The sequence below is a fragment of the Pseudonaja textilis genome, chromosome 2 (genome assembly GCF_049901715.1).
Source record: "Pseudonaja textilis isolate UNSWEBS1 chromosome 2, rPseTex1.2, whole genome shotgun sequence".
In the NCBI taxonomy this organism is placed as follows: Eukaryota; Metazoa; Chordata; class Lepidosauria; order Squamata; family Elapidae; genus Pseudonaja; species Pseudonaja textilis.
Window position 1 is genome coordinate 124,513,169 of NC_141991.1, and position 144,179 is coordinate 124,657,347.

Below are 144,179 nucleotides of genomic sequence, written 5' to 3' on the forward strand. Positions count from 1 at the left end.
TGACATGAGTTTGATACCCTTGCTCTACATGATGAACAGCCACCACATCCTCTTTCATTGCCACTCTATTCTTAGACTCATTTGGACATTTCTGTCATGCCCCCAATCGGAGTCTGAATCTGCGGGGGAAGATGAGTTGGAACAAGACCTGACAGCAATTGAGAGGGCAGCTTTGTTGGCCTTGGAGGAAATTGGGGAAGAGCAGTCCAGGCAAGGCTTTTCAGAATTAGTATTATTACCTGGATCTTTTGTTCCCTGAACACCTTGATTTGCTCTTGTTTTGCTAAATACATTTGGGATTTATTGCCGTGCAGCCTTGGTGTAGACAGCACTGGGCTGGACTAATTGAAACCAGAGGCTGGTTGAAGTTTGTGTGGGGTAGGGGTTTATTATCACTCTGTTCTAGGACTTGCCACAAATGTGGGAGCATTTGGGGTAATTTGGAGCAATAAAGGGGTGGTTTGAACTGCCAGCTGTGCATGTTACCTCTATGCCATGCCCTGGGTCATCACAATTTCCTACAATAGTAGAATCATACAACTAGAAGGACCTTGGAGTTCTTTTAGTCTAACCCGCAAGGCGGGAGACTTCATTATACCATACGGGACAAATGCTTGCTTGTTTACTTGCTTACTTATTTAGTATGCTATCTATCTCCCTATCCTGAGTGACTGGGTTACATTGATGTTATTGATCCCATACAATTAAGGTATAAGAATCACATATGTGAGGTGGGTGGTCATATATAAATAAATATGCTTGCATCATCATTATTCCTATTTAGAGGCAGTTGGTTATCATTTGTCATATGAGCCATGGTGGTGCAGTAGTTAGAGTACAGTAATACAGACTACTTTTGTTGACTACCAGCTGCATGCAAGTTGGCAGTTCAGATCTCTCCAGGCTCAAGGTTGACTCAGCCTTCCAGCCTTCCAAGGTGGTTAAAATGAGGACCCAAAATTATTGGGGGCAATACGCTGACTCTGTAAACCTCTCAGAGAGGGCTGTAAAGTACTGTAAAGTGAAATATAAGTCTAAGTGCTATTGCTATTGCTATTTATTTCAGCTGATGCCTCTATCAGACATTTTTTTCTGATTGTGGTAATCTATATGAATTCGTTAATAGTTACTCTGCAGTTTGTAGCTTCTATTCTTTAGTTGTTTTTATTCATCTGGTGGCACTCAAGTCATCTGTACTTTTCCTTATTATCCCAAGAGTAATCAGTATATTGAATACTTACATCACTGTGGGAAGAAAAAAAAATAACTGTAGGAAGCATATATCATTCTACTTCATACAGGGCTTCAAAAAGACATTTGGCAAGCTGCTTTTTTCTTGGGACATTTATATAAAAAATTCTAGTTCTCTGTCTTCAAGTGAAGGTATGTTTGAATTGTTGCAGCCCATCAATAGCAATACTGGGATTAAATGAAACACTATGCTGGTATCATACATACGTACAGTTAAAGGCTACCGTTTTAAAGTTTGGTTGTTGTGTATGTTGCTAAGCCTAACTGAAAGTACATTTCTGCTATGGTGTAAGATTATTAACAAAGTTATCCTTTAGATTATTTCTGATTTTTTATTTGAACTAGTTAACAATCAAAGATAGTAGTGTTTTGACAGAAATATCAAGCATTTGAAAAGGTTCCATCTTATCTGGAGTTGATCAGATAATGCTCCTGTTTCAACTATGGGATGAGAACAAGAAGTCTCAGAAATGTCAGTGTTTACTTGTAGTTTCGGGCAAAAAAGTTCTTTGGGTTGAAAGGGTTCACTTAATGACTGCTCTATTTGTTTAATAACTATAGCGTTCTTTTAACAACCACGGTGTTCGTTTAACAACTGCTGTAAAGGTAATAAAATCAGGCATGGTCATGTGATGGCACATTTAACAATTGCCATAATTTATGCCCATAATTATAGACATAATTACAGCCATAAGTTCAGGATGTGAGAAGGAGGGAGAGAGAGAGAGAGAATGAAGAGGGAGGGGAGGGAGGGAGAGAGGAGAGAGAGAGAGAGGGGGGGAGGAGAGGAGGAAGGGAGGGAGAGGGAAGGATAGAGGGAGAGAGGAAAGAGAGGGAGGAAGAGGGAAGGATGGAGGGAGGGAGAGGGAGGGAGAGGGTGGCAGGGAGGAGAGAGGAAGGGGGAGGGAGAGAATAGAGAGAGGGAGGGAGACAAGAGAGGGAGGGAGGGAGAGGGAAGGAGGAAGGGAGGGAGAGGGAAGGATGGAGGGAGAGAGGAGAGAGGAGAGGGAAGGTGGGAGAGAGAAGAGAGAGAGGGAGGGGGAGGGAGAGGAAGGGAGGAAGAGACAAGAGAGAGGGAGGGAGGGAGGAAGAGAGAGGAGGGAGAGGGAGGAAGAGAGAGAGAGAGACAGATAGACGGGGGTGGGGAAGGAGCAACAATTCTGATGCTCTACTTCAGCACATTCTTGAATCTGTTGGCGATACTTGCAGATAATCCTGCCTCATTCTCTGATTTTTTTTTCAGTCTTCTGAAACTAGCCAGTGCAAGATAAATTGTTTGGAGCACTCACACCAAGCCACGGGTTGCCTATTGAATCTGTTAAGCAAACTTTTCTGACAAGTTATGGCAAGAGGTGATGACAGTAACAAACATATTATGGCCCAATGCTTCTGTATATGCCTCAGGAGGCTATCTCGATGTCTGTCATATCATCGGTCATTTGTTTCTTTCATGATGCAGTTGAAAAATGAGGGTTTTTTTTCTTTTTTTTAAAAAAAAGGTTTAACATTCCTTTTAGTATTTTTCTTATCTCTATATATTTTCTAGCCTGCCTGCTCTTTTATTCCTCAGTCCTCAGGGAATTAGTGATGTCTTATCCCACCACAGTACAAAGCGAGGCAGCAACATGGAAGGAAGTGAAGATAACCAGATTTTGCTGATGTGCCTGACACAGCAAGTACATTTCTCTACTTTCAAGAGGTGTCAAGGTTTTCTGACCAAGTTACAGATTCTCTCCTTTCCTATCTCAGCTTCTTAGTTTGGCCTGGTTCTCTTAAAAGAGGAAAGGGAAAGGACAGTGAGCCAGAGGTCAGTCAATTTTCTATAATAGCCTTGTTCAATGAACTGGAGAAAGTTCAATTAGCACATCATTTACACTTCAGAAAGCTTGTGAAAGCTAGTTTAGATGCTTCTGTTCTGTAGTTTGTTTCACGGGTCTTATGACATTTCCTACTATGCTTGAAAGAACAAAGCACCCTCCTCACTACTCAGTTTATGTAACTAGACAGTCATTTAAGATCATGGATATTCTACATGAGGGCTGCTGTTAGGCTGTCTGCTTTGGATTCAGGCTATGTGCACACTTCGGAAACGATGTAGAAGAAATGCCTCGGTCTTCATGCAAGGTTGAACACACAGCACCTCCCTGTCACTTACTAAAGCCACCAGCTGTTTTTTTTCCCAAGTCTTCCATGCAACTCTTAGGAAAATATGCTGCTGCTTAGAACTCAGAAGAGCCTCAGTGGCGCAGTGGTTAGAGTGCAGTTCTGCAGGCTACTTCTGCTGACTGCCAGCTGACTGCAATTTGGCAGATTGAATCCCACCAGGCTCAAGGTTGACTCAGCCTCCCATCCTTTTGAGGTGGGTAAAATGAGGACCCAGATTGTTGGAGGCGATGTGCTGACTCTGTAAACCACTTAGAGAGAACGTGAAGCACTATAAAGTGGTGTATATGGTAAGTCTAAGTGCTATTGCTATCTCCTTACAGGTAGTCCTCACTTAGTGACTGTTCAAAGTTAAGATGGGCACTCCTCCCTAAAGGTACTTACTGACTTGGTTCTGGACTTCCAATGGTCGCACCCTCTCATAGTCACATGACTAACTTTTGGGGCATCTGGTGACTAGCTTGCTTTTGTGGCTGGATGCAATTTTCCACAGTCATGTGACACAATTTACAATGGTTTTTTTTTGGGGGGGGGAAACTGGAAAAAAAAACCCACCTATAGGAATGCGATGACTTACTTAAAGAGCTGTGGTGGCATACAGGGATTAGAATGCAGTATTGCAGGCTAATTCTGCCAGTTGCCAGCAGTTCAAGTCTAAAGGGCTCAAGGTTGACTCAGCCTTCCATCTGTTGAGGTAATTCCCCATTAGGAGAATGAGCGCATACAGGGAGACGTATTTGAGAGAAGCGTTGGAAGTAAATGTACAGTAAATGTAGATTTTTACTTCCAGAAACGTTAAGCAAAGTTCAAAACAAGCAGTCCAAAGTCATTCACAGGTAAGGCAGTCAGTGTACAGTCCAGGGATAATCCAATAACAAAACCCAGTTTTAAAAACAGTTCAGTATCAAACTTCCATCAAATCCAAGAATAACAGTCAATTAGAAGGAACGGCAATATTCTCCAACAGAAGGAAAAAGAGACTCACTGAGACATACTCTCTTCTGAGACTAAGACTAAGACAACCCAGGTTTCTGGCTCCATCTTATGGCCATTTGAGAAACCACACCCAACTACAGTTTTGCATTTTCTTAAAGATACAGTTTTAAAATGTTTATCCTGATTTATATATTTCTAACCCAAATAATTGTTAGGTGACTCATATTCCTAACACCATCCTTCCAAGGTTGGTAAAATCAGGACCCCGATTGTTGGGGACAACATGCTGACTTTGTAAACCACTCAGAGAGGGCCGTAAAGCAGTGTGAAGCGGTATACAGGTCCAAGTGCTATTGCTATTAATGACTGCTTAACAAACGTTAGCCTCGATAAAGGTTGTAAAATCCATTTAATCATGTCATACCTCAATTTATAACCGTCACATCTCACAATGGAAATTCTGGGCTCCAATAATAATTGTAAGTCGAGGACTACCTGCAATATTATCCATATTCTTCCATACTGCTGCTGAAGTATTCAACTGTCTCCTAGAGAATTCATGAACATTCTTACTTACTTCAAAAGAGCACTTGAGCTGCTGAGACAAAGTTGCATTGTTTTAAAATAATATCCAACTTGCCCTGGCGTTTGCCATTCATGGATAGGAAAACAGTAAAAAGGCACGAATGCAGGGCTGCTGCTGTATCAAAATTCACCTGCTCTGGAAAGGTACAGGTAGTATTTAGCACCTGGATCTGTGACTCTTAATGGTCAAATGTTAGTGCCATTGGAACAATTCTTTCCTCATTGCTGTATGTGCATTATTTCTTTATTTAGTGTATGGTGATGGTAGATTAGGCAGGAGACTACAATGTTAATACGGAATAGTTGTTAGGCTGCCCAAGATTGCTAATCTGTTCGGTTCATTCTCCTGCACTATCTATAGTACACCACAGGGGGTGAAGTTCCATACTCAGCTGAATATGCAATTTTTAAGAGACAAAAAACAGAAGGATACATAATAATGGTGCCTTCTGATAATAAACCAACTTGGTTGCCAGAAACTTGGCAATGCAGTGATCAAAGATATTAGACCAGGATGGCCTTCAGACAAGGAAGTTCCTTGAAGGATTTGGGTCGTTCCCCATCTGTGGTCCCTTGTCCCCACCTAATTTACAAGGTTGTTGTGGGGAAAAAAAGGAAAAAGGGGTGTCTGTGAGCATTGTGAAGTGCACACTCGCCTCAGTCTGTGGCATTGTAAAAAAAACAACCAGATATCACATGAGGGAAAGGTATTTGCTTTGTGTTTTTATAGCTTCTAAATGTGTTCACAGTCTACAAATATCTATTAAATATTTTATAGCACTTTGTCTGCATAAAAACAGAAAGGGTTCTTTTCAAGCTTGGATACCAAAGAGATTGCATCCATTTCCAGTTCATATAAAAAAAATTGTTAATTTCAATGTCAGGGAGCACTCTCATTGTATTCTGAATCAAATAATATATATAAGGATTGATGAGAGTTTTCTACTGCAAAAGGGAAATGGATGAGAAAGAGATAGACTGTGGTTTGCAGGTTTGATCTTTCTTTTTATTAATCAATTTCTGCCAGGACTAAACAGAGCCCTCCAGTCACTTATTATGGCCTGCCACAGATTTCAGAACTTAATCATTTTTTTGCAGTCCAACAACAAGAAGTTTATTTTAGGCCATTTGGAGACATGGTTGATGGGCTGGATTTGGTGATGCTTGCCAGCCACAGTCAGCCTGAATCTTCCATAATTTTTCATGTCACAGCAAATTTATGGAGACTGAAATCTAAATTGTGAAACATCCAAGATTAAAATATAACTGTACTTGAAAAACAAATCAGCAGCTTTTGTAAAGCAGCAGAGTATTAAAAAATGCCAGTATTACAGCTATATTTAAAAGCCAGGATAAGGGAAGAACTTCTGGTCGTACAAAGTCTTCAGATTCAGTTTAGATTAACCTTTGTGAGGAAAACATGTTAAAGTCGGATTTCTCACTTATCTCAAGCACAAAGATGAGAGTGCTGGAGAAGGTTTTCAAATAAAAATCATGTTATTTAAGCAATGCATGTGTGAAATATCCAGGGGACACAGGACACCTCCACACTTCCCTGCTGCTTTCAAATCCCAATTCTACTAAAACATACAATGTTGCCAAGTCATGCCAGCATCACTCAAAATTTGGCAGATGATAATGAGTTGTGCCATAAACTAGACTTAACGAGCATCCAGTTCACCATAAACGTTGCCTAGATACTGCCAATCTTACGCGGGAGAAAACCCGAATAACCAAAGATATATATATATATATATATATAAGTGTCTTTTATGTATTTATTAGATTTGTATTCTGCCTTTATGAGGTGGCTCAGTGGTTAAAGTGCAGTACTGCAGGCAAACTTTGTCCACAACCTGGAGTTCGATCCTGACAGGGTTTAAGATTGACTCAGCCTTCCATCATTCTGAGGTCAGTAAAATGAAGACCCAGAGTATTGAGGGCAATATGTTGAATATATAAACCGCTTAGAGAAGACTGTCAAATCATATGGGGCAGTATATAGCCCTAAATTCAACTGTTATGGCTATTAATAAATAACTCAAGGTGGTGAACATTCCTAAAGCTCTTTCCTCCTCCTATTTTCCCCCACAACATTGAGGTCATTGAGTCACTGGACAAAAGCCACCCAGCTAGCTTTCATGCCTCAGACAGGACTAGAACTCACAATCTCTTGGTTTCTAGGCCAGCGCCTTCACTACTATAGTGTTTTAATTGACTGTACCCCTGTCAATGATTGTAATAAGGCTATGAGTTGATGTGTTTTTGTATATACCTGGATCCCCACAAGTCTTTGCCTTCTAACTGGAAATAGAGTGGGAATTGAAGTAGCTATCTGAACTACTTGCCAGCCCCAGTTAGAACTATCGGAAATGTCTCTAAAGGCAGCATGATTGTGTAATAGACATCCCTGTGGGTAGCAGTGGGCAATAACTTGAATGGACAAAAATGCTTTTTGGAGTCTCCAAAGACAACTCCTAACTCTAGACTAAGGGTATCAAACTCATGTCATCATGGCAGCATCACATGACATAGAGGGACTTTCATCCCACTATTGCTAAACCAACCGTGGGCATGGCCAGCCTGTGACACATTTGTAATAGCCCTGCTCCAGACAATATCCTTAGAGCAATGCTAGGGACTATCTGGTCCTCCAAATGTCCTTCACCAGAACAATGTCCTTCACCAGTCTTGAGGAACAGAAATTCCAGCTCCATCTATAGGGCCGCTGAATGTCAAACCTTCTCAGATTTCAGGTTTGATTATCTCCCAGATGAACCATCTGTCTTCTGTATCATTATCTTGTCTAGACTTTGCTTGAACTCGCTGGTCCTGAGTTTATGGAAATCACATAACAATTCATGAAATATGGCAATGTGTGTCTCTAGAACATCACATGTTACACCTCTGTTCTGTGAGCTGTATTGGTCCAGTTCAAGGGTATGGTTTTAACCTAAAGTTCTTCATAGCATGGAGCTAGGTTATTTGAGGGGCCACCTTTTCCAAAACAGATTTAACAGATTAACAGAGTTGGAAGGGACCTTGTAGGTCATCTATTCCAACCCCACTTCAAGCAGGAAACCCTACACCATTCTTGACAGAGGGCAGTCCGGTCTCTTCTTGAAAGCTTCCACTGATGAAGCTCCCACAACCTCTGAAGGCAAAGCTGTTCCATTGGTTGATTGTTCTCACTGTCAGAAAGTTTCTCCTTATTTCCAGGTTGAATCTCTCCTTGTTGAGTTTCCATCCATTATTCCTTGTCAGCCCTTCAGGTGCTTTGAAGAATAGCTGTCTGTCCCACACTTTTGGTAGAGAAGGCATGATGTGATCTCATCTGCTACGAAACTACAGTTGAGGCAGGAGGCAGGCTGTTTCTTCTATCATGCCCCACCCCTTATGGAACATTATCTCCCTCTTCCCAAAGTAAGGTTAGCTTTACCCCTTCCATATCATTCTAGGAGTCCTTCAAGACCTGGCTATGTCCTCAGGCTTTGGGATCCCAGGGGACCAATGAGTTCTTGAGGTGACTCCATGCTATCATTAATATTAATTTTCTCTTATATCTTTTTTATTTTAAAAATAATGCTGGCTTTTATATATTTATTATTTTAACTAACTATTGCACACCACCCAGAATCATTTTTGTGAGATAAACATAAATACATTTATTTATTCATGCTTATTTATTTAGGTTTCTTAGTCTTTTACCTTGTGATACGTGTCAAACATGAATATATTTTTTAAAATGACTGAAGAGAACAGCTCATTTCATAATATGTCCTTCTCTACATAATGTTTATGGCTGGTCTGTCTGTCTGTCTGTCTGTCTGTCTGTCTGTCTCTCTGTCTGTTATAAGTAAAATTTGGTTATTACACCTGAGAATATAAAGATCCGAACTTAAGCCATCTTGTGTTCACAGTTTGAACTTTTAAAGCTCAGAACAGTTATGAAATGTGTTTTCTGCTAGGAATAATACTAGAGTGCAACACTCTGTACTTGACATGAAGTTAGAGGTATATGCTGGGGCGCTCTGACATTATAAATGTTACATTAGGAGATATTAATGTTTTCTTATAATCTTCTGGAATTTGATGTTGAAAGTTGCCCATGAGAGGTTGGAACCTTTCATGAAAACATTGTATAACATCTGTATAAGGAAACAGGAAGTGTTATGTAACCATGTGATTTGCTAAACCTATATAAGCTGTATTCACTAAATGGAAGTGTCTCCTTCCTCCTAGAAAATGTTTTTTTCTGGAGTACAGGGGTCCATACTGCAGTATTTTCCTTAATAAAGCATCCTATGCATCAGATTATCGAAGGTCTGTTGTTTCATTTTTATGTACATCTCACACTGTCTGTCTGTCTATCTTCTTTTATCCCCTCTCTCTCTTTCTCCTTCCTTCCCTCCCTCCCTCCATTATAAATTGTCAGAAACTTTGGAAAGGGAAGCAATTGACTTAAAAAAAAAACTTCGACAAGCTTTAACTAAAAGACAGCTCTTGGCTTGTGCTTATACAGAAAGAAAACAGGAGTTCTGTTTAGATTCTGCTTTCATCAATGGCTAAATTTCTATTGACTTCAATTTTATTACATTTATCCTTCTAAATGGCTGGCAGGCTTTCCCAGGCATTGTACCCTGGCAACTCTAATACCCTGTGATTCTGTCTTGTGTAATCAAATAAGGATTATCTTTCCTTGTACTTGGAGGAGGATCCCTGTAGAGTGCACTGTGATGCTTCCAAAGCATGGCACATTTCAAAGTTTATTTCCCCGAGTAGCTAGCAAGATGCACTGTGCATCCACAAGTATCCTGTTAATTAATATTTCTTTAGGTGCCGTCTTAAGGCTTGTTACCCATTTTCTATCCAATGTAATAAATGCATTTTTTATAGTCAAAGACAATGTTTATATTCAGTGTCTCTGCTAAGGTTAGTTGCAGTAATTAACATAATAATTAAAACACTGCCCATTATGTTTCAAAATAATAAAAGAGGATACATACAGGTAGAGCTCATAGCTAACCAGCAGCAAAGCTTATATGTTGTATATAATTTGAGAAGCAATGAAAATGGTCCAATCTATTCCTAAAAAATAGGCAAAGTGTTCAAATGGTCCTTTGTTTACTCCTCCCAGTGTTGGGATGAGAAGATGGTGGGCTGGAACATAAGGTTAATTTAAGGCAATATTGCTCCATTAGGCAAGAATTGCTCCAATTGCATCAATAGTTCATGGCCGAACAATCTAAACACAGCCCAAGTTTACCTCTGATGAAGCCATGACAAGTTAGACATCCCTAAAAGAACGGGAATGGGATTACATCTGACACTGTCAGCCAGAGAATGGATTCTGGTTGTGAAATCTCTCAGGAGAAAGGAGAGAGCATAGGATTGCCCACATGGACTCCTTACAAGTAGATGGTAAGAAACAAAGTTTTTGCAGTTGGTTGGAGAGTGAAACAGCTCGGAATCAAGGCATTCCATCTTTGCCCACAACTATAATGTACCTGTATGGACATAAAGCTTGGCTGAACATCTTTTCTTAATCACTTTTTGATTTTTTTATTATTGCTTTTTAAATGTTAAGAATCTTTGGAAAGGCATGTTTGATGGCAATCATAAGCAGTGGAGTTAATATTTTCAGATGGAATTTTGAAGAAGGGCTTAAGCCTACAGGATGTTTACACAGATGTGAACTGAAACCATTTTTGCCCCTAATTTAACCCCAGTTGGCCCAAATCCATTCTGAATCTGTTGTAACTTACTTGTTGCTGAGAAGATGGCATTTTGATTATCCACTCAATTCTGGAATAAATGTGATTTGGCACACCACTTCATAATACTCTCAGCAAAACAAGAACATGGGAGTAGAAACTTGAAAGCTGCAATTGGTTTCCATTGTGCAATCAATCAAGTATATTTGTCGTTGTTTACTAATTACTGATTGTTTCTGAATTGGCGCTCTAGTGATCAATGGGAAAGAAAGAATATTCTGTAAAGGGGTCCACTTTTTTGGCTGGCTTATTCCCCCACTTCAGAAGTTATATCAACAGGGTTGCCATAAAATAATAGGCATCCAGGGCTCTCTACAAAGATGGGGAAAAATTAAAAAAAGATGCCATAAAGTTGCAACATCAAAATGCAAATACTACCCCTCTTACATTTGCATCTTAATATCAAGTACTAGTGCAAAAGTCATGGGGTTTGTGTGCTGTTGTTGTGTGGTGGTGTTTTTAAAATTGCCCACTTTGCTCTCCTCTATGTGAATTAGAAAGAGAGGAGTATTTGGATATCCTCTGGAGGCCAAATAATGTGTAGCTGCCTTGTAATGAGTCATCAGGTGAATCAATCTTGGGTGGAATTATCACCTCCAACCTGGAGGTAGGACAATCTTACAGACTCCTTCCTCTTCATCACATATATTTTAAGGTAGATAGATCACCATCATTGTGTGATTTATAGCTGTGGTCAGATGAGCACATGGAGTTCTCTATAACTGAAGGGGCTTTGAAGATGATTGAGATTATTGGGAAGAGGTTATGAAGTCTTCCCATGATGCCAACTCAACTATACTATTATCCCCCCTGGAATGTTGCAATTGAAGAAAGCTTTTAATTTTCTCCCTGCAGCGATCCAACTTTTTTGATTGTGTTGGAGAAATGTGTTGGGCTGAAGAGGGGAAGAAATAGAGAGAGATTCCATATTTTAAAATTTTATTTCTTTTTTATAGATTAAATAAAATTAATAATAAAACAACTGGATCACCACTTGAATGCCATTGTCATCATCAAAATTACCATTGGTCAATTGCAAAAAGTAGCTTTACTTGGAACAGGTGATGATACCTTTCATACCTTCCAAAAACATCTGTCTATCCCAGCACTTTGTAAAGGACTCGCTAGAGTGGATAAAAATGCCACATCCAGTCTGAACATCTGGCTGACTGTGCAATGCACCATAATAATTTAACACCATGAAATATCAACATCTGCCCATCCTAGGTCCTTTGGTAGGACTTGACAAGTGGTTAAAATGCCAAATCCATTCTGAACAGCTGGCTGACTCTGACGAACCGTAACAATAATTTAACACCATGAAATATCAACATTAGCTCCTTCTAGGTCCTCAGGAAGGCCTCAATAAAAAGACCAAACCTGGTCTAAACATTTGGCTGACTGTGTGACCAACCAAAATAATAATAAAATATATATGTAGAGTTCTGTATTTTGCATGCCTTGATACATACCATCAAGAAATAGAAAGCAGTAGTTGCTGAATGGAAAGGAATCAATTTGGGGGATCTCTGGAGGATTCAGTGGAGCTGAGAACATAGAAACCAGAGATCCTTCCTCAAATACCAAAACGTTCACCATCTACCCACCTATACGAAGGATATTCAGGAAAGCTCTGCCAAGATCCCATGAGTAAGCTTTGTGTATAGTATAGCCAGGAATGTATCTTTCTCTTCATCAAAGGACATCCCTGAATGTGGATGACCATTTTCAGCTGAGGTTTCCTGGCTTCCACCAGACCTTCTTCAGGAAACAATTGGAATATACCTGTTTCCCAAAGCACCTGTGGAAGAACTACTTCGGAACCAAAATCTTCAGGTTCTTTCTTTCAAAAGGAGCTTTGCCTCTGTCTTGTTGACTTTATTTACAACTTGTTCTTGTTCTTATCTAAATTGTTTTGGTTCTTTGAGAGGAAATGCAATAGAGAGAGAATACATATTTTTATTTGATTTTATTAGTGTTATTATTTCTTCCTACACACTTTGATCAACTTTAGCCTTTGGCTTTGAGCCATGACTTCTTTATCAACTGAAGGAGTAGGAGGCAGGTCAGGGCAGTTTTGCTGATAGCGTCCACATCCAAAGGAAGCCCAACTAGCTCCATTATATTCAATAAGAAAAAGTTACTGGAAAGCTGGTTGATAATCAGATTTCTTGCTGGCTGAGGTTTTTTTTTTTTTAACCTGCTACCATGATAGAGACAGCCTCATTTTCTTCTGCAGAAGAGATAAAAAATCAGTATGAACTACTGTTAGAAATTATAATTTTCCTCTTATAATGTATTTATCTTTTTTTAAAGAGTTAGTATTCAAAGTGGGGGTAAACATCAGGACTTGTCAAATTGTAAAACCCCATTTCAAGATGTTTGCTAGTCAGATGCCTTGAAATTCCTTTAGTAATCTTCAGCAAAGGCCTTTGAAGATGGTTACCCTTTTCAATGACAAAATGCACAACCCTACAAGGAGCGCTAAGAGAAGTGCAGAAAAAGTTGTAGGCGTCTGCTGCAGACTCCTTGACAGAGACTCTCCTGTGCTATGCAGAACATTTGAAAACAAAGCTCTTTTCCCACTAATTCAGTAGGCATTCTGGGGTCAAACTTTGCTTCTAAATTCTTCATGGTTGCGGCAGGCTGAAGATTCTAAACAACGAGTGTATGGCTGCCAGGCCATATATATTTAAACAGCTACTGTTTTGAAGAACAGGAGATGATAAGGTTATAAATGCTGCCATTTTATGCCAGCTTTCCCCCCCTAGCTGCTTCCCTTTGTAGTGTTGTATGTCTCTGTGCCAGCCTCTTTCTGCTAATTAACAACTGTCAATAAGCCATAATTCTGATTCCTGCCAGTTTTGAAGGGGTCTTGTCCAGGAGAAGTCAAGTTTGCCAATATGCTCCCCTCTTCCCCAGTAAAGGGAAGGTAACAGCAATCAATCTTCAGAGTCTTAGCATACCGCCTGGAGAAAAGAAGTGAAAAAGTAAAAGTTTATCTTGTAAACAGGGTTTTTTTTTTTAATTTTAAGTTGAAACAGGTGGTTTCTCCATGGATTTAGTCAACACAAGTTAGGATATATTGAAGGGAGCTTTGCTGCTTTTTTCTCATTTATTGTTCTTAAATATTTGCCAGTATCAACTGAAGTTAGGAAGATGAATGCTCTTTTAAGAGTCTCTGTTATTTTTATTTCCATTCTACCCAAAATTGAAACAGCTGCAGGCATTTTGAAGCCTCTCAATTATAGCCTACAGATAACCCCCCCAATTGAATCTTGAAGTGGCTTGGATCAAATAAACTGTGCTTGAATCTTGAATTGCAGACTCAAATCAAATCATGCCTTCTTGACATTCTGATCTCCAGTTTGAATCGCATCAGGGGGTGATTCTTAGTGGTCTAATATATTCATGCCCCTTTCTGGGCTTATATACACTACAGGGCCAGGTACTATAGGGCCAGGTAGTTGAGGACAACCAGCAGTGGAATTGCACAACCAGATAAACATCCAGTGAAAGTTAGTGAGAGTTTCCCATGTAAACAGTAACAGTTCCTTTATACAAAGAGACGATCTTCTCACAAGCATATAGTAGCAATTGATTGAGACAGAGGTTTAGAAAAGAAGTAGGGGTGGCCTGCTCCATCCGAAAAGTGCTTCAATGCTTTATATGAACTGCATTATTTAGAATAACTATGATATAATATTAAAAAGGTAAAGGTTTCCCCTGTCCGATCATGTATAACTCTAGGGCGTGGTGCTCATCTTTGTTTCTTGTCTGAGGGAGACAGTGTTGCCCAAAGATAGTTCCCATGTTCATGTGGCCAGCATGGCTATATGCCAAAGGTGCATGGAACGCTCTTGTATACCCACTGAAGTGGTACCTATTAATCTACTTGCACTTGCATTGCTTTGAAACTGCTAGGTGGCCAGGAGCTGGGACAAGGTACAGGAGTTCACCCTCGTTGAGCAGAGCTCATAAATATACATAATATTAGACATGTTTAAAACAGAACACCACCACCATGAAATTGAAAGATGATTTTCCCCTTGTCTCTGTTTACATATTTCTTCGAGCAAGGTTTTAAGCACTGTATAGAATGAGAGATGCTAACAGGTGCCATCCTAGACATTTATTACAAGTCGCGATGATGTCAACATGAAATACAAGCCATGCCAGCTGGGGTGGGCTGCTACCAGTTCTCTCTGGTTCAGAAAAACCCGTAGCTAACTGGTAGCTAATTTTATGGCTGGTTTGGCGAATCAGCAAATCCCACCCCTGGCTGGCCCCACCCACCCCCACCATGCCCCTCCCAGGAGTTTCCATGTGGCCCGTTTTGGATTCCAGGTAAGTGCCTGGCCCATGCGGAGTCTTGGGGAGGCCCCCCTGCCATGGTGCAGGAGGCTGACTAGGCCATGCCCACCATGGCTACACCCACCCAGCAACCGGGCAACCGGTTGCTAAATCTTTTGAAGCCCACCCCTGCATGATGACCTATGATGTCTAATGCATATACACAAATCATGTCTCTACATGGTGATACCACAATTTCCAATTCTCTCCCCCTGAGATGCCTATAGGGTCCCTTAAAGCTTCTCTTCTCTTCTCTTCTCTTCTCTTCTCTTCTCTTCTCTTCTCTTCTCTTCTCTTCTCTTCTCTTCTCTCCATTCCATTCCATTCCATTCCATTCTAAATTAACCCAGAGTCTTTTCAAAAAGGCCAGGAGTGCGGGGGCCGACCTCACCTCAGACTTGAGAAACTATTCCAAAGGGCAGGGGACACAGCAGGAAAGGCTCTTCTCCTAGACTCTGCTATCTGAAATTTATGTATTTATTTGAGTTTTAGAGCCATCCATCTCACAGCAGGGACTCCGGGCAACTATCATAAGATGCATGCTTATCCCACAAATTACAGAAACAGGGACAAGGTATCCCTGGAGAACATTGGTACAGCTCTTTCCCATCTCTGTTTTTTTTTTTTTTTACCAGTGAAAAGATTAATACTCAGGATTGCTCAAGATTCAGAAGCAGGCATATGTCTATTGATAAGACAGCAAGTTAAAATCTATTTGAAAAGAAATGAATATTTTTCCCCTCACTATCCTAAACAAACAGATGTTCCTCCTAATCTCCATTCACTTTACTTACTGCCTTATCTGTGACCTTCCTTTTGAAGGCATTCATGGGAGAGAATAGCTGCATTTATCTACCTGCTGTGCCTCCATCTGTCTGGGCTGCAAACAAATACTCACAAATTATATTTTCTTTGTGCAACTTTGAGTGACAGGAGCATTTGCAAAGGCTTTTTATGCAGAGAACGATCAGACATTATCTCCTTGGTATTGAGCAAAAATGTGAAAGCTTGTCCACATCTGGATAGTTTATCCAGCAGCAGCTGTTACCAGAACTTGGATCTCTGAACACGGATATTTGGGTCATATCCTCATACAGAGGGACATCTTTATTCTGAGCATTAATCTAAACATTAGCATGCTTCTCGGATCTGTTACAGCAAATTATATGATTATTATTTAATTATGTAAGTAGCTATAAGCCATGTTAAAATCCTTGCAACATAACGCTATGCAAAGATTTGTTTTAATCCTCCTAAGTCATTGTCAGTCTTGCAATCGGTTCTTGATTTATTTTCTCTCCTGGATCCATAAACCAACCCATGGTTGCCAAAAGAGAAAGAATGATTTGTTAGCTGGAATGGATTCAGATGTTCAAATAACATGTCCATGCACACACGCAGATACCTCGGCAAAATAAATTGTACCCTGATGCTATGTGCAAATCTAGACCATTTTTTTTTTCATGGCTAACATCACTTTAGCAATTAAAGCGCAGTAAAACCAGACCACACTAAAAAACCAGCAGCAGTGGGATCATTTTAAATGAAAGCCTGTTGGAGGATAACAAATTATACTAAACAACAGCAGCAGATTGCCAACTCTCAGGGATTTAGCCACACTTCTCAAGAAAGCAACCATATATACTATTTTCCAAAAGGAAACTGAACTTGGTTTTTTTTTCTTTGAAAACATTTTGTTTCTCATCCAAGAAGCTTCTTTAGTTGTAACCAACAGGTGGGGAATGTAAGGTTTTATATTCTTTGAAGTTGTCTGGTCCTTAGCACCTTAAAGGTTGGTTCTTAGCTTTCTGAGGGTCCTGAGGCCACTCGGGGATTTATCTGTATCCTCAGAATCACCTGAATCAGAGCATAAACAGGTGTGGTACCTTCTTGGGACCACTGAAAGGACTGGGTTGTAGATAGGAGAGAGTTGTTGTTGTGTCCCTCCCCCTCAGTTGAGAAAGGGCTGTTCAATTTTAATATAGATGGCCTATTTGAGACCTTCTTCAAATCATTCTGGGCCTCCCTTTGAAAACTTTGCTACCTTCAAAAGAGTGAATTTTGTCTTTCAGATCCAGATGAACTGCTAACTCCTGTCCTGATGAGTTTGTTGTCCAGTGTCGTGCCATGTGCTTGTATGTGTGTTTGTTGTGCCTTTTGGGGAACCAGGACCTGGATGATTGAGGATCTCCTCCAGAGACATTTATAGCTTTACATGTGTCATTGGGAAGGGGATGTCACAACTTGGGCTCCGTCTCCAAAAAGTGCCCTCCTTGCCTGTCAGCCAAATCAATCTTTTGTCTGGGCCTCCAGAAATGGCTGGAAACACCTCTTGAGAATGGGGTCTTCTACCCCATATCCAAATTGCCTCCTGAGGGAGAGGTTCTTTCTCGCTTACAGAGTGAGATGCCCTGATGCAGCATGGCTGGCTGGGGAATTCTGGGAGTTGAAGTCCACCTGTCTTAAAGTTGCCAACATTCAGAGACACTGCCCTAGTGCCCCCCTTGCTACATATAGAGAAAGATTGGTCTTTAGATGGGAGGAAAGTATGATGGGCTAAGAAGCTTAGCCTCCACAGTCTATCATTATTCTCCTCAGCACGCAGTTCAGAGGTGGACAGTTTCAGACCCGAGATTGCTGGTTCCCTGCCATTCTTTCCCCTCCCACCTAGGTCATCATCAATTTCCATTCTGAAGAGGGACAGGCAAGTGAGTTAGGGATTAAAATACCTTTCAATTCAAAGTCATCCATCCAGCACGACCTCTATAAGGCTAGAAAGTTTGCTAAATGTCTTCACCAATGATTTGTTACATTGGAAGAAGAGAGGGGGGAAATCTACCAGAATCTCAAAGGAACAAAAAAGACCAAAAAACAAAAAGCATTTTTTTAAAAAAAATGGGGGGGTCTGCTCAAGATATAAATCTAGGGAGAGTGACTTTAAAAAAACAAAATCAGACTCTGTCCTAAGTTCAAGGGCTGAGATATCCAGAGCAGGGCTCTAGGACCAGCCGGGCTTCTCTTCTGAGTGCAGACAAAGTCATTTTGGTGCTATCATTTATTTTGTCCTAAGTTCAAATTGTCATCTTGGGTGGCATTTTTCCAAGCCTTGAGTATACCTGATTTCTGCATTAATTTTCCATTTCTGCTTGTTGACAATCCCTCATCTTCCCCAGTTCTACCACTTTAGTCATTGATATTAAACATCATCTACTGTTTAGGTAGTGTGATGGTTCCTTATGATGCTGAAGACCGATATATACCTTTACCCTCAATATACTTTTAATCTACTTTCCAGAAATTAAAAGGAGGATGGAAATCTGGATGGGTTTATTAAAAATATTTCTAAATCTGCGGCATGTTGCAAATTTTCACCATGACCTTGTTTAAATACATTCTTCTAGTCTTGGGAATGCATGCACACTGGAAGCTCCAACACAGCTTGGATTTTTTTTTTCATATCAGCTATGATTGCTTAGATATGGAATGGGGTCATATTTGAGTAGAAAAACACAGAAATGTCTGGGTGAAGAGAAGAATTCTTGCTACCAAAGAATCAAGGCATTTAGTAGCTTACATTCCTACAGTGTTACTACATTTTGCTTTACATACTCACAGATAGTCTGCTTGGTGGAGGAATCAACCTAAGGTAAGGATTAGGGTTAGAGTTAGGATTAGTATCAGGGATAGTGTTAACTCTCTGTTTTCCTGTGTGAAGGATTCAGACATTGGACTAGGAGTGACCAAAACCTTAAAACTATTGATGAAAACACTATCTGTGCCTTGCATTCAGACTAAAAAACTTCAGGCTTAATAAAAATGATACTGAAAACACAACCACTTGAAATTTCTGAGCAGTAAATACAAACAGACACAATAAAAACTATTAAGTAAAAACAGCTTGTCTCCAGATGTGGTAACTTCTCAATACAGCTTTAGCTATGCAGGATGGGGCTTCTGGGGATTGTTGTCCCAATATTTCTGGGAGACACTAGCTCTAGGGAAGATGCGGCTACAGTATTTAGCACTTCTTTGTTTGTTAAAAGTATCCCAGAGCTGTAGGAAACATCCCCAGCTTTAGGTATTAAATTCCCTTACCAGGTTTCATGCTAAGGTACTTAGAAGATTTTACAGAAAGATGTAACACAATTTTGTGCACAAGTATGTGGGTTTCTGATTTAACTCATATATCTGTTGCACCAACCCATGGCCTGCTTTAATGGCCTGTTCAAACATAACTCTAAATCATCCACCATAATGGCCGGGAACATGTAACACAAAATAAAAACCATGCAGTACAAACTTGGAAATTAATGACTGAATTTCCCTCCCTTGCTCTTTCCGACCCTGCCATAAGTATGTTCAGCCGGTACATTACAAATTCATTTTATTTTCATCTGTGGGCCCCTTCCCAATATAAAAGCTGATCATATATCCAAATAATGCAGCTGATAAAGAGACTATAGGTACCCAAGCAATGAAGGAGGAGGGAAATTGTACTCTAGCAAAAGTCTATATCAATTATTGTTTTGGTGATGAGAACAAAAACTGAAATACAACAGAGGTTTATTGTGCTGGCTGTTCCTCTAGCATTTCCCCAAAGAAATCTATTTGCATAAGGGCAAATCAGACGGATGGCCCCATCACTTCTAACAGATTGTAAGGAATGTCCTTGAGAATTACAGACATTTGAAACCTCAAAACTGTTTTTGTGTAAATCTGAAAGGCATGAGTGTGTACTTTAAGTCAGCGCATCCTCTGTGCTATTGAAGAAGCGTGAACATTATCTTTGAATAACAGCCATCCAAATCCACCTAAGCTTTTCCTTTAGAAGCATTGCAGCAGAATATCAGTGGGAATTCATGTGAGTGGGAACCAGTTGTTCTGGTCCAGCCTCCTAGTGTATATACATTCTTTTCAGAACATAATCTGTTTAGCTCTCGGGGAGTTTAGTCTCAGTTCTCCCCAGGTGGAGATCTAATGGATAAATATTTCTTCCCGAGCACTGATTTCTTTTCCTCTCAACTATTATTTTCTTTGTCAGCTAAATGATGTGGAAAGGGAGTTCATCTCAAGCTGGAGTTTTCCAGACCACCAGCAGAGAGACTTCTGACTAGCTTTTTAAGCATGTGGCTGGTTGAGTATCTGAGTTAGAAATAAAGCAATTATTGATGGCAAAGGCTTAAAAAATATGTTTGTCTACATAACTTTATGCACTGTTCATTTATCTTTCTGCTGGCTTTTCATATTCAGTTAATAAAAGTTAAAAAAAAAACCTATTGAACCTACAGCTTTAACATTTGAATCTGAAAACAATCTTTGAACAAAATTTGAATGGATTTAATAGGTGAGAAAGGATACTCTGTTTTTTTTTTAAATGAAAATTTTATTGGGTTGTTCCTGTTTCAATTTTATTAGATCTCAATAAAAAAAATTCACCAATGATCCGAAATTGCAACTTGAATATCAAGATGTTAAATATTACTGCATGCCGGCTATGCAGAATATAGCACTGTGGGTGCTAGATACCCACTCTGAGTAGTGTTATAATTCAATTATAACAATATTGCCAAACATTAATTTTCAAATGCTGTAGAAAGCCACGTGAAAACTCTTTCTCTTCCCACATTTTCCGTGTTCATAAACTTTTCAAGTGCTTCCTTTTGCTTTTCTACACATTTGAGCTTCCTCCTTCCTCACTCATTAATTTATTTCACAATTATCATCCATTTCACTTTATCATCCATGTTCCCATACCCTGAAATTTCCAACAGATTTTTTTTGTCAGCCTTTCTCTGTCTTCTACCTATTTCTCTTTACATTCTTCATTTCATTTAACAGACTGTGTTTCATCTGCCAAATAATTGGAGGGCTGGTTGTGGATGAAATGACTTGACGTTGTAGGAGATGACCAGGTGATGAGCCCAAGGGAGGGGCAAATGCATCATCAGTCAGTAGTCTTTTCATGCCCACAAGAGATCTAAATCCGGCCCATCTTGAATTCCTTTCTATTATAGACTCACGCTAATTTCCCTTGACCATTAGTAGTTCAGATTCTTGTAGAGTGCTTACGCTTACAATAAATCTTTATACACATTTGAACTGCCTGGATCTCCTGATTTTCCTGGTGCTAACAGATGTCAGAATGGACATCTTTCAGGTAGTTCAACTGTGCCAGAGATCACTGGCAAATCTCAAACTACTTATTGTAGAAAACACAATATCAACAGTAGAGACCTTCAAGTTGAAGGTTGTATAATATCTCAAGACTTAAAATGGACACCTAACATCAAAAACATCATCAAAAAAGCACAACAAAGAATGTTATTTCTGAACCAACTCAGAAAGCTCAAACAACCCAAGGAGCTGCTGATTCAATTCTACAGAGGAATTATTGAGTCTGTCATCTGCACCTCTATAACTGGTTTGGTTCTGCAATCCAACAAGACAGACACAGACTTCAGAGAACAATTAGAACTGCAGAAAAAAACAATTGCTACCAACCTGCCTTCAATCGAGGACCTGTAAACTACATGAGTTAAAAAGAGGGCTGTGAAAATATCTACAGACCCCTCACATCCTGGACATAAATTGCTTCAATTTCTACCCTCAAAATGATGCTATAGGGTACTGCACATCAGAACAACTAGACACAAGGACAGTCCCCCCCATGCTATCACTCTGCTAAACAACTAATTCCCATAACACTGTCAAGCTATTTAGAAAGACAGTATTAATATTCTTCTTATGTTTCCTACTACCTATCTCCTTTTCTACTTATGACTATAACTTTGTTGCTTGCATCTTTATGATTTATATTGTTTTATTTAGTGTCACATGATTTATATTGATTGCTTATATATTTTTTTTGTAAATTTTATTTGAGTTTTCACAAAGAGAAAAAAAATACAAATAAAACATCTTTTTTGAAAGCAGCATAATCCCGGGTTACATTTCTTCATACAGACACAAATTCAGGTTCATGCTCATTTTTATATTCTATTCCATATCTTATTACTATTTTACATTTTCTGCATAGCTTCTCCCCTCTTTTAATTTTCTCAATTTTATTTTAATTATCTCATCTCAATTCAAATCATTGTATTTATATTTTTTGTCTGTCCTGTTTCAATTATCTATTATCTTTTCTCATTAAACAAAATTTCTCCTGTAGTTACTGGTTGGAGTATGACGCCTTTATATCTTTTCCCTTGTTGTAACTTTCAATATAATACATAACTTCCATTTGGATTCTGCTTGGTACATTCTTAAAATACACACTGTATTCTTAAAAAAAAAAAGAAAAAAATTATAAATGTATATAATTAAAACAACGTTCCATTCCAATTCAATTCTATCATTAATATCAATATTCATTAAAGTCTTAACATCTTTAACATACTTATCAACTAAATATCATACTTCTATGGGAACAATTATAAACTTTCCATAGTTAATTCGCCCCTCTTCACTTATATTTTATAAAATATTGACTAATTAAAATGTTCCTGTTCCTTTCTAATTCAATTTTCTCATTTATTTTATTTCACTTATTTTATTCACAAACATTTCACTAAATTACACTATTTTATCCCTCATTTTAATCATACGTTGTTTCCAATTTTCTAAAGTTATTTCTATTACTAATATAACAATACAATCTTATGTACCTTTACAGAATCCCTTTTTCAGTTAGATTTTCACCCATTATCTCTAAATAGGTTCTGTTTCTCTATATCTTGCTCTGGTCCTTTGTAACTTCTTTTCCTTTCCTTCTTCCCTCTCTTCTTCTCTCTCCCCTTTTTACCCCCTTGTCTCTCTACCTCTATTTCTCTCTTCTGTATTCCCCTTTTCTGTTGTTTTCCAGTATTATACTTATTTTTTGAATTATTTTTCTTTTCTTCGGTTGTATTTTTAAGTCTTAAATTCTCCATTCTCTTCCCCCCGCCTTTCCTTTTTCTTCCCCACATAGAATTATTTGTTCATTAAAGATGGCTTCTTCTTTGTCCCAGTCTTCTTGTTTTGCAGTCTTTTCTTGTTGTTTCTCATAGTTCCAAATCTCCATTTCTAAGAATTGAAAAACGAAGCCAAAAGAACCCTTCCCCTCTGGTGCATCTTCTTTGTACTTTTTAAGTTCCATTTTCAATTCATCCAGAAGTGGTGCCATTGTATAAATTTTTAAACAACCACCCAATTGATTTTAGTCATTCAAATATAATAATCAAAAATCCAAAAATCACCAAATAATCCAAATACATGCAAGCTGTTTCTTTTTTGCTCTTTTTTTCACTTTCTCTTCCTGGGGTTACTATTTAGTTGCAAAGTTTCAGTTAAAATGTATCTTTTAGAAGCCTTGTTGAAGTTTTACTTTAAATTCTTTTTAATTCCAGGCAGTCTCCTCCCTCTTCCAGATCCTGCCCTTATTCTTTTTCTCTCCCTTCCTGCTTATGAAAAAGAAAGTTTTTAATGTCCAGAAATCTATATTATCACTTTGGCATTTTGTTTTATTTTCAGCTCAATTGCCTATTGATGTCAAAGCGGATTTTTCCGATTTCTTATTTAAGTCTCTTAGTTGTCAGTATAGGGAAGGAGAGAGAAGGAAAAAAAAAAAAAAGCCAAATCTTTCCCTTTTCCCTTTCCTTAGCTGCTTCCGACTCTTCTTTGGGAGTGATGTTATTTTTTGTAAGTTTAAATTCCAGGGTACCTTGGTTATTGCTTTTACAATTTAACCCGGTCAGCCAAAACTTTCTCTTCTTATCTTCCTCCTGCACATTCTTTTCTGGTCGAGTTCTCCTTTGTGGTGGCCATTTCTGACCACCGCTGCAACTGCCTTCGGGAAAGGGAGTAATGGCCAGCTGAGGAGGAGAGATGCGGCTCTCCTCAACCCTGCTGGTGGTCTCCCCCTCTTCACCACTTCTACTGGGTGGCTTAGCCCCGAAACCAGCTGGCTCGGGGTGCTCCAGCGGTGAGCCCAGACAGAAACCGTGCACGATCGCGGATTTCTGTCTGTCGCTGAAGCCCTTCAAACCAGAAGTCCATTGATTGCTTATTTAGTATCAAGAACATAGAATAACAGAGTTGGAAGGGACCTTGGAGGTCATCTAGTCCAACCCTCTGCTCTAGCAGGAGAGTCTATATCAAATATTAGCCTCTACCTAGGATTGAACTCACAGCCTCCTGATTGTGAGGCAAGAGCTCCACCTCTAGGCCACTGCACTGGTATGCTTTTCCTCTCAACTATCACTAAGTATTGTATATTATGATTTATGATGGATTTATTTTTATGATGACTATGATTATGATTTATCACATAACTTTTATATGCAATGGGAGCTTATTCATCGAAGACAAATACCTTGTGTGTCCAATCATACTTGACCAATAAAGAATCCTATCCTATCCTATCCTGTCCTGTCCTGTCCTGTCCTGTCCTATCCTATTTTAAACAGACATAGATATAATTTGTATGCTACACACCAACCCCCTAAGTCTATCTTTCTTCTAAGGTTTGATCCTGTGTCTTTATTCAAATCACAGTCTCTCCTTGCTGGAAAGTGTTATTGGTGACTGCACATACCCGACAAAGCCATTCCAATTAATGATATCAATTTAACCATATCATATACTGTAGTTTACAAATACTATGAAGAAAGCGTACCAAGAAACAAGTGTCTTAACATGACTAGAAGGGAAAAAAAATTAGATCTTAAAAGAGTTCAATCAGAACCCAGATGGAATTAATAGAATCCCCCTACCACCTAAAAATAACATTCATTTTTTTAAAAATGGAGTTTTCCAGTGGTTAAGCAGTATCAGTAATGAGGAGAGCCCCAAATTAAGCATTTATAATAATCAGTTTGTTAATTAAAGTATCAATTATGGCTACAGAAGAAAATTAAGAGCTCAATGTTAAATTGAACTTTTAATTATTTTTAAAAGGTTTAGTTCTAGGAATGTTATATCTTACATAGCCATACTTAGGCATAGTTTGTATTTATTTTGAGGTCATTTGAAAAGGATAACTTTTAGACATGATTTATTTTGGACTACAGCCCCCATAAGTTGCCTACAATGTGATCAAAATTGATTTAATTCAGCCTGTTGGAGTTTATATAGATTGGACTTCATATAAAGAACTTCACATAATGGGCAGCTATTATGGGGATTGGATTGAAGGTTAGAATATTTTCAAATCTAAGGCACCATTTGACATTTTCAACTATGTACTGCTAACTTGAAGTGTTTTTCTGTAATATGTTAATTTATAAATGAGTGGGCACTGCAAATCAAAAACAGCTTAGAACAAAAATGAGAGATAAAAAGAGTTGCACGCAAAGGCATAAGGTCACTGGAAATTTTTCACCTGGATAATAGAGATGAATCTGGGGAAGTTAAGTAAGTATGATGCATTAGTTGCTTTTAATAATCTCCTAATACTGTAATAGTTTCCAGAGAGTTCATCTGTTAAGTTTATCTTGCATGTCTTAAACTCTCCCAGTGGGAATTATTAGGACTTAAATGTGCCTGTCTTTGGCTGGCTCATGAGCAAAATAATATCTTTCCAGCAAAGAATCTACCGGAAGCTACTTGGACAGGAAGTCTGGAGATTACCGTGCACCAGAGTAAAATTTTAGCAAAGGCAGAGGTGGTATTCAGCAGGTTCTGACCAGTTCTGGAGAACCGGTAGTGGAAATTTTGAGTAGTTCAGAGAAGCGGCAAATACCCCCTCTGACTGGAGATTTTACAGTATCTTTCCCCTGCCACGCCCACCAAGCCACACCCACAGAACTGGTAGTAAAAAAAAAATGAATCCCACCACTGAGCAAAGAGTTCTCTGCCCAGTTGCTGGATCAGCGTGGCCATGGTGTGCATGGCCTAGTCAGTCTCTCCTGTACCATTGTGGGGGAAGGGAGCTTTTTTGCCCTACCCGGGCTTAGGAGGCTTTCCTTGAGCCTCTGGGAGGGCAAAAATGGCCTCCCTGGGCTCCAGAGGCTCTCTGGAAGTTGGAAACAGGCCCATTTCCGAACTTCCATGAGACCTGTTTTTTTGTCCTCCCTGAGCTTCTGTGTGGGCCCTGCACTTACCTGCATACAAAACAGGCCACGTGGAGACTCCTGGGAGAGGTGGGGTGGGCAGGGCAGGGCAGGGCGGGGCCACCCAGGAGTGGGATTTAGGGGTTCTCTAGACTGCACAGAATTTTAGCTAGAGGCTCTCTTGAACCGCTGCAAACCCCCAGAAGCCCATTCCTGCCTTGCACCTAGGTGATTGAGCAGGAAAGCCACCGTGAAAGGGTCTTAAAGCTACTACATTAGTAACCAAATGGTTGTGGATGAGGAACTCCTCTTTATCTGGGATTTAACATCCTTGGTTTTGGATGGGGTTGAATGGCCCCAGTTGGACTTGGTGCAACTCGGCAACTTTTGCTTCTATTGGAAAGAATTTTGATTTTCAGTTGAAGAAATTCCCACTCCTATGGAAGATCTAAGTTTATAAGGAAATTGCAGAATTATCTTTTTTTTTCCATTTTCTAAAATGAAAGTTGAGAATTAAACCACTAAATCAAGGTGGGCATATAAGAGTCTAAATTGATATTTGGAGGATACAGCTGTTTGATTGCTAATGTATCCTGATCGAGCATATTCTCTGAAAGCTTCTTTCTTTTTTAGTTTTTTAATCAAATAAATGGTGCTTTGTTGTGCTTTCCCCAATCTACAGCTGTGTAGAATTTGAACCTAGCATTGCAATATTAGCATTTCCTGGAGTTTTAAAATAGCTTCAATTAATAAGAAAGCAAACATTGGTTTCATTCTCACCTGCACAGGGTCATGGTGCTGCCTGAAATCAGATCTGGATCTGACCAGATGTCTCTTGAATTTGTTAGATGGTTTGTGAGACCATTTTGACTGAGTCTTAGGAAAGGCAATCGAAGGGAATACATCACTTCTCTTTGTAGCTTAAATCATTAGAAGAGAAATAACATAAAAGGCAGGATTTCTAAGGAAAGAACATTGCTAGCTATATAAGAAAATTAACTACAGCTTCTGAAAATGCGATTCTCAGACCAGTGTCTATCAAAGAAATGGAACATGAATTGAGTTAGCTACCAGGGCAATTGGACCAAACAAAAGGCAGGGAGAAATGGGGATGACCCATACTCAGCAAGAGATTTATCAACCGGGCTAGAGAGCAATTCCTAATTTGGCCTTGAGGAACATTAGTGAGGAATCTAGTCCAACCCGCTCCCCGCACCCAAGCAGGAGACCCTATTACACCATTTCTGACAGATGGCAGTCCACTCTCTTCTTGAAAGCCTCCAGTGATGAAGCTCCCTCAACTTGTGAAGGCAACTTCTGTTCCATTGATTGATTGTTCTCACTGTCAGAAAATTTCTCCTTATTTCCAGGTTGAATCTCTCCTTGATCAGTTTCCATCTACTTTTCAGCTTTCAGGCTGAGCAGGGTAATTATCAAAGTTTGCCTCTTCTGACCAGCGGCTTGCCCCTCTGGCAAGATGTAGTTTTGCTATCTATGACTGTAAAGTTACCACGCATAGTGGCTTGGTAAACTTGGCTTCTTCTGGAAAGGAGCTTTTCCTAACTGGCAGAGCCACAATTTGCTAGGAGTATTCTTTGGTAGTGACTTAAAGAGTTGTCCTTCTGAGAGGCATTCCCCCTTATAACTCCTTGCTATAGGAAGCTGTTGGATTTTTAGAGAGACTGACAGGCTTTGGCAAGGTGGGAAGTTGTTGTGACTCGGAGGTCTGAGCCTGCTTTGCTGGAAGACACAGACTTGAGCCAGGAGGAAGAGGAGGATTTGGCTCTGAGGTTTGAGCCTGCTTTGCTGGAGGATTCGGAATCATCTTCCTCCCCAGGACCTTCCCCCCTGGTTGTACCTCAGGTGTCGGCAGATAATCAGGAGAACGTGCCGGAGTCCTTGGCTGAGGATCAAGCTGAGGAATGTTGGTTTGATGCAAGGCAAAGACGTAGACATAGACGTAAAATGCAACGTAAAAGGAAATGTCAAATCAGGGACTGACTTGAGAGACTGACACACCCCTCAGGAAATAAAAGAGGGCATGTTAGCTCTGAATCCTCGTTCAGGACAATTTGTTTATTTGGGATAGCAGCTTTGACAAATTCTCTGCCTTAGTCTTGTTTGTTATCGGACTTGGCAGGCAGCTTTTGGAAGACTGCCAAGGACTTCTCCAGTCAAAGGAATTTAACTCTGTCATTTCTGGTCCTGTCTGTTTATTTATATTCCTTTGGAAACTTGGACTCTCACCTCATGGTCACAGGTGAGACAGAACAGGAAGTGATTTAAAAAACACCACAGTGGGATGACCAAGTGGAAAGCCTTTCCCAGGTAGCTGGGTGGCAGATGATGGCACTAAAAGATCCGAAGGTGATATATTCACAGAGTTGTAAAGAGTTATTAAGGCAACTGAGTTCTTGAATAATGGATCTGCATCCACTGATGGGATCATTGCACTCAACAGCCTAGTAGAGTCATCATAGCAAGGCGGAGGGAGGTGCAGGCAAAGATGTGGATCTTTTAATTTTAACCCAGAGATATTAACCAAATCCTGGCTCCTTATTCCCTAAGCAGAAACTTTTGCCTTCCTTAAAAGCAGAGGACCTATGAAAAAAAGCAGCTCTCACATCCTGTCCTAAATTTAGCACATTTGAAAAGACCTTTACAAGAAACAATGGATGGAAATTAATCAAGGAGAGAAGCAATTTGAAATTAAGGAGAAACTTCCTAACAGTGAGGACAATTAAGCAATGGAACAGCTTTCCTTCAGATGTTGCGGGCACTTCATCACTGGAGGTTTTAAAGAAGAGACTGGACAGCCCTTGTCTGAAATGGTATAGGATCTCCTGCTTGAGCAGGGGGCTGGACTAGAAGACCTCCAAGGTCCCTTCCAGCTTGATTCTGATTCTGATACTCTTTTAACATGTTAAGCAGGAATGAACAAGAATGTTGCTGTCCTGTCTTATGTTAAGCGTAAGGCAAAAGAATGACGGGTGTAGAAAACAAAGCTGAACCATCTGCTGCCTGCTGGAACAGACTGCATGTAGTGCTACTTGGACCTCTTTTCACAGAACTTGCCTCCCCAATCACTTCAGAACTGCTGCAAGCCTCAGGCAGAGAGGAAAAAGTCATGTTTCCTGCCTGATGGAAAGGAAAGTTTGGAGAGCACCCTGACACCCTCCTCTTCTACCAAAGCATCATCTCCTTTCTGTAATATCCTGCCTAAAATAGAAAGCTCTTTTTGGCTTTGAGAGAGGAGAAAAAGTGCCTACTGATACTGGCACAGAGGAATTGTCTTTAGGTTGTTCCTCTGATGCCCTTGTCACAGGAGCTGTCTCCCTTTGTGCCACATGGTTATCGGTCAGGTGTAGAGATATCAGAGAAGGAGATGAGCTTGACTGGTATCCAAAGGTCATTTCTTGCTTTCTCTTATTCTACCCGGAATGAAGTGCAGAGCAAATGGATAGATAAGAAAACACAGGAGCAGACACAGAACATGGTGGCGCAGTGATTAGAATGCAATATTGCAGGCTGACTCTGCCTAATGCCAGGAGTTCGATCCTGACCCGCTCATGTTTTACTTGACTCACCTTTCCATCCTTCTGATGTTGATGAAACAGGGGTCCAGATTTTGGAGGGCAATGTGCTGATTCTGTAAACTGCTTAGAGAGTGTTGTAAAGCACTATGAAATGGTATATAGGTCTAAGTGCTACTGTCATATCCTAAGCCAAATTTGGTAGGCAGTGGTTATAAGGTAATGATAAAATTCATTGGGTAACTCATGTCAACCCCAGAGAACCTATTGTACCTCTCAGCTCAACCTGAGGATATAAGAGTAAAGGCCCAACGTTCTCGATTATCTGCAACAATCCCAAAGCATCAAAGACAATTAATACGAAGTACAATGAAGTCTCTCAGATGGCTCCATGATTCCTGCTTTATACTAATGTTTGAAGTTAGTTCCTGCTTTGATTTGTAGAATTAACTCGTTTGTATGGCACATCATGTTTTATATTCAAAAGTTGTATATAATTTCTATGTGGGGAGTCTCACATGGGTATGGAGTATTTCAGATGAACTGGAAAAAAATAGCCTTTTTTCTAACAGGTATTATGAGACTTCCTATTAGGAGGGTGGAGCCAGTTTGGTGCAGTGGTTAAGGCACCAGGTTAGTGTTGGACAAAAATCTGGTCCAGTTCCAAGCCAGGAAAAAGATGCTGGAAATAAAATGGAGGCTGGCTGCAGGAAAGAAGGTCTTTTTTTATTTGGGTATCAGAAACTTCAGTGATGGCAGCATGTTTCTGGGGTGGCTAACAAAATGAATTGAGATAGGTGGGCTTTTATACATTCTTTGGGGCTTTATGATTGAGATGCCTGTTTCTGTGTAAGAATGTGTCCTTTAATATTTTAAGGGCTGTTGCCAGATTCCTATGGGGTCATGTAGGGGTCATGGCTGGCTCTACAGGCAAAAGGGGAAATGCAAATCTTAGGTGTTTGTCTGAGCTAATCTTGTCAGCTCTGGCTTGCCTAATTGTGTTGCTTATTTGCAGTCTCTTTGCTTATGAACAGATTGGCCCAGTCTTTCTGAATGGATACAAAATCTCCTTCCCTAAAGACCAGCCTCTTCAAGCTGTTTTCCTATAGCAGGAAGACTGGGGCTACTTTCTGCATTTGTTAAGATTTTTCTCCACTTCTTTTTTGAGGAAAATATTATATCCTCCCTCTTTTTAATATTAAGAATAACAAATATTTTAATATGGGAAAAGGGGCCTTCTTACACTGGAAACTGGGAGACCATGGATTCTAGTAACTCCTTAGGCACAAAGCCAGATGGGTGACCTTGGACCAGCCATTCTCCTTCAGCTCGATGAAGGAGTCCATGGAAGAAAGATTTCAATAGTCTTCTTTTTGAAATCTTACTTGAATTTCCCCCCATTCATTCTTTCAACTTAATTGGAAGATTCAAGATTCAAAGAGGGTATAAAGATAATCTTGATTAACAACTGCCTTTTTTAGTGACTGTTTGCAGTTATGACAGTGATTAAAAAGTAACTTTCCAACCAAACCTTACATTCAGATTTTTGCAGCTCTGCAAAGCCAAGCCAAGCCGAAATAAGATCATAAGCACTGTTACAGTTTCACTACTTAATGACCGATTGTGATTACCAGATAAGGACTATCTATATTTTGACTGAAGTTCACCATCTGAGATTTGAGGGCACCTTGAGTCAATTCAAATTCCTTCAAAATCTCCCCCGCCCAAATTTAAAAAAAAAAACATAAGGAAAACCTCCTGTAAAGGGAAAGTGTGAAAATGTCTGCAGCTACTCCAGGTTTTGAAATGGAAATGAGCTCCTCCCCTTAAAGTTAGCAAAGACAGAGTAAAATCTGTAGGGACTCCTTTACCTTTACCTGTACTCCAGGTTTTGACAGAATGGCATGAAAAATACCACAGAGCATTGATTCTTTAAAGGACTTTAACCCTGCCTGGTTTCAGCTCAGTGTCTTGAAGGGTAAATATATTTTTTCCCCTGAAGATTCTTCAGCATCTCTTTAAAAGCAGAGATAAGGAAAGGGTGGAAAAGGAGTCTTCAGATTGCCCAAATTCTCCTAAACCAGTGTAGAACATGTCATATCCCAATTTAAAATAATAAAAAAAAACTTTAAGAAGCTTTTGAAAAAGTAAACCAAAAGTTACCTGAGGTTTTGCTTGACAGTGAAGAATGGCCACTGACTTGCCCTTATGTGGATGATGCCTTATGCCTCTGATGGCTGGGTTTGCCTGGGCGCTGGAGGAGTCATCTTAGCTGGTTAGTTGTCATAGCTGGAAAAGCCCCCTTTATAAATGGCAGGACTTGGTTGTGTCAGGGTTATTGCTAGATGGCAACATGTTGTGCACAGACTGCAAAATCAAGTAGGTACAAGGTGTACACTACACATACAGAAGCTTAGCACAGAATAAGAGGAATCTTCTTATTCTTCCTTTGTTAAAAAAAACAAACGTGTGGGCCAATACCTGAAAGTAGCAGCTTCACATCTACACCCTTATTGCAGATGACAACATATCTGCAATTGCACAGAAGTATGCTTAAACTAAGATTCTATACAAGACTGATTGGCTTCGAGCACGTAGTCAGAGTGCTGAGACCAAAGCTGACTTCCCAGTTGGTCTGGCCAAAGTGATGCGGAATTAGAGGAATTCTTTGGCACAAGAAAGAGCACAGTGATTAGCAATCTAAAAAAAAGTTGTGAGCTGAGAAAGTGAATGAAGCCCAAAGCCACTCTCAGAGAACACCGAGAGGCAGAGAGTTTAATGAGATGGTAAAGCTCATTGGCTGGCTATTTGTGTCATAAGGCCCATTACCTCATTTAACACCCTTCCTCAACACTTTTTATACCTCAAAGTGAAATCGCCAAATTGTATATTGTAAGGAAATCAACAAAATGCCTTGGATTTGGAAAGTGTTTCAAAACTCTCTGACTTGATTTTCTGCTTCAGAAGTGGCTAGTGTTTTCCAATACGCAAAGGGTGCACCAGTGGAGTGATTCAAACGAAGCTTCGCTGAATCAAAACACCCCTTCAAAGTTCTGTGTTAATTCAGACAATCTATAAAACTGGAAGACACAGGGAGTGCTTTCCTTGAACGCACAACAAAACCTTCACTGAGACAATTGGTAGTTGGAAATACAGAATTGAAATCTCTCCACAGCTGATGAAATCTTGGCATTTCTGTGCTACCAAAGCATTTGGCAAGGTTTCCCGTGATGCCCTTGTTAATATTAGATGCTGTTTCTATCCGATGGATCAAGGTAGGTGAAGTGACTCTAATCAGCTAATGAACACCTCTGGATCACTTTAGAAGGAGGCATTCTGTGGAGCTCTGTCCTAGGTCCTGCATATTTGCTTTATTAATAAATGTGGATACAGCAAACTTACCTGGAGAAATCCATCCTTTATTCTTTTCCACTTTGGATATTCTTTGAGTCATGCCTTTAATCTTTGTCATCTGTGGCTCCTGGGAGGATATGAAGTGAGGAACAGTTTATGCTGTTAGTTCAGGGAGAATGCAATACTCTTTGAGTTTGTCAACAGACAAGGCTTGTAAATCAAATTAACTTAAGAGCAGGATGATGGGGAGGACTTTTCCTCTAAGGCAGGCTGGAGAGTTCTTGGAGTTGAAATCCACACTCTTAAAGTTGCCAAGGTTGGCAATACAAATTAAAAAAAAATTAAAAACGTTGCCAAAGTTGGATACTCCTGCTCTAAGGAATCCCAACAGTGGTTGTTAAAGTTCAAAGAGATGCAAAGCAGTATTTCACTTTTTTATATTCTCCCTCTCTGAATTGTGGTTTTGAACTTTTTTTTTTTTTTTTGCATTTATGGTTGGCAAATTCCTGAGAGCCTCTGCAACTACAGTCAAAACAATAATGAATCTTTGCCAAGCTGACTCCATATTTCGGAAGTGATTACATGGGCGTCTGGTGAAGTCTTTTCAAAAGGATGTGTTTTAAAGCCAAACTGGAACAGACTCTTTTCTCTCCCAAGCCCCCACGGATAAAAAGCAAAGATTCAAAACTTCTTCATGTAAGAGAGGTGCTAAAGGAAATCTGGCAGAGTTGTTTTTGTTCTGGATGAATAAAAATGTTCTCACTGAGAGAGTTTAATTACAGAGAAAGATTTGTAAGGAAGTCCTATCTTTGAAGTCCTTCACAGAGCATTCTGGTTTAATTTCTTTTTTTTTTTTCTCTTCTAACTGATCACCTTGTTATTACATCTGTGTCCCTCCTGACTGGGGAAGGCTGCTGGGAAGGGAACACGTAATTGAATCCATGCTGTGGTATCTACTTTATTTATTAATTAAATTTATGTGCCACCCATCTTCCACATAAGGTGACTCTGGGCAACATACACATTTAATGAATGAATGAATAAATAAATAAATAAATAAAATTATTGAGAAAGGCAATGGTCCCTATAGCCTTGGAGGAGGCAATGGTGCATCGCCTCCTCATGAGCCCTTCAACTGGACCCCACTGTACTTTTGTCCAGTCCCAGTCTTCTGTTTTTAGGGAAGATTGGTGAAAAAGGGATGGGGCTGTTAACTGCAAAAGGTCCTAGAGGAAACTAATTAATTGGACCCCTGTCGGTTCACATCTGAACACAGTACTAAGATTGCATTAAATATGCTTGTATTGACCTTTTGGTGGAGCTAGGTCAGCTGAAATGCAACCAGCCATGGTGGCGCAGTGGTTAGAGTGCAAGTACTGCAGGCTACTTCTGCTGACTACTGGCTGCCTGCAATTTGGCAGATTGAATCTCACCAGGCTCAAGGTTGACTCAGCCTTCTATCTTTCTGAGGTGGGTAAAACGAGGAGCCAGATTGTTGTGGGGCAATATGCTGATTCTGTAAGCTGCTTAGAGAGGGCTGGAAAGCACTATGAAGTGGTATATAAGTCTAAGTGCTATTGCTATTGCAATCCTGAACCTTCTTGATCTTTCACTGGCTTTCAATACCATCAATTTTGGTGTCCTTCTGGCCTGCCTGTGGAGCTTAGGAATGGGGACACAGTGTTGTAATGATTTTTCTCTTTGATTGGGTCCTATCGGTGTTGGTCGGGAAGGAAAGATCAAAGAGATGATTTCAGTGTGTGGAGTGCCTCTCTCCCCTTTTGTTAACATCTACAGAAAGGCATTGGGTGAGGTAATCTGTCAGTTTGGGACATAGTAATATGCAGATGATATCCAGCATATATTTCAACCCCAGACCATTTAGGGGATGCCTCTCAAGGTTTTAATGTAGGGTGTCAAACTCAATGTCATTGAGGGTTGCATCAGGGTTGTATTTGACCTCAGGAAGAGGGGGCGTGGCCAGGGTGGAGAGGCCTGTGTGACATCAATTGTGCCGGGGGCACTTGTGGTGTCCAAGTGCTAAGGCAGGACTTCCCTCAGACCCTCTCTCTCACTCTCATTATAATCTCCTTCCTTCCTTCCTTCCTTCCTTCCTTCCTTCCTTCCTTCCTTCCTTCCTTCCTTCCTTCCTTCCTTCCCTCCCTCCCTCCCTCTTCCTTCTCTTTTCTTCTTCCTTCCCCTCTTTCCTTATTTTTCCTTCCTTGCTCTCTTCTTTTTTCCCCTCTTTCCCTTCCTCTTTTCCTATCCTTCTTGGCAAAAGGGGAAACATTTCTCCTTTTGTTTTGTTTTGCTGTTAGTTTGTTTTGTTAGCCTGTAAGCTGGTCCTTTGCTGTTTCCAAGGTTCACACCCCGCCCCCACCAGATATAAGCATCCACAGTCTGGATTCCACCCATGGGACTTGAATTTGACACCCCTGTTTTAATGGAATGCCTAGAGGTGCTATAGTGTCAAGACAATTTTCGTTGCACTTGTTAATGACCACTGGGAGGCTTGAGATGTGTTGCATGGTGCAGAGTTCCAGCTCTGGCCTCCTTATGTGGGGTGCCTCATAGTTCAATTCTCTCCCTACTCCCATCTAATAATATAGCCCATTCTGATCCTGATCTAGTTATTCAGGATCAGCTGAGGTTGGCTGGATGCAGCCACCTATGTGACAAAAGAAGAAAGAAAGGCAATAAATGAAATTACTTGTGCAGACTTCCCCAACCTGGGCTGATCAAAAAGAGAAGAGGTAGCGACCACTTATATTTTACCAGGAAACAAACATTTTAATGTAAAAACAATGAACTGGGTAGCTGAAGACCTTCCTTGCTTTGTTTTCTTATCATCAGTTAGACTGGGAAGATCTTCAAAAAATATCCTTCTGACAACCTCCCACCACCAAATACAGGCCTCCCTTCTCAAAAGGAGGATGTGATAGTCACCAACTAGACATTATCAAAGCTAAAACTTAATACCTGTAATAAGGATGTGTTTTGGAATGGCTTATGCACCTATAGGACACCATATTAATCTGTCGTGGAGCTTGTTTGGGTTTGCCTAGTATGCTGTATAAATCCAAGTACTGTGATCTGTAAACCTTGCTGTTGTTCTGATCCAAACCCTTTGCCAATAAGACAAACAATAACCAAATGGAACAGAAAACTTTTAATGAGTCTTACGAATCCCCTATTAAAAGGCTGCTGCAAACTAATTAACTTTGATAAGCACAAACCTTGACAAAACTATACGAGACTGCCAAGAGTCACAGATAAGAAATATTTCACAACACAAGAGTCTTCAAATACCAACTTAAGATACTCTAATGTCCATGAGGCTGTGTTTCAAAACGTCTTTGCTTCCTGCAAAGAATGTTCGCTTCACAGATGGCTTTTATCTTCTTGAAGGAAGGGCCATTACTTTGCAGACTTTCTCCCGAGTCGCCGGTGCTATTGCAGCTGCTCTTTCCTGTGAGCAACCCTGCGCACATGCGCACTTGGCACAGGCTCCTCGGGAACCTCCTCATCACTGCTGCCAGCCCTGACAATCTCTGGAGGCAGCAGTCCACTTCCTAATGGTCCTGGCCCCTCATCTGAGTCCTCGCTCTCCTCAGCTGTCCGCACATTCTGCTGGCTAACCACAACACCCGTGTGGTTTATAGCAATGTGTGAACCAAGCCAATGGGAAATATATTTAAGAAAAGAAGGCTAAAGATACCATCAATTTGCATTATGTGCAAATCAGTGATTACAGAGTTCCAATAAAAACTCAGCTTTGAAGTTTCAGGGCCATGTCCTTGCGAAAAAGACTGACAGAATTGATTTTAAATATTGTTTTGCACAAATCAGGTGGCACTGTAGGATGTGAATCTTCTCCTTTCCTTTGGCTTTCCCTTGTGTTCAGTATTAGGATAGCCAGAGCTGTTTTTTCTTCTTCTAATAAGCTCTACCTCTGTAGGAGTGGTGTCTGGGAGGCCTATTTATCACGTATTTAATTTTCACCCAAGAAACATTTTAGTAAAGTTTGCTTGTTAATATCACACAATTAAATCCCACAGATTGAATTAAAACAGAGCTAATAAGAAAAAAAACCCCTAATGCTTCACATCTCAAATGAATACATCATCTGCACAACGTAGTTGTGGGAAAAAATGCATTAAAAAGAGCAAATTAAATATCAAGGCTAGAACAGACTAAACACAGAATGGAAGATAAAAGCCCTCTCTAGTGCAGAGAAGAAAAATTGTATTGGTATAGTAGACAGGTAAGTTAACATTATTATTGTAATGAACAATCTGTCATTCTCGTTTGGGCAAAATCAGTATATAGTATTAGCATGGTCTGCCTATTCTTCTAATGATAATTATATGTCCAGACTAGCAGATAGTGAAAACCTGGTTTTTGCATGTTCACATTGATTGAATTCACTGCTATTATATGCTTTGCATGTACAATAGCTGTTCCCTACCTTCTTCTTCAGGAAATTCTTACAGGATCTGAATGATGTGTGTAGAGAAAAAAAGAGTGCAAGAGGGCATGCAATTACATTCGTATTGGGAACAGAACCAGAATGGAGGAAGGGGAGTTTGGAGCTGGAGGAAGCAGCTCAGATGTTCTTCAGGCTTGAAAAGTAAGAGTCACCTCTTTTCCTTGGCTAGGCTATAGGGCCTTAGCATGGAGGCAAGCCACTTTTTGGTCCCTGGGAATTGGGCTTGACATATTTCAGGAGTGATGATCATGTCTATGGAGATTCTCAGTTGTCCAGGTCATAGGTGCTTTTTCGAAAGGCAACAGGACTTTGTTTTTCCCTGAAGATGTTTCACTTCTCATCCAAGAAAATCCTTCGTTCTGAAGGAACTGTAGAAGCTTCTTGGATGAGAAGCAAAATGTCTTCAAGGAAAAACGAAGTCCTGTTGCCTTTCAAAAAAGCACACAGGTGATATTCAGCAGGTTCTGACCAGTTCTGGAGAACCGGTAGCGGAAATTTTGAGTAGTTTGGAGAACCGGCAAATACCACCCCTGACTGGAGATTTTACAGTGTCCTTCCCCTGCCACGCCCACCAAGCCACGCCCACAGAACTGGTAGTAAAAAAATTTGAATCCTACCACTGAAAAAGCACATTTGGAACAAAAACAACGAGCATCCTACAAGGCAGGTGATGGGCCTATGAACTGGGCCAAAGATTTTCCAAAAGTTTTATGCAGGTTGGGGGAGGCAGGGGAGCCCGTTTTTTAAAATAACATTAATTCAGCCTATTTGAGGGACTGTGGATGTCTTACACCTAATGGAGAGGAAGCTAAATGTATGTGCAGTTTTAAAATTTTAATTTGCAGAGTTTTAATATTTTTCTATTTGTCTTTTTATGATCTGCAAGCCACTCAAAGTCAGTTTATATAAACAAACAAACAAACAAACAAACAAAGCTCCCCTCCAGTTTTCTGCAATCCCACTATCAAAATTTGGTGACGTTGGTAGAGATTCTATGGACCAACAAAAATAGATCTACCTAAATCAGAGATGTTTTGTTGATTCTAATCCAATGACCTGCTCCAACAGGGTCAGAAGGGAGTGTGTGTGTGTGTGTGTGTGTGTGTATGTATGTGTGTGCCTGGCTGTCAAAACTCCAAAAAGAGGTCAAGTAGCTCTGGGGAGGCCAGTTATAAATTAGAACACTTGCTAAACAACCGGCCATTAAGTGAGGACCACTTGTATTTGGTTTGCCAGTCACCTGGCCACGCCCACCCAGTCACATGACCACCAAACCACACCCTCAAATTAGGCCATGCCCACATAAATTTGAATCCTACCCCTGGGTGGGGGGCACCAAGGATGAGTTTGTAACACCAAGGGGGAGGTGGACTGAAAAAGTTTGGGAACCGCTGGCGTAGAGTGACAAATGATCCTTTACAGTCAAAGAACATTAGTCCTGCATATGGATTAGCCCTGTCTTCTGAAGGAACAATGTGAACCTGTGCAGTTTGGTGTGATGGCATGGCACTGCACTCACAAGCTATCCAAAAGTGCTATTGATAATGAGAATGGATTCCCTACAGCCTCCTGAAGAAACATATCACAGAAAGAGCACGGCTGGCTAGTGAAAATAATTGTTTCTCTGAGCTGTTACTGGTGCCTCTGGAGTCTGCAAGACTTGCCAGAATAAAATATAATGAACTGGGAACCTCAGCACAATTATTTATTTTCAGATTGGTGAAATGCCATTTTCTTCTCCGTTCAGAAAATTAACCTCTGCAAAAGCCAACATACTCTATACAAAATTAATAAAGCAGAACACAGTGGCAATAACTTACACATGTTTATTTATAGGAGACGTCTCCAGTGAGAAGGGTTAAGATGAAAAATTGGCTCAGAGGACTTTATTCTGTGGAGATTTGCTCTAACTCTACTTTTCTGTTCATGTTGTTTCCTTTGAAAAGTGCTAAAATGCCTGCTTCCACTTTTGTATATACGAAATTTAAAGTCTGTATTAATCTCTTTCCGCAAATACCAGCATAATCTGTCTTTAAGGAGCCCTGATCCATTCAAAAGCATGTTCAGGTAGGCATCTGTATACATTTGGAATCAAATATGTGATCTGGATGAAAGATACCATTCCTGATGCTGCATCTCTTATTCCATTTATCTATGAGACAGGAGATGGATAATGTGTGGACTAAATAGCCACGGTAGCTTTAACCTCAGCTTTTCTGACACAGTTCCTATAGTTTCTGTAGGCTACCATTTATTTTTCTTTATGTGACCTTTCTTCTAGTCCTATAAAGGTTCCCCACGCACATATGCACTAGTAGTTTCTGGCTCTAGGGAGCAGTGCTCATCTCCGTTATAAAACCAAAGAGCCAGTGCTGTCCGAAGACATCTCCATGGTCATGTGGTTGACATGACTAAATGCCAAAGGTGCATGAATGCTGTTGCCTTCCCACCAAAGTGGTCCCCTATTTTTCTACTTGTATTTTTACATGCTTTTTAATTGCTAGGTTGGCTGAAGCTGAGACAAGTTAATGGGAGCTATGTGGTGCTAGGGATTCGAACCGCCGAACTGCTGACCTTTCTGATCAACAAGCTCAGTGTCTTAGCCAATGAGCCACCATGTCCCTCTATAGTCTATACCTGTTCCTTTTTTCTCTTTAACATTTGCATGAATCCATTTTTTAGATTTCTGTCATTTTTCTTTTTTTGTTGGAATTGTTTGCAATTATGCTTTTGGCATTCATTTCAAAGGACTTCTAATTTTGTCGGATAATTTTCTCCTTAATGATTTGAAACCATTGGATCTCATTTACCTTCTCTACAGGTATGCAGGTCTTGGCGTGTTTGGGTCTTTTCCCATGTAAGATTGAGAGTATCTTGACAATGTTTCGACGAGGTCCAACTCACCATCTTCAGGCTGGTGCTTTCAGCTTTGTGCTTGTGCGAGCAAAGTGTGATCGAAGCTGCCGTCTCCCTATATATACTGGTGGGGAGGTTGGCTAGTTTCCAGATGTCTGGGAGGCGGGAGGTATCATCCCATTTATTCATGTTATGGGGGTGTTTCTCTATTTCGATGGCTTCCCTGATTATTCTCTTGTTGAAGTGTTCAGTATTGGAGATTAATTTGGTTCCCTCAAAATTAATTTCATGTCCTGTGGCTTTAAGGTGCTGGAAAAGGGAAGAAGTAATTTCTTCCTTTCTGACTGTGTTCTTGTGTTCTGAGATGTGCGCACTTATTCTCCTGTTGATTTGTCCAATGTATGTGGCTGGGCAATTGTTGCATGGTATTTCATAAACTCCTTGGTTTTCTAGCTGGATCTTGTCCTTGGGGTTTCTTAGGATATTGGCTATTTTTTGGTCATTGCCGAAGGCTGTCCTGATAGTGTGTTTGTGGAGAATTTTGCTGATTTTATCTGTGGTGCCTTTGATGTAGGGGAGGAGGGCGATACCGTTGTCCTGTTCTGTGTTTTGGGGAGGTGTCTCCCTTAGGATTAGGTTGGTAATTGTGTTTCTTTGGAATCTGTCGGAAATTAATATGTTTTGAGGGTATGTAATTCTGTTCTCAGGTGGTCTTTGTCGGCTAGGCGGTTGGTATGTGTTTTCTTCTGGTAGATGGTGTGTCCTAGGGAACCATTGGGTCTTTTGGAAATTAGGACGTCCAGGAAGGGAAGTTGGTTGTTGGCTTCTGTTTCCATGGTGAATTGTATTTTGGGTGTAGGCTGTTGAGATGTGTGAGGAAATTGCCCAGTTTTTCTTCCCCATGTGGCCAAATTATGTAACTGTCATCTACATATCTAAGCCAGAGTTTGGGTTTGGGTTCGGATTTGTCTAGAGTATTGGTTTCAAAGTGTTCCATGTATAGGTTAGCAATGATGGGTGAGAGGGGTGATCCCATGGGTGCTCCTTCTATTTGTTTGTATCTTTGTCAATTGTGGATGGAGTATGTGTTGGTTAAGTAGTGGTTGGTCAGATCTAGAATGTGCTTAGGGGGGTTGTATTTGTTTTGTATAGCTGTCAAGGCTTCTTTAATAGGTACTTGGGTGAAGAGGGGTATGACATTGAAGCTCACAAGTAGGTCAGTGGGTTGTAGGTTTTGTTTCTTTATTGTTTCTATGAAGTGGAAAGAGTTTTGTACATGTGAGGTGATGGATTTTGTGTAGGGCTGGAGTTGTTTGGCAAGAAATTTGGCAAGATTCTGTAGAGGTGAACCTATGGAGCTGACTATGGGTCTGAGTGGTGTTCCTTCTTTGTGTATCTTGGGGAGGCCATAGAGCTTAGGGTATCTGGATGATTTTTCTCTGGGGATAATTCATTGCTGGATCTCTTCATTGATGGGAGAGGCTTTTATTTTGGATTTGGTGGTTTTTTCCAGGTAGGTGAAGGGGTCTGTATTTAGAGGTTTATAAGCCAACCAATCTGCAAACATCTTGTGTATATGGATATGGATATGGATATGTACATGTATATTTACCAGTATGTGTATATGTATATGTATCAGTGTATGTGTGTGTATATAGCTGTATCTCTATCTCTATCTCTATCTCTATCTCTATCTCTATCTCTATCTCTATCTCTATCTCTATCTCTATCTATCTATCTATCTGGTATTCAGCTTTGTTCGGGTATTTTCCCACGTCTTTATAGTTGTACTTTTAAAGTTGTACCGACATTTCAGCAGAATCTCATCTGTTATCATCAGGCTTGTGGGTTTGTATGTATATGTATATGTATACGTATATGTACCAGTATATATATATATATATATATATATATATATATATATGTGTATGTATGTATGTATGTATATGTATATGTATATGTATATGTATATGTATATGTATATGTATATGTATATGTATATGTATATATGTATATATAAACATAAACAGATACACTTATACATATATTTATTATTATTTATTATAATTTTAATTATTAATATAATTTCACACACACATATAATATATTCTTAAAATTTTATTAATATTTTTTAAAAGGAAGATAAAAACAAATGTAAACTAAGAGAAAGTTAAAAAAAGAAAGAGAAAGCTAAAAGTGCAAGAAAGAAAAAATGGAAAAGAAAGAAAAAGAATACAAAGAAGTAGCTTTTGATCTTCTTTATAGCTGTTATAAATACAATTATAAAGTTACCTCTTACTCTCTGGTTACAACACAATTCTTTCTTTTAATAATCTATCCTGTCTAATTATCAAAGCCACAAATCATAAGCTCATTTTTTTCCTGCTTTATGCAAAAAGTCCATAAGGGGTTTTCAGTCAGCAACAAACATAGATATCATATTTCTTCTGATCAAAGAAGTCAATTTATCCATCTCAGCAAGTTCGGTTATTTTCACCATTGTGGGCACTACTGAATCATTCCATCTTCTTTGTATATAACATCATTTTACTGCAGTTATCATATTCAAAAATAAAGCTCCCTGGGTTAGGTTTCTTCCTAACTGTTTGTCCATCAATTCCAATCTCTTCTGCTCTCAACTGTATATTAATCTTTAAAATAGTCTGAATCAATGTGTTTATTTGAGTCCAAACTTTTCTAGTTTTTTTACATGTCCACAAAACAGGATAAAATGTCCCTTGTTCAAATTTCCAAAATAAATTTGAAGTGCATTTATACGGTGCATCCTAGACAATTTCTCTGGTGACATATACCTGTGATACATCATTTTATAATAAGTTTCTTTAAAATGATGACAAAATATACATTTTAATACTTTTAAACACTTGTTTGGTCTAGTGATAAGGCTCCAGGCTAGAAAGCAGGAGACTGTGAGTTCAAGTCCCGCCTCAGCCATGAAAGCCAGGGGGGTAACTTTAGACCAGTCACTCTGTCTCAGTCTAGCCTACCTCACAGGGTTGTTGTGGGGAAAATAGGAGGGGGAAGGTGTGCTGTATGTGTTTGCAGTTTTTAATTATTTGCATAAACAATAGAGGGAACAATAAAATAAAATAAATAAAAAGATGCCCATTCTGTCTTTTTTATATTCTTTGATTTGTTCTCTAATAGCCTTTTAGGTAAAAGCACACACTGATCCTCATGAATAAATTCTTGCAAAATGATTTTCAGTTTATCAGCTAGAATCATTGTGAACAAATGGTAATTTTTATTCGGTAATGATATTGGTCTATAGTTTCTTGTTAAAGTCATATCTTGCCCAGTTTGTGTACTTTAATGCTCATTTGGCATCTTTCCTCCTTATAAAATGGAATTAATCATGTTTTGTAGAGTTTGTTAGGAATATAAGTCACCTAACAGATATTTGGGTTAGAAATATATAAACCAGGATAAACATTTTAAAAATGTATCTTTAAGAAAATGCAAAACTGTAATTAGGTGTGGTTTCTCAAACGGCCATAAGATGGAGCCAGAAACCTGGTTTGTTTAGTCTGAGTCTCAGAAGAGAGTGTGAGTGCATCTCTGTTTCCTTCTGTTGGAAAGTATTGCCATTGCTCCATTTCTTCTAATTGACTGATATTACTGGATTTAATGTAAGTCTGATACTGAACTGTTTTTGATATTGGAATTTGATATTTGGATTATCCCTGAATGAAAACTGATTGATTTTACCTGTGAATGACTTTGGACTTCCTATTTTGGACTTTGCTTAACGTTTCTGGAAGTAAAAACCTATATTTACTGTACTGTGTATCTGTGTGCTGTATGTGTATAATTCAAACACTCCTCTCAAATACGTCTCCCTGTATGTGCTCATTCTCCTAACGGGGAATTACCTCAATAGAGGTTGTAAAAATTAATCCTAAAAACATGCAAACAACTTGGTGTTGGTTTTGGGATATCCTTTAAAAGAAATTTGCAACACTAACAGGCAAATTAAATATGAAAGTAGAAGAGCAAACAGAACGGATGAATAATAATAGTTTTAAGATTGAGAAGGTAAAATATCTGAGAATAACTAGGACAAATATGAACTGTTTGCTATTTCCAAATAAAAAGCATCCATGAAAGAGACCTAAAACAAGATTGATTGACATCAGCAAGTATTGTGGGCCCAATTGGCAAAAGAAAGCGCAGGACCATATAGGTTGGATCCATGCAAAAGTGGCCTTCATCCCAGTGGTGGGATTATTATTATTTTTTTACTACTGATTCTGTGGGTATGGCTTGGTGGGTGTAGTGTGGCTTGGTGGGCATGGCAGGGGAAGAAAATCTCCTTTCCCTCCCCACTCCAGGGGGAAGATTATTGCAAAATCCCATTCCTTCCCCACCTTACTAATCTACTTTCCAGCTCTGTTCTCCTGTGCAGGGCAACCAAAGAAGACCCAACTGATCAGCTGGGGCTCTGAAGGCTGAGAATAGATGGGGGCAGGGCCAACCAGAAGTGGTATTTACCGGTTCTCCAAACTACTCAAAATTGTCACTACCGGTTCTCCAGAACTGGTCAGAACCTGCTGAATACCAATTCTGCTTCATCTTGCAGTGGATAGACAATGGCTAGAATGATGATGATGACATTAAGATATGGAATGAAGTTTAAAAGATGATAGAAACTAACATTGTCATTGTTGGGAATAATTTCTGTAATAAAAATGAATGTTTTGCCTAGAGCGATGTTTTTTGTTTCAGACAACACCTGCTTTGACAACTGATGCACCCTTTAAACAGTGGCAGAATGATATATCTAAATTTGTGTGGCGGGGAAAAAACACACACAATCACGTTCCCTACAAGATGCTGGCCACCTTGACTTCTTCAACCATTTATTCCCTGTTGGTGAGGATTAGATCCAAAAAGCAGGCTCCCCTGTATCTTTTGACAAATGAAGTTGTCAGCAAGGTGGAAAAGGATTTATTGGCTCTCTGACTCTTGAAAAATTAGGTTCCCAACAGAGGAACAGAGGTTACTTGAAATCTCCACAGTTGAATTGCTGGGCAAGTATTTATTTTATCTTTATGAACAGTGCATCATGCTTACCTTTTCTCTGCTGGGTATCAATAATGAGTGTTGATTGTGCTTGTTAGCAGTGAGTTTGGGTAGTCCCTATTCCATTATAGGGTGTCTTTGTAAGTTATGATCTCTAGTTCTCCCCTTTTCCCCCATACATTCTTCATTGTTGTAGAAATACATGACATTTTCATTAGTATTGTCTATTTTCCTTGTTGTTGTTGTTTTCTGCCCAAGTCTTGAGTTTCTACCTTGACCTATAGCTTCTCCCTTGCTGTTCTGTTTCCTTGGCCTGAGAACTTGATTGCATTTGCAGTTCTGGATTTTTGCTATCCTGTCCCTTAAGACTGATGAGATATCTACTAATCATTTTAATCCTGGTCTTTGTAGAATGTAGCCTGTCTCTTTCCAGGAATCTTTTGAGAAGGCGTCATTCTAGGTATTCTTGTAGAATCAAAACCCTGCTTGGTGACAACTCCTGCTTTCTCATTACTGTGACTCTCAACTGGAAGGATTGATTAAAATCCTTCCTATCCTATGCTCCCAGTTCTTTCACCTTCCTGATCATAGTCACCAGAAATTCTGTCATAATGTCTTCTGGCTTAGTCATCCATCCCTACTTGGATTAAGAAGAAAAGTTAGCTATTAGTTGTTTACTCTTGCTAACTTTCCATAATCTCCTGGAAAATAAAGCACCTTACATGATATTGTTTTAAGCCTGCATGCAGTTGCCTTACTTCATCTTGGTAGGAAACCAACATGCCCCCCCTTTTATCATCAGAATGGCAATTTCTTTGGCTCATGGAGGACAGAATGCCTTCTTGTCAGTCCCATTAGGCAGTTCCTACTGAGAGATCAACTATTTTCTCATCCCAATTGCCCTACCAACAATTGTCCAGCTCCATCAGAATCATCTTCCTTACTCTAAACTTCCATAGTGTTCTACAGATCACTTGCTTAGGCAAGTATGGATTATCCTTTAGATGAAAAACATGCCATCCTGAGCTTCACTGCCCCCAAGTGCCTCCAGATCATCCTGATTCTTTAGCTGATATGCTCCCATTGTCTGCATCTGCCAAAGGAGTCTTTCTGTTCTCTGGCATTTTTTTCACTTTCTTCCACTCCCAAAAAGCATCAGCTGTCCTGTCCAGAAACTGTATCTCTTCCCTGCTACTCTGCAATATGGACATTCTCTTCAAGCCTTTTCTTTTCCAACAAGGACACAAGTTGAATGTGCATTGAGTACAGGATAGAAAGCCAAGGTTGTACACACTTGGAGAGCATGATGGGTGATGGCCGAACCACTGTTCATGGTGCTTGAATTTCCCCACTGACTTTCCTAGCCAGCCCCTGTGCAAAACTTTCCTGTTGGCCCCATGTTCATGTGCACTGGTTATGAGCTTCTCGAAGCCGCCCATCTGGAAGGAAGTAGCCTGGACTAGAAGAAGGAGAAGGAAAACAAGTATCTCCCCTTTGACTTCACCCATCAAACTTGTGTTGTACCTATTCACTAACACAGTGAGCTTACTTTCTGAAAATTTTAAATTTCTTAGATACCTCCTGGCTCACTCAGATCAGCAAAAGCAGGGTCTGTAGTTCTATATTTAGGAGTACTTTTTTTTTTGTATTGACCCCTCTGTCACAAAATCAAGTTTCCCCTCAGTACATATTAGTGAACATTACCTATCGAGGGATGATGGGGAAGGAATTAATTGTTATGTGCAAGGAGCCACATTGACAAGAACAATTGACAGTGATGGACAACCTTGATTTCCAGAAAGGCTTGCCTTCTGTTATTGATCGTTTCACTGACATTTTTTTCCAGTTCCCATTTTTCAATGTGCTACTCCTTCGCATTCCTCCCTTGCTGGTTTTATTTCAAGGATCCATAAGACTTTGCTTCCTTTATTAGACTCCATTCATAACTCATCCTATAAAGCTCTTTCTTGCCCTTAAGATTTACTTGATGCTTAAGGCTCGGACTAACAACTATGCTTCCGCCAAGAAGCGGAGTCAAATTTAATCTGACAGTATTGTTTTCTGAGTTTTGAATGTTCTTTGAGCCAAATCTCTTCAGAGGCTTAGCTAACACTTGCAAATTACACCCTAATGGCCATTATTTTAAGCTAGTTCTTATTATACATTCCTTTAACAATTCCACCTCAGGTTTTGTTGTTTTATTGCGTCCTTGATTGTGTGGGAAAGAGAGAGCTGTGCCCATAAACTCAAACAAATTAGATGCACCTCACCCCACCCCATCTTGCTGCAACACCCATGCACACCACTTATTATTAATCATTATTAATTATCATCTTTATTATTATTATCTTCAAGCCTTTTCTTTTCCAACAAGGACACAAGTTGAATGTGCATTGAGTACAGGATAGAAAGCCAAGGTTGTACACACTTGGAGAGCATGATGGTTGATGGTTGATGGTTATTATTATTATTATTATCATTCTGGCTGTCTCCTGATTAAAGGCCATTTAAACAATTACAGGTAAGCCTTGACTTACAACTGTTCATTCAGTGACCAAAGTTACAATGCCACTGAAAAAAGTGACTGATGACCATTTTTCACACTTACAACCAGTATAATATCCCCATGGTCACGTGATCAGAAATTGAATGCTTGGCAATTGGTTCATATTTATAACCATCACAGCGTTCTGGGATTATGTGCTCACCTTTTGGGACCTTCTGACAAGCAAAGTCAATGGGAAATGTGACTTAACAACCACGTTACTAACTTGATGGCTGTAGTGATTCACTTAATAACTGTGGCAAGGAAAGTCATAATATGAGAGCAAAATTCACTTCACAAATGTCTCACTTAACAACAGAAATGTTGGGCTCAATTGTGGTCATAAGTCGAGGACTACCTGTACATAATTTTTAGCTGAAGCTGGCATAGGCATATCTGAGCAGAAAAGATCATGTCTCACAATCTCCACACATCAGATTAAAGGTGTGGGATTCATCATACACATTTCTTCACCCCCAGGAGGAAAGCATCTTTTAAAAACAGTTAATTAATTAATTAATTAATCAAACTTATATGGCTGCCTAACTTATATTACTCTGGTTGGCATACAACAAACCAGTTAAAGACAGTAGATAAATAAGACAATCATTAGTAGGTATTGTACTAAGTGTAACATGTTTTAATCAAATTCATTCAGCCGTGCCATACGGCAACCCCTGGCTGTTGTCATTTGATACAATTCCATCAGTGGAGGTTGCATCCTTGAGCTGGGGAAATTAAGCTGGAGCCATCAAGTGCTTTATAAAATGACGGTTCCATAAAACATTGCAAGCTTTTAATTTTTCTCAGGGAAATGTATTTTTTAAAAGTGGAGAATGAGAAATCTGGGGATATTAAAGCATTTAACTGACTAATTATGTGCTATCAAGTCAATGTTGACTCTTAGCGGCCATATTCTCTGAGGACACAGAACATCCAGCCTGTAGGCAAATCTAACTAATTGGACTGTTAATGGGTGCTTCTGTATGGAACGGTGGTTTCATCATTTGTTTCTCCTCCTCTGATGCAAGTGATCCTGTCTGCTGCCTCCTCCTCCTGCTTCACTGGGAGAATGTGGTCAGAGGGCATCTTGTACCTCCATTTATTCTTTTTCTGATACGGCTATTACTAGCATGTCAAAATTATCTCTGACGTTGTTAACATATTAGAAAAGACTGTCTTGATTTGGCCTTTCTTCTCTTGGCCACTTGTTAAGCTAATGACGTGTCCTATTTGAAGGGTGAACAAAAAGGGTTTAGGAGACAGAGTTTAGTTTTTCAGAAATGGAGGTGGTTTTTTTAATGCCTCGGATTTGTAATGCTGGTCTGTGGCTGTAATGAATTATTGCTTTCAGAAATGGAGGAATAAAGTAGCTTTAACTATTTCTTCATCCCAGGAACCTTGTGCTCAGCCTAATCTTAATCCTCCCAGGGATGGGCTTCAAAATTTTAGCAAAGGGTTCTCTGCCTGGTTGCTGGGTGGGCTTGGCCATGGTGGGCATGGCCTAGTTGCCTTTTTGCACCATAGCAGGGGGTGTTTTGCCCTCCCTGGGCTCCAGAGGATTTTGCCAAGCCTCCGGGAAGGCGAAAACAGCCTCCCTGGGCTCCGGAGGCTCTCTGGAAGCTGGAAACTTTCTGGCCTTTCTGAACTTTGGGGAGGCCTATTTTTCACCCTCCCTGAGCCTCCACATGTGCCCTGCACTTACCTGCATCCAAAACGGGCCACATAGATACTTCTAGGAAGGGTGTGGTGTGGTGCTCAGGCTCAGCCAGGAGTGGGATTTGGGGTTCTCTGAACTGCATATAACCTTAGCTAGGGGTTCTCCCAAACTCCTGCGTACCCACAGCAGCCCACCCCTGCCTCTCCCACATTTGAACTAAGACTGTAAATAATGAACACCTGGCATGAACACTGGTCATATTCATTCTTCACTTAAAAAAAAAACTTTTCTTCAAACTCAAAACTATGCTCATTTTTTTTGTAATTCTGAAAGTATTGTTGGGAGTTGGCTTACATAAAAAAAATACTTAGTTCTCCTTTCCCCATCTTTCATTCTTCACAATCAGCTGGTGAAATATTCTTACTTGTAGATATTTTGATAATTTGTAAAGTCTCCTGGAATCCTCAGAATCCTTGATAGGTTGTGTGATTTTTCTGTAACTTCTGCTGATACTTATAACATATAAAAGAATTCGGAGTAGCTTACTAGTAGGCTTTGCATAATAAAATCCAACAGACATTTGAACTTATGTAATTTTTATGATATATGTCTTCAGTAAAGGAATTAGCACAGAAAAAAATAAGGAGCAAAACCCTGATTCACTGGCAACTTCCACATTACAAGAGACTCTAATTGAATAATTGATTTATATGAGGGAAATGGACTTTCGGTAAAATCATTTTTATACATAAAAAGCTATCAACAAATGATTTGAGACCCCTATTAAAATGTATAGATCAAATCTGCCACAAAGTTCTTTGGAGACCACTAATGATATTAGAAAATTAATAATTGGGTCAATTTTTTGAAATACAACTCTCCTCCTTGTGAGCTGTTGACTTCCAAAAAGCAGAACTGACGTGGGCATCATCTTTATTTCTGCTTCCTTGCTTTCTATACTTTTACTGGCTTTATTTAAATTTATTTGGTTGATATATATTGGAATATTAAAATGTCATAAGGCTTAAATTGTAATATAGGGGAATGATCAAACTGAATGGGTTCCACAGCATTTCTTTTGGTAGATCACCAAAATGGCACCCATAGCTTCTAATAGCAATGTGAGAAATATTAAAATGGCAGAAACCTCATGAGATGTCAGTTCTCTCATCGATCTTAGGACATGCTTATTAAATCTATCTAATTGCAGACACATCAACATGCATGTAACCTGGTTTGTACTGTAAGGGCATTATAGATAAGAACCGGCACCTTGAATTACACCTGGAAGTTCACTGATAACCAGTGCAGTTCATAGAATTAGGGCAGCACTGGTTTGAAATTCTTTATAAGATTTTCTTCCTGTCCTGCATTTAAATCACACTTTTCTAGCTGCCACCATTAGTTTCTACAAGGTCATATCTGTGGTTCCCTACAAATTGTGAGTTGACCAAAATGTGAGTGACTGTACGGAGAGCCTTCTGATCTAGGAGGAGGCACAATTGGCATCCAAGATTGCCCTCCAAGTCCCTGGGGCACCTGCTCTTTGACCAGACCCTGCAAGAACTCCTCCCAAATTGTATGTTCGTTCTTTTTGGGATAGCATAACCCTATTCAGAAACAAAGATGGGGAACTCCTCAGATCTAAACTTTTGATCTTATCAGGGTTAAGTAACAGCTTGTTCTCCTCATTCAGGCCCTTATTCTTGAAACTTTGGGCTCTTAATCATCTGGAAATCATTTCCATGGTGTCCAAATTAGGGTTGTTCAATTTTGTTTTGTTTATCCTTGGTGTTTCTAGGAGGCACACATAGGTGGGAGGGTGATGATGGAGCAAAATAGAAATGCCTATCCCATCAAGAGCCTATTAGGTGTTCTGCTGAGGGAAAAACTGATGAAAAAGAACCCATGATGAATTGGAATATCCTCACCTTGACAGGCTGAGAGAGATGAAATAGCACAAATTTGCTTCTTATATGCAAGAAGTCCTCAGAGAGAAATGGTATGGCAGCCTCATTTTCTGAAAGGGTGGGGGCCGGAGAGAGTAAGAGAGAATGAGAACGCATCCTTGTAATATAGTCCAAGAAGAAAGAAAGGAAGAGTGATGAAATCTGTAAGTCCTTTAAATTACAAATGGGAGATGGGGGCTGATATGGTTGAGCTTATTAAATTTTGGAAGGAAAAAAATAAAAGTAAAAATCCCCACACAGCAATCCTGTTCAGGACCTTGGAATCCCAGTTGGCTTCCTCCAAATTCCTTTCTAAATGATAAACCTTTGTCCCTGAAATATCATCTTTTTATATTTAATTTGCTTCCTTTAGCCCTGTGAAGGCCTCCCTATTTTTTTCTGCATCTCTGAAGGTTGATAATTTACTTCATTATCTTTGAGAGAGTCTTCATTTATTTTAGTATCCCAAAGGAAAACATATGAAACCAACAAAGCAACAAACCAAACCAACATGTTTGAAGGATTCAGGGCTGGCTTGAAATGCAAAGCTAAATAGATACCTTACAAGCTGACAACTGTTCCTTATCACTAGTTCTACTGATTGTCTATTCATTTAAAAGAGAAAAAAGAAGTGGGAGTACTGGAAGAATAGCATTCCTATTCTGGGAAATGGGTTACGTGTATCCAGAAAGCCACTTGTTCAGATTTTCAAAAATGTCATTAGATGACTTCGTTCTGAAATGCCACTTTGGGGCAAATATGATTAAAAGAGAGTAAGATGTGGGAAGATCATAGGCTATTCATTCTCCATTTCTCACAGTTTTTTTTCTTTTTATATTTGTGGAAGATCTTCCTCCCTTTAATTCATGGAAGAAGCTTTAATAGGAATATTTCAAGCTTGTTCTCTTCTAACTTGAAATGGTAAAATCTCTGAACCAGATTTACATTACATGTACTGCACATATTATTATTACACATTCTTTCCAACTGAGGTGAATCTGGCCCCCACCTTTTTCCCTTCTGGAAGGGCATTAAAACCCAGCTCTGCCAGTTAGCCTAAGGTCTTGACAGGGTGTTCAGTGTTTGAGGTAGTTGGTGAATTGACTGAAAAGATTGTATGATTGTATCATACCTTGTTTGCTTGTCTTTGTGTTAGGTTTCATATCTATGGTTTTAATCATAAGCTGCCAAGGCCACTTTTCAGAGTGAGATGGGTAGCATATAAATTTAATACATAAGAAATAAAATCGGGGGTGGGATTCAATTTTTTTAATAACCGGTTCTGTGGGCGTGGCTTAGTTGGTGTGCATGGCTTGGTCATGTGACCGGGTGGACGTGGCTTGGTGGTCATGTTATTGGTGGGGCATGGCCAACTCAATGTCACTCATATCAAGGCATGCATCATGCCCGGCCTCTCAAGACTGTGGGGATGCTGCAACAATCGTAAATGTAAAAAATGATCATAAGTCACTTTTTTCAGTGCCATTGTAACTTTGAATGGTCATTCCACACAAGCAAAGTACCAGCAAAGGAGGGAAAAAAAACTCCAGAGAAGTTCCTGAGACAGGAAGTCTAGTCCTGCCAAGAATGTAATAAGGGATAACTGAGAGGCAGTTTCTGTAAGCAACACCAGAATGTTTCCTTCCTGCCTTCCTTACAGGATTAGGCCAGTAATTTCTTCTAACAACCAGTTCTCCAAACTGCTTAGAATGTTAACAACCGGTTCTAGCGAATAGGTGCAAACTGGTAGAATCCCACCCCTGAATAAAACTAATTAATAATAAATAAAATCCCCACAGTCCACCATTTCTTATTTTGCAATTCTGAACAAATCGCTATCAATTGTAGGCCAAGTAATTACATTTTCATCCAAAGAAATGGCAGTCTTTTCTTCTTTTGACTGTATTTAGACATTAAGTTGGACAGATCATTGGAAAAGTAGAGTTTTCAACCATTTCTCTGTATGTGTGTACACTTATTACTGGCTTATGTTGTGAAGGAAATTTAGTTGTAAAAGATAAGAGATAACAATAATGAGAAGGAGGAGAAAGAGGAGTAACAACTACCACCACCACCACAACAACAATTGGAGCATCCCTTGAATACCATTGGCATTGACAAAAATCTCCATTGGACAATTGCAAAAGGCAGCTTTACTCAGAACAGCTTACATCCTAGACCAAGGGTGTCAAATTTGTGGCATCACGTTGCTATCACATGATGTTTCATGACTTTTTCCCCTTTGTGGAGCTGGAAGTGGGCGTGGCCTGCGCATTATGCATCTGATCTGCGGGCTGCCAGTTTGATACCCCTGTCCTAGACGAGACCTCTGACACCATCAAACATCAACATTTGCTTATTCCAAGTCCTTGGGAAGGACTCAATAACTGGATAAAAATGTCAAATTTAGTCTGAACATCTGGCTGACTGCAATGAATAATAATATCTTACAATGTTAATTGGATAATGTCTAGGTTCTTGGCTGGAACTCAAATTTTGAAGAACAACAGTCAAATATGTAGCTGTTTTGTTTTTTCATTCTGTGTCATTCCTTGATGAGTAAAGTCCTCCTCTTCCTCTTCCTCCTCCCCCCCCCTATTTATACGAGGGCTATCCACAAAATAGATTACGTTTTTGTCTGTAGCAAGAAGGGGCGGAGCTAGCATGGCCATCTTTGGTCTGTGCGTCCGCCACTCAGTCTGCATCTAGTCGTGCTAGTGGGAGGTTCGTATCGTTGCCCGTTATTTCACCGGAAACGTTTGAAATGTGTGCTGCAATTGAAAATCCCGCGAGTTGTGAGGTGGGATTAGTGATAAGGTTTTTGTTGGCAAAAAACCGTAAACCGATTGAAATTTTTCGGCAACTGTGTGAAGTGTACGGGAACAACATCATCACTGAAGGTGGAGTGTGCCAACGGTGCATTAAGTTTAAAAATGGCCGAACTACGGCACTCAAGAAGTCCTGAATGCTTTCAAGTGGGAGTTTTTTCCTCATCCGCCCTACAGCCCCGATCTTGCACCAAGTGATTACCACTTGTTTCCGAGGATGAAGACCTGGCTTGGAACACAGTGCTTTGACGACGACACGGAACTGCGGGCGGGCATGACTGACTGGCTCAAATCTCAGGCGGCTGAATTTTATGACAATGGAATTACAAAGCTTGTTCACTGCTATGATAAGTGCCTCAATTTGTTTGGTGAATATGTTGAAAAGTAGTATTTAAGTGTCACTTTCAAGTGTATATAATAAAAATACTTTCCTACACTTTGTTTTTTTTCTATCGCAAAACGTAATCTATTTTGTGGATAGCCCTCATATATTACCTTTCTCCTAGAAGGCACTCAGTGGCTATGTTCTCCCTTTGTACTTTCATTGACTTTTGTTTTTCTTTGTTACCTCCATTTCCTAAACTTGTACAACACACCAAGTTAAAATGTACGTGGCAGGTTTATTCAATGTGACCAGAAAGCATAGCCATTGCTTCTCAATTTATCTCATTGTGTATATACTTTCAGCTGAAGTAAGAATATCAGATGCTGCAAAGGAGGATATAATTTAGAATAGGATGCTGGATGAGAGAGACTTTTGGTCTGATCTAGCATTAAACTTTTTATCAGTTTATAATCCATAGGGCACTGTTCCCAGATTACATATTACTTTTAAGAGGTATTGATTCTTCCATCTCATGATGTGAAGAATTCATATCAATAATTAGGAAGTTGCTGGGATTCCAGTAATGAAGTACTGTTGCTAAGAGAGAAAAAAGACTATATTCATTTTTATCCATACCATACTGCAATGAGATAACAGAATAAGTTAATACCTGAAATAGCACTAGTCTTTGTAACTTTTCTGTCCTTTTGCCAGACTTTGATTTGGCAAGCTGCAAGAAGAGGTGATGAACAGATAAAGCAGACATCTGTTTAGGGACAGCTGGCTAACTGATGGAATCTTTGTACTTTTGTAAAACACATCTCTTTTCAATAATTTATCCATTTGCGTGTTTCACAGCCTCTTTTTGCTCAAGGACATTAGTGAATAGATTTAGGTTAGTCAAACCACTCAGCTTGTATAATGGCATGCTGATACAGTTTAGTTAGCTAAAGTATGAATTTAATATAAAAGTCTCCAGTTCGGATTGTGCTCTGAAGCCACAATGAGTTCTTTGTTGGATCTTGGACAATTCACTGACAACAACAGTCCTCTTATCTGCAATGAGGGAGTAATAACACCAGCTTCCATTAAATGCTGGATTCTTTACAATAACCATTGTTCAGATTGCTCAGATGATCAATACATTAAGTTTATCAGTGTAGACAGTTTGGCCTAGTAGTTAAGGCACCAGGCTAGAAAGCAAAAGACCCACCTTAGGCATGAAAGCCTGCTGGGTGACTTTGGGACACTCTTTTTCAGTTCAACCCACTTCACAGGGATGTTGTTGCGGAGGAGGAAGCTGTGTTGGATATATTTGCTGCCTTGGAATTATTGATAAAAATAAGGTGGGATATAATCACACAAATAAAAATAAATAAGGCATTGTGAATGTGTGAACTCACCTGAGAGTAACTCACATATTTATTATGCCTTGTGCTTGTTACCAGAGCTTTACATATGAGATTGGTGCAATGTCATTTCCATTCTGCTCCACTCCACTCCACTCCACTCTACTCTACTCTACTCTACTCTACCCTACCCTACCCTACCCTACCCTACCCTACCCTACCCTACTCTATTGCATTCAAGCAGTTTGTCAGGCTGTGAACTGGAAATCACATTTATTTAGGTATTCCTTATTTAGTTGTTTATCCATCCATCTATTTATATCCCATGGTATCTCCTTCAAAGATTCTTCCAGCCATTAAATAATAAGCCATTAAAATAAAATAACATCTGTACACAATATCATCAGCTAAGTTAAGATGAACTGATCCAGCCATGGGTGGAAAAATGTTTTTTTAATGGATTTTATTATATGATTAATTTTTAAATTTTTGTAAGCCATACAAAGACACCTATGTGTGAATTGGACAGCAATATAAATTGAACACACACCCTGTTTCCCTGAAAATATCACCCACCTACCCTGAAATGTAAGTCCTAGCTTGATTTTTACATGTGCGCCCAATATAAGCCCTATTCCCAAAATAAGCCCTAATTAAGATCCCACCCACTCCAGAGAGTACAGGTAAAAATTAAGCTGGGGGAGAGTGGGGGTGGTGGAGCTGCCCTACTACTTACCTTTGGACAATTGTAGTCAGGCCTCAAACACCCTGACACCTGCCTTTCCGGCCCATTTCTTCTGCAGCCAGCAAGGCTTTTCTAAAGGCCTTTGTAGCTGATAACAGAGCCCCAGGTTGATCTGGAGCTCTATTATTGGCTGCAGAGGCCTTCAGGAAAGCCTTGCTGGCTGCAGAAGAAGAAGTTCCTGAAGGCCTCTGACAGTGAAAAGGAGGCCGGGGGTGACACACACAAGTGAGATTAGTCAGTGGATGACATCCTCCGAAAATAAGACCTGGTGCCTTTTTTGTGGCAAAAAAAATAAAAGACAGGGTCTTATTTTCAGAGAAACACGGTAGATTATGCACAGTGAATGGTGTGGTGGCCTAGAGGTGGAGCTCTTGCCTCACAATCAGGAGGCTGTGAGTTCGATCCTAGGTAGAGGTGGATATTTCTCTCTTTGGGCACACTGAGACTATGTTTGCTAAATAAAACTCCGCATTGGCAACAAGAAGGGCATCTGGCCATTAAAACACTCTGCTAGCTCCATTCAGTTGCCCAGACTCACCCCGCAAGAGATTATGGGGTCATTAAATGGAGATGATGATCATTATCACATCTTTTTTTTTCATGCTGTGGAGCACACATATCCTTTGATGGCTTATTAGGGGCTTCCAAAAAGCAGACAATACTTAATACTTTTAACTAGGTAGATAATATGGTCACCTGTATTTAATGCTTTTCCTGTTCTGAAATACTGAAAATATTCAGTTCAGCAGTAGGCTTGGGATGGTGGTCCAAAGACCACCTTAAAGGCTTTGCAGACATCTGCCATGTCATTTATTCTTCTCTGCATGCTCCAATGAAGGGAGAGTGGAGGACTTCATCCAGACAACTAAGATAGGGACTAAGTATCTGAAGATGTGACTGTCTGTCTCTTTGCTGTCAGGCATTCAATAGCAAAGACAACAAGTTACAACACTTAGATTTATATACCCGTCCCCTAATAGTAGTTTACAGCATTTTCTGGATGGTTTACAGTGTCAGCCTAGTTCCCCCAACAACCTGGGTCTCATTTTACTGACTCCAGAAGGATGGAAGGCTGAGTCAACCTTGAGCCCTGTCAGGATTGAACTCCAGGCTGTGGGCAGAAATGTTGCCTGCAATACTGCACTGTACACATTGCACTACCAGGTTTCAATTCAAACCATACGATTAGCCTTCAACTTGGATCCTAGCATGCTATGTACAACATGATATCACAGACAACTTGGTGCTAGCTTAACAATCCCAGTTTTCAGGGTTTTTTTTCAAAGGGGACTACAGCTATTATCTGGGCTAGGCCAGACATAATGCTGGGAACTTCATGGACAGATCTATCTGGGTTTTTATTCCCCAAAGGGTTAGAGCGCAAAGTCACATCAATTCCAATAGATGAACATACAGTATTTATATATCTATGTGTGATACAAGATGGATACATTTTTCAGCAGTTGCCCCAGCTGTGTAGAATCCTGTCCCTTCAGAAGTCCAACAGATATGCTTGATCCTGAAATGTAAGAAATTTCTCCTTCTGAAATCTCTAGCCTCCAAATCGGAAATATCGCCCTGATTCCTCTCTAACCTCCTGCTGTTTCCGACAATGAGAAAGGATAAAAATGAGACATGCTGGGGAAAATGAGTTAACCTCACAATGTTATGTACAGTTTGGGTTTTTTTTGGGGGGGTAGGTGAGGTTGATAATGGAATTGAGGCAAAAGAGGCTTTGCAAGAAATGTCTATCAAAAAGTTAGGCTAAATGTACTTCGTTTCATTTCTGTTGGTTTGGGAGAATGCGATGCCAAAGATAGTAAACTGAAGCAGATGAATCCAATGGCAAAATTATTTCTTTCAGTCCTACTTCTTTGCCGTGGAAAAAATAGATTTGGTTTATGTATAGGAACAAGGCATTTTCATTTGCTTTAAGCTTAGTACATGGAATGCTGGCTTATCCAAAAAACACGGTTAATCAAATCATGGCTTAATGCGCTACAACGTACACAGTCCCAGGCATGGGGAGAGGAGTCACCAACAGTTGATTCTTAGCACAAAATTAGCACAAAAGGGAGAATTTTAAGGAGCTACCCTTTAGGCAAACAAAAACTGAAATGATGAATGTGAACTGTGCCATTTCACCCACTCTTTGAATAAGTGCCGGGTAGGGAAAAAAAAAAGTATCCTACCTCTTTTTCTGACAATTTTTATTCAGTTTGATGAAAGTCAGTTCAAGTTCGAATTTTTTTTAAAGTGTTTATTAATTATGAGCAATAAAGATAGTCCTTAATTTACAACCATTTATTTAATGACTGCTTGAAAAAATGACTTATGACTTGAAAAAATGACTTATAACTGATTGTCACACTTACGACTGTTGCAGCAACCCCAGGGTCATGGGATCAAAATTTGGGCACTTGACAACTGCCATGTATTTAGAACAGTTGTACTGTCATCTGATCACCATTTGTAACCTTCTCAGCCGCCTTCTGACAAGCAATGTCAGTGGAGGAAACCAGATTAACTTAACTATCACGTGTTAAGAGAGAAACATCAACTATCAGCAGAGGAGGCATTCAGCAGGTTCTGACCAGTTCTGGAGAACCGGTAGTGGAAATTTTGAGTAGTTCGGAGAACCGGCAAATACCACCTCTGACTGGCTCCACCACCATCTATTCTCTGCCCTTCTGAGTCCCAGCTGATCGGCTGGGTCTTCTTTTGTTGCCCTGCACAGGAGAACAGAGCTGGAAAGCAGGTTAGTGGGGTAGGGTGGGAATGGGATTTTGTAGTAACCTTCCCCCAGGAGTGGGATTGGAATGGAGATTTTACAGTATCCATCCCCAGCCATGCCCATCAAGTCATACCATACCCACTAAGCCACGCCCACAGAACTGGTAGTAAATTTTTTTGAATCCCACCAATGTCTATCAGATATAACCCAATGACAATATTCATCAATACAGCATTTGTTAACAACACTGTTTGGACCAGGAGCATTTTCAACTTCTAAGTCACCTGAGAAACTAGAACAACTTGTTAAAAAAATTTTTTAAAAAAACCTGCTCCATTATTAGTTTTTGTGGATGTTTGTCATCAATACATCAATTTTATGTTAAGAAATAAAAGAGGCTACAGGTATTCTTCAACTTACTGTGTCCCAGGGCCCTGTGATCCCCTTTTACAAACTTCTGACAAGCAAAGTCAATGGGATCAGATTCACTTAGCAACCCTGTTATCCACTGGTGGGATTCAAATGTTTTTACTACCGGTTCTGTGGGCATGCTTGGTGGGCATGGCAGGGAAGGATACTGTAAAATCCCCATTTCCTCCCCGCCCCAATAACCTGATTTGCAGCTCCATTCTCCAGTGCAGGGCAACAAAAGAAGACCCAGCCAATCAGCTGGGACTCAGGAGGCAGATAATAGATGGGAGCGGGGCCAGTCAGAGGCGGTATTTGCAGGTTCTCCAAACTACTCAAAATTTCCGCTACCGGTTCTCCAGAACTGGTTAGAACCTGCTGAATACCACTTCTGCTGTTATCTAACTGTACAACTGCATATCATTTCACAGTTGTGGGATGGAAGGTCGTAAAAATGGGACAAAATTCATTTAACAAGTGTTAGCAACAAAAATTTGGGGCTCAATTGTAGCTGTAAGTCAAGGACTACCTGTACTCTACTATCTAGACAATGGGAGAGAGTTTTACCTTCTATAACAGGAGTGTCAATGGACCTCAAATTACAACTTACACAACAAAAAGTAATATTTAGAATTTATGTTTTTATGCCTGAAACAGCACTTTGTTGGAAATGTAAAAATGATAATGGTCCTTAAAAATGTATGTTTCTACAATGTCGTATACTTAGCAAGTGTTAGGAGAAAATAATAGACTACATAAATAACTTTCTGTGACAAAAGGTAAAATTTTCAGAGGATAATATTCTTTTTGAACAATATATGTAGTACATGGAATTTGGCAACTGGACAATGTAAATGAATTCTCCCTGCCCTTACTATTGTTGACCAAGGAATCTAATGTTTCTGTTATGTCCTTAAGACTAACCAAGGTTTCCAACCAGGTCCGTTCCTACTGCGGGGGCGTTTGCAGCTCCCATTGGCTGGCTCCCTTCGACAGCTGTCTATAAAAGCCGGCTGCAAGGCTGAGCCAGCTGCTGTTCGCTGAGCATGTCTGCTTGTTAGCCTGCAGACGCGACAGCCCTTTATTCTGTTGAATAAAGCCATTCTGTGTTAATGCTCTGGTCTAGCCTCTCATTATTCGATCTATAACACTGGCGACAAGGATGGGATCGGCTAACCAGAAGCATTCAATTGAGCTGAAAGTCATGATCGGCAACTGAACCGCAGCCGCGTAGCAGAGAGCTCGGTCAGTTCGCTTGTTGGTTAAGTGAAAGTGAAGCGTCTGTAGCCGCTCGTGCAGGAAGCTACAGAGAGCGAAAGTCAGGCGCTGAAAGCTACAGCCGCCCCACTCGGGAAAGAGCGTGAAAGCTACAGAGAGCGAAAGTCAGGCGCTGAAAGCTACAGCCGCCCCGCTCGGAAAAGAGCGCGAAATTTGAATCTCTGTCAGTTGCATCCACCAACGCTCTCTGGGAGCGCGAGATTCAAATTGCTGATAGTCATGGCATTACAGCAATAGCCTCTAACGCTCACAAGAGCATTAATTCAAGAGCTGAAGTCATTGAGCTAGGTGAGACACTGTAGCCACAGCCGTCTACGCTCACGATAACGCATATTGGGCCACGTATACCCAGAGAGAGAGATCAGTCTACCCTAGACTGAGGCGCCATTATGAATACTAACCCAGCATTCCCGCCTTTTAAGCCGAACGAAGAGAAGTGTGACTCTTACAGAAGCCGCTTCAGTCACTATATTGATGCCATCGGTCTGGCTGATGCAGCGGAACACCGGATAAAATCATATTTCCTCAGCTACTGCGGGGCTGCAGTCTTCGATACCGCAACAGCCCTTTTTGCACCTCGAGAAATCAAGAGCGTTCCATGGGCAGAGCTGCTGGAAACACTTTCTAATCATTACTCCCCTAAGCCATCTCAGATTGCGAGGCGCTTCGCTTTTCGAATGAGGAAACAAGCTGAGGGGGAGTCCATCAATCAATATATGGCCGCCCTGAGGACAGCAGCTCTCCACTGTGAGTTCAAAAATTACTTAGATGACATGTTGCTTGACCAACTCGTCTGCGGGGTCAAGGATTTGAGACTCCAGAGGCGCTTGCTGGCCAGAAAAGACCTCAACCTCTCCCAAGCCGTTGAGGAAGCCTTAGCAGCAGAGCTAGCATTCCAGTCAGCCGCTGAGATCCAGGGCACCATACCCAAACCCAGTGCTACCACTGTTCACTCCGAGGAGGTGGTGAGTGAGGACGACTCTACCGGGCACTCGGATGTTCATCGTCTCAAGCCATCGAGGCAGCCACAGGTAGGGGCAAGGCAGGATAACAGCAATGCGCCCAAGCACATTCTTTTGTGCCTATCCTGCGGAGGTTCCCATTCACGGGCAACTTGCAGGTTCAGAAGCGCTACCTGCAACAACTGCCACAAGAAAGGCCATATCGCCAGGGCCTGTCAAGCAACACACAGCACTCCACAAAGGTCATCTTTTTATTCTCCTCCTAGGTCCCAAAGGCAAGTAGAAAGCTGTTACACTTGCTATCACGCTAACCACACTTTTCATACCACTAATAAAATCACACTTTCTATCCATTTAGAAGGTAAACCTTGCCACATGGAAGTGGACACAGGGTCAGCGCTCTCAATCATCTCGTGGGGCACGCTCAAGAAAATCCAACCCAGCCTATCAAAGAACCAACTTCAAAAGTGCCATCTCACCTTGAGGGATTACCAAGGGAAGAACATCCCAGTACTCGGAAAAGGCAAGTTTCTCGTTAAATTCAAAACCTTCAAAGGCCATTTGCCTTTAGTGGTTGTTGACGGTACCCTCCCTAGTCTTTTGGGGTTGGATTGGTTCCCCTATCTCGGCCTTAGTATAATGGGTGTCCATGCTGTCTCAGCTTCTGATATCGACTCCATATTTTCTGACTACTTGGATGTATTTAGCAGTGAATTAGGCTGTTACAATGGCACACCCATTTCCTTCTCTGTAGACCCCCAAGCAGTTCCCGTCCGTTTAAAGCCACGTAGAGTACCCTTCGCTATACGCCCTAAGCTGGACGCGGAGCTAGACAAATTACTCAAGCAAGGGGTAATTGAACCCACGGATTTTGCTAAATGGGAGACCCCTATTGTCACGCCTCTCAAAAAAGATGGCAGTCTAAGAATTTGTTCAGACTATAAGACCACAATTAACCGCTACCTACAGGTTAGCGCTTACCCAGTTCCGGTCATTCAGCACCTACTTCACACATTCGAACCTGGCACCATTTTCGCCAAATTGGATATGTCACAAGCATACCAGCAGTTCCCTGTAGACAGTCAAACAGCCGATCTACAAACTATCGTGACTCACAGGGGGGCATTCAGGTGCAAGCGTCTCCAATTTGGCCCCAGGTATCTTCCAGTCACTAATGGAACGAATTCTCCAGGGCCTCCCTGGCGTGGTACCGTATTTCGATGACATATTGGTCTCAGCCAGGGACAGACCCCAACTATTCCAAAGAGTCAGAGCGGTATTAGACAGGTTCAGGCAGCATGGCCTCAAACTAAAAAGGGAGAAGTGTGCCATCGCCACTAAGCAGGTGGACTTTCTGGGGTATAGAATAGATGCCTCTGGCATCCACCCACTGGAATCGAAAGTCAAAGCTATACACGAGGCTCCCACTCCGTCTACAAAATCAGAGCTACAAGCCTTCTTGGGTTTATTAAATTTCTACGCGTCATTCCTACCCCACAAAGCCACAGTAGCTGAACCCTTGCACAGACTTCTAGACAACAAGGCACCATGGCACTGGGGACTGAAAGAAGATTATGCTTTCAAAGCTGTCAAATCTCTGCTTACCTCAGACGCAGTATTGATACAATTTGACCAACGCCTCCCTTTAGTCTTGGCAGCAGATGCATCCCCTTTTGGGATTGGAGCTGTCTTAAGCCACAGACTGCCCAACGGCTCCGAGGCACCAATCGCTTTCTTTTCCAGAACCTTTTCATCTACAGAGCGTAATTACAGTCAAATTGATAAGGAGGCCCTAGCCGCAGTTGCTGCGGTAAAAAAATTTCACGAATTCCTTTTTGGCCACAATTTCGAACTCGTCACAGATCATAAACCACTTCTGGGACTTTTGTCCGGGGACAAACAAACCCCCCAAGTACTATCACCCAGGATGACGAGATGGACTTTGTTCCTGGCGGCATACTCCTACAAACTCGTCCACCGCCCGGGAAAAAATCTTAGCCATGCCGACGCCCTCAGCCGCTGCCCTCTGCCTGCACCCGTTGAGGACCCCGCCCCGGTCCATGCCATTTTCGACGTAAGCGAACCCAACCTACCTGTCACAGCTAGCGACATCGCCTCTCACTCCAGGAAGGACAGAACAATCGCCCAGGTCCTGGACTGGGTAAGGAGGGGGTGGCCGGTCACTAACTTTGCAACCGAATTCACTCCTTTTAAGACTCGCCAACAGGAGCTTTCTAGTTTACAGGGTTGCCTGCTGTGGGGTACCAGAGTCGTCATCCCAACCACACTGCGAACGGCCGTCCTAAAAGCACTGCACGAGGGCCACCCGGGCATCGTCCGGATGAAAGCGTTGGCTCGTAGCTACGTCTGGTGGCCCGGCATGGACGACAAGATCGTCAAGTGGGTAAGCTCTTGTCACCCCTGCCAGGAATCCAGACCATCACCGCCAATCACCACACCCACTAAGTGGGAAAGCGCCAATGCACCTTGGTCACGGCTGCATATTGACCTGGCCGGACCAATGCACGGCAAGACTTTCTTGGTGGTTGTGGATTCGTATTCAAAATGGATTGAGGTGACCCTCCTACCCACGACCACCACCCAGGTGGTTGCCAAAGCCCTGACCCATCTATTCGTGACACACGGCCTACCAGATACCCTGGTGTCGGACAATGGACCACAATTTGCGTCGGCAGAATTCAGCAGGTACATCACCAACCTGGGTATCAGACACATCCTCACGGCTCCTTTTCACCCTGCCAGCAATGGGTTGGCGGAGAGAGCCGTTAGGTCAACGAAAGAGGCGTTAGCCAGGTTCAACCAGGAAGACTGGCATTCGAGACTCTCCCGTTTCCTTCTAAGCCAACACCCGACCCCCTGTACGGTCACGAACAAATCACCAGCAGAACTCCTAATGGGTAGACGCCTCAGAACTGTGTTAGACAGGCTACACCCCCACTATTGCCCTGATGCTCCCCTAGGTTCTGACAGTTTGGTCAGGGATTTTGTTTTGCAGGACCCAGTGTTCACCAGGAACTACGCCGGAGATCCATTGTGGGTACCAGGGAAGATCATCGCCGTCACCGGTCCGAGATCTTATCGGGTCCAATTGGAGGACAGACGCGTTTGGCGCAGACACCTGGACCAGATAAGGCGGCGGCGGAGCATTCTCACCAACGCAGATTCAGGGACTCCGGTGAATCTCCAACCACCGTCCCAGAACCCAAGCGGCGATCTTCAGAGAAACCTGTCACCACCACCCGAACTGAGGGAGCGAGCAACAGACCGAGTCTGCCCACCAGACTTCCCTTCACCGCCGACCAACGAAGCCTCCGGGTTGGGGGACAGAGACTTTGAGGCGATCCAACCCGGTGGCAGCGACCTTGCACTGGAGCCCATCCGGTTTCCAGAACCTGACTGCCCTACAATCCCAGCCAGTCCGGGTTCCCCGAACTCTGTGCCACACTGTGACTCACCGGGGCCCCGTCGCTCTGGGCGCCAACACAGACCGCCAGCGTATCTGAAAGACTATACATGTTCGCATCTGGGGGGAAGGGGTGTTATGTCCTTAAGACTAACCAAGGTTTCCAACCAGGTCCGTTCCTACTGCGGGGGCGTTTGCAGCTCCCATTGGCTGGCTCCCTTCGACAGCCGGCTATAAAAGCCGGCTGCAAGGCTGAGCCAGCTGCTGTTCGCTGAGCATGTCTGCTTGTTAGCCTGCAGACGTGACAGCCCTTTATTCTGTTGAATAAAGCCATTCTGTGTTAATGCTCTGGTCTAGCCTCTCATTATTCGATCTATAACAGTTTCTATTGAAAGTCTTGAGGGAGCATATGTGCCTGAGAAATGCCACCATTGCCTCTGCAATGCTCCTCAGGAAATACCGATAGTCCCTGAGATAACACCCACCGTCCTTGGAGGAGCTCCAAGGGTGGTGGGTGGCCATTTTTGTATTTCTTTATCTTATCTAGAGTTGTGCCATCTTGTCTGGGTGGAGTGTGCCAGTGTTTCTGGGTGGAGAAGTGGACAATGTAGCAAAAATATACAAATAAGTGTCCAAGTGTGTTCAGGGTTCTTTCTTGCTAAGGAAGGCCCGTCTTTATTCAGCTGTGTAAAATAAATGTGTAAAGCTTATTGAGGTAAATACCTGGACTTTTTCTTTATACTAAGCCACACCTGAAACTGGCAAAACACTATGATTAACTGATATTGCAACATTGGAAAGATAAATGTATGCCTTCATTTATTCAATGGATTGAAGATCCGTTTGCACTTGGCGCTTATGAGCAGATTGCAGATAGACATAGACTTCGTATAGACAACTGTAATGAAATATGGAGCTCATTTATACAGACTAAAGTAGGTTAAAAAGAGATAGTCATATAAATGTTTTAGAAATATATACATAGTTGAATAATATTTACACTAGACAAGTATATATAGAATAATCCTCCCTCATACTTAGGTGTTGTGTTAAATTGCCAGATTTATCTCTTTAATTCCAGTAATTTTTAACGTTTTTCTGACTGAGGAAATTCCAAGGAGGTGAATAATCTTATGGATATACTCAAAGCCATTCACCTGGAAAATAAAGATATACAAGCACGCAAAGAGAGATCAAGGGAAACTTTTAATCTCATTTTATATTTATAGCACTCAAGAACTTGTAGCCAAGTTTAAAAAGGGTCATGTTTTAAATCAAAGGTGACAATCCATTGTTACTCTGTCCTTAATTCTTGGCACAACCCAGATTGCATGGTGCTTTGAATTAAGAGTTTATCTGCAAAATGTCAAAAGGTACCTGGCTCTTTCTGGTTTCAGGTTGATAAGAAGTGACCCTTCGCTCCCCAAATCCTTTTCTGCTTTCTCTTACAACCTATCTGAAGAGAGGAGGGGAATTGGGAAGCAAGTGTGTACTGCTGTTTGATATGTTTCTTGTGAATGTATGTATTTTTGAAAATGTTTTCAAAAGACTGTATAAAGCTCTGGTTCTGTTTTTTTTAAAAATAAAATATATTTTTATTTTTATTAAATATAGAAAGAGCAACATTTTCAGTGTCTATATAAACAGTGTGTTGTCTGGATACAATTAATTTGAGCAATTTGAGTTCTGTTTCTTAAGTAAATATCTTGGAGGGATCATATACAAAGCTTTGGGGAAATTCAAATTGGCACTGTATTTCTTTATTTTCTACCCATTTCCCCCATTTCACACAGCTCTAGTTGACTTGCAATATAGATAATTAAGAACTATCCAACATCTTCATAAAAAATCCTTCAGCTGAGCATGAAAAACTCATATTTATTTATTTTATTTATTTATTTGATTTGTCAATCGCTTACAAGATAATAGGTATAAGTATATACCTAGTTATGAATACATAAAATGGGTACATATAAGAAAAATAAAAGAAACAATTGGGGATGGTAGGCACGTTGGTGCGCTTATGCACGCCCCCTACAGACCTCTTAGGAAAGGGGTGAGGTCAATAGTAGACAGTCTAAGGTTAAAGTTTTTGGGGTTTGGGGAAGAAACTACAGAGTCCAGTAGAGTATTCCAGACATTGACCACTCTGTGGCTGAAGTCGTATTTCCTGCAATCAAGTTTGGTGTGGTTAACCTTGAGTTTGTATCTATTGTGTGCTCTTGTGTTGTTATGGCTGAAGCTGAAGTATTCATTGATAGGTAGGACATTGCAATGTATGATTTTATATACCATACTTAGATCAGACCGAAGATGGCGTAATTCAAGGTTTTCTAGGTCTAGAATTTCAAGTCTGGTGGCATAAGGTATTCTACAACGAGTAGAGGAGTGGCAAACTCTTCTTGTGAAATATTTCTGGACTTTCTCAACTGTGCTAATATCAGATACGTAATGTGGGTTCCAGACCGATGAGCTGTATTCGAGTATTGGTCTAGCAAATGTTTTGTATGCTCTAGTTAGTATTGTGATATTACCAGAGAAAAAGCTATGTAGGATTAGGTTAACAACTCTTAATGCCTTTTTGGCTATGGAGTTATAGTGGGCTCTAGCACTTAGATCATTAGAGATGAGTATTCCAAGGTCCTTTACAGAGTTTAGATCATCAACAAGATCTTGACTATTCAGCTTGTATTTTATTTTCTGATTTTTTTTGCCAATATGTAAGACAAAGCATTTATTTGTTGAGATTTGAAGTTGCCATTTGTTTGACCATTCTGATACATAGTCAAGATCTTTTTGAAGGGTAGCAGTATTATCTGTGGTATTGAACAGCTTTACATCATCAGCAAAAAGAATGCAGTTGCTCTTAATATGATCACAGAGGTCATTTATGTAGAGTATGAAGAGAACTAAGATCTACGAGAGCTGCCAAACTTAACTATAAAATATAACCATGGAAGAGAAAAAATGATTACAATTAATATAAATGGACTTAACTCAGCCGTTAAAAGAAGGAAAACCTTTCATAAATTAGAGAAATTAAAATTTGATATAATTTGTCTACAAGAAGTACATATTAAAAAAAATATGAACAATTGTTGGTACAGCCAAAATTAGGGAAAATATTTACTTCCTTGACCCAATGTAAGAAAAGAGGAGTGGTTTTATATATTAAAGAGACCACCCCAGCAAAATTGATTGATACCAATGATGATGGAAGAATACTAATGGTGGAAATAATGGACAATAATATGAAAACACTCCTGATTGCAATTTATGCTCCAAATGACAAACAAGAAAAAATTACATATGAAAATAATTGAACTGGACTATGCTAATATAGTTATGATGGGAGATTTTAATGGAATTGCTGACAATAAATTGGACTATACAGCACAGAAAATAATAAAGCAAAACAGAGAGACTCTCCCTAAATCTTTTTTTTAAATGGTAGATGAAATAAACTCAAAAGATACATGGAGAGAAAGAAATGCTAAAACTAAACAATATACCCTCTATTCAAATAGACACTTATCATGGTCCAGAATAGATATGATATGGATGTCAACAGAATTAATATCTCACATTCAAGAAATAAATATTGAAACAAGTACTTGGGCAGATCACAATCCAATGACAATTAAATGGAAAGGACAAAAAAGAAGATCTAGATGGATGTTAAATAATACTATTTCAAAGGAAAAAGACTTCACACAGTGGATGGAGAAAGAATTGGCTTTTTTCTTTAGAGAAAACAAAAAAGAAGATACATCAATTCAGAATGTATGGGATACAATGAAAGCATATGTCAGAGGCTTGATAATAGACTATACAAGGAAAAGAAATACTATGAAAAGGCTAGCCTCTAAGGCCCTAGAGGATGAGCATAAAAGACCTGAAAAAGAGCTACAGAAAATGCCACAGAAAAAGGACATCAAGCTAAAAATGGATATAATTAAACACAAAATGGGTCAAATAGAAAAAGAAGAATTAGCACAGAAAATTAGAGGTGCTAAACAGTACTACTTTGAAGATGCAAATAAACCAGGTAGAGGGTTAGCATACAAATTGAGAAAGGAGAAAGAATCAAGGAAAATATTGCAATTAATAGATGACCAAGGCTAAGTTTGCCATGGTAGCAAAGAGAAGAAGGAAATCATTCGAGACTTCTATGGGAGATTATATATGCAAGAGATTATTGATGAGGAAAGAGTTAAGCAGTACTTACAGAATGCTAATTTACCTCAGATACCTAAAGAGACTGAAAAAATGTTAGAAAGCAATGTAACGATGATGGAGTTAACTGAAGCACTCAAGAAGCAAAATAATGGAAAGGCACCAGGCCCAGATGGACTTCCAGCAGAATTTTATAAAACATTACAAGAATCATTGAATCTTCCATTGCTAGAAGTTATGAATGAAGTTATGTTAAAGAAGAAGATACCTAAATCATGGTCAGAAGCCTATATTACACTTATTCCAAAAGAGGAGGCCGACCCATTACAAATTAAGAACTATAGACCCATTTCTCTACTAAATGCAGATTATAAAATCTTTGCTTCAATATTGGCAGAAAGACTTAAAAATATTTAAATAATTTTATCCATCCTGATCAAAATGGATTTCTGCCAAAGAGACAAATTAAAGACAATATGGGAGTAATCTTGGACACCTTGGAATATTACGAGGCACATCCTGAAAAACAAATGCCTCTGATATTTCTAGATGGACAGAAGGCATTTGATAATGTGAATTGGCGATTCATGTTATTACTGTTGGAACAGATGGGTTTTGCTAGAAAATTTATTCAAGCAATAGAAGCTATATACTATAAGCAGACAGCAAAGGTAATAATAGAGGGAGAACTGACAGACTCTATCAATATAAGAAAAGAAATAAGACAAGGGTGCCCACTATCACCTTTGTTGTTTGTGTTAACTTTGGAAGTGCTAAACAGAAATATTAGAGATGAAAAGAATATAAAAGGAATGAAAATCAAAAAGGGAGGATTAAGTTAACAACTCTTAATGCCTTTTTGGCTATGTAGTTACAGTGGGCTCTAGCACTTAGATCATTAGAGATGAGTATTCCAAGGTCCTTTACAGAGCTTGGATCATCAACAAGATCTTGACTATTCAGCTTGTATTTTATTTTCTGATTTTTTTGCCAATATGTAAGACAGAACATTTATTTGTTGAGATTTGAAGTTGCCATTTGTTTGACCATTCTGATACATAGTCAAGATCTTTTTGAAGGGTAGCAGTATTGTCTGTGGTATTGAACAGCTTTACATCATCAGCGAAAAGAACGCAGTTACTCTTAATATGATCACAGAGGTCATTTATGTAGAGTATGAAGAAAGTTGGTCCTAGAACACTGCCTTGGGGGACACCACTATTGACAGGTACAGAATTTGATAAGATACTTCCAATTTTGACCATTTGTTGTCTGTTTGACAGGAATGCTTCTATCCAGTTATGCAGTTGTCCAGAGATACCATAAGATTTTAGTTTTAGGAGTAGTTTGTCGTGTACCACTGAATCAAAGGCTTTACAGAAGTCTATATAGATTGTGTCTATTGCTTTGCCCTGATCGAGTTGTGTAGTCCATATGTTTTTGCAGTATAAGAGTTGCAGATTACAGGATAGCTTTTTTCCTGAAACCAAATTGTTTATTGGAGAGTAGGTTGCTTGTCTCTAAGTGGAGGATAATGGATTGGTTAATAATTGATTCCATGACTTTACAGGTGATGCAGCATAAAGAGATTGGTCTGTAATTTTCAACTAGGCTGGGGTCTCCCTTTTTGAAGATGGGGATGACTGTGGCTTGTGACCATAGGTTGGGCAAGGAGCTGGTCCTGAAAGATTTTTGAAAGATTATGCTTAGAGGTTCGGCTATGGCAGTGGATAGCTTTTTTAAGAAGTAGGCACATATTCCATCTGGTTCAATAGATAGAGATGGGTTTAGATTGCGTAGTGCTTTTTCAACATCGTCTTCTGTAAAATCAATATGTTGTCCAGAGATACCATAAGATTTTAGTTTTAGGAGTAGTTTGTCGTGTACCACTGAATCAAAGGCTTTACAGAAGTCTATATAAATTGCGTCTATTGCTTTGCCCTGATCGAGTTGTGTAGATGGATTATTGTAGTTGTTTGTGGTTCGGCTAGGAAATACTGGGCATGATCCATTGCTGTTTACAAATACTGAGCCGAAGAATGTGTTAAAGATGTTGGCTTTGATAGTGTCATCGTTGCAGTCTTTACCATTAGGTCCTATTAGGGGTGGGATGGACCTTGAGTCTTTTAGTTTGTTATTTACAAAATTGTAAAAAGGGTGGGTGGAATTGGTGCATAGAAGGTTTTCTTCTTGTTTAATGTGACAATTGGTGCATTCAGTCTTTATCTGGTGGCATAAATTTTTGTATCAGCTTTTGAAATTGGCAACATGACCAGATTTATTTTTCCCTACTACTACTACTACTACTACTATCTACTACTCTTCCATCCTTACATGCAATTGGGTATAGGAAAGTGGGAGAAATTCCATTTCCATCAAAAGCAGAGTGCGAAGTCTTCATAACACAGAGGGTGAAAACAGCAAAGCTCTTGTGTCAGGGCTTACAAACTCAAACTCAATCAACAGAGATGGTAAAACAAGGCGTTTAGAACAAAACCTAACATATGTCTAAAGAAAACAAGAATTAAGAATGACATGATAGCAGTATGCCAATATTTGAGGGGCTGCCACAAAGAAGAGAGGGTCCAAAGCACCAGAGGGCAGAACAAGGAACAATGGTTGGAAACTAACCAAAGAGAGAAGCAACCTGGAATTAAGTAGAAAATTCCTAACAGTGAGGACAATTAACTAGTGGAACAGCTTGCCTTCAGAAGTTGTGGGTGCTCTGTCACCGGAGGTTTTTAAGAAGAGACTAGACAGTCACCTGAAATGGGATAGGTTCTCCTGCTTCAGCAGGGGACTGGATTAGAAGACTTCCAAGGTCCCTTCAAGCTATATTCTACTCTGCTCTGCTCTGCTCTGCTCTATTCTATTGAGGGTATGCAGATTGATGAAAATCTTAAATTGTAGTCCTTCTTTCTCTGCAAGCCAGATTTCTGTTCCAACAGATTCTATGTTCAGATTCTTAAATGCTGCGCTTAGGCATAAATTTGCTTATTGGTTTAAGGGCAGAGAACCTACTTTTAAAAATTAGAAGAGGTGGCATTCAGCAGGTTCTGGCCAGATCTAGAGAACCAGTAGCAGAAATTTTGAGTAGTTCAGAGAACAGGCAAATCCCATTCTGACTGGCCCCGCCCCCATCTATTCTCTGCCTCCTGAGTCCCAGCTGATCGGCTGGATCTTCTTTTGTTGCCCTGTACAGGAGAACGGAGCTGGAAAGCAGGTTAGTGGGGTGGGGAGGGGAGGGAATGGGGATTTTTCAGTATCCTTCCCCTGCCACCCCCACCAAACCACACCATGTCCACCAAGCCATGTCCTCAGAACCAGTAGAATTTTTTTTTTGACTCCCACCACTGAAAATTAGTATGTATAACAACAGCTAAGGCTCTTACCATGTTTTCTGTTTTTTAAATTGAAAATGTTGCATGTGTTCCTTTCACAGAGATTCCTTCTCTTTTGCACTACTTCCTAGAATGACCATGTAATAATGAAATTCTATACTAGAAATAGAATGAAAAATAGTCCCCCCCACTCCCTGGGGTAGGACTAATGCTAGCCAGATTGTATTCCTATGAATGTTCATGCTGTCATGAAAATATTTTGAAAAAAATATCCTGATCTACCTCCACTAGGATTTGTGTCAGTATTCTTTTACATTCTTAGTCATAATGATTAATGGTCATGGATGATGGAAATTGTAATCTAATGTGATCTGAGGATATTGAGGGGCTGCCACAGAGAAAAAAGGGTCAGCTTATTCTCCAAAGCACCAGAGGGCAGGACAAGAAGTCATGGATGGAAGCTTATCAAGCAGAGATCCAACCTAGAACGAAGGAGAAATTTCTTGACAGTTAGAACAATTAATCAATGGAACAGCTTACCTCCAAAAATTGTGGGTGTTCCATCAGTGGAGGTTTTTAAGAAGAGATTGGGCAGCCATTTGTCTGGAATGGTATAGGGCAGGGGCGTCAAACTCTATTTCATTGAGGACTGCATCAGGGTTGTGTTTGACCTCAGAGGGAGGGAGTGGGTGTGACCAGGGTGGATATGGCCAGCTTGACGTCACTCATGTCGGGGAAGCCTGCCAGTGAAAACGGGCTCCCAAGTTCTGTTTTCGGTTGCCATGGTGTCCTGCAACCTTCTGCCAGTAAAAAGTGGATCTTGGGAGGGCTGCACATGGCCCTCCTGATCTCCATTTTCACTGGCAGAAGCACCACAGGCTGGTCCTTCGCTGTTTCCAGGGCAGTCCTGTGGGCCAGATCTAAGTACCCCACAGGCCAAATCTGCCCCCCCCGGACCTTGAGTTTGACACCCCCGGTATAGGATCTCCTGCCTGAGCAGGAGGTTGTATTAGAAGATCTCCTCAGTCCCTTCCAACTCTGTTACACTGCTACCGTTACTGTTAAAAGCTACCATAAAAAGCTACTATGGATATTGTCTGCTAGGACATCATGGTCAAGAAGATATTAGGAGAAGGAGAAATGAATGAGGAAAAACCAAAAGTTCTAGCAAAACACAAATCAATACAACTGTTGAAAAAAGCATTGTGCTCTTCATTTAGAAGTTGGATTTTAGCTTCTGCTAAGAACAACTTTTCCAGAATAGCAATATCAATCCCAGCAACTATCTTGTGCTTTCACCTAACTTGACTGGCATTCAGTTCACATTCACTTATTTTGGCAGAAATTTGAAATAGGCTGGCACCAAATGAGTCAAGAATGTATGCAGAACAGCTGCTTACCAGCTTGGTGCCTGCCAAATTAGGTCCATGGTATTTTGTTGCTCCAAAAACCTTTCACATATAATGAGTTGATATGTCCTGGCACTGCTTTTATTTTCTCCTCTAATGTACTCTGTGATCAATTTCCTTTCTGAAGCAAGGTCACTGGAGAACAGGCGAGAAATCTATCACCAACCCCAATATCTCTTGGGAAAGCCTTGGTTGTGTAACTATTGGCTTGCACACAAACATCACTATTGAGATACCTGTTTAATGGCAGTCATTTGAGAAAAGATAGTTACTCCCCAATGTTCTGCTTCTTGTCATTCACATACAGGCACCTAAGTGCACACACAGGAATTACTCTGGCTACCTGAACAATCCCAGAATTAGAGTTTATAAATGGAAGCTAAGAAACACCAGGAATCAGTTAAGTGGGAGAACGCAACAGAGTTGAGGAATTGTAGGCAGGAAGGGCTTAGTTTCAAAGAATGAGTAGGAATATGAAAAAAGAAGAGGATGAGGTGAGGAATGGAACTTTCCCTCAACAGTCCCCCGCCTCCAAAATTTAATAGGCATAAAGTATCCCTTGGATTTGTTTTATAGGAAGGAAAAAACTCCCATTTATTGTGAGAACCAGCCAGAAAAATCAATGAATAGCTCAGTTTTGCACATATGTTAGCCATTTCGTGCCCCATGGTGAAGACCAAAGGTGCTTTGATTAGGCTTGCTGGAACTGCCAGAAGTGGTTATTTTGTAACATCTGGACAACTGCACAGTGTGCAGCCATGATTTGTGTCAAAGAACATAGTCAATAGCATTCAAAGGTGGAGGAAGTTTCTGCATGCTCCGTGGACAAGTTTCTCAGGGGAGAATCAGAGCCTTCTTATAAAAGAGCTGCTACAACATTATATCCATGAAGTGGGGATTTATATGGTGTATTTTCTTCTTGCTCTATTTGAGTAACATCAGGAACCCAAGATCCCAGTGGAAGAACAAGTGATGTGGATTCTTTCCATGCCAAACCTTTTACTTCTGGAACTGTGCAGCAATATTGCTGTGGAGAAAAACTCACAGACTATCTTGCTCATATCTATGTTTATGACCAAAAAACGAGGGAAGGGAATCATCCTGCAGAAACTGTAAGATAACAGAGATAGATTTTTTTTTTTGCTTTTTTTTGTGGGGGGGGCCATGGAACAGTTGATGAATGCAGAGAGTCTCTTTTATTCTGCTGCCCAGTTGCTAAAATTGCTTTGGCCTTTTACAAGGCCTCATTCTCTGAAGAGCATATGTGCACCCATTTGTTTTTGGAGAGCTTACAACTAGTTGCTGAATGGGCAACCTAGAATTTTTCATGGTTCTCTATGTGGTCTTAAGCCGTAATATCCTCACATATTTTTTCAACATGTGAGCAGGTTCCTCTGTACTTACCCTGATGTAAGAAGGACCTCTTAGAGCAGGGGTGTCAAACACAAGGCCTGCGGGCCATATCCAGCCCACAATGTGGTTGGATCCAGCCCTTGGGGGCCTTCCTGGAAAATATAAGGAAACATTCCAGCAGTTTGGGAAGTGGCCTCAAGGTGGCTACGCCCACCCGAGGTCAACTACAGCCCTAATGCGGCTCACCTCTGTCTTAGAATATTTTATAACAGATGATAATTTAATTGAAAGACTAACATTTGCTCTGAAGCTCAAAGTCATCCATCACAACTTGCCTGCATGTTCCACTATAGGCCAGGCCACTTATCCACTCTTTCAAACTCTTTCTAGCATGGTAAATCATATCCTTTTGCGGGGCGGTGGGGTGTGTGTCTGTTTTTTTACAAGGTTTGGTGTTTGACAGAGAATGACATTATTCTACTCCCAAGAGAGAGACACTTGGGAACTCACCCAATAACAGCAGGCAGCCGTAGTGATTAATTTCAGAGTTGATTCGCGGCAAAGTGCATGAAGTGGCAAATGGATATAAATATAAGAGTGCTGCCCTTATTCGAAACCTATGTAGATGGTTGATTTGCTGGGTAATTGTTAATCTGGGCAATGTACTCTCCTAAAACAGTCATCTGTTTTGTGGGAAAGTGCTAAGATTGTCTTTCCACATTTATAGTCCATGGGCTTTTCCCCTACTAACCACAGCAGGAATATGCTCCTATAATTGGTTTTATTTATTTTTTAATGCCGGGCCCTGTCTCATGCGAAACAGCCAGCAACTTAGAGACCTAAAAGTTTATTTGTTATTTATTTATACTAAGACTTATAGGACACCCTTTATACAAGCTTACCGCTTGTTGAAAAAAAAAAAGATATGTCTAATAAATAAGATCTGGTTGGCTTTCTGTTGCACAGAAACCTAATTTTAATTGGGAAAAGAAACCAGCTTTTGTCCATTGTGCGGAACTACTTCAGTCTCATGGTGGTAGCTGTTAAGTTTGAGCAATGAGAGGCTGAACCAGAGCATGAGTGCAACAATACTTTATTATAGCAATAAAGGGCTGACCGTGCTTGCCACGCCTGGAACTGGCTCGCAGCAATCAGCAACTGGTTGGACCCCGCAGCCTGCTTTTATAGCTGGCTGCTGGGGAGAACCAACCAATGAGGAAAGGGGAAAGAACGCCCACTCAAAGTGAGTGGACCTGAGTGAGAACTCCTAGAGTTCTCAGGACATAACACCCCTTCCCCCCAGCTGTGAACATGCATAGTCTTTGAGGTAGGCAGGAGGTTTATGTTGGCGCCCGGAACGGCGTAGTTCTGGAACATCGTCTGTCCGTCCGGGGTCTGCCTGGGTAGGCAGAGACGGTAAAGTGTCACCAGTGTGCCCCTCGGTTTGGGCCTGCCCTGGGCTCGTCGGGTTGCTCACTGGGAATGTGCTCTCGAAGGCTGGATCAGGCTGGTCAACTGTCTGGGCGCCGCTATCCGTGTTCGGGCTGTCGGAACCGGCTGTAGGTGTGAACTGATCGCCGGGCGTGATGTGGATGTGAGGCTGAGGATGAAGCCTCCCCTTGTCTAGTGCCTCTGGGTCCCTGCTGGCGATGGTGCTGAGGCGTCTGCGCAGTTGGTCTATGTGCCTTCTCCAGACGCGACCATCCTCCAGTCTGACCCGATACGACCGCGGTCCGGTGATGGCTACGATCTCGCCCGGGATCCACAGGGGGTCTCCAGCGAAGTTCCTCGCGAAAACTGGCTCCTGTAAGATAAAATGTCTCACCCCCGATGAGGAAGCGAGGGGAGAGTCAGGGCAGTATTGTGGGTGTAGTCTGTCCAATACAGTCCTCAGGCGCCTGCCCATCAGGAGCTCAGCTGGGGACTTATTGGTGACTGAACAAGGCATTGAGTGCTGGCTCATCAGGAACCGCGAGAGTTTGTGGTGCCAGTCATCCTTGTTGAACCTTGCCAGGGCTTCTTTAGTGGTCCTGACGGCCCTTTCAGCCAGTCCGTTACTGGCAGGGTGAAATGGGGCTGTGAAAATGTGGCGGATACCCAGGTTGGCAGCGAAGCGGCTGAACTCAGTCGATGCGAACTGTGGGCCATTATCGGAGACGATGGAGTCGGGTAGCCCGTGCGTAACGAACAGACGTGTTAACACGTTGGTGATTGCTAGTGTGGTGGTCGTGGATAGCTGTGCTACGTCAATCCATTTGGAATAGGTGTCCACGACCACCAGGAACATCTTCCCATGCAGAGGGCCCGCTAGGTCAATGTGAATTCTGGACCAAGGAGCGCTGGCGTTTTCCCATCTAGTAGGGGTGGCAATGGGGGGAGCAGGACAGGATTCCTGGCAAATGTTGCAGGAACTTACCCAATTGACAATGTCCTCGTCTAGACCCGGCCACCACACGTAGCTGCGTGCTAACGCTTTCATTCTCACGATGCCAGGATGTCCCTCATGCAATGCTTCTAGAACTCGGGTACGCAGTGAGGCCGGGATGACCACTCGAGTGCCCCATAGTAGACAGCCCTGCAGACTTGACAATTCCTGCATGCGAGTCTTAAAGGGTGTGAATTTGTTATCAACATTGCCACCCGGCCACCCCCTCCTCACCCAGTCGAGCACCTGGGTGAGTGTTCGGTCTGTCTTGGTTTTAGCAGCAATGTCCAGGGCAGTGATGGGTAGGTCCAACTGGGTGATCTCGAAAATAGCGTGGACAGGAGCAGGGTCTTCAGCCGGGGCAGGCAAGGGGCAGCGACTGAGGGCGTCAGCATGGGACAGTGTCTTACCCGGGCGGTGTATAAGTCTGTAGGAGTAGGCTGCTAGGAAGAGAGTCCACCTTGTCATCCTAGGGGAGAGGACTTGAGGGGTCTGCTTGTCCCCGGCTAGGAGGCCCAGGAGGGGTTTGTGGTCCGTGACCAGCTCGAAAAAATGGCCAAAAAGGAATTCGTGAAATTTTTTCACGGCTGCAACAGCTGCTAGGGCTTCCTTATCGATCTGGCTGTAATTGCGCTCCGTAGCAGAGAGCGTCCTTGAGAAAAAGGCGATGGGAGCCTCGGCGCCATTGGGAAGCCTGTGACTTAGTACCGCCCCAATTCCAAAAGGGGAGGCGTCTGCTGCCAGTACTAAAGGGAGGTTAGGGTCGAATTGAATAAGTACCGCCTCTGACGTAAGTAGTGATTTGACGGCATTAAAGGCATGGTCTTCCTTGTGCCCCCAGTGCCATGGTGATTTTTTATCCAGTAATCTGTGTAGGGGTTCAGCTACTGATGCTTTATGGGGCAGAAAGGATGCGTAAAAGTTCAATAGCCCCAAGAACGCCTGTAGTTCAGTTTTGGAGGTTGGAGTGGGTGCCTCGTGGATTGCCTTAGCCTTGGACTCCAGGGGGTGAATGCCAGAGGCGTCAATTTTATAACCCAGAAAGTCCACCTGTCTAGTGGCAATGGCACATTTTTCTTTTTTCAACTTGAGGCCATGCTGTCTGAACCTCTCTAACACAGCTCGAACTCTTTGGAAGAGTTGGGGTCTGTCCCTGGCTGAGACTAAGATGTCGTCGAAATAGGGTACTACACCAGGGAGGCCCTGCAAAATCCGCTCCATGAGGGATTGAAAAATACCCGGGGCAACACTTACGCCAAATTGGAGACGCTTGCATCGGAAGGCACCCCTGTGAGTGACAATTGTCTGGAGTTCCGCTGTTTGGTTATCTACAGGGAACTGCTGATATGCTTGAGACATGTCCAATTTAGCAAAATGCTGCCTGGTTCGAATGTGTGTAATAAGTGCTGGATGACGGGCACAGGATAAGCGCTAACTTGTAGAAATTTATTGATTGTCGTCTTGTAGTCCGAGCAAATTCTCAGGCTACCGTCTTTTTGAGGGTGTGACAATGGGCGTCTCCCACTTGGCGAAATCTGTTGGCTCAATGACCCCTTGTTTTAATAGTTTATCCAATTCTGCATCAAGTTTTGGCCGAATAGCAAATGGGACCCTACGCGGTTTTAGCCTGATTGGGACTGCTTGGGGGTCAACTGAGAATGAGATGGGGGTACCGTTATAACACCCCAGCTCATCGCTGAATACATCTGAGTAATCAGCGAATAAGGAGTCAGTGTCTGAGGTTGAGACAGCATGGACTCCTGTTAGCCCTAGGCCGAGATGGGGAAACCAATCGAGCCCCAATAAGGTGGGTAGATTGCCATTAACTACCACTAGAGGTAGGTGACCTTTAAAAGCTTTAAAACTGACAAGAAACTTGCCTCTGCCGATTACAGGAATGGTCTTCCCCTGGTAGTCCTTCAGGCCAAACTGGCATCTCTGGAGCTGGCTAGTGGATAGGCTTGGTTGGAGCCTCTTAAGGGTGTTCCACGAGATAATTGAGAGCGCTGACCCTGTGTCAACCTCCATGCGGCATGGTTTACCTTCTAGGGAAACGGAGAGAGAAATTTTACTAACAGTGCGGCAAGTGTGCTTGGCAAGGTGATGCGTGCGACAGTTCAATACTTGCCTCTGTGGTCCCGAGTGCGAGGGAGGGTGCCTTTGTGCTGCGCTTTGGGGGCTTGGCAGACTCTCGCGATGTGTCCCCTTTTATGGCAGTTATTGCAGGTGGCTCCTTTAAACTTGCAGGTGGCCCTCTGATGAGATCCCCACAGGCTAGGCACAGGGTGATGTGCTTGGGTGGACCGATGTTTTCTTGTTTGGCTCCTACCTGCGGCCGTCTGTCGTTGGATAGGCGGTGGACTTCGTTTTCATCACTGATGGGTTCCTCTGCTACCACCTCCTCGGAGTGGACTGGAAGTGATGTCAGCTTGGCACTTGGGCCCTGGATTTCGGTGGCTGAGTTTGTTGCCAGCTCAGCGGCCAAGGCTTCCTCGACTGCTTGTGCGAGGTTGAGGTCTTTTTTTGCTAGAAGTCGCCTTTGCAGGTGGAGGTCCTTGACCCCGCAGACTAATTGATCGAGGAGCATGTCCTCCAGGTAGGTTCCAAACCCACAATGCAGTGCGGCTGTTCTGAGGGCGGCCATATATTGATTGATGGTCTCCTTGCTCGATTGCTTCCTCATACGGAAGGTGAATCTCCTGGCAATCTGTGAGGGCCTGGGGGAATAGTGGTTAGTGAGAATTTCAAGTAACTCAGACCACGGAACGTTTTTCAACTCACGAGGAGCCACGAGCGCTGCGGCAGTATCGTAGACGGTGGCTCCACAGTAGATTAGGAAATACGATTTCTTCCGATGCTCCCCCGCATCCGCCAGGCCAACTGCATCGATATAATGATTGAAGCGGTTCTTATACGATTCCCACTTCTCCTCGTCTGGTTTAAACGCCGGGAAGACTGGATTGGAACTCATGGTGCTGGGACCGGTTGAACAACCTGAGGAAAAAATCTCTCTGGGGCAGCAGACAATGTTTTAGTGCCCGTGGTGGGCAAGTGATTTCAGCTCAGGAGAGGCTGTTTTAAATCCTCTCTTTCTCTCTGGGTTAACCACGTTAGGCTGTTAGCCGTTGATGGCGTTAGGATTCGCGCCTGAGTGGGCGTCAGTGACTGGCTACAGCGCTGTGCTGTACCTTTTTAGGTTTGAAATTCAAATGACAACCGTTTGAATTTCGCGCCTGATACGGAGCGGCTGCGGCTCGCAGCGCTTCACTTTCCCTGTAGCTGGGCTAACAAGCGGCTACAGACGCTTCTAACTTTCGATTCTGACCGCTCTCTCTGGCTGCGGATCAGCGTTCGCTCCTTATCGCTTGCTGACCGCTTTCTCTGTCAGCGGATCAGCGTTTGCTCTTTTTGTTTGCTCTTTTTGTTGGCTGACCGCTCTCTCTGGCTGCGGATCAGCGTTTCCCTTATCGCCGGCCGATCGCTCTCTCTGGGCTGCGGATCGGCGGCTAGTGACTCAGCGGTTGCATGGTGCTTCTGGTAGCCATCCCACCCTCGTCGCCAGTGTTAAGTTTGAGCAATGAGAGGCTGAACCAGAGCATGAGTGCAACAATACTTTATTATAGCAATAAAGGGCTGACCGTGCTTGCCACGCCTGGAACTGGCTCGCAGCAATCAGCAACTGGTTGGACCCCGCAGCCTGCTTTTATAGCTGGCTGCTGGGGAGAACCAACCAATGAGGAAAGGGGAAAGAACGCCCACTCAAAGTGAGTGGACCTGAGTGAGAACTCCTAGAGTTCTCAGGACATAACAGTAGCCTTTAGACCTGAGGGAAGAAATTGGAGTTCTAGTCCTGCCAGAATCCAACTGGGTGATTTTGGACCAGTTACTTTTCTCTCAATCCTAGAAAGAGGCACTGGCAAGCCGCCTCTGAAAATGTTTCCTATAAAACTGGAAGACTGACTCAATTGCCAGGAAAAATAAAAGATATCACCATTGACCAATTTTCAGATTTTTCCATAGCTTATGCTTCCATAGTTTCACTTGGTTGTACTTGTATATGTATGAAGAACATCATTTTGCCTACTCCATGAGGAACTCCAATGTTGCTTCATTGGTTGCTGGCAGCCCCACTGTGCTGTGACCACACTCGCTAAGTAGCAAGTTCATTATTGAAATCACCTCCTGCTACACCCATGTTCCCTTTTCACATGGATGACTGTCAGTAAAACTATGTTCAAGTCAGTGCTGGGATTCAAACTTTTTACTACTACTTCTGTGGGCGTGGCTTGGTGGGCATGGCATGGCATGGTGGGTGTAGCTTGGTGGGCATGGCAGGGGGAGGATACTGCAAAATCCCATTCCCACCCCATCCCACTAACCTGCTTTCCAGCTCTGTTCTCCTGTGCAGGGCAACAAAAGAAGACCCAGCCAATCAGCTGGGACTTGGGAGGCAGGGAATAGATGGGGGCAAGGCCAGACAGAGGTGGTATTTGCCGGTTCTCCAAACTACTCAAAATTTCCACTATTGGTTCTCCAGAACTGGTCAGAACCTGCTGAATACCACCTCTGGTTCAACTGTGGGTTTAGCATTTTTTTTTTAAGAAGAACTGCTGCTCCATTTTCAGAAGTAGCCTGATTGACAGGTAACAGGCCTAGAACTCCTCTGCACCTGCAAACTGCAAGTTTGCCTCCTTGACAAGAAATGGAGGCTGTTGTTCTAAGCATCTCCTTTCACTTGCCTATCTTTGCCCCACCACATTGTGAGAAAAATGATGGTTATATTCCCCAGTTGCAAGTGGTACTTGGTGAAAGAGGGGAAGAAAAGGCAGGTGAATCCACAATCATTTTCCTTAACTTGTTGCATATTAAAAAATGGAAGAAGAAGAAAAGCCACCAGTCCCCAGTCTGGCAGAATAGGGATCACCCATCACGGCAGAAGGGCAGAAGGGTTTGTCAGCATATTTTCCTACTGGTTCACAATTAGAAGAAAGCACTTTAATATGGCTCTCTGGCTGGACCCAATGTTCCTTCTAGCTCTAGGTATTTTAGAGATTTTCCTGCCCCCGTTTAAAGATCTTAAAGAACTTATAACTTTTTGGAGGATTGCCCTTTGACCCCTTGGCTATCTTAATCAGTAAAAAGAAGAAGAAAGAACCAAGGCCCAGATGGCAAGAAAAGCCTTTAAAAAGAACAAAAGCAGGAAGCACCTGGGGAAAGAAGTTAAGCAGATAAAGGAATTGATTCATTTCTTTACTCTTTTCAATTTTGTTCTCTCATTAAGTGGGCAGATTTAATAAATAAACTATCTGTCAAGAAGTAGAGAATTTCTATCTTCCATTCCAACACCCAGAGGTACTCCTGAACTTGATGAATGAAAGACAATCTGATCATCTGGTGACACTTCTATGACTATTTTTTTCCAGTGATGGGATTCAATTTTTTTTTACTACCAGTTCTGTGGATGTGGCTTGGTGGGTGTGGTGTGGCTTGGTGGATGTGGCTTGGTGGGCATGGCAGGGGAAGGCTACTGCAAAATCCCATTCCTTCCCCACCTCACTAACCTGCTTTCCAACTCTGTTCTCTTGTGCAAGGCAAAGAAGACGCAGCCAATTAACTGGGACTTGGGAGGCAGAGAATTGATGGGGGCAGGGCTAGTCAGAGGTGGTATTTGCCGGGTTCTTTAAACTACTCAAAATTTTCGCTACCAGTTCTCCAGAACTGGTCAAAATGTACTGAATACCACCTCTGATTTTTTCCCCTCATTCTGTTGTTACCTGGTCTATTTTACATACTTAAGTTACTGCAGGATGCAAGGCGACCATTAGATGTAAGCAGTATATTTTTATATTTCTTTCTCCTTGCTATTATTTTTTTGATCATCTGGATTTTTGCGTTTATGGCAGCCCTCATAAAGTACTTGTACAGGCGTAATGAGTGGCTAATGGACATTTTCCTTGAATGAAGGTAGGATGTTAGGTCTGCCTCTGAAAAAAACAACACCCTGGATAACTGGTCACTATCTGCAGGATCTTTAGTCCCTTAGAAAAACTTCCTCTTTAAAATTTTTTTTTTTTAAAAAAAACATTTTATTCTTCATCGATGTGGAGAGAAGCTTAACCAAAAGGATGGGCACTATTCTCTAGCATCTCAAAAGGCAATAATGAATTTCCTGTTGTGCCGAAATCATCCCTTCACTACTAAGGAAAGGTTTGATAGATAATGATCTGTTTACTGTACCATCAGTAAACGGTGAGGATCTTTTGCAGAATGGTTTTATTTCAGCTTTCTGTAATTGCTAGAACCTGTGGGTTGTCTCTTGGTTATCTGGCTGACTAAGAAGGAAGGACTCATGAAGGAACAAATGGCAGTCGCCTTCCATAAAGAGTTCAATCAATCACAACATATCTGCACATATTTCACATGAGAGGCCTATCAGCTGCCCTCTGGACAGACGTGAGAGGCCTATCAGCTGCTTAGGACAGACACGTACTCTTTCAGCTGACAACACCGAAGGGAACGCTGGGTGTGCAAAAGCAGAAAAAAGAAACTCATCAAAGATCTCTTGATTTATCTCCATTGAAAATAAAAACAATTCCCCCTAAATTAATGGGAAAAGCTTATAACAAAGGGCAACTGTAGCAGTTGGCTTTAAAATGGCAGATACAAGTATAGTATATGAAACCCTTTTCAAATATGTTATCTCATACACATTGCATGAATAGGTAGTCCACATTTAGTGACCACAAATGGGACTGACAATTTGGCTGTTGAGTGAAGCGGTCATTAAGTGAAACCACAACTGTGCTTCAGTAATGGTATTCTACCGGTTCGGCCTGGTTCGTGTGAACTGGTAGTAAAAAATGCTACCGTTTGGCCAAACAGGTAGTAAAAAAACAGCCAACTGGTATTTCTTTTCTTTTTTCTCCTGATGATCAGCTGTGCCAGGATCCCCCTCGCTATCTTACTGCTTCACCCAGGAGGCTTCCCTGAGGCCCAGGAGGCAAAAAGGGACACATGGGTGTGTGTGTGTACTGCGCTCCCCCTCACACTCTGTTTTTTTGCTTCCTGGGCCTCAGGGAAGCCTCCTGGGAGCAAAAACAGCCTCCCAGGAGGCTTCCCTGAGGCCTGGGAGGAAAAAAAAAGGAGTGCAGGGGGTAGAGTTGTTGCAAAAAGAAGAAGAAGAAGAAGAAGAAGAAGAAGAAGAAGAAGAAGAAGAAGAAGAAGAAGAAGAAGAAGAAGAAGAAGAAGGAGGAGGAGGAGGAGGAGGAGGAGGAGGAGGAGGAGGAGGAGGAGGAGGAGGAGGAGGAGGAGGAGGAGGAGAAGAAGAAGAAGAAGAAGAAGAAGAAGAAGAAGAAGAAGAAGAAGAAGAAGAAGAAGAAGAAGAAGAAGAAGAAGAAGAAGAAGAAGAAGAAGAAGAAGAAGAAGAAGAAGAAGAAGAAGAAGCAGCAGCAGCAGCCACGGCCACCCAGTCAATTGGCCATGCCCACCTAGCCACTCCCATGTAGCTGTGCCCACAGAACTAGTAGTAAAAATATTTGCATCCCACCCCTGCTGTGCTTCCAATCTTACTTTATCTTAGCTTCGCTGAAGGAAATAAATGTGAGGATTAGTTTTCATCACTGTCATAATTGTTGATAGTCACTAAATGTAGCAGTCATTGAACATGGCCTACCTTTATATGAAAAGGTATGTGGTTTCATTTTCCCACGGTAGCTGTCATTTTAAAGCAATGGTCTCTGGCTGTTGGAAAGGCAGCTGCTGGATACTAAGGTTTTGTAGAATACAGGTAGTCCTCAACTTACAACAGTTCATTTGGTGACCATTCCAAGTCACAGCAGCTCTGAAAAAATGACCATTTATCACCCTTAAGACCATTGCAGCATCCCCATAGTCACACGATCAAAATTCAGACGCTTGGCAACTGACTCATATTTATTACTCATATTATTATTATTCATTATTTATTATTTATTACTTAAGCAAAGTCAACAAGGAAGCCAGATTCCCTTAACAACCTAGTTACTAATTTAACAACTTCAGCAATTCACTTATCAACTGTGGCAAGAAAAAGTTGTAAAATGGGGTGAAATTCACATAGCAACTGTCTCGCTTAGCAACAGAAATGTTGGGCTCAATTGCATAAGTCAAGGACTATCTGTGCTTCTCAAAATTGTTCAGAATCCCAGTCTTTTTATTCATCCTGCCTAGTGTAGGGCACTAAGAATCCTGAGTGAAATCATGGCTTATTTGTGCCAATCTCCTTCATGCAGGTAAAGAATTTCTATCTGATTCTTGCATTTGTAGGTCTGTACTCTGCCAACGCTGAACAGGAAGCAGAAGAAGTCAAGAAGAGAAGCAGGCTGGTTCAATTGGATTAGCTCAGAGACAAATTCCAGTGGGCTTTGTTAAGGCCCCAAGCAGTGGCTATTCATTGCAATATTCAGAAGACTTGACTAATTAACTCTGTTGGGAAACCACTTCATTTTTCGCTGACCTTCTATTTGGTCATTATAAGAACTTTTCATCCAGGTATTTATAGTGTTTTATGACTCATTTACTTGATTTATAGTCTACTTCTCATTTAGGTGCTGAAGATGGCATATTCATCACTTCTTCTTCCTACTTTCCACCAGAACAATAACCTGTAAAATGGTTTGGCTGAGAAAGAAGGAATGAGCTTCCACTGAGCTTTTAAGGGTGAAGGCAGTTTGGAATTTGGGTCTTCCCTTGTAGTCCAATATCTTCATCACACATCAGTTAAGATATCTTAATTACCCATCAAAGCTAGCTGGAGCTGATACTCAACAGAGAAGTTTTCACGAATGGATGGATGTACAGATGAAACGGTAGGAGAGTTAAAATACATCCCTGCCCCATTCCTCTGTGAGTTGGAATCTCATGCATGTTATGGTTCTGAATCAAACTTTGATTCTAGAATTTTTATAAAGATTATGCATAAGCAACTGTCTATCAGTGGTTGTAATCATAAATTTAGTCCATAGCCTTGCTCTGGGAATTAGATCAAATATGGACCTAAAATCAATAATGCAGTACATAATCCAAAGTCGCCTTTAGATGTGTATTTTTCAGCCAGGTGTTGGAGTATAAGGGCATGTCCATAGATAGAATATCCAGTCCTAAAGCCTACTTGCTCATCTGCCAATATATGTTCTAGGTTGGTGATGGCAGACCTATGACACGTGCAACACAGGTGACATACCAGGCCTCTGGACCCTCTGAAAATCACACAAGAGGACCCTGCTCTTGTGCAGACTTTGGAGCCCCTGAAAATACTGTGAGAATGGGCCATTCTTTCCCACACTTTTCAAGGACATGCAGGAGCATTCTCTGAGGTTTCCAGGCCTTTCCAGACCCTGAGTTGCATTTTGAAAAATATTTACAATTATGTAAGTTTTTGTTACTTATTTATTAAATAATAAAGACAAATAATTTAATTTATTACTTTTTTTCTTAATTATTTTCTTTTGTCTGGTGTGTGTGTGAGAGAGAGAGAGCATGCGTGAAAGAGTGCGAGAGAGAAGCAGAATAGAATAGAATAGAATAGAATAACAGAGTTAGAAGGGATCTTGGAGGTCTTTTAGTCCAACCCCCTGCCTAGACAGGAAACCCTATACCATTTCAGACAAATGGTTATCCAATTTCTTTTTAAAAACTTCCAGTGTTGGAGAATTCACAACTTCTGGAGGCAAGTTGTTCCACTGGTTAATTGTTCTGTCAGGAAAGCTCTCCTTAATTCTATATTGTTTCTCTCCTTGATTAGTTTCCACCCATTGCTTGTCCTGCCCTCAGGTGGTTTGGAGAATAGCTTAACTCCCTCTTCTTTGCGGCAGCCCCTGAGATATCGGAACACTGCTCTCATGTCTCTCCTAGTCCTTCTTTTCATCAGACTGACAGGCATTTTCTGACACAAAAATCTCAACATCACTGCTGTAGGTTGTCAGTTAATATGTTGTGGCATAGAGCTTGTTTATTATACTTAAAAAGCCTAATAGGTCTGTCATTAGCATTTAGCAGGAAGGTTTCAGGTGCCCTTTTTATAAATGGGCAGTATGAAGGCTGAACCCCAGTCCTCTGGTTGGTTTTTTTTTTTTTTTCAGTGTGATCAATATAAGTAAATAGGGGAAGTAAGAACTGGAGTCCATCATTCCAAATCATTGTGTAATAGTAGGGGAGTAATAAAGACATTGCCTAAAGTTTTACCCAGGGTTTAGCTGATTTATAAACATCTTTATTTCAGCAATTGGAATGGGCCCAGTTAAGGAACAGGTTACTACTTAGATTCAAGTTACATTTAGGAGACCACTCTTTTGAGAGATTTGTCTTAGTTTCTTTTTTCATAACTGAGTTCCATATTTTACAAAATCTGTTCCAGTTGGACTAAGGATTAATTCACTCTCCCATATGCAACATCTGTATAGAAAATGTATTACATTCTGAATTGAGCAAAACATATATCTGTTTTGTTTTATTTTTTTTCAAATGTGCAAAATCTACAAGAAAGAAAGGTGAAGAAAATACTTTTCCTCTCGTGTGTGCCTGAATTTAAATCAAACAATTGTTTATTATAATTGTGTGGTCAGTTTTTAACATTGTGTGACATTCTTGGCATACCTTTATCCTTAACATCCATTAATGCATATCCTTTTGATCCTTAGTGCTGCTGATTCACCAAGATAGCAGTTAACACCATCAGTAAAATTCCAATGTAAAGATTTAAAAGCGTTTTTTAATATTCATCCTATTGGGAGTAAATTTGGAGGTTTTGCTCTCAGTTGATCCATGCTAGATAAATGCTAACAGGAATAACATAACATAACATAAATCATTAACATAAATCCATTGTTGGGGAATTGGGTATGCTGTATTAGATTTCCTTTTGTTTAAAATAAATAAATTACCAAATGACAGAAAATAGTTTTAGTAATAGTAATAGCTTTAATAATCTAATGCCAATAGTTATGACCCTCTTGCTAATTACCCTTTCTCTTTCTCTCCCACTTCTCTTTGTGTCTTGCCTTTATGCCTGAAGAGCACTCAAGGCAGCCAACAGTAAAAAATAAAGCATAAGCATTTAAACAATGATGTAAAATCCCAGCTGAATGAACTATTAATTATTTGAAACAGAATAGGCTTGGCTAAAGGCAAAAGTCTTGGATACTTTCCTAAACCTAGCATTGGGGGACCAAATGCAATGGCAAGGAACCCCATTCCATAGTGTAGATCAGCGGTTGCCAACAGGTGGGCCGTAATTTTTTTGGGTGGGCCGCAGAGAAATCTCCCAAAGCAATTAATCCAGGCTGCACAGAAACACAAGGCTGCATCGCCCACATGGCCCACAGGAATGCTCCCACCCACTCACTCCTTACCTGACAAACTTGCCTGCTAAAATTGCTATTTTTCCTTTTTCCGACCATCATCTATTCTGCTGCGTCGGGAGATTTAGATTAACTAGGAAGCAGAAAATGGTTGGATTTCTTGCTTTTTAGCTAGTCTTTAGATCTTCGGCTCTGCTTCCCTTAGGACTGAAGGTTTGCTTGCAAGCAAATTCAGTGCAGACTCACGGCAAGCAAATTCGAGAGACTGAGCTAGCCGATGGCAGATAGATAGATCACTGAATGATTCTGTGAGCAACTCTATCTGCCTGCTTTGCCTGATTTTGGGTAAAAATTGCTTTTTTTATAAAAAAAATTCAATATTTACATACATGGTGTGTTGTGAGTTAATTTTGTGAGTTTGCTTGCAAGCAAAATTTATGTGACAGACTGAGCTAGTCAATGGCAGATAGATTTCTGAATGAATCTGTGATTCTGTGAGCAACTCAATCTGCCTCCCTGCTTTGCCTGATTTTGGGTAAAAGTTGCTCTTTTTAAAAAAAAATTCAATATTTATATAAATATTTATAATATTTACATACAAGCCATGCCCAGCCAGTCACATAACCACCAAGCCACACTCACAAATTAGGCCACACCCACAGAACCGGTTAGTGGTCCCTGGGATCTAAAATTATGAGTTTGGTGGTCCCTGAGGTTCAAAAGGTTGGCGACCCCTGGTGTAGATGACGGCCATGCAGGAAAAGCCTACCACAAGAGTCCCAGTTTCTCATATGGCGTCTTGGGAAGCTTAATTGACCACCCCTCCTTAAATTGTTTCCAAAAAAAACAACTGGCTTTGAATGTGGGCTTAATACAGTTCCAGTATTATCCATTGGTTAGAAGCCTGATGGCTGCATTTGTCACTAAATGCTTTCAGACATTCTTCAAGGGCAACTACATGGAAAGAGAATCAGGTTGAGGTTGAGAGATTCCTCTTTATGTCGGTATATGTGTATAGTCTAGTCTAGTCTAGTCTAGTCTAGTCTAGTCAGGGGTGGGCTTCAAAAATTTTAGCAAAGGGTTCCCTGGGTGTGGCCATGATGGGCATGGCCTAGTTGGCCTCCTGCACCACAGCAGGCAGGGCACATTTTTGCCCTCCCCGGGCTCTGGAGGCTTTCCTTGAGCCCCCGGGAGGGCAAAAATAGCATCCCCAGGCTCTGGAGTTTCTCTGGATGGAAGGCAGAAATGGGGCCATTTCCGGCTTTCCAAAACTTCCAGGAGTCCCATTCTTTGCCTCCATGAGCCTCTATGTTTCCCTACACTTACCTGCATCCAAAACAGGCCACGTGGGGACACCTGGGTGGGGCGGGGTGGGTGGCGCCAGCCAGGAGTTGATTTGGGGGTTCTCTGAACTGCACAGAATATAGCATAGCATAGCATAGCATAGCATAGCATAGCATAGCATAGCATAGCATAGCATAGCATAGCATAGCATATAGTTATATAGTTTAGTGTAGTTATAGTACCATACCACACCATCCATTATATATCATATCTCTATCTCTCTTCCTCTCTTTCCCTCCATCCCTATCTCCATCCATCCATCCATCTATTTATCATCTATCTATCAACCTGACTATTAAACAACTCAAAAATATCTGTTTGGACAACTAATGCACTATTTAAACAATGGCTGAAGGCTGCACCTAAATTTGTGTGGGGAAAATCATGTTAAATATAACATGTAGCAACATGCAAAGGAAGGAGGAGGACTGGGTTTACTTGAGCTGAAATTGTATTTTGCAGCCTTCTGTTTGGGACGAAATGCTGCTGAGACATAGAAGACTTCTGGAGTTAGGAGGGCATGATTTGGGTGGCATGGGTATTTGTGGAATGGCAAAGTTAAGGAAAAAGTGCATTTTAAAATGCACTTTTGTATAAAACATGCCACATTAAAAATATGGAATGGATGCAAACCCAAGTTGTGCCTCAAAATGTTTTGTGTGGCTCTCAGCACAAGAAGCATTTTATAGATGAGAAATAATAAGCAAACACAAATGACTAACTTATTGTGAGGTACTAGAATTTTGTCAAGGGCAATGTAAAATAAACCAAGAGAAATGATATTCATATCAATGGTTTTCTCATTTACAATTATTAGTAAGATTTAAAGTAGGCAGAATAATTTATGTATTGAACAGTTATGTAAGACTGACTTTGAAATAGAACTGTGTATGATGATGAACATGTAATTACTAAAATCTCTTGAAAGTTAAAACAGAATAACAAGTGAAAAAATGCCAGTAAAATGGGCTAAATTTTTTGATTATAATATACAGATGAAATAATGAGAAAATATGTGGCTGAAAGGATTGAAATTTACATCATGATAACCTTAAGGACAATTTTTATGAAGTAAAAATAAAAATTCATTGGTATATATCAGTAGTCTAGAATGTATAAAGGCTGGATACACCATTCTCATCTGTCAAATTGTTTCTTTAATGGTGCAGAGGATTACCACTCTCTGTTCTGCTACTGTTATTTACATCAAAGTATTAAAGGTGGGAAAATCAAGGGTTGAGCCTGTCCATGTTAATTGAAATTTACATCATGATAACCTTAAGGAGAATTTTTATGAAGTAAAAATAAAAAATCATTGGTATATATCAGTAGTCTAGAATGCGTAAAGGTTGGATACACCATTTTCATCTGTCAAATTGTTTCTTTAATGGTGCAGAGGATCACCGTTCTCTGTTCTGCTACTGTTATTTACATCAAAGTATTAAAGGTGGAAAAATCAAGGGTTGAGCCTGTCCATGTTAATTACCCGTAGTATCATTTCTAGGAGATCTGGAAAGTTCTGTGCCTTTTGAAATTGAGATATTAAAAATGCAGATAGTTGATACGAACTGCTTTTCTGTTTTATCTCTTGCCTTTTGTTCATGTTTCTTTCACTTCGGTTTTTCCTGCCTTTTGTCCTCTTTTGCCAATTGACTAAAAAAAATGCTGATGTTTAATAAATAAACATCAACCTATATTTTTGATTCCCTGAATTGAGTGGTTTATGTGCTTTCTCTGAACTGGGTGTGAGATTGGGACGGTGTGTGAAGCAAAGAGAAAGAGAGAAAATACATCCTTTTAAAGTACGTAATTGCTCTGTTAAGAGTATGCAGACCAGGCAAGGTCTGTCTGTATCTATAGGACTTGGGGTGCGAATCCTAGAAACGGTGGGGAGTGGGGTGGAATAGACAATTTGGCCTTGGCAGGCTGGTAAGCCATTACAGAGACAAAAAAATAAATAAAATTAAAAGTTGATTCCTTCTTTTGCTGGTCTTGTCTGCTCTCAGACATTAGAAAATAGGTTCCAGCTCCTGAAAGAAAGGCCTTGATTGACTTTGATGCCAGCACAGTCCCATATAAAGCAGAGATCACCCCCAATTTGATTGTGGATGAGAAATCTGACCTGGCTTCTGTCAGAAAAACCTGTCTGAGAGAGGCATTTGAAGGTTGTTTGAAAAGGTACCAAAGTCATTGAAGAACTACAAACAGACTTAATGAATACCAAAATAAATCGAGCCCTTTCTGCCTTTAGCTTAGCTTTCTTTCACTGTGGCTCCTGACCTCCTTTTCTTGCTTGTCCCTCTCCTGTTGGTTCCAAATCTGGATTGTCTCACTTTCATCAACAGGTGTTTGTTAACATCTGGCTAGGATCAGGGAATGGATTATAGCAGAACACTACAGACCAATATGGGTCCAACGTCTCCTAGAGGACTTCTCTGTACAGCTAACCAGAAGTAGGTGTAGTTAAGATCAAAACAGTTATATTTTTCATTACTAGGGTACCCATGATAAAATTTGTTCATATTGAATGGAAGTCCTTAGCAGCCAGGACAATTGTGGGTCTTGCTCAGTTGAAAATAGGGCCAACACATGATCACGTTTGAGTCTGTATGTCAACCCTGAAGCTGACCTGAACGAAGCCATTTTGCCACTTCCGTGTTGCTACACTGGAGCTGAGGGATAGGGAGGGGGGAATAGAGATAGCTGGGGTTTTGTAGCCAAAACAAAATACTTTCTCTTGGGAACCAAGGACATTCTCACACCTGGTCAGAGGAAGGAGGAGTGATGTCACCGGGCAACCAGACAGAGCCGAGATTGGACCATGTGACTGACTGGGGAAATGGAAAAACTTTTAATTAGGTGAAAATCACAGGAATATTCTGAGTCGGTTTTCACAGATCTGTGACAATATGATATATCCAATAAAGCTGTTCTTTGAGGAATCTACCTGCCTCAGAGTTTTGCTTGTTATGGGTCTATTACTTGGAACCCTGACACTGTACTTTATTCTGATCAAAGAAATCCTTATGGATGCCATTACGTTGAATATCTCACTAGTTAAAGTTGGATTGCTGTCTATTTGTGCTAGCATGATCTACCCAAGAAGTTTATTGGGTCTAATTGAAAGGGTTCTGAACATGCACCTGGGATTGAGAGCTTGCTAGGGCAGCTGACCCAGCTGTGCCCAAGAGCCTGTCTAACCTGATTCAGAGGTGACCCCATAATGCATAGTTGAATGGGAGAGCCGAAACAGCAAGGACGGAAATGGGCAGGGGGTTGGACTAGATGACTTATAAGGTCCCTTCCAACTCTGATTATTTGTTATCTGTTAAATTTAAATGCAGCTAGAGGAAAGCCTGTCTTGAATCCAATACAATGTGACATAAAGATGTTCGAAGAAATCTGCGACGGTGATTCATTCAGCAAAAAAACAAGACCTCCTAAGGTCATGGTCTTCTAAGGTTGTAGGTTGTAGGTTTCAGGTTGTAAGGCAGCTACTTTTCTTTCACCTCCTCATCCCAGGGTTCAGTTACAGAGGCAGGCTGAAAGGTTTATGATTTCTGCAGATGAAATCTTCCAGGTTTGGTGAAGCCTGGATGCCCTCTCTGATGTAGAGCCAATTAGGAGTCTAGTATATCCAGAGGCTGTGTGATGACATATTCTGTCATTTTTTTTATTGTCATAATTTGTGTTGGAGGCCTATGACTGCAGTCTTCCTTTGGATTTTATCCCTAGGTCGTGTTCAGCTTTGATTCTCTTTTTTTCCCGGTTCTGGAAATACAGCAACCATGGCTGCCTCAGATTTCCTCTCTTCCCTTTCTTTCTTTCCACCCTCCCCCCAAACCATCAAGTTTCTTGAGTAGTTTCCCTCAGATACATTTTTATTTTTCATTTATCTTCCTATTCTCTGAGGAATTCTCCTCAGGCACCTCTGAGCTTGGTTTAGTCCCAGCCAAAATGATCTCCTTCTCTTTCTAGAAACCCTTATAATGATGAACACAGTCAAGGTCCAAGTGTGGTCAAGGAGCAAAATGGCGACGTGCTGGTAGCTTCTGAAACAAGCTCTCAGCTTGCAACACCTCGTACTGCTTCTGGCTTAACCTGATGTCCCTCAATTGTCACCAAGGGCAAGAAAAGAACACAAACCAACCCCAGCAATATTACTGGAACCCATAAACCTAACAAGGCAGAAAAGCGAATGAAGATCAACTTCCACTACTCCACTGCAAAGACAAGTAAAAGTGTGAATAATGGATTCATGGCCCCTGGACCTTTTTGTCTTTTCTTTTTCTTCCTCCCTCCCTTTTTTCCTTCCCTTTTTCCTTCCTTTTTTCCTTCCACCCTCCCTCCCTTCCTTCCTTTTTTCTTTCTTAAAAGGCTGAACCAATGTGTGGTTATTTGATTGCTACCACTTTAAGAGGCTGTAATATAAGTGAGACCATGTGAGGGCATATCTCTCTCTCCTTGTGTGCTTCCATGATATAGCTGATTACCGATTGATGTTTGTTCAAGGCCTGTATCAAAGTACTTGTATGTATATATGCTTTTGTAGGGATAAAATCACTATATGTAAATACAAACCTGTGTGCTGTATTTGCTCCTGAGTTGTCTCACCTAGTCACCCTGTGTGTACTCTGACACAATAGTTCAATTACAGAGACAATTGAAGAATAAATTTTGATAATTTACAAGAAATATGGTGGAAATAATTTACTATCTGGTTTTAACCACAGTGGATGTTAAATAGCTCTGTTATGATCTTAATATGATTATCAAAAATATTTTTGTATTTCCCAGGTAGTCCATCAGACATGACAAAAAGGCTGTTTTCTATGTTAAGACAAGCAAGCACAGTTTAAAATTTATAATTTACACATGCTTTGGGCTTGTGCCTTTCTGATTTAATATTCTTAAGATTGTTAATAAAGTTCTAGTAAGGGTGTTAATATTTACGGGGTACATGTGTGGTTGAATTATATTCATAAATGTTGATATCGATCTATTTATGAAGAATGTTGGACTTCTAGCACCTGGATTGTCGCAAAAAAATATTATAAACCATTTTTGGAAATACACTAATGCAGGGGTCCCCAACCCCTGGGCGGTGGCGAACTATCAGGCCATGGCCTATTTGGAACTAGGCCATGTGAGCAGGGGGTCAGTGCGCATGCACGCACCTCAATTTGCACGAGCAGCAGGCTGGTGTGCATGCACATGCATATGCAGCTCAACTTGCGCAGGTTGAATTGTGTGTCAATGCGCATGCGTGCTGGCCCACCACTCGCATGGCCCAGTCCTGCTCCCTTGCGGGCCACCAAGCTGCAAAGATTGGCCCTAGTACATTAGAGATCAATGTTTGGATTGAAGAAAAATAGCTTTCTTCTCTTTTGAACTAGCTCACCGTTGATGCGAGGAAAAGTTTGAGCAATATCATTCGGTGTGAGTTTTTTTTAAATAGTTTTAAATCAACTTTGTTGGTTAGGGTTTTTTTTAGTTCCATAAAATTTTTCTAACTCTATAAAGTATGTTCTGTATTTCTTGTGTTTTAAAGCAATAAAATCAAACGTAAAAATTTAAAAAGCAGAAGCTGTACTTAATACTTTTAGTGAAAAATGCACATTCTAAATGATCACACCACCTGTTCACAGAGCTGCCTTAGTCATTACACTGTTAATAATGCAATGGTTTAGAAACGGGCTCCAAATATATGAAGTTGGTGTTTACACACTGCATCCAGAGAGGGGGGGGAGGGAGAGGGGGGGGGAGAGAGATGTTTTAGAGTCCCCACCAATTGTGAAGAAATATAAACCTGGCCTTGGGAATGGGATATAATAAATGAACCCTGAAAGAGAACCTTCTGAAAATATTTGATCTTGACAGAGAGGAAAGTGTGAGAAGGAAGTACAAAGTAACTCCATCTTGATTTTGTTTGGTACTTTATTTTTGAAATCTAGAAACTGCCTTCCTCAATCATATGTACTTTGGGCAGCTGGTATAAGAAGGGGCAGAGAAAAACTCTGGCATTCTTTCAAGGTTCTATTCTATTCTATTCTATTCTGTTCTGTTCTGTTCTGTTCTGTTCTATTCTATATGTTCAATCATTTGGTCATGTCTGACTCTTCACAACTCCATGGACTCCCCTGTTCTCTGCTGTCTCCCAGCATTTGCCCAAATTCATGTTCATTGCATTGATGATGCTATCTAACTATCTTATTCTCTGCCATCCTCTTCTCCTTTTGCCTTTCCCAAAATCTTTCCCAGCATCAGGATCTTCTTCAATGAGTCCTCTCTCATCATTGGGTGGCCAAAGCATTTTACCCTACAACAATAAAAAAAATCCCTGACATGTCTGTTTCTTGGTCTTGCCAATCTCAAAGAACTGACAGCAATGCAGATTGGGGGAAATATGAGGAAGAAGAGGAAGGGAAATTGGCCTAGAACCTATAAAAGTCCATCTATATAATGTTGGCTATAGCCCTCTAAGAACATTAGGGCTTTCAGAAATCTAAAATATTTCCATCTTTTAAGTCTCCTCTGCAAGATTCTTAGGTAAAGTCAGATTTATTCATTGGGCTAATGTACTTTGAAGATAAAAAGAGCTCTCTAAGTGTTTAGTTATTATAGTCATCCTGTGCATAATTTGAAACTTTTGGCATTGACATCGTGTGTTACTTGCCTCTGTAAAATATTAATGTTTTGCAGGAGCAGAAAAAGAAAGGATGTCTTTTATGAATATGAGTTGCATATTAAGGGTAACATACTGGCACATAGGCTAAAGCTTAGGGCATTATGATGTTCTTTTATACATTCAAACCCATTTCATCAACCCAGATAATATCACTGTGGTATCAAGGCATGCCAGGCTCACTGAATTTGGGCCTGTAATGAAACATTAAATATTGCTTAACAATGAAAAATACATTAAAGGGTTGAGGCTGTCTGGAAACTCAAAGCAAAGGAGGACGCTTCAAGCTTTCATGCTTTCACCTGCGTTGTACTGTGGAGGAAATCAAAATCTGATATTTCAAATTAAGGCAGGAAAGGGAATGTATATATTCTTTTTGTTCATGCTTGAACTGGTTTTGTGGATGTTTATGGAGGGAAATACACAATGCTGCTTCTCGTGGCTGTCAGAAATGGGCTTTGGCAGGAAGATGTCTGAGGCAGGTTGGGATAAAGTTGATTTAGCAGGGAAAAATTGATACTGCTGCCAACAGGAATGGAGCCTATATGGACTCTGACAAGCCCCTAACAGCAAGCATGACCAGAGAAGAGGGTTCATTAACCAGGTATAATGTCAAGGAATAAATGGTGAGGATGAGAAAGTTGGAAACTGAATAAGCAAAGATCCTACTACCATTTGTGAATGAATTTATTAAGGTGAGTTCTCTTGAGTTGTTTGATATTTTTTTTCTTCCCAGAATGCCAAACATAATTGACTACCTGCCTTTCTCCTAGATGAGACTGGCATGGAAACATCCATCTGGTCTACATTAAAGATGTTTTGAAATTGTTAGTGTTTGGGGACAAACCCCCAAGCAGAGTGCACAGCAGCAGTCAAGCCAGGCAGCCAAATGAGAGAGAGGCTGGGCCCAAGAGTATATACACACTGAAGACAAAAACACTGTTTGTAGTTTCAAATAGTTATTTAATTCATTTAGAGTTTAAGCATTGTCATTCAGTCCATATGTCATTTTCCAATATATCCATCCAGTAACCTAGTCCATTAACTAGTCATTACAATGTCTTTATCTGCTTGTAAATCTTCTCCTTCCAATACCTTTCTCTCGAAGACAACGCTGAGTATGCACAGGATATCAGCTCACCAAGTAAACAGTCCTTATGTTCAGTAGAAACGGTATCCAGCACAGTAGCCAACAAGCAGTAACAAACAGACGTCTCAAAACAGTAGTAAACAGCAGGCAGGCAGAGAGCAGGAAGAGACCAGACCAGGCCAGTGACCAGGAAGACCAGTGACCAGCAGCCAGAGATCAGTAACCAGGAAGTGTTACATTTCTCTTACTGCCTTATATTGCTGCTTGCAACCGCACCCTTAATTATCTAATTACATTGCAGTTTGGTGCTTAAAGCTACAAACACTTAAACCTAGGTTTATATATTTAGTCACCCAAACCTAGTTGGTGTATCCATATACCCAACATTCTCCCCTTTTGGGTGATATAAATATATAATACCCTTACAATTTAAACCCATACTTTTCACAACTCTCTAGGTGCTTAATGGCACCTTGGGCTTTAGTAAAATTATCAGCTATATTGTCCTCCGACATGCAGTACTCCAGCTGTATCATTTTACTCTGTACAGATTGTCTAACGTTTAGGTACCTTAAATCTGTATGCTTGCTCCTAGTTTTTACTGCAATATTTGTGGCCATTTGAATTGCTGCCTGATTATCTTCATGTACAATTATAGGATAATTTACAGTTATACCCATATCATTCATCATTTCTTTATACATAATTAACTCAGTACATAATAGCGATAAACAGGAGAATTCTGCCTCCATAGTGGACAAACTTATATGCTGTTGTCTTATTGACTTCCAACCAATTAATGTCTTACCCAGCATTATGGCTGTTCCTGAAGTCGACTTTCTTGTGTCTCTTTCTGATGCAAAACTAGCATCTGCATAAGCACTCAATATGAGATCCCCTTTTGGTTCTAGATACAGTGCATGGTGTAATGTTCCTTTAAGATATCTTAAAATTCTCTTCAATGCATTCCAATGACATTGAAGCGGATCATTATTATGTCGTGCCAGTTGATTAATAATATAAGCTATATCTGGCCTTGACCAATTGCTAATGTATGATAAGCTACCAATCAAAGATTGATATATTGCCTTATCAAACTTGGGACTTTGAGTATCCATTTTGCAAATATCCTGACTCATTGGAGTCTTTGCAGGCTTACAAAGTTCCATCTTATAATCTATTAGCAATTTAGATATCTTATCCTCCTGAGATATCTTAAAACCTTTCTGTGTTTTCACTATATTCAAACCTAGATATCTCTTTATCTCCCCTAATTGCTTGATTTTTATTTTCTTACCTAATGATGCTATTATTTTATTTGCTTCATCATTAGTCTCAGTAATCAAGGCAATATCATCAGTGAACAATAATAATAATGATATTTTCCCATTTGTCTCCCTTTTAAATAGACATGGATCGGCTAAACCAGCTTTAAACCCTATATTGTTCAGTTCCTTTACAATATACTGGTTCCATTCATAGCCTGATTGTTTAAGACCATAGAGGCTCTTCTTTAACAACCAACAATCATTATTATTTTCACCTTTAAATCCACTAGGCTTTTTCATATATACAGTATGTCTTAGTGGAGCGTGCAAGTAAGCAGTTTCCACATCTAAATGGTTAACTATATATTTCTTGCTTGCTGCCCACACTAAAGCTGCCCTTAATGTTGCTGCTTTAAGACTAGGTGCAAATACCTCATCATAGTCATTGGCACTTTGTCTAAAACCTTGGGCTACTAATCTTGCCTTATGGATTATATTTCCATCCTTATCAGTCTTTATCTTAAAAATCCATTTGCAGCCAATGGGTTTTATATCTACAGGTAATCTCGCATTTTCATATACTTTCATATCCTTCAAGGATCTCAATTCCTTATTCATTGCTGCATACCAACTTTCCTTATCTTTAGAAGGATACCTTTTTATCTCATCCACAGTATTTGGAACTCTATTTACCTGGCACACTGTATTAGCCTGGTATCTATCAGGCTGTCTAGATATTCGTGTAGTTCTTCTGGGAATTACAGGGCTTGTATGAGGACTTTTTTGAGTTACTACCTGTTCCTGTTCCTCATCTTGCTCAGCTATTGGTTCTATTTCTTCCTCTATGGGCACAATTTCTTCCTGTATTTCTCTCTTTACTTTATTTTTAAAGTTACAGGGATACTTAATGGGATTTCTATAGGATTCAATAATCACTTCTTTATTGTTATCCTGTTCTAACTTATCCCATCCTACGTGCTCTAGAAATTGGGCATTGGCACTACATAAAACTTTAGATGTGCCTTTCTCCCAAAATCTATATGCCCTATGGTTAGCTTCGTAACCAACGAAGAAAAATTGTTTAGCTCTGTGTTGCCCTTTACGCCTGAGTTGTGTAGGGATATGCACCCATGCTGGTGCACCAAATGTGTGCAGGTAACTCAGATCAGGCTTCCTGCCATGCCACATGGTGAATGGTATTTCACCAGTAGTTGAGTTAACCACGTTGTTCAATATGTTATTAGCACACATTGCAGCCTCCCCCCACACAGAATCAGGTAATCCAGAATCAGTTATCATTGTTCTAACCATTGCCTGTAGTGTTTGGCCTCTTCTCTCAATAAATGCGTTGTGTTGTGGTCTGTATGGTGCAGATCTCTTGTGCTCTATTCCAGCTACCTTTAATCTATTCTGGAATTTGCTGTTAACAAATTCCGTACCATTATCTGTCACCAGGGTTATCAGTTTCCGTTTAGACTTTCTTTCTGCAAACTTTAACCAGTTGAAGAAATGTTGATATGTTTCAGTTTTGCTTTTCATTAGGTAGCAAAACCCATATCTAGAGTAATGGTCCATAATGCTCAGTATATACCGAGCACCCCCTATACTGGGTTTCTTTGGACCTATAATGTCTGCAAATACTACTTCTAAAGGTTCTTTAGTTTTGAAACCATTTAGCCTATTTGCAGGCAATATTTTACTCTTATCTTCACAGCAGACATTACAACGCAAATATTTATCACAGGGTTTTAACCTTATTCCATCAGATAACTCTACTGTGCGTTTTAGCATTTTAAAATTTACATGCCCCAAACGCCTATGCAATAAATGGATACATTTATTATGAGGCTTTATATTGTTAAATACAGTCTGTGCCTCCCCTTTCTTACTATCATGTAAGACATACAATGCTCCATTTAAAGCTGCAGTTACCCTTTTGTTATCTCTTTCAAGTATGCACTTATTATCCTTAAATGTAACTACATAACCTAGTTTATCTAATACTCTTACAGAAAGTAAGTTCATCTTTAACTGTGGTACATATAACATTTTTATATTCTGCTTTAAACATGGACAATTATGCAATACCTTCACCCTTGGCCTTGAGGTGCCAGCCGTTAGCAAGTGTTATATGTTGAGAGCTTGTAGACATTTTTATAAACTTTGTCTTATCTCTCGTGATGCAGTGGGATGCACCACTGTCCACCACCCATAAATCACTCTTCACAACACAGTTGCTAAACGTGGCTAGTTCAAAGGATTTCTTTGGCTTCTTTACATTCTGGCGTTTTTCTTTTTTGCAGAATCTTGCCAAATGTCCTCTGCCTCCACAATTAAAACACTTTTTAATTGTGTATGCCATCGAAGATAAATTCTCTTCTTCCGGGTGCTTTACTTTAATAAGTTGGTTTCTTTCAAGCCTTGAAGATAATTTCTCTTCTTTATTAGGCTTATCTGCTCTCAGCTGGTCACGTTCACACCTTCTTCTGGCTTCTTCTAATAGCCTGCCGGTAATCTCAGTTACTGATAAACTGTCTTTTGGCAATACTTCTAAAGCAGTCACAAAATCATCATAGCTTCGATCCAAAGAAGACAGTATGATGTATACTTGTTGCAACTCATTAAAGATAAGCTCTTTTTCTTGTAATTCCTGAAAAATGCTTTTCATACAGTTTAAATGAGTTAACATGTCTCCATTCTTCTCAAGATGTGTTCTAAACAGCTTCCGTGTAAGATTGATATGAGCTCCTACACTGTCTCGAACATAAATCTTCTTGAGATTCTCCCAGCAGTTAGCAGCATTTTCCTCTCCACGGATATGGATGAGTTGCTGGTCTGAGAGAGTCAGTCTTATGATGCATAAAGCCTGCTCATTCTTTCGTTCATAGTCTTGTATCTTTTTGGCATCCTCTTCATCATTAGGATCTAAGTTAGATACATCTGGTGGGTTTGTAATTATGTCCCACAAACCTTCTCTTCGTAGAAGTAAACTACATTTCATTGACCATGAAACATACTTTGTTCCATCTAGTCTGGATATCATGGACAGACTTGGCAAATTTACTTGTGCCATTGCTCCTCAGATAAATAACTATTCAACAAACAGTTTGTTTTTACAGTAATGTGCAACTCAGACCAAAAACTCTCTCTGCTATAACCTGGTTAGTTAGACTGTGCTCACTGCTGGGCCCATAACCAATGTTAGTGTTTGGGGACAAACCCCCAAGCAGAGTGCACAGCAGCAGTCAAGCCAGGCAGCCAAATGAGAGAGAGGCTGGGCCCAAGAGTATACACACACTGGAGACAAAACCACTGTTTGTAGTTTCAAATAGTTATTTAATTCATTTAGAGTTTAAGCATTGTCATTCAGTCCATATGTCATTTTCCAATATATCCATCCAGTAACCTAGTCCATTAACTAGTCATTACAATGTCTTTATCTGCTTGTAAATCTTCTCCTTCCAATACCTTTCTCTCGAAGACAACGCTGAGTATGCACAGGATATCAGCTCACCAAGTAAACAGTCCTTATGTTCAGTAGAAACGGTATCCAGCACAGTAGCCAACAAGCAGTAACAAACAGACGTCTCAAAACAATAGTAAACAGCAGGCAGGCAGAGAGCAGGAAGAGACCAGACCAGGCCAGTGACCAGGAAGACCAGTGACCAGCAGCCAGAGATCAGTAACCAGGAAGTGTTACGTTTCTCTTACTGCCTTATATTGCTGCTTGCAACCGCACCCTTAATTATCTAATTACATTGCAGTTTGGTGCTTAAAGCTACAAACACTTAAACCTAGGTTTATATATTTAGTCACCCAAACCTAGTTGGTGTATCCATATACCCAACAGAAATATTCTCCTTTTTCAGACTCGGTGAGCTTTCTTTCAGTCTCCAAACTATTGTCATAATCCATTGTCCCATCTGCAAGTCGACAGGTTTGCTGTCTATTTGATATCTTCCATTTGACCGGGGTGGGGGGGGAGAGGGGAGGGGTGGGCAGTTAGTGAGAAAAAGCTGCTTAAACAGTTACAGACATGATTTAGTTGCAAAGCCATGATTAAGTGAAAGGGTGTGAGATGTTTTGGGGTTTTTTGAAGGGGTTTCCTCATGTTTGTCAGTAGGACCAGCAACAGTGAATTCCCCAAGAATTATATTGCGAGATGGAGGTTTTTTTTTAAAAAAATGACACTTTAATCCCTTTATTCAGGAAGATGGGGGACAATTGCCGCAAAACACATTCATGGAGAAGGACCCATCCAAAAACCTAAAACAATCAGATGCATTGAACAAAAAAAATCAAGTCAGTAAACTAATTCATTTGAAATAAAACCATTAGTGTTTTTATTATTATTTTTTCAGTAGTTTCTACACAGTTTTGTTTACTGACTCTTTAGAAGAAAATCAATGGAAACAAAAACTCAGATTTGCATAGGATCAGTGGTGGGATTCAATTTTTTTTACTTACTGGTTCTGTGGGCATGGCATGACTTGGTGGGCATGGCAGGGGAAGGATACTGGAAAATCCCCATTCCCTCCCCACCCCACTAACCTGCTTTCCAGCTCTGTTCTCCTGTGCAGGGCAACCAAACAAAAACCCAGCCAATCAGCTGGGACTCGGGAGGCAGAGAACAGATGATGATGGGGCCAGTCAGAGGTGGTATTTTCCAGTTCTCTGAACTACTCAAAATTTCCACAATCGGTCAGGGGTGGGATTCTACCAGTTTGCACCTATTCTCTAGAACTGGTTGTTAACATTCTAAGCAGTTTGGAGAACCGGTTTTTTAGAAGAAATTACTGGCCTCATCCTGTAAGGAAGGCAGGAAGGAAACATTCTGGTGTTGCTTACAGAAACAGCCTCTCTGTTAACCCTTATTACATTCTTGGCAGGACTAGACTTCCTGTCTCTGGAACTTCTCTGGAGGTTTTTTCCCTCCTTTGCTGGTACTTTGCTTGTGTGGAGTGACCATTCAAAGTTACAATAGCACTGAAAAATGTGACTTATGACCATTTTTCACACTTACGACTGTTGCAGCATCCCCAGAGTCATGAGAGGCCAGGCGAGGAAATGGTGCCTCAATGTGAATGATATTGAGTTGGCCATGCCCAGCCAATAACATGACCACCAAGCCACGTCCACCCAGTCACATGACCACCAAGCCATGCCTACCATCTAAGCCACTCCCACAAAACCGGTTGTTAAAAAAATAACCGGTTCTTCAGAACTGGTCAGAACCTGCTGAATACCACCTCTGCATAGGATACATTAAGAAAGAAAGCGGAATGGGGGAGGAGTACTATAAACATTCTGCCCTTGGTGTTCTAGGTTGTTTAAAAAGTAGCTGTATATGAGCTGCATGGAGATAGACTGTTACTTGTATCTAAAAATTTCTGCCCTGGGGGAAGTTAGAATGCCCCTTAAAAAAAAAAAACCCAAATCCTTCAAAACACACCAGCAAGCTGTCTCAGCACAAAGAAATGCACGGAGTACATAACGTATCTAGCATGTGGCTAGGTCTGCTCACTGTCATGCAATGTAAGGCTGGCTGATAGATAATCCCCATGGTACTCACATTCCATATCTGCCACTTCTAATCAGCTACCTTCTGGATATTTGGTATTTCTGCAATTTCTAGAATTGTCACCAATTGAATAATGGCCACCGTATCATTCTCCAATTTTACGCAGAGGGTCAAATTATACAAGCAAACATTTGCTGCTCTTTTTGTACCGCTTAAAATCTTTTAAAAAATCTAAAATGAACACCAGGCCTGGCCGGTCTAGTTTTGACTTGCCCACCTGTTTCTGCCAGCCTACATTGTAGACACCAGAGAAGACCGGGACTGAGTCTCTATTCTTAATATGAATTTTAAGTCCATTCATACTTACTGCACGAGAAGCGGAATTCTGCCTCCTACTGTGTTTTTCCTCAGCTCATAATCCGAAACATCTCTCAAAAGTTGAAACCACGTCTCTTTGCAATCTCGGCGCCTTTCCCGATTCATAATTTGGTTCTGAAAAATGAACACATGGAACATTTTAGAAGAGATAAGGTGCAAATAAATCACATCCAGCAATGGAATACACTGTTATTATTTCAGAGTGGTTTGGTGAAACTGCCTGGACTGACTTGGTCGGACTGGCAACAAATAGCTTTTGCATTATCTGGCATTCCAGCTCTGCTTTGGTGCCTAATGCTTGCAGTAGCTGTTTATTGCCTGCTAGCCCCCCTCCATAATAAGTATCATTCCCTAATTGTGCAAGTGCACAATTAAAATGAATAATATAAATGGTGCATCATCTTGGTGATGGAACACCTATGCTCCTTTCAGTCAGGTGGTTTCGAAGTAATGCCTGTCCTTCTACAGCTACATTTCAAATGCTTTTCTAAGATGGTCTTTTTTGCTAAACCAACTTGATGGAAAAGTATCGGCTGCAAAGAACACAATCAGTTATCCGTTTACCTATGTTGTTATTGAGGGAAATCAAGTGGAATGTGCACCTGAAGCTTTAGAGACAGTAAGTTTTTTTTTTTAAAGTTAAGTTTACCGCACTTGGAAAAGGATACTAATACTTGGAGATTAATGCCAAATGCTGGCCTTTTACAAGGCATTAAAAACTTGGTTTTGCCCTTGAGCCTGGTAGTGTGGGTGAACCCAGTTCTTGGTTATATTGACAGCGAGCTGCTATGCTGCGTTAGGGTTATTTATGTTTTTAATTGTTGGTTGTGTTTTTACTCTGTGTTTTTATTTTGTTTTAACTGTTAGATGCCCAGAGACATGTATATATGATATGGGCAGCTGTACTAAATGTATTAAATAAAAAAATCTATACGCATTTTAGGACATTTCATTTGAAGCTCACTCTGTTAAATGGTACCTTGGAATTTTGTGCCTTCATTGAGAAAATAAGAGGAAAGCAACTCAGACATAAAAACAGATGCACATAATCCGTTACAATAGCCTTCACCAAGCTGGGTTGAATTGCAACTTTTAGATCAGCAACTGCCAATCTTTTCGGCTCGGTGGACTGGCTTGTGTGCTTGCACACTGCTTGTGTGGACCAGTATCCAATGAGCTGTGACTTGGTACCGGGCCACGGACCGAAGATTGGGGACCCCTGTTTTAGATAAACAGGCTGGGATTATAGGAGTTGAGGTCTATCACAGCTGGAGAATATCAGCCTGGAGAAGTTGTACAATTCCAGTGTAGCCATAAGGGATGTTCCCAGAAAGTTTGCTTCTTCCCTCTGTCTTTGCCATGTTGTGAGAATACTATAAGATCAATCCACTGGTGGTTTGGAGTGGTGCAATGGCCTAGAGGTCGAGCTCTCGCCTCACAGTCAGGGGGCTGTGAGTTCGATCCTAGGTAGCAGCAGATATTTATTTCTCTGGGTACAATGTGTAAATATCAGCTGCGAACTCTGCATTGGTGACAGGAAGTAAACACTCAGCTGCATTCAGTTGCTCGAACTCCACCCCTGCAAGGGATTACAGGGTCATTAAAAGACTTGAATCCACTGGTGTTTTGACCTCTTTAGTAAAAGAGTAAAAGAATGGTGGTGGAATTATTGATGAGAATAGTGTTTTGGAAAGCTGCCCCCTTCTGACTTTTGTATATTTGTAAAAAAATTTCTATCCATTTGAACAGAGACTATAATATACCAAGAAGAACCTGAGCTGACAGTGGCTGAATTCTTGTCTGAGGTCAATTTGGGATTTGGCCTCTGTTAACAGGATTGTACTGCCTACCTGCATCAGTGATTTGGATAATTAGCTTGTTGTTTTGCTCTTGCATGGGTTGTCTATGTTTGCTTGTTTGTTTGTTCATTCTGTTTATATCCCACCTTTCCTTCAGAAGCTCAGGCTGGCAGGTATACTACCCAGTCTCTTATTTCCCCCCCATGGTTTACTCTGTAAGGTAGGTTGGGTTGAAGTCACCTAGGGAGTCTCCCTGTCTGATATGGTTTTGGATTTGGGGTCTCCAATTCATACAGCACCTGTTGAAGAAGAAGGGAGGAGGAGGAGGAGGAGGAGGAGGAGGAGGAGGAGGAGGAGGAGGAAGAGGAAGAGGAAGAGAAGAAGAAGAAGAAGAAGAAGAAGAAGAAGAAGAAGAAGAAGAAGAAGAAGAAGAAGAAGAAGAAGAAGAAGAAGAAGAAGAAGAAGAAAGAAGTTGTTTAGTAAATATGTTCTGATATGGATTTCTTTCACTTATTATATGCATGCAAATTATTACAATTTTCTAAAAAAGCTTTAATGAATGAACACAGCTTGGAAATATGTAGTACAACTGCATTATGAACTGATAATGCTGTCACACTGGAGACTATTATTCTTGATTGTATTAGTCTTGAGAAAAGAATATTTGCATTTCCTATTCAATATTTCTTGTTGCATTTGAATAATTCATGTGGACCTTTGCCCAACTGTATCTTGCACTGTGTTTTAAAAAAAGATGAGATACATTTTCTTAACAAGAATCTTGGAAAATAGCAAATAATCATCCTAATCTAACAAGGGAGATTCAGATATGAAAATAACCTTCCATATTTGCTCCTGCTATTATGTATATTATGTTAACTTAGCTACGTTAAACATGCTAAGATGATTCAAAAGTGGAACAAAAATTGACTTAAAGAGTAAAAATGTAAAAAGAGATAGCCCTATTCAGTCAAAGACATTTTTTGTGGGTAAATCTAGCAGAGATTTTTAGCAGAGGAACCTCTCAGCTGGGATCCTACCTGTGCCAAATTCTATGCCTGCAAAGCTTCCCCTGCAAGTGGCTTAGTTCTTTGATTTAAATGTGGCTGCAAAGCAAGGCAATTGTCAGTCTGAATATCCCCCCTTCTATTTATACGCAGAAGTACAGATTTCATTTTTAACTCACAGGGGGAAAATACAAGGAAAATGACACTTGATGCATGAGAGTTCCAAGCATTTCAAGTGCCTAGGTTGGACTGGAACATTTCAGAGTTTAGCTACATTGCTGTTACCAGTTCTTCACAATTTGTGGACCCAATTTCAGTGAGACTGGTGTCAAAGTGTAAGATGCGCTCAAAATATGCACTAATGTATTTTACCTGAAATAATTGAAATGCTTATTATTCTGAAGAACCTCAAATTGGGGAAAGCTGTTCAGACTTTTGCTAAGTCTGTATAACATTTCTTTCCTGACCGCTCTTTTTTTTATGCCTATTAAGGTTTTGGCAGAACCTAAAATGCATGCAAACTTCAATCTTATGACTTAAAGACTTAGAATAATTTTACTGTCACCTTGAATGTATGCTAATCAGCATACATTAAAATGAAATGTTGTTGCAAACAGCTATCAAAGAGTCTCCACCTATAAGGTACACTACATAAACATGACTAATAAATAAATACAAAATTAGGCATATATCCACATGTATTATATGACATGGAGAAACAACCCAGTCTAGTTTGGATATTGTATATATGTACATGGCGAGAGAAACAAATATTGCAAGTTTGCCACACAGATGGCATAGGGAACAAAGCTATTACAGAATCTAGTAGTCCCACTAGAAATGCTTTGAAACCTCCTCCCAGAGGGGAACAACAGAAACAGATCATGAAATGGGTGTATGGGGTCTCTAACAATGCTTTGAGCTCTAAGCACATAGCACTTATAAGCAGTATCCTGAATGACAGGAAGCGAGCTTCCTATAATCTTCTTGGCTGTCCTCACCACTCTCTGTAGGGACTTTCTCTCCGAGGCACTGCAGTCACCAAACCAAACAGTGATTCAGTTTGTTAAAACGCTCTCAATTGTGCCTTTGTAAAAAGTGGTCAGGATAGGAAGAGAAAGATGTGCTCTCCTCATTGTGCAAGCATTGCTTGGAGTGTATACCAGCTTAAAACTTGGAAAAGGATGTGACCATATGTGACCCTTTCCTCAAAAACTCACATAGGTCTATTTCTAGTCTCTCTTTTTTTGCATTTTTAAAGGGAGAAGTAGCACAATTACCTGAGGCTCAACTCATGAAACAGATGGCACTGAAAATATGATTAAGTATGTGAAAAGAAGAGTTATATTTATACATTTCATTCAAGCAGGAAAAGTGATGTTAGAATAAAATCCGGAGAGCTGTAACAGGGTTTGCTGTGCCATCGTTTTAAAAGATTTAAAAAAAAATGAGAAAAAATTTATATTGATTCAGGATACACTTTGAAGGTAATAGCAATCATTAGAGAATTTCAATTAATCTTCTGTTCCCAGACTTCTCAATATCTTAAAAAAATTGCATTCTATAGAAATTCCCTTTGCATTCCTCAATCAAATAATGTCATATTGATTGTTGTTTTCTAGGTTGTTATGGGTACATATGAGAATAGAAATCCATAGGTGCTAATATTTGCCTGTTACATTCCAATGAGTGACACTAATAGAAGAATCAGCAATGTATGTGGTGGAAAACATAGTATTTGTATGAATGATATCCAGAGGAAAAATAATCATGTTAGATGATGTAGTGATGGTGAGGAAACAGCAAGGTAAAACAATGAGATCCTCAGGAGATAGTACGTAAGCTGTAAAGAACAAAAGGCAATTTAAAGGCAGATTGGATATCAGAATGAATTTTTACATAGGTTTCCCAGTTCTCTGGAGGTTTTGGTGCTCTTTGAGCTTGAATGTTTGCAGACGATTTATTATTCAACTAGGTAACATCATCAGTGTTAATGAGTGTAGAGTTTTCACCCTATTTATATACAGAAGCTCCCTCTGCTAGTGTTGGCAGGGGTGTGGTTTTCTCCTTGGTAGTTCCCAATCGTGGGATTCAAAATTTTTGTACCGGTTCTGTGAGCATGGCTTGGTGGGTGTGGCAGGGAAGGATATTATAAAATCTCCAGTCAGAGGTAGTATTTGCCGGTTCTCTGAACTACTCAAAATTTCTACTACCAGTTCTGGAGAACTGGTCAGAACCTGCTGAATACCACCTCTGGTAGTTCCTTAATTAGAGTATTGTTTTCTATTTTATTGTTTGACTAGTGTTAACCCCTGCTTATCTGTTTAAGACCACTTGACTGCTGGAAGGGATGTGTTCTGGGTTTTTTGGTTTCTTTTTTAGCTTTTTGCTTTTTCCCAATCCTTTTATACATACTTTGTAAATAGTTTTCCCATATAAAAAGCAACTTTATATATTTGGGTGAATATATGAGGGTTTTTTTCTGTTTTCTTTCTCTTATTAATGGCATTTATTTATTTGATTTATAAGCCTCTTGACTCTGGACTGCTCATAGAATAAAAACAATATGAACTAATAAATTATCTAGTGTTAAAAAGGGAAGCCCTGTTAGGGAACATATATTTTTGTATGCATATTTTGATTGCAGAAAGTGTGGGTATAGCAGCTGCTTTACAGTCACAGCTGGTGAGAGAGATTAGTGATATTTGTTTATAAAACAACAGCAATAAAATAGCTAAATAGGAGTTGGTACTTGGATGAGAGACCAGCAGGAAATCCCAGAGCTGTAAATTACACTGGGAAGTAAGAAAAAGACCAAATCTCGGAAGATGGCATTGGCAAGCCACTTTCGTATTGTTGCCAAATGCATGGACATATCCACAAAATGATTAGGAGCTGAGACTGACTTTAACATTTGTGGATAGGATGTTAGAGAAGGGTGAAATGAGGTAAGTAGATATTAAAAGGCAGCCTTCACCATTGTTCATGACTTTTTTTTTTGTTTGCTAAATTTAATCTGTTTTAGTTAATCCTGTAATCTCAGTTTTATAATCCATTCTATTGGCCTCGTATTTTTGTTCCCAGCTGGGTAAATGATAATCATATTCCACTTTGGCCTACAATACTATTGGAGGAACATTTTATGTGAGTCCATGTATAGCTGCAAATGCTGTTGGCTTCACTTTTAGGCTGGTTTTTGACAACATCCATATAGATGCTCTGTCACACTCTCATTTTGTAGCTGGCAGGAAATCTTGCTATCATAAGTCTGGCTATCAATACAATGCATCCTCACCACCTACTAGATGTTTCCAAGTAACATATGATTATTATTTAGTATAAAACAAAAAGAGGCCCTCTATGTCAAATTTGAACAGCCTTCTCTCAACAGAGAGGAAGGGATATGTATCTCCAATTTACAACTCAGCATTTTCAACAGTTCCAACAAGACTCCACACTCATTTGCACCACTCCAGGTGGCCTTAATGACTAAAAGAATGCAAATGACCAGCTGTCTGAAAGGAGTAGAAATCCTTCCATTCCCCACCATCCAGTCAGAGCTAAAGAAGCTCCTTGGATGAGAAGCGAAAATGTCTTAAAAAAAAACAACAACCAAGGAAGTCCAGTTGCCTCTTGAAAAAGCACCTTTGGAACAACCATGATCTGGATGGCTGAGAATCCCCACAGACACTTAGTATAAAAGTATTTTGGTGTCCCATCACTGCTATCCAGCGGTTGTCCAAATTTCTGCAGACAAGATGAAATCAGTAGGTAAGAGCTGCATGTCTGAGAAAGTCTTTTGCATTGGGGACCAGGAGAGAATTATAAACTACCTTAAGAACATATGAGAAGAGAAAGTAAGGCTTCCCTAGGACCATCTAGAACAGTAGGAAGTGGGGGTGGGGTGTTATGTGAGCATGCTTTTTATAGATTTTAGTTGTGCATTTAACACAATTCTTCCACATAAACTTCTGGACCTTGGGCTTGCAGATGATACAACAGTGGTGGGACTCATCTCCAAGGTGGGGTGGGGATGAGTCTGCCTACCGAGATGAGGTTGCTTTCATGGTGTGGAGACAATAACTTGGTCCTCAACACCAATAAGATCAAGGAGCTTATAGTGGACTATAGAAGGAACAGATCAGACATCCAGCCCTTTCTTATCAATGGAGACTGAGTGGAGCAAGTGGCCAGTTTTAAGTTTCTGGGTGTTACCATAAAAGAGGACTTGACCTGGAGTGCCCACATTGCAGCACTGGTCAAAAGGGCCCAGCAGAGATTATACCATCTGAAACTTCTCAGAAAACAACAACTGAATGAAAAACTGCTGGTGACTTTCTACCGCTGCACCATAGAGAGTACCTTAACTTACTGCACCTCTGTATGGTTTGCCAATTGCACAGTGGCAAATAGGACAGCACTCCAGAGGGTTAACGTCATTGCCCAGAAGATTATTGGTTGCCCTCTCCCCTCTTTGGAGGAGCTTTATAGCTCCTGCTGCCTTAAGAAAGTTCAAAACATTCTCAAAGATCCATCTCATCCCGAGCACCCTTTTTTTGAACTATTACCATCTGGCAGACAGTACAGAATAATAAAAACAAGGACAAATAGGCTGAAAAACAGCTTCTATCCTGGGGCAGTAACTCTTTTAAATTCTACTGTATAGTGCAGTATTGGTGTGATATCCAGGGTTTTCAATTCAATGTGTGGAGTGTGAAGGATGTGTATCTGTGTTTATGTTCATGGTCATGATGTGCAGTGAACATGGTGTTTGATTTTTTTTTATGAGGTGCAATGACAATAAACTAAACTAAACTAAACTAAACTAAACTAAACTAAACTAAACTAAACCAGGAACATCCAGGAAGAAAATCCCCAAGCACTGAGGCTATAGTAGTACAAGAACCCAATCAAATTACATGGATTGGGTGGGCCACTGAACTTTAAGCCTTCTTGTTCTCTAGGTTAAGAAATCAACTCATTAAAAAAAGTGGCTGCAGAAACCAGAATTAAAAGAACACAAAGGAAAGGGCAAAGAGGGAATTGCATTGCAGGACTGGTTCTACAGGAATAACTGGAGTCAAGATTGTCAACATGTCCTGGATTCCCTGCACACAGCATCTCAAGATGGGATATCTCAGGAGCAGGAGAATACAAGGATAGAGGCAGAAGCATGAGAACCTCTTCTGAAGACAGCAAAGTCAACATTTTGGACAGAGAGGACCGCTGGTTTGAAAGGAGTCAAAGAGGGGTCAAAGAGGCCCTCTATGTCAAAACTGAACAGCCCTCTCAACAGAGGGATACATCATCATCTATCTCCAGTCTATGACACAGTCCTTTTAGCAGTTCCAAGAAGGTTCCACACCCTTTTACACTACTCAGGTGACCCTGAGGACACAGATAAACCTCCAGTTGACCTCAATGACTCTCTTAAAAATGCAGATGACCAGCTGTCTGCAAGGTATATAAATCCTTCCATTCCCCATCATCCAGTCAGAGCTGAAGAAACTTCTTGGATGAAAAGTGAAATGTCTTCAAAGAAAAAGCAGAAAGTCCAGTTACCTCTTGAAAAAGCACCTTTGAGATATGAGGACCTCTGTTTGTATGTTGTCCATATGCTGGACCAAGGAGGCTGCTTAGATATGGACAGTTGTATGGACGATTCTGAAATGTGGTGTGAAGAACTTCATACTGGAAAATGAGCAATGCACAACACAACTGGATGTGACCAAGAGAAGAAATGATTAAATATCAATGTTATTTTTATTGCTTTTCAAATACTTATCTGCATTAGCGTCTAAGACACAAACGAGGAATTAAGTGACATTTCAGTGATTTAAGAAGGTGAATTATTTTAAAGATTGTTAAAGTACAGTATTATTGATTATAAACATAGAATTAAATCAGTGTCTGTAAGTCTTGCTGAGTCATATGCACCCCATCAGTCTTTCTTTGCACACCCCAAAAGCTTTTCAAAATTTATCCCTGAGTTGTAATGTACAATGTGACAAAAAAAGAAGAAATCATTAAATATCAAACTTCCTAGCTTTAATTTATGATGAGGAGGTAAATTAAAATATCATCATGTCTATCCTAGCTGTACCCAATTCTTGATTCAGGCCTTCTCAAGCTTGAAAAATGATTCCCGGCCCCACCCCAGATACACCTTTTTGCCAGTGAAATCTTACACTATTGTAGTAAATCAATTAATAGGTCATATTTTATAACTTTTAAACAACTGTCAAATCTTCTCTCTCCACCCACCCACCCCCACCCTCAACTATGAGGTGAGAAATAGTAGTTTCAATGTAGTGTTTCTTCTTGTTCCAAATTCATAAAACATGATGTTCTTGATGAGGACGACTTGCATCTCAGACATCTTCGGCTACAAGAAGAACATGGTTGTTATGGCAACCTTTTTTTTCTCACTGTATGACAAAGTATTAAACACACATAAATAATTGGATAGGTAGGCCAGAACATTTCCCCTGAAATACACCCTAGCTTTTTCCTTTCTGCTTTGGTGGAAGTAAATATTTTGAAGTCTTCATTTTTTAAAAAGATCCAATTTCTCCCCTGCATTTCCTGGTTTGCTTGTGCCCTAGGTTGACATAAAGTGAGATAATTCATATTGTTAGTAAGTGTTCCCTTCTTTAAAAAACAACCCTCCATGTCCTCTAACTTGCTGGCATTGTTCTGTGTTTATAAGATGTTATGTATTTGACTTCATATGGTTATTACTGCAAATAGAGAAGATGTGGGAAAATTGTCAGTTTTTCTATAAAGAAACAATGATGTTTTCTAGCTATGGATTTTGCAGAGTACTTTGGAGATATCAATTTTTCTGTTAATTCCTGCCTGTGAACCATAGGAAACCCCACCCCCCCACCAGCAATCCTTTGTGGGAAAACTCCCAAAACAGCCCCAAAGTGCTTCTGGTTAAAAGTGTGGGTCCCTCTGGGGCCGAGGTCTCCAACCTTTGCAACTTTAAGACTTGTGGACTTCAACCCCAGAATTCCTCAGTCTGCAATGCTTGTGGACTTCAACTCCCAAAATTCTGGGAGTTGAAGTCCACAAGTCTTAAAGTTGCCAAGGTTGGAGACCCCTGCTCCGGGGAACTTTGGGGGACAATGATGGTAGTTGAAAGATGGAGTTAATCATTTATTTATTTATTTAGAATGTTCAAGTACAATAAAAGTATAAAAAGTTAAAGCAAGAAGAACAATAAAAAAGAAGAAAAAAGAAGAAACATGCAGAAAACACAAAAAGAAAGAAAACATTATAAGATCTGCCCTTTTTTCTATTGTGTAGTTGCCATTTTACTCTTTCTGCTTCCTCTTTTTCCTTCTTATTTTGAAATTCCTGTCCCTACGCTTTTAACTCTAAAATTTCTAAATCATCAATTTGATCTTTTCTTCTTTCAGCAAAAAATCCATATAAGGTTTCCAGTTTTTCAAAAAAAAAAAAAATTTCCTGACCTAACTGATCAGCTTTGCCTTTTCTGCAAGATCTACTTATATAATAATCAAATCTTCCACTACAGATATTTCTGAGATTTTTCCATCTTTCTGTGTACCATAACCTTGCTGCAGTTACCACATACAGATTTACTTTCCTATATTTGTTTTCTAGATCACTGTCCATTCAACCCAAAAGAAACAATTCTGGTTTCACTGTAATGTTAATCTGCATTATCTTTTGTATCGTTCTATGTATTTGCACCTAAAATGTCTTTGCTTTTTTCCCAGACCTAAATAAAAGACCAAAACAATTCTTAAACTTAAAACTACTTTTGCCTCTTAATCTCCCTGCCATCCAATCTTCCCCATAGTTTGAAAGATTTGGCTTTGTCCACTCTGATAATATAACCAGCTGTGTCCCTTGCCACTCCTAATTATTATTATCAACCAATCATAATTATTTTAGTAAAGTGGAGACTCTGTGTCAGTCTTGCCAGGTAGATCATGCAGGAAATGTGACCAGATTGGCTAATTATATTTTATTGTAAGGCTGCGTGTCAGATAGAACAAATCTCCCACCGTCCTTTTTACAGCCTGAGAAATTCTCCTCTATTTCTTTCTGTGCCCATTATATATCTGTGGGCTATGTCATCTCTTATCTGACCATTCCTTAGACAGCATTCTCCCTCCCCCATGTCCGAAGTTCATTCCCATGTACCACGACATTTTGCCTGCAGAAATCTTGCCACCAACTATCCTAACAGACAACCAATTTCTTATATATTTATTCCTCACTTATTTCTTTCTCTGTAAATCAGATTTAAGAAGCAAGATTCTTTTAAATAGGGCAGGACTGCCAAACTCGCGGCCCATGGGCCAGATGCATCAGGTGCTGGGCACACCCGTTTTGGTAGCCACACTATTAAAAAGATGTTGAGACTCTAGAAAAAGTACAGAGAAGAGAAACCAGGATGATTAGGGGACTGGTGGCTGAAACATATAAGAACGGTTACAGGAACTGGGCTTGGCTACTCTAATGAAGAGAAGGACCAGGGGAGACACGATAGCAATGTTTCAATATTTGAGAGGCTGCCACAGAGAGGAAGGGGTCAAGCTATTTTCTAAAGCATCTGTAGGCCAGACAAGGAATAATGAACAAGGAGAGATTTAATCTGGAAATAAAGAGAAATTTTCTGACAGTGAGAGCAATCAATCAGTGATTGGCCTCAGAAGTTGTGAGAGTGCCATCACCTGAGACTTTCAAGAAGAGATTGGACTGCCATTTGTCAGAAATGGTGTAGGGTCTCCCACTTGGGTGGGGGGTTGGACTAGATGACCTATACGTTCCCTTCCAACTCTGTTAATCTGTAAGCTGTAAAACCCACTCCCAGTTCAGAGAAGGAGGGAAAAGTCGTGATACGTCATGTGACACCACTGTGATGCTGTGAGTTTGACACCCCTGGAATAGGGGAAGCCTATGATAAGGAACACAACTAGATGATGGACAGAGGGTTGCCATCTGTCAGGCAGGACACTTTTATCTCAGGGATTCTCAAACTTTGCTTCAAATGACTTCCTTGCTTTTCAACTGGAGGAAAGGAAATAAGAGTGAGGAAGCACCTAGATTCTCCATGACCATTAGGCTGACAACGGATCTGCAGCTGGAGGAGAAATGCTGCCCCCCATCCAAATAGTTTATTTCTAATTCTGTTTTCTCAGCAGTCAGAGGTAATAAAGTGAAATAGGTGGTTGCTCTGCAAAAGAAGCACTCCTTGTTTTCTTGTGTCATCTTTTTTTGATTTAATATAAAATGAGGTTCATAGAAAACTCAGGTTGATTTCTGTGTATGCATTCAAAACTGTGTATACCATGCAATCAATTTAATCAGATTACCTTTTCATAGTGCGCTGTACTGAACCAAATTTAATATCTAGACTGGAAACCCACTACATTCCAGGCTAGTCCACCTTTCAAGTGATGTTAGGGACCGGAAACATTTATAATTGGGAAACATGTTATTTGTTTTAGTAAAATCGATTGAGGAAAATAGTAATATTTTCCCCAAATCATTTTATTACATTTCAGTTTATTACAACAGTTCATTTAATGACTGTTCTAAGTTACAACGGCACTGAAAAAAGTGTGAAAAAGTTTTTTTACACTTCTGACTGTTGCAGCATCCCGAAGGTCACATGATCAGAATTTGGATGCTTGGCAGCTGGCATGTACTTATGACAGTTGCAATGTCCCAGGGTCCTGTGATCCCCTTTTGAGACCTTCTGACAAGCAAAGTCAATGGGGAGCCAGATTCACTTAACTGCCATGTTACTGACTTAACAACTGCAGGGATTCATTTACCAACTGTGTTAAGAAGAGTCATAAAATGGGGCAACATTCACTTAACAACTGCCTTGCTTAACAACAGAAATGTTGGGCTCAAATGTGTTTGTAAGTCGAAGACTACTTGTATAATGAACATCCTATCCCTGTGATGGCGAACCTATGCCATGCATGCCCGAAGTGGCACATAGAGCAGGGGTTGCCAACATTTTGGACCTCAGGGACCACCAAACTCATAATTTTAAATCCCAGGGACCACTAACTGGTTCCGTGGGTGTGGCCTGATTTGTGGGTGTGGCTTGGTGGTCATGTGACTGGCTGGGCATGGCTTGTATGTAAATATTATAAATATTTATATAAATATTGATTTTTTTATTTTAAAAAAGAGCAACTTTTACTCAAAATCAGGCAAAGCAGGGAGGCAGATTGAGTTGTTCACAGAATCATTCAGGGATCTATCTATCTGCCATCGGCTAGCTCAGTCTCTCAAATTTGCTTGCCATGAGTCTGCACTGAATAATAGAACCTTTAAACCTAAAGGAGGTTCGGCTGTGCTTAAAAGCAGAGCCAAAGATCTAAAGACTAAGATCCAATCATTTCCTGCTTCCTAGCTAATCTAAATCTCCCAGCACAGCAGAACAACTGACGGTCAGAAAAAGGAAAAATAGCAATTTAGCAGGCAAGTTTGCCGGGTAAGGAGGGAGTGGGCAGGGAGGGTTCCCGTGGGCCATGTGGGCAGGGCAGCCTTGTGCTTCTGTGCAGCCTGGATTAATTGCTTTGGGGGAGTGCTCTGGGGGTGAAATTTCTCTATGGCCCACCAAAATTTTCTCATGGCCCACCAGTTGGTGACCGCTGACATAGAGCCATCTCTCTGGGCATGCCAGCTGTTGCCCATTGCCCTCCTGGGTTCCGGTATGTGTGCATGAAGACCAGTTGACTGGCCAGTTTCTAATGCACATGTGCGTGCAAAGACCAGCTGGCTGGTGTGCACATGTACGTTAGAAACTGGAAGACCAGATGGCATGCTGGGAGCTGCTCTTCCAGTTTCTGGTGCACCCACATGCATGAAGACCAGCTGGCTGGTGTGCATGCATGTGTCAGAACCCAGGAGAGCATTGGGCGATGGCTGATGTGCTCAGAGAGATGGCTCTGCATGCCACTTCTGGCACACATGGCATAGGTTTGCCATCATGGGTATAGAATGTTCATTACACAGGTAGTCCTTGACTTACAAACACATTTGAGCCCAAAATTTTGGCACCCAGTGACTTTTTGGCACAAACAAGCTCCTGTTTTGGCACTTGGTGCCAAAAAGGTTAACCACCACTATACTATACTCTATAATCAGTAACATTAAGAAATATTTTTGTCTATACTAGCTTCTAAAAATGTCTAAGTTCTATGCATGGATTGGCACAGTATAGTTCCCATCAATAGGATAACCAGATATGGCACAGTGGCAAAAGAATAAACAAACATCAAACCCATCTATATTGCCATTATCTCTTGGGAACTGACAATATGGAAGAACTACTTTTTTTTAGTTTTAACATCCAAAGAAATCTTCCAGCCCTGGATGATAGAAAAATAATGTCACAATTTTTGCACATCTCCTCCATTTCCTACTGTGGCTCAATTAATTAACATGGCAGTTTTAAGTGGTTTTCACCCCCATTTTAATCAGTTTAGCATCAAAATTTTCAGTCTGGTTATTTTTTAGTAAATGCATGGGGTGTTTATTAATTTCCCCAAGAACATTTGCTTCTTCAAAAAGTTTAAAAATACATTCACATCAATCTCTGCCAAAAGTGGGTAACTTAAATACACATAGAGCAAGAAAAAAAATTCTAGTATTTCTTTATTAAGTTGTATGTCTATTATTTACTTGTCTTTGTGAAGTTGATCATAAATATCTAAGTAGGGGTTAGCAATTCTATTGCTTTAATATATAAAAAGAGGAAGAACTTCAGAAAAGAAAAGCAAAAAGAGGAGAAAGAAAAGGAACAAAAGAAAAAAGATAAAAAGGAATGACAAAACTTATTACATATTAAAATTATTCAGATAAATAAAAAAAAACAATTAAATCTTGACCACATATAATAATATTGATCAGCCTTTCCATTTTACTAAGAAAGATCCAGTTCAGATACTGTTTATGCTGATCATGCAAGATTATAAATCTGGGTTGAATGGTTCTCCAAGTTTGAAGACTAACATTTTTGCTGCCTCCATGATGTAATACTATAATTCTTCATATAATGATAACCTTCATACTTTTGGCATGTAATTCACATCCTTGAAGTTTGCCAGTTTTTGTAACACAATATTAAGGGACTTTATCAATAGGAAACCAAAAATAGCAATAAACTTATAAATTCCCTGTGGTTTACAGTAGTCATAAAGAAATTATTTCTAGTGATGAAAGAAAATCTCATAATAATTGTCTCATCTTAAGATCCTATGAATCATATTGAATGTTTTCAGATCCTTACTCATCAATTTATTAAGATGGGATATTCCAAATTTCTAACCCAGAGGTCTTGAAAATAATTAATATCCACCTCTGATACAAGAGAGTTCACTGATAGCAAGGGGCAAGATGGATGGAAACTAATCAAGGAGAGAAGCAACCTAAGAAGCACTAAGGAGAAATTTCCTAACAGTGAGAACAATTAACCAGTGGAACAACTTGCATCCAGAAGTTGTGGGTGCCCCATCAATGGGGGCTTTTAAGAAGAGACTGGACGGCCCTTTGTCTGAAATGGTATAGAATCTCCTACTTGAGCAGGGGGTTGGACTAGAAGACCTTCAAGGTACCTTCCAACTCTGCTATTTTGTTAAGAAAGTGAATGAAATTAATCTCTGGGCATTTACATTTGGTAGTAGAAGAGGCCTTTGGTTGCTTTCTGTTAAGTTTGAGCAATGAGAGGCTGAACCAGAGCATGAGTGCAACAGTACTTTATTTTACAAATAAAGGGCTGACCGTGCTTGCCAAGCCTGGAACTGGCTCGCAGCAATCAGCAACCAGTTGGACCCCGCAGCCTGCTTTTATAGCTGGCTGCTGGGGAGAACCAACCAATGGGAATGGGGGAATATCGCCCACACAAAGTGAGTGGACCTGAGTGAGAACTCCTTGAGTCCTCAGGACATAACACCCCTTCCCCCCAGATGCGAACACGCATAGTCCTTGAGGTAGACGGGGGGTTTGTGTTGGCGCCCGGAGCGGCGCAACTCGGGAACATTGTCTGACTGTTCGGTATCAGTCTGTGACGGTTGAGCTGGCATAGTGTCGCCAACACTCTCTCTGGACTGGGCATCCTCGGAAACCACCGGGTTGGTTTCTGGGGTCGAGCTCTCGTGGGTTGGATCCGGTTGGTCAACTCTCTGGGCGCTGTTGTCCGAGTTTGGGCTGACCGGAACGACCGCTGGCGCAGACTGGTCGCTGGGTGCGGTGTGGCTGGGTGGCGGATGAGGCGGTTCCCCTTCGACTGGAGACTCTGGATTCTTGTTTGCGAGGTTGCTGAGGCGCCTTCTGAGTTGGTCTATGTGTCTCCTCCAGACGCGACCATCCTCCAGCCTGACTCTATACGATCTCGGCCCGGTGACGGCGATGACCTCGCCCGGAATCCAAAGTGGGTCCCCAGCGAAATTCCTTGCGAATATCGGCTCCTGTAACATAAAATGTCTAACCCCAAGTGGAAGCGAGGGGAGAGTCAGGCAGTATTGTGGGTGCAGTCTATCTAATACAGTCCTCAGGCGCCGGCCCATCAGAAGTTCCGCTGGGGACTTATTGGTGACTGCACAGGGGGTTGAGTGCTGGCTCACCAGGAACCGTGAGAGTTTGTGGTGCCAATCATCTCTGCCAAACCTAGCGAGGGCCTCTTTGGTGGTCCTGACGGCCCTTTCAGCCAACCCATTACTCGCAGGGTGAAATGGGGCTGTGAAAATGTGGCGAATGCCTAGGTTGGCTGCAAAACGGCTGAATTCTACTGATGCGAACTGTGGGCCATTATCGGAGACCAAGGAGTCGGGTAGTCCATGTGTAACGAACAGGCGCGTTAACACATTGGTGATTGCTAGTGTGGTGGTCGTGGATAGCTGTGCCACGTCTATCCATTTGGAATAAGCGTCCACGACCACTAGGAACATCTTTCCATGCACGGGCCGGCCAGATCGATATGGATTCTAGACCAAGGGCGCTGGCGCTCTCCCATCTGGTAGGGGTGGCGATGGGGGGAGCAGGACGGGATTCCTGGCAAATGCTGCAGGAACTTACCCAATTGACAATGTCCTCGTCTAGACCCGGCCACCACACGTAGCTGCGTGCCAACGCCTTCATTCTCACAATGCCGGGGTGTCCCTCGTGCAACGCCTCCAGGACTCGGGTACGCAGCGAGGTCGGAATGACCACTCGAGTGCCCCACAGTAGACAACCCTGCAAACTGGACAGCTCCTGCATGCGAGTCTTAAAGGGTGCGAATTTGTTATCAACATTGCCTCCCGGCCACCCCCTCCTCACCCAGTCGAGCACCTGGGCGAGCGTTTGGTCTGCCTTGGTTTTGGCGGTGATGTCAAGGGCGGTGATGGGCAGGTCCAACTGGGTGATTTCAAAAATGGCATTGACAGGAGCTGGATCTTCAGCCGGAGCGGGTAAGGGGCAGCGACTGAGCGCGTCAGCGTGGGATAGAGTTTTGCCCGGGCGGTGGATAAGTTTGTATGAGTAGGCCGCTAGGAAAAGTGTCCACCTTGTCATCCGAGGGGAGAGGACTTGAGGTGTCTGCTTGTCACCGGCCAGTAGGCCCAGGAGGGGCTTATGGTCGGTGACCAGTTCGAAGAAGTGGCCAAAAAGGAATTCGTGAAACTTTTTCACGGCTGCAACAGCTGCTAGGGCTTCCTTGTCTATTTGGCTGTAATTTCGCTCCGTGGCCGAGAGCGTCCTGGAGAAAAAGGCGATGGGGGCCTCGGCGCCATTGGCGAAGTCGGTGACTAAGGACCGCCCCAATTCCAAAAGGGGATGCGTCTGCTGCCAGTACTAAAGGAAGGTTGGGGTCGAATTGGATGAGCACCGCCTCTGACGTAAGTAGTGATTTGACGGCGTTAAACGCCTGGTCTTCTTTGTGCCCCCAGTGCCACGGTGACTTTTTGTCTAGTAATTTGTGTAGGGGTTCGGCTACTGAGGCTTTATGGGGCAAGAAGGATGCATAAAAGTTTAGGAGCCCCAAGAAAGCTTGTAGCTCCGTTTTGGAGGTCGGTGTGGGAGCTTCGTGGATCGCCCTGACCTTGGACTCCAGGGGGTGAATGCCAGAGGCGTCAATTTTATAACCCAGAAAGTCCACCTGTCTAGTGGCAATGGCGCATTTTTCTTTCTTTAACTTGAGGCCATGCTGTCTGAACCTCTCTAACACTGCTCGCACTCTCTGGAAGAGTTGGGGTCTGTCCCTGGCCGAGACCAAGATGTCGTCAAGTAGGGTACTACACCAGGGAGGCCCTGTAAAATCCGCTCCATGAGGGATTGAAAAATACCCGGGCAACACTTACGCCAAATTGGAGACGCTTGCATCGGAAGGCACCCCTGTGAGTGACGATGGTCTGAAGTTCCGCTGTTTGGTTATCAACAGGGAACTGTTGATATGCTTGAGACATGTCCAATTTAGCAAAAATACTGCCCGGTTCGAATGTGTGCAATAAGTGCTGAATGACGGGCACGGGTAGGCGCTAACTTGTAAATATTTATTGATTGTTGTCTTGTAGTCCGAGCAAATTCTCAGGCTACCATCTTTTTGAGGGTGTGACAATGGGCGTCTCCCACTTGGCGAAATCTGTTGGCTCAATGACCCCTTGTTTTAGTAGTTTATCCAATTCAGCGTCTAGTTTTGGTCGAATAGCAAATGGAACTCTACGCGGTTTTAATCTGATTGGGACTGCCTGGGGGTCAACGGTGAACGAGATGGGGGTTCCATTATAACACCCCAGCTCCTCGCTGAACACATCTGCGTAGTCAGCGAATAAGGAGTCAGTGTCTGAGGCTGAGACAGCATGGACTCCTGTTAACCCTAGGCCGAGGTGGGGAAACCAATCGAGCCCCAATAAGGTGGGTAGATTGCCGTTGACTACCACTAGAGGTAGGTGGCCTTTAAAAGCTCTAAAACTGACAAAGAACTTGCCTCTGCCGATCACGGGAATGGCCTTCCCCTGGTAGTCCTTCAGACCGAACTGGCATCTCTGAAGCCGGGTAGTAGATAGGCTGGGGTGGAGTCTCTTGAGGGTGTTCCACGAGATTATTGAGAGCGCTGACCCTGTGTCCACCTCCATGTGGCACGGTTTACCTTCTAGGGAAACGGAGAGAGAAATTTTACTAACAGTGTGGCAAGTACGCCTGGCAAGGCGGTGCATGCGACAGTTTAATACTTGCCTCTGTGGTCCCGAGTGCGAGGACGGGGTCTGTGTGCAGCGCTTTGGGGGCTTGGCAGACTCTCGCAATGTGCCCCTCTTATGGCAGTTGTTGCAAACGGCTCCTTTAAACTTGCAGGTGGCCCTTTGATGTGATCCCCACAGGCTAGGCACAGCGTGATGTGCTTGGGTGGACCGGTGTATTCTTGTTTGGCCCCTACCTGCGACCGTCTGTCATTGGTGAGGCGATGGACATCGTTCTCATCATTGTGGGCTTCCTCCGCTTCCACCTCTTCGGAATGGACTGGGAACGATGCTAGCTTGGCACTTGGGCCCTGAATTTCGGTGGCTGAGTTCATTGCTAGCTCGGCTGCTAGGGCCTCCTCTACCGCTTGCGCAAGGTTGAGGTCTTTTTGGCTAGCAGTCGCCTCTGTAGGTTGAGATCCTTGACCCCACAAACTAATTGATCGAGGAGCATGTCCTCCAGGTATGTTCCAAACCCGCAGTGCAGGGCTGCTGTTCTGAGGACGGCCATATATTGATTGATGGTCTCCTTACTTGATTGCTTCCTCATACGGAACGTGAACCTCCTGGCGATTTGTGAAGGCCTGGGAGCGTAGTGGTTAGTGAGGATCTCAAGCAACTCGGACCACGGAACGTTTTTCAATTCTCTCGGCGCTACGAAGTGCTGCGGCGGTATCGTAAACGGTGGCTCCGCAGTAGATTAGAAATAGGATTTTTCCGATGCTCTCCGCATCCGCCAGGCCGACCGCATCGATGTAATGATTGAAACGGTTCTTATACGATTCCCACTTCTCTTCGTCTGGGTTAAACGCTGGGAATACTGGGTTGGAACTCATGGTGCTGGAACGGCTGGGCTACCTGCGGAAAAATCTCTCTGGGACTACGAGCGCTCGTGAGTTACTAGTGATATCAGCTCTGGAGAGGTTTTTTGCTAACCTCTCTTTCTCTCTCTGGGTTACCACGTTGGCTGCCAGCCGTTGGAGGTGTCTGGATTCGTGCCAAAAAAAGTGGGCGTTAGTGACTCTCTACAGCGCTGTGCTGTGATTCCTACTGGTTCGAAATTCAAATGACACCCGTTTGAATTTCGCGCCAAATGCAGAGCGGCTGCGGCTCGCAGCGCTTCACTTTCCCCGTAGCGGGGCTAACAAGCGGCTACAGACGCTTCTAACTTTTTGACTCAGACCGCTTTCTCTGGCTGCGGATCTGCGTTTGCTCTTTTTGATCGCTCGTTTAGTTAGCTGACCGCTCTCTCTGGCTGCGGATCAGCGTTCCCCTTATCGCCAGCCGATCGCTCTCTCTGGGCTGCGGATCGGTGGCTAGTGACTCAGCGGTTGCAAGGTGCATCTGGTAGCCATCCCATCCTCGTCGCCAGTGTTAAGTTTGAGCAATGAGAGGCTGAACCAGAGCATGAGTGCAACAGTACTTTATTTTACAAATAAAGGGCTGACCGTGCTTGCCAAGCCTGGAACTGGCTCGCAGCAATCAGCAACCAGTTGGACCCCGCAGCCTGCTTTTATAGCTGGCTGCTGGGGAGAACCAACCAATGGGAATGGGGGAATATCGCCCACACAAAGTGAGTGGACCTGAGTGAGAACTCCTTGAGTCCTCAGGACATAACACTTTCCTTTGATGGGATGAATATTTGCAATGAAATAGGAATGGCAGGCTAAATCTGAGAGGATGAAGCAAAATTTAAAATTTCCATATTGTATCAAGGAACTGTTGACAGTGTCAAACCTCTGTGGATCACACACATTTAGGAGCTTGGGGCAGGTACATGGTGCATGGTACATATCTTAACTTTTCACTTTCTGGAATAAGGTTGCTTAGTTTTGTCTCATGGTGTACATTTTGTGGAGAATGTTTAGTGTGTCGATGAGGGTTCATGTTAATTAAATTCCCTAAGCCTGCACTTAATAACTCTGTAAGGGGCAATGTTGCACTGTAATTTTGCTCTTACATTTTTATAGGGGCAGAAGTGGGGTGAAACTTTTTGACCATCTTTTGCCACTATTTCAAAAGGGGGAGGGGCAGAAATAGGATAGTTCTGAAATGCAAGCCATTTTCATTCTATTTATTTATTTATTTATTTATATTTGTCAATTGCTTACAAGATAATAGGTATAAGTAAAAACATAGTTATGAATACATGGATATATATAAGAAAAATAAAAAAATATATAAAAGAAACAAGAGGACAGGGGTGGTAGGCATGTTGGACGCCCCCTACAGACCTCTTAGGAAAGGGGTGAGGTCAATAGTAGACAGCCTAAGGTTAAAGTTTTTTGAGTTTGGGGAAAAAACCATACATTTCATACATTTACTTTGCCCAAACTCCCAAATTATTCCTTTGCTCCCTTCTTTCCCATCTTGTCAATTTTAAATCCATTTTATTTTTTAATATTAAGTGTTTTAATGTTTTAATACTTTCTCTTGTCTTTATTACTGTGAGCCACTTACATTCACCTCTAGGCAAGATGGATGGCATATAAAAATGAATGGATAGATAGATAGATAGATAGATAGATAGATAGATAGATAGATAGATAGATAGATAGACAGATCATACATACATACATACATACAGTGGTGGGAGTTAGCTAGTTCATACCGGTTTGGGAGAACCAGTTGTTAAATTACCCCACTCCCCAAAGTGGATCCTGGAAGCTGTGCTACACTGCAATTGAGAACCCTCTTTCTTCTCCCTGCTCCTCCTCCTTCTCCCCATGCTAGCCACTCCATTGCCCAGTTCTCCATTGCAGCACAGCACCTAGGATTCATTTTGATAGTGGTATGAGTGTGTGTGTAATTTAACAACCGGTTCACTCAAGGTCAGGTTGGCCACCTCAGAAGGCTCATCCTGCATGTGCGGTGGAGCTGGAGGATGGCGATGGGCCACACCTCTCATGACAGTCAACCTGACCCTGGATGAACCAGTTAAATTATTTGAATCCCACTACTGTATGGATGAATGGCTGCCTGGATAGATAGATAGGGAGGGAGGTAGGTAGGGAGGTAGAGATAGATAGATAGATAGATAGATGATAGATAATCATAAATGATAGATCGATCATAGATGATAGATAAATAGATAGGTAGATAGATAGAGGCTTGAAATGGCATTTTGAGAGAATAATTTGGAGGGAAAGGATGTAAAAGGGAGGGGGGGTTGTAAATTTTATTTGAGTTTTCACAAAGAGAAAAAAACAAAAACAAATAAAAAATCTTTTTTGAAAGTAGCATAATCCCGGGTTACATTTCTTCATACAGACACAAATTCAGGTTCATGCTCATTTTTACATTCTATTACATATCTTATTACTATTTTACATTTTATGCATAGCTTCTCCCCTCTTTTAATTTTCTCAATTTTATTTTAATTATCTCATCTCAATTCAAATCATTGTATTTATATTTTTTGTCTGTCCTGTTTCAATTATCTATTAACTTTTCTCATTAAACAAAATTTCTCCTGTAGTTACTGATTGGAGTATGATGCCTTTATATCTTTTCCCTAAAGTTGTAACATTCAATATAATACATAACTTCCATTCAGATTCTGCTTGGTACATTCTTAAAATACACACTGTATTCTTAAAAAAAGAAAAAAATTATAAATGTATAATATAATTAAAACAACATTCCATTCCAATTCAATTCTATCATTAATATTAATATTCATTAAAATCTTAACATCTTTAACATTACTTTTCAATTAAATATCATACTTCTATGGGAACAATTATAAGCTTTCCATAGTTAAAACATTAACTAATTAAAATGTTCCCGTTCCTTCCTAATTCAATTTTCTCATTTATTTTATTTCACTTATTTTATTCACAAACATTTCACTAAATTACACTAACTATTTTATCCCTCATTTTAATCATACATTGTTTCCAATTTTCTAAAGTTATTTCTATTACTAATATAACAATACAATCTTATGTACCTTGACAGAATCCCCTTTTCAGTTAGATTTTCACCCATTATCTCTAAATAGGTCCTGTTTCTCTATATCTTGCTCCTTGTCATTCAAATATAATAACCAAGAATCCAAAGATCACCAAATAATCCAAATACACGCAAGCTGTTTCTTTTTTGCTCTCTTTTTTCATTTTCTCTTCCTGGGGTTACTATTTAGTTGCAAAGTTTCAGTTAAAATGTATCTTTTAGAAGCCTTGTTGAAGTTTTACTTTAAATTCTTTTTAATTCCAGGCAGTCTCCTTCCTCTTCCAGATCTTGCCCTAATTCTTTTTCTCTCCCTTCCTGCTTATGAAAAAGAAAATTTTTAATGTCCAGAAATCTTTATTATCCCTTTGGCATTTTGTTTTATTTTCAGCTTAGTTGCCTATTGATGTCAAAGTGGATCTTTCTGATTTCTTATTTTAGTCTCTTAGTTGTGGGTATAGGGAAGGAGAGAGAAGGAAAAAAAAGCCAAACCTTTCCCTTTTCCCTTTCCTTTGCTGCTTCCGACTCTTCTTTGGGAGCGATGTTATTTTTTGTAAGTTTAAATTCCAGAGTACCTTAGTTGTTGCTTTTACAATTTAACCCAGTCAGCCAAAGCTTTCACTTCTTATCTTCCTCCTGCACATTCTTTTCCGGTCGAGTTCTCCTTTGTGGTGGCCATTTCTGACCACTGTTGCAACTGCCTTCGGGAAAGGGAGTAATGGCCAGCTGAGGAGGAGAGATGCAGCTCTCCTCAACCCTGCTGGCAGTCTTCCCCCTCTTCACTGGGTTGGGGCGCTCCAGCGGTGAGCCCAGACAGAAACCGCGCACAATCGCGGATTTCTGTCTGTCGCCGAAGCCCTTCAAACCGGAAGTCTGTAAAAGGGAGGGTTTTGAGGTTGGAAAGGGGAACAGCTTGTTTCCCAAAGGCTTTTCTAAGAAAGGGGTTGTTAAGAAGTGACCATTTAATTTTGAATAAAAAGCAAAAAAAAGTGTTATCAAAAATCAATAGTTTTAGGGCAGAATTTTAATGGAATGCTGGCTGGTTGATAGGAAACATATGTATCTTGAACCACTCAGAATCCTCAGTCCTGCCCAGAGAGAATTTGGTTTCCCCAAACAATACCCCCCAACCTGCTTCAAAAACCATGTTGTGATTTTGCTCCCTGCTGAAAATAAGGCCCAAAGTGCTAGCTTCCATTCCGAATGTCACTGACTCCCTTCTTTTATAGCACTCCTTGCTGTGCAAATCGGAAGCGATAAAGGAAAAACATTGTCCTGGTTCCATTAAAAGTATATGCTGATATTTTGCATGCTGCAAGAGTTCAAGAGAGACGGTTTTACTAAAACCGTCTAAAATGAAGCACTTTGCTAAAATTGTGTCCGTTTGATACTCAGTGGAGACAGCCTGCAAATGTATTTAACTGTAGAGGAAAAGCAAGCTGTAAATAAATAGCTGTTTCCCGGATGAAGAAGAGGCCAGACCAGGATCAGAGATGCTCTAAGTGCTGTTGATATGTGGATACGAAAGCTTATCTTTCTATTCTGCTTAATAAGGAAATCCTTGATGTATTGCATTGCCATAAAATCGTCAATGCAGCAACAACCAAAAGGCATAGAATGATTTTTTCTGAAGTCATGCATACATCAACGACAATGGAAACAAACTCAGCTGAATCTGTGTCTGGTGACTCACTGTGTGCTCTTTTATTTTTAAGGTGGCCCCATAAACTTTGGCAGATAGGCTCCCAATCACCTAATTGCTTCACTAAATCAAACCAAGCTAGAGTCTTAATGAAAAAAAAGGACAAATGGAGCAGTCAGCTTGGGTTGTTCACTTGGTCAGAATGACCTGTTAAATTTTCATGGATAGAAAAAACAAACACCTTGAAAACATGGTTTTTCCAGTAGCTAGTAAATCTAGTAGCATGTAGCTCTCAACTTATGACCATGAATTTCTGCTGCTAAGTCAGGCAGTTGGTAAATGAATTTTACCTGGCCTGATGACCTTTTGAGGGATGCAGTGGCTCAGTGGCTAAGATGCTGAGCTTGTCGATCGAAAGGTCAACAGTTCAGCAGTTTGAATCCCTAGCATCACATAATGGAGTGAGCTCCCGTTACTTGTCCCAGTTTCTGCCAACCTAGCAGTTTGAAAGCATGTAAAAAATGCAAGTAGAAAAATAGGAACCACTTTGTGGGAAGGTAATAGCATTCTGTGCATTTAGTCATGCCAGTCACATGACCATGGAGATGTCTTTGGACAGCGCTGGCTTTTCAGCTTTGAAACAGAGATGAGCACTGCCCCCTAGAATCAAAAATGACTAGCACATATGTGCGAGGGGAACCTTTACATTTACCTTTTTAATGAACTTTTGGCGATATTGTTGAGCAAATCACTGCAGTTCAGTGAATTCACACAATCGGGAAGCAAATTCAGCTTTGCCTTTTGACCTTCCTTGTTGGCAGCTAGCTGGGAAGGTCACAAATGAGGTCACCCCAGGACGTTGCACCCATTGTAAATAAAGGTGGGTTGCCAAACACTTGAATGTTGATTGCATAAGCGATGTGGCAACATTCATAAGTGCGAGGCCTGGTTGTGTTGGAAGTTAGATTCTCCTCTCTTCTAGGAAAACAGCCCCCACCCTTTGTCAAGTAGGGCTATTAAAATAGCTGGAGCCATCTTACTTTTCACAACAAAGGAAGGAGAAAATTACAGGCATGAGATACAGAGAAAAAACCCTACAAACTAGCTAAGATCCTTTTCCATAGAAATCAAATGGATGGCAAGTGATAAAAAGTTGTGAAAAGCAAACCAAAAACCATAACAGGAAACTCGGGATATTGCAACCTAATGCAACAAGCAGCTACAAAGTGAACAAACAGCTAATATAAACAATTACTCCTATCCTAGGAAGAGACCTCAATATCAGGAGACAGGAACTCATCACACACACACAAATCAAAGACTTCAAGGGTTCACACTTACAAAATCAAAGGATCTGAAGGATATAAAAAAGGGTTTCTCTACTCACAAGATTAGATTAATCCTAGGAACGCTGTGAGATTTCTTACCTGCCTTCCTATTAATAAACTGATTCTGACTTTCAACGCAGCTGACCAGATCATTTTGCATTTCTCCCAGCTGGGAAATTTGAATCCACAAAAGGAAAGAACTTTGCCTATTCCTTAAAGGGCAAGGTTTCTTTTTTCCTTTCCTCAGTTGTAAGTCACTTTTTCAGTGCCATTGTAACTTTGAACGCTTGTTAAACAAATGGTTGTCCTCAACTTAACAGTTCATTTGGTGACTGTTTGAAGTTACCACATCACTGAAAAAAAGTGAGTTATGACCATTTTTCACCCTTACGGACCGTGTCAGCCTCCCCATGGTCATGTGATCAAAATTTGGATGCTTGACAACAGATTCCTATTTATGATAGTTGCATGTGATCCCCTTCCAGCAAGCAAAGTCAACGGAAAACCAGATTCACTTAACAACCATGTTAGAAACCTAAGAACTGCCATGATTCACTGTGGAAAGAAAGGTTGTAAAATGGGGCAAAATTCACTTTACTACTGTCTCAATTAGCAACAGAAATTTTGGGCTCAATTGTGGTCTCAAGTTGAGGACTACGTGTACTTGTCTCTAAAGGTTAGGATGGCCTTGGGAAGTCGAATACAGGTAACAGTCTTCCAAGGCTCCGAGTCAGCAAAGGGGTTTCTGCCCGGTTGCTGTGTGGGTGTGGCCATGGTGGGCGTGGCCCAGTTGGCCTCCTGCACCACGGCAGGGGGTGGTGTTTTTTGCCCTCCCCGGGCTCCAGACGCTTTCCTTGAGCCCCTGGGAGGGCCAAAATGGCTTCCCCTGCTCTGGAGACTGTCTGGAAGCCGGAAATGGGCCCATTTCTTCCTGAACTTCCGGGAATCCCATTTTTTGCCCTCCCCCGAGCCTCTGCATGCACCCTGCACTTGCCTGCATCCAAATGTGGGCCATGTGGGGACTCCTGGGAGGGGCATGGCAGGGTGGGCTGGGCAGGGCCACCCAGGAGTGGGATTTGGGGGTTCTCCAAACTGCACAGAATCTTAGCTGGGGGCTCTCCTGAACCACTGCGAAACCGCAGCAACCCACCCCTGCTCCAAGCTCTGTCTAATAACTGTTGGTAAGATACAATTGGAATCCCATGAATTGACAGCTGAGGATATTTGTGCCTGCTGTTTTGAAAGGGCAGAAAAACATAAGCAGCTTTGAAGTGTCTATCTATCCCCTAAAAAGTCTTCTAAAACAAATTGTGACTGAGAAAGAAACAGATTTTTGGAATCTTGCCAGCATGTTTTTTTGTGTTTTTGTCTCTCTCTCTCTCTGTGTGTGTGTGTCCATGTATGCAGGTGCACGTACTGAATTTAGAAGCAAATGAACTGCACAGGCGTTACTTTTTTGTGACACAAGGTTTTGATTTTGCTTTAGTTCATTGGCAATGCAGCAAGGAAGAAGAGATGGGAAAAATATGTCTCTCTTTTATGCACTAATAAGCTTGAGGAATGCTATGCGGAAATAAATTCTAATCAGGAAGATGTTTGTTCTTCTTGATTGGATGATGTAATAGCCATTTAAGCAATGAAAAGGAATAGAGCATTCTTTTTTTCCCCCCTTGTCTTTTGAGTGGGAACAAATATTCACACATTTCTGTGCAGAAATATGTGAAATGACTTTAGTATGTTTTTCCCTCTTGCCTCTAATTGACAGCATCAATGTCAGATGGCTTTGGCATGAGAAAGTGGTGTCTGCCAGACTTAAGTAGAATTGAATCAGAGTGCCAATAACCAATTCCCACAGAACTGTTTTATGTCTAAAGACATTTATTCATGTAATAGGGCTATATTATTATTATCCTTCTCATCTTTTCTTTTACCTTCTACTACTGGTATCTTATTATTATATGACTTTATTGTTTGTATGTACACTGAGAGCTTATGCACTGGACACAAATTCCCTGTGTTTCCAATCACACTTAGCCAATCAAAACATACCATTCTGGTGACTTCCAGTTTGGGTCTCTTCAGCGACAGACTGAAATCCATGATCGTGCGTGGTTTCGATCTGTGCTCACTGCTGGAGTGCCCCGATCCTTTGGATTCGGGGCTGAAGCCACCCCGTAGAGGTGGTGAAGAGGGGGGAGATTGCTAGCTGAGTGGAGGGGAGCTGCATCTCTCGTCCTTGGCTGGTCTAAACTCCCTTTCACAAAGGCGGTTGCAGCGGTGGTCAGAAATGTTCAAAGAAGAACCCGACTGGATAAAATTGTGCAGGAGGAAGACAAAGAGGAAAGCAGGACAGACCGGGCTAAACAACAGAGAACATCTAAGCAAGGTACCCTGAATCTAAAAGTACCTGGAGGGATACTTCTGAAAGAAGATCTTTAAGCGGCGAAGGAGAGAGAAAAGGAGGTTAACCCCCCCCCCCTTTTTAACCTTTATATTGACAATTACAAATGGTATGGAAAGAAATTTATATTAATCTAGTTTGACACTAATAGGCGACCTTAAGCTGAAATTTAAGTGTCAAAAGGAGAATAAAGTTTTTTTTTCTTGGTCATTTTAAAGCCCTAAAAAGGAGAAGAGTGGAGGCAAAAGGGTGGGACTTGGAATAGTGGAAAAATGGAGTGCTACCTGTAAAAATAAAGAGAATTAACAGTGAAACTTTGAAAAGACTCCCGAGGATACATTGTAGCTGAAATCTTATTAAAAGATACAGTAACCCACAGAAAGGAAAAGTAAAGGAAAGAAACAAGAAGGAACAGTCTGAGATCATTTGCTGATTTAAAAAAAAGTTTTTGGCATTGGTTTTTTCTTTCTTTTTCTGTTTTTACTTAAAGTCCATTGGGTGGTTGTTCAAAAGTGTTTAAAATGCCATCACTCCTGGAGGAATTGAAGACGAGTCTTAAAAAACAGAAAAAAGATGCAGAAAGGGGAGGAAGATCCTTTGGCTTCGTATTTGAATTTTTTGAAATGGAGATCCTGAACTATGAAAAGCAAAAGGAAAAGCTTCAAGAGCAAGAAAAAGGGTGGAGCAAAGAAGAAGCCATTTTCAAAAATCAAATAATGCAAAGTGTGGTAATAAGGGGAGAAAGGGGGAAAGGAGTTAAAAGTTTGGGATCAAAGGGAACAGCCAAAAAGAAAAATAGTCTGAAAAAGAAGTATAACAGCAAGGAAAAGCAGAAAAGAAAACTACAGAAGGGAAAATTAGAGAGACAAGGGTATAAAAAAAGGGATGAGAAAAAGTGGGGAAAGATAGAAAGGGAAAGAACTTATGAGGGACAAAAACAGGAAATAAAGGAAAAGGGGAAACGTACTAGGATTAAAGGTATTTGCTCAGCTAGAAAACACAGAGACAATGGTTAAATTAAGTTAAAAGTGAGGATTCTGCAAAGGTATAAAAGATGGTTTTGTGACAGTAGAATATTGTAATGAGTTAGAAATGAAATAAGTAAATAATCTATGATATAAACTGTATTGTTATGTAATGGTATGTTTATTTATAATTAATGCAATAATAAAGAAGAGAGGGAAACATTGCAATTGTTTCTAAAGACTGATAAAATATTGAAAAGTAATGTGAAAGATTTATAAGGAAATTTATACCAGTTATTAGAATGAATTTGAATAATTATTTTGCTTATTAATAGTAAATAATTTATAAGATAAAACTGTATGACTATCCAATGGTATGCTTATTAACAGTTAAGTAATAATGAAGAAGGGAGGGAAACATTTCAATTGTTCTCAAAGATTGATAGATATTGAAAAGAAATGTGAAAGATTTACAAGGTTCATACCAGTACTAGAATGATTTTGAATAACTATTTTGTTTACTAATGTTTATATATATATATATATATATTGTTTTTGCTATGTTTTTAGAATTTTTCATTTTACATTTTCAAGGAGAAGTACCATGCAGAGTCTGAATGATGAGATCTACATGATATAAAATAGATATTAGAAATTTGAATGTTATAATTTTAGAACGCACAAATTCAATGTTTAATGAGATTTCATATGATAATAACAATAAGATTTAAAGGTGCTGCACTTCAATTGGCAATCATAGGGGGAATTTTGTTTCTTAAGAATGTTGGAAGAGAACATACGAAATTGTAAACAAGACAGACGAAAGTATAAGTACAATGAATAAAAAGATATCAAAATTTAGGTAAAAGAAATACAATTGAATAAGAAGAAAATGAGATAACCATAAAAGAAAATTAAGAGAAGTAAAGGGAGAAATAGTGAGAAGTTGGAAAAAGAATAATAAGATATGAAGTTGAATACATAAGATGAATATGCATATGAAATTGTGTCTGTATGGAAATGTGATAACCCGGAACCTTGCTGTACTAAAATAAGATGTTTTATTCGTTTTGTTAAAACTCAATAAAACTTTATTAAAAAAAAAAAACATTCCATTCGATTCATTATTTTCTATGTTTAACTGTTGAAATGCATGATCTGACTTCATCATGTATTTCCCTCTTGCCTCTGACTGACAGCATCAGCATGGGATGGGTTTGACATGAGAAAATGGTGTTTATCAGACCTTAAGTAAAATTCTGCCATGAAATACAAAGCATAATGAGTAAAGGCAAAGGTGTAGGTATTTTTTTTTAAAAAAATCCTTTTTAACTCCACTATATCTTGAAGTTTTGACTTTCTCCGGTTGCGCTAACATTTTTATCCTACCAGTAGATAAACCAGTCAAATTCTCTTTGGCTAACAGGATGGGAATTGTTTGGGAAGAGGTGGTGATTATTATGGTGACAGAGAAGAGTAACAGTTGCTTGGATGTTGGTTTGGGCCCAAGAAAAACACTACAGACATTTGCTGTGTTTGTGAGACCGACAGCTTTGATCTTATTTATTTAAGAAAATTTATATGGCCACCCAACTGCCTTTTAGCGACTCTGGGCAGCTTACAAAGAAAAAAATTTCATACAAAAATAAATAAAATAAAATAAAAACTGATACACCCTCCCCGTGACAACAATCAGTCAAACAAGCTACACCTTCTTAGAAGAACTCATCATGGATCTGTAGTCTAATGCAGCTAATGCGAGCCTCTTGAGTGTTTTTGCTGCAATTAGAAATAATAACACAATGCAGATGACCACCATGTGTTTTAAAGTGAAGCAGACATTCTGCCTCCCACAGGTATCTATGGTATTTAAACCTATCTTAGAAAAAGAGACAAAATTGTCACCATGAGCTGAGCAAGGAAAAGAGAGCTGTCTTCCTTTCCCCTAACATTGGGGAAAGTTCTGTTTGCCTTTGGTGATGTCAGCATGATTGGTAATGGGTTTCACAAAGGATTTTTTAAAAATATTTTATTGTCTGGTCTCAGCTGGTCACATAGGAGCAACAGCACATTAGGTGCTTTGAAAGGGGCAAAAAATGCTATGCTGGTCTTTGCAATGGGAGAGATTTGCAGTGGGAGGTTTGAATGTGTGTGTACATACAGATAGTCCTTGATCTACAGCCACAATTGAGCCCAAAATGTGCCTGTGTATGTACATGTATATTCATAACACACGCACACACACACACACACACACACACACACACACACATAGTTTTTTTAACCAGAAGTTCCATACTTTCACAAAATTCTTATAATTCTTACAATTTTAAAAACATCAGGCTTTACTTGAAATAGCAATAGCATTTAGACTTATATACCACTTCCAGGTGATTTACAGCCCTCTCTAAATGGTTTACAGATTCAGGATATTGCCCCCAACAATCTGGATCCTCATTTTACCCACCTTAGAAGGATGGAAGGCTGAGTCAACCGTGAGACATTGAGAATCGAACTGCTGAACTGCAGGCAGCTGGCAGTCAACAGAAGTAGCTTGCAATACCTCATTCTAACCACGGCACCATCATGGCTCTACATGCATATGTTAAGAGGAATGTGTTAAAGGAACAACTAGGTGCACATTTTGCAACAACTTTAAATATTTTGTAAAGTTTTATAAGATTTATAATGAGCACAAGTAATGTGGCTCAAAAAATAACTAATTTCTATCCCTATTTATTACATGCTGAGATTCAGAATGAAATCATTAAATTAGAAAATTCCTGAAAACTTAAGAATGTTTGAGGGTAGAAGATAGATACTAAGCAACTTTGCTTCTAGCCTTTTAAGGTTAGGCAGGCCTTACAAAAAGGAAAAAAAGAGTGAGAAAAAGAAAAATAATATTTATGATATTGATAGAAGTTAATATTTGTAGCTCAGGTTGAATTGTGGGGTTCCTGGTGCCCTCTGAGCTTGGTGGTTTTCTTGTAAATGTTTCATTTCCGAACTTGGAAACATCATTACCCCAGATTATATTATCAGTGCACTGATAACGTTGCCTAGTTTGGTAATGAAACATCTCCAACAAAACAACTAAGTTCAGAGAACATCAAGAACCTCACAATATTGACAATCTTTCCTTGCCCCATTAAGACTTACAAATCACTTTTAAATGAAAAATTGCAACATTTCTTAATATGAGACCCACGAGACTTGGGGGTGTTTACATATGTAGAATCAAAAAAATCAAGGTGGCCTCCTCTGTATGATCAAAACTCCATTCCTTTTTGTATCAATATTGATATGTTTTGACTACCTTTTAGGACATACCTGTTTCTCAATATTTTTATTGATATCATGGCAACTCCAAAAGAACATTTTAATATCTTATGAGATTGCTCTCAATACACAATGTTAGCTCATATCCTATGAATGCTGTTCATTAGATATTAACATTGTCTAAGCTTTAAAGTGGTTTGTTCCTTTACAGCATAATATAAAGCCAGTGCAAGATCCTGGTTAAAGACCTAGCTTCAAGTCAAATTTCAGCATTGTAACCTGACGGGATGATTGTGGGGTCTGTCACAATCTTTGTTCAAAGAATTTCAGAGTTGTTATTTGGGAAAAAATGGGGAGACAGAGTGTTTTATACCCCTCTGAGAGACAAATATTAACCTAACAGTTGTGGTTTACTCCACAAAACATGAATAATAATAAAAAAGCTAGCCTAGTATGATGTGCACCTGGCCACTGAATATGCAGGTCAAATGCAGTTCTGTTTCTCCATACACTTGATTCATTTTTACACTAACCCAGTCAAATCTCCTCATTTGTGGTTCTGATATGGCTCATTTTGGGAGTCCAAATTCTCAACCAGTTTCTCCTTGAGTGCTTGAGACCTGCCAACCATTGTACCAGGAAAATTCTGGCAACGTTCCTCACTGGTTAAGCAGGCAACCTATAATATGGGACCAAAATAAAGGGGGCGGGCAGGGGAAGAGGAGGAGAAATAAAAGAAGATTGTGCTTGAATTCCCAATCTTACAACACTAAAACTATTACTCATGCTGGCCCAGTTGTCATCCTCTCTTTCAGCTATCCCATTCCTTGCCACTCCCTACACTGATCCAACCTCAACATTATCTGTACCATTTCTCTTCTCCAGCTTGGCAACAAACCATAGAGGTCAAGCTGCCAGAGAGGATCTGCCCTTCCTTCAGCCGAACTGCCGTGCCAGCCCACAACATGGCCAATGAAAATTAAAACACCTCCAATAAAGGAGAATATTTGTAGCTCTGGGTTGAAATGAGGGATCTTTGGTGCTCTCTGAGCTTGGTTGTTTTCTTGTAGATGGTGAAGATGTTACCTAGTTTGGGGAATTAAACCTCTGCAAGAAAACAGCCAAGCTCAGAGAACATCAAGAACCCCTTAAAACATCTCAGATTAAAGGAAAATAAGGTACTTAATAAGGAAGAAAAGCAACACCCAAGCTTTCCCTGACCTCAAAGCCTCCCCAGGTTGCCTAAAGCAGCTCACTAGATGACAAAAGGGGGAATGAAAAGAGCATAGCCCCTCCCCCCCAAAGAACCCCAAAGAAAAAAAGAAAAAAAACCAATCTAAGGATGTTTTGAAAAATTAAAAACCACTTTAATTTACTTCCAAGTGCATCTTGGTAGAGTGTATAACTCCGCCATTTGTTACTCAGATTATTTAAACTTCATGGAATTGCTATTTCTGAAGTTGCATGGTGGTTGAAGGCTTTGGAGGAATCAATTGAGGCCACTAAGCCAATAAACTATTTTTGTAGCAAGCTGAAGGAAGTTGTTGAAATGGATGTTAATTATTTATGTGACCTTTGGAACCACAAGCTTAAAGCCGCGTAAGCTTCCAGAAGATAGTTTTAATGAACGTGAAATTTGTTTCCTTTGATCTTAAAATGAGGTCAGTACATCAAAAACATTGTTTTGTGTGAGCTGAACACCTCAGAGATATTTAACAAGGGCTGGTCAGGAGGTGATTTGGGAGGTGATTTGGAGTAGCCCTATTGTCATGTTTGGAGATGAAATCAGTAAGATTATTAACATAAGGTGAACGGTTGCATTTAAAGAGGCACATAGGGTTTTTTTGGCTTTATCCCCTATATTCAGAATCTACAAAGATATCAAGATCTGCAGACTTCCCATACAATGGAGGCTGGCCAAAAGGATTCCTATACAACTTTGGAATCATAAATCTGAACTGTAGCAATGGATTGTTGTGACACATCATTTTTCAACTTTTGAATTAGATATGATGGAATGTAAAGAGGAGGTTGATTCCCAAGATCCACTTTGCTTGTTTATATTTCATGGAAAGATTCTGCAGAAAGGGGTATTAACAATTAAAAAAATGCTATGAATTGTCTTCTCCCTGCATATTATGACCTTTACCTGATTCCTACCAGATAATCTTGGTGTTGATAGGAAATGTAAGTTAGATTTTTTCTCCTGTACAGTCCCATGTAGAACTGACAGGCCAACTGCCCCGTTTCATCTTCTGCCAAGCCCTTCAGAAGATCAATCCGTGGATGAAGATGGATGTTCAAAGCAGTGGTGGGATTCAAATTTTTTTACCATTGGTTCTGTGGGCGTGGCTTGGTGACCATGGCTCAGGGGTATGATTCAACTACACCAGTTGTGGTTCCAACAACTGTAGCAGCGGGTTTGCTACTGACCTTCTCCTGCAATCTTGTATTCTCCCTGTGTGTTAAACAGCTGATGCATGAAGCAGCTGAGCTTGAAAACCAGGAAATAAAAGTCAGTATAGAGCCAGGGCAGGTAGGTGGGCCCAGCAGCTGATAGTTGGAGCAAACTGATTCACTCACAGAAGATCCTTGGAGCTACAGGTTCTGCCGAACCGGGCCAAACCAGTAGAATACCACCCCTGGTTCAAACTCTTTTATCCTACTCTTTTCTCACAGAAATCCTACTTTTTTCAAAGCAATGATCTGCATTGTTATAAATGAGACTAGAGTCAAGCAATAGAGGATGTGGAGAATGGGGGTCCTTTTGTTAGCCTTACTCCTATTCATGAATACATAAATACTGTTAGGAATGATAGTCACCTAACAGTTGGGTTGGAAATATATAAACCAGGATAGTCATTTAATACTGTATCTTTAAGAGAATGCTGTAGTTGTGATTGGCTGAAGTTCCTCCAACGGCTATAAGATGGAGCCAGAAACCTGGTTTATTTCTCCTTGCATTTCCTGTTTTGCCATATTTCCTGATCGTCGTTCTGCTCAGATTGCTGTGAGTCTTGCAACTGTTAGCAAACTCCATTTTACTTAACTTTGTTTATGATACTTGACTTTGGGGTTATCCCTGGACTGATACTAACTGCTTTAACCGTGTATCATTTGGACTGTTTGTTGGACTTTGTTTACTGGAAGTAAAACTTACATTTTACTATTCAGTGTATCTGAATGCTGGTCATGTGTTATTCAACATCACTCTCATTACATTTCCCTGACTCCACTCAATCTCCTAATGGGGAATACCTCAACACTGCTTATGGGCCCAGGCCATACCAGGCTCAGATAACTGAGAATTAATGTAAATACACAGTACCGTATACAGACAGCTGTTTACTGTTTAATTGTGGTTTACTGTCCTGGTAAAGATAGCACAAGATCCTTCAACAAGTCTATCACTGATAACCTGGTTGGATGGAACAAACTATGTTTCCTGGTCTATGAAGTGCAGTCTACTTCTGCGTAGGGAAGGGTTATGGGCTGCAGTTCAGAATCCACTGTATGTAAATGCTTGGGATCCAAATAATGAGGATGATGCCAAAAAGTTAGCTGACTTTAAACGGAACAACGAACAAGCTCCTTGTATAAGTGGACTAACACTGAGTGACCAGCAGCTAGTCCATATTCATGGAGAAGAGTCTGCTTCTAGGTGTTGGGAAAATTTGAAGAGGATTTATGTTCGTGACAGTGTAGGTGCACACATACATCTTACACATAAACTATTTAGAGCACATCTTCTGAAAGGTGGAGATATGTTAGCTCACTTGAACTTTATGAAAAGAACTTTTCAAGAGCTACATGAAAAGGAACTATTTTTTTCAGAGCTGCATCAGGTTTACATCATTCTTTCCTCATTGGATGAAAGTTATGATGATTACATATCTTCACTGGAAGTCCTGACCAGAAAAGAACTGACATTGAATGACATAACTGGACGATTGTTAGAAGAGGCAAGAAGAAGGATGAAAAGAGACCAAGTGAGAGAGAAACAACCACAAGAAGAGGATTTGTTTTCCACTGCCTATACTGTTAGGAAATGTTTTTCTTGTGGGGCTAGGGGACATATAGTTAGATTCTGTAAGAAGGGAAAACGACAGAATATTAGTAATCACCAGAAGACTAAGAACAATGTTAATTTAGCTATGTCTAGCAATTCAACTGTAAACCATGATTTGTGGGTAGTTGATTGTGGAACATTGCAGTGCATTACTAGAAATAGAGAGGTCTGTAAAGATATCCATGAGTAAGCAACATGTATCATTGGCAAATGGATGGAAGATGAAAGCATCTGGTGAAGATACTGCATATTGTTCATGTGTAAATGAGCATTTATCTATGTTATATGTACCTAAACTGAAATTTAATTTGTTATCAGTAAGGGCTTTAGTTAATATTGGTTATGTAGTAACCTTTAGGGGAGATAATTGTACAATAGAGAAAGAGGGTAAAAGTGTTACTGCTACTTTAGAGAATGATTTATATGTGATACATGATGACCAGTTGCAGATGGCTAACTCAGTTTATAACAATGTTAAGCACATGATGAATGTATACATTTACTGCATAGATGTCTGGGGCACATTAATTTCAAAATGCTGAAACAAACTGTTAAATTGTCAGAGGGAGTAAAATTAAAACCCTGTAGCAATTGTAATGACTGTAACCAGGAGAAAAGCAAGGTTACTCCAGTAATCAGACTGAATGGGTTTAAGACCAAAGAACCTTTAGAGCAGTAGTCACCAACCGGTGGGCCGCAGAGAAATCTCACCCCCAGAGCATCCCCCCAAAGCAATGAATCCAAGCTGCACAGAAACACAAGGCTGCTCAGGCCACATGGCCCATGGGAACCCTCCCCACCCACTCACTCCTTACCCGGCAAACTTGTCTGCTAAATTGCTATTTTTCCTTTTTCCAACCATCATCTGTTCTGCTGTGCCAGGAGATTTAGATTAGCTAGGAAGCAGAAAATGGTTGGATTTCTTGCTTTCTAGCTAAGCACAGCTGAACCTCTCTTAGGACAGGTTTGCTGAAGGTTTGCTTGCAAGCAAATTCAGTGCAGACTCACGGCAAGTAAATTTGAGAGACTGAGCTAGCTGATGGCAGATAGATCACTGAATGATTCTGTGAGCAAATCAATCTGCCTGCTTTGCCTGATTTGGATAAAAGTTGCTTTTTTATATAAAAATATTTACATACATGGTGAGTTGTAAGTTAATTTTGTGAGTTTGCTTGCAAGCAGATTTTATGTGACAGACTGAACTAGCTGATGGCAGATAGATAGATTTCTGAATGAATCTGTGATTCTGTGATCAGCTCAATCTGCCTCCCTGCTTTGCCTGATTTTGGGTAAAAGTTGTTCTTTTTAGATAAAAAAATTCAATATTTATATAAATATTTATATTTACATACAAACCATGCCCAGCCAGTCACATGACCACCAAACCACACCCACAAATTAGGCCACACCCACAGAACCAGTTAATGGTCCCTGGGATCTAAAATTATGAATTTGGTGGTCCCTGAGGTCCAAAAGGTTGGTGACCCCTGCTTGTTTTTTTTTGTTTTTGGTTGTTTTTGCTGACAGAGGTTGTTTTTGCTGACATAATTGGTCCTAAGAAACCCAGTTTGGGAGGTGTCTGCTATGTTTTGAGTATAAAGGACTTTACTCATGATACGGTTTC